Source organism: Anser cygnoides, chromosome 4, assembly GCF_040182565.1.
Source record: "Anser cygnoides isolate HZ-2024a breed goose chromosome 4, Taihu_goose_T2T_genome, whole genome shotgun sequence".
Lineage (NCBI taxonomy): Eukaryota > Metazoa > Chordata > Aves > Anseriformes > Anatidae > Anser > Anser cygnoides.
This window is the reverse complement of record NC_089876.1, coordinates 40,453,072-40,597,250: the sequence shown is the minus strand read 5'-3', so window position 1 is coordinate 40,597,250 and position 144,179 is coordinate 40,453,072. Positions and strand designations below refer to the sequence as shown.

At 40.8% G+C, this 144,179-nt stretch overlaps 2 protein-coding genes across 5 annotated transcripts in view; both read left to right on the top strand.

Annotated features, from left to right (window-relative positions):
• LOC136790812 (uncharacterized) overlaps positions 1–49,976 on the top strand; it is a 61,350-nt gene extending 11,374 nt beyond the window's left edge. The window contains exons 4-8 of one of the 4 annotated variants that reach the window (XM_066996680.1): positions 4,302–4,391; positions 10,005–10,128; positions 12,939–13,043; positions 48,555–48,636; positions 49,691–49,976. The gene's annotated coding sequence lies outside the window, so the exon portion shown is untranslated. Of the gene's footprint in view, positions 1–4,301; positions 4,392–10,004; positions 10,129–12,938; positions 13,044–48,554; positions 48,648–49,690 lie in introns of all 4 variants that reach the window. The other 3 variants (XM_066996679.1, XM_066996682.1, XM_066996681.1) reach the window with 3 other exon arrangements.
• An 8,605-nt stretch (positions 49,977–58,581) lies between these two features.
• Positions 58,582–123,298, top strand: SLC7A11 (solute carrier family 7 member 11). Its single transcript, XM_013189191.3, has 12 exons — positions 58,582–63,216; positions 66,136–66,262; positions 70,348–70,463; positions 77,633–77,758; positions 80,450–80,549; positions 83,410–83,454; positions 108,437–108,560; positions 109,810–109,913; positions 110,417–110,513; positions 113,508–113,657; positions 115,390–115,567; positions 120,863–123,298. Exons 1-12 carry the CDS (start codon positions 62,940–62,942, stop codon positions 120,928–120,930), a joined length of 1,512 nt encoding a protein of 503 aa, XP_013044645.2. The 5' UTR covers positions 58,582–62,939; the 3' UTR covers positions 120,931–123,298.
• The last annotated feature ends 20,881 nt before the right edge of the window (positions 123,299–144,179 follow it).

The window sequence follows — 144,179 nt, the reverse complement described above, 5'->3', positions numbered from 1 at the left end:
GGAGCAGTAAACTGAAGGAAGTAAGCAATGCAATGTGGAATATTACTAAATGTGAGGACATTTTATTAAGCAAAGTGATTGTCCCTCTAATGTGTTCTGTTTCTTCAGAATGTTTTTTCATGCTAAAAATCAAAACAAACCACAAACCAGTCTGTCAGCAGTGAATGCGTGCTGAATAAAATGTATGAGGAGTGATATGGATGGGGCTTTCAGCAACTTATCTAATGAGAGATGTCCCTGCCCATGGGGGTGAGGAATGACTAAATGATCTTTAAAGGTCCCTTCCAGCCTCCAAATTCTGTATGTTTAGAACTCCATTAACAATAGTAAATTTGTTCATAGGATGCTTAAAAGTTAAATACTCATGTTTGCAGCATCACATAAGGTCAGTGGCCTGGAAGCAAAGTTAGGTCTCTTGGTGTGGTTCCTCTCAGTAGTGTTTTGTGTACAATTCATGTGTCATTACTAAAACTTTGAACAAAACCAAGTTGTTTTCTATCTTATAAATTGAGCTCTTTTTCTAAAGAAAACTGCCAATTCCCTCTTGGAGTAACAGAATTAAGTTCATGTAAAGTGGAAAAATCTGAAATTTTTAATATTGATAAAGCATGAAAATTTGGGCTTCTACTGTGAGATGATAAAATTGCTATCTTTTTAATCTGTGAACCTGCTCCACAGACCGATGTTACTGGGACTATGCATACCAGCCCAGTAGCAATTATTCCAGTACCTAATGCAAATACAATATGATTTCTCTATAATTTTAGTATTCTCAGAATTGTATGTTGAAGATGGCGTTGGTCATTCTGTCACTTTGGCAACCCCACTGACCAGCTCATGTGTGGCTGATGATTTCCTCTTACCCCCCAGTCATGTAGGTCCTACTCTAGAAGCCAACCCAAAGAAGTTGAGGGAGGTGACGGTTGTGTTGTGCAAGTGCAGACCCCACAAGTCAGTGCTGGGTTGCTGAGGGACACAACCCAGCATTTTTCCAAAAAAATCCTGCACACTTCGAGGCTGGAGCATGCTCAGTGTCAAGTTGTGAACATTAGGCTAGTGTAAAATCACAGGAAAAAATGCCTGTTATTCCTGTCAAAAACTTTTGCAGTGAAGCTTCAGTGCATGACAGTATTTCTCTCCTATTCTCATTGTAATCATTTTCAAGTTTCCTAATTTCTGGGAGCAAACACGTTTTGTTTTGTCATATATGACAAGATGCTAATGTTGCCTTACAAGAACCTCTGTTTTTCTTGTTGTTAATTAGGAAAAAACAAATCTAGTGACTGTCTTCTAAGTTACCCAGCAATTAAGCAATGAAATGTTTTCCTTTCTAGTGCTTGTTCTTAGAAGCATTTGGAGAGCTGAAGATGACTATTAATCTTTTCTGTTATCCTCCCCCTCCCCCAGTTTGATCTTTTTTTGCGGAACTGGGTGATGCCATTTTCATTTTATCTTCTGGGCTGGAATGTTGATGCTATTCTTTGAGACTTAGCAAACAGATGCCTCAGGCTGACTGTAGCATTTCTCTTCAGGTTACATCCCATTGTTTGTATGGAAAAAAGTGTTTTGTTTTGAATGATATTTGTCGATTATTTCCAAGGCATCTGTTCCTTTGCAGTACTTTTTAACTACCACTTTTTAGCATATGGTTTGGGTCAGTGATCAAAAGAATTATTGAAAGTACTAAATGGACATTTCAGAAACATGACAGAAAAAGGCAAAGTGTATTATTATTATTAATCTATTTTTCTTTAATGATAGCTTATATTCCTATCCGGCATCCAGTCCACAGAAGTGTCCTTGAATGGGCTGGTGCGACTTCTCCAGTATAAACTCTACCAGTCAGCTTTCTCAAAGTGAAGCAAAACGTTTATGGCAGCCTGCTGAGAGGACACTTTCAAATCCCGTTAAGATCTTATGGCACAGCACTGCTGGCTGCCTAAATAACAATTTGACAGGACAGCTCAGTTTATTATTTTCTGGGGATTAGTATTGTATCCCAAATGATTTAACATAAGTGATAGATGCACTCAGGAAACCTATGGTATTTTTTAAGTGGCTGAGCTCAGTCTTTACAAGGCTAGTATCGCAATGCTGATGTGATGGCTGAAGATGCTCCAGCCATCAGTGGAATTAGGGAGAATTTCACAATGGTAATTCACATTGTCTTGAGCTCCCCCAGCTAATCCTCTAGCGTACATGGCTGCTTTTGAGCTTTTCTCTGCATTACTTTTCTTCTGGTTTAAATAAGCTCTGTGCTCTGGGTGCTAGAGGGATAAGTTAGGAGTCAGAAATAGTATGAAAAATACATTTGAACACTTTGCATAGTTTGGGCAGGTGTTTATAGAGACAGGGGACAGAGGGGGGGTTGCTAAGATGGTCTGAACTACAGGCCAGGTATATCCAGAACTGTGAGCCTGAAAAGCTTGCACACAGCTCCTGCCTGTCAGGGCTAAATCCCTGTAGGTTCCTCACTTTATGGCCGCACTAAGATATCCCAGGTGGCCGCAATCTGTTTGTGCATATGTCTGGAAGCACTCCATTCCCATCACTTTTTTAACAACTTGTGTCTAAGACCTGTCTCCTTGAAGGTGTTTGATCTGTGAGGCAGATCAAGCACATCAGAGCCTACCCAAACATGATAGCGTTGGCTATTCTAATACACAGCCAAGGGAGCAGTGGCAATACTGCCTCACCCAACCAGTGTGGGTTAGGAGTTATAGTTACTAAAGATGTGGAGATGATGGGGGTAAAACTTAGTGGCACAAAGCCTAGCTGTGATGCTTGATGACAAGAAATTAGAAAGAGCCCTGTGAGCATCAGACTTGGGGAAGCTGTTTAAGCAATAAACTCAACAGACTCGTGAGAGCATGGCCTCCGTACCAGGTTGTGCTGGTTGTAGAAGTTCTAGCAGTAGAGCCTAATATTCTTCGTTTCCTGCTGACCTGTGTTGACGTTTTGTTCTCGCTCACCAGCATACAACAGGGATCTGTAGCATGCACACTGTAAAATTGATCATTCATGTTAAATGTATTCTGGATGAGAATCTTCCCCATTCTTCCACTTGAGCACATCCTGAATCTTTTGCATGGAGAGATGCACTTTGTATGGAGAGTAAACTTACTTATTACAAAGGTTTTAATGCTAATAGGGGGGCTAACATCAACTCATGATGATGGAGCTAGCATTTACTTTGGGTCACTGCATTAGCTGTTCTTGCCTTTTCAAGTGTGTTGTAAGCAAAGCCTCTCTGATTAAGTCTAACACTGCTGTCGCAGAAAAATAATTTAGAGGCGAAAGAATGATTTGTTCTTATGCCTTGGACAGTGCTGTGTACAGTCTCCCTGTTGGGTACGGTATTCTCAGGCTGCGTAAGGTCGCCTTGCGCTGCTAAAGCCTTTGCATTCTAACACTTCAACTGTGCGCAGAGCAAGTCCAGCATATTTGACATAGTTGCTGTTATCGGGTTTAAACTGACTAGTATTTAGGTTTCTTCTTTATGAAAGGCATTGTAAAAGCCAGACTGCTGCTATTAATAACAGATGCGATCTACCTCTGGCACATTGCAGAGATTCGGTTCACTAATCCATTACATTACACCCTCTTATGTTGCAGTATTCTGCCAGTGGAAGAATCAAGCGCAAGATGCACTTTTTTGTTTATTTAAATGCAGAGAGCTTACCATCAGCAAGTTTTACATGCATACATGTATCCTGCTTTTATTTGCAAAGCAGGGTCCCCAGCCAGGACCTAGGAAGACATTCTTCTATGAGGTACAAATGCAGGGTCAGAGTCCCCTACTACAAATGAGCCTTGGCATTTAGTGCCAGGGAGCACGTGCTGGGATGTGGATGTTAGGGCAATGTGCAGAGAGTGAATTTGGAACAGTGGTGGAACTTTACGCTTGCCCAGATAGCTGTCAGATAACTTCTGATTGTGACAACTGCAGTTTTGGTGTAACAGTTTATAAAGTCCCATTTCAAGTACTTCTGTCTTCTTTATAGTTTAGGACTTAGTTTTTGTTGATGTGTACTGTAAGAGCATGTTAGATTTTCTATATACTATAATTAGCCCCTTCTTTGGAGGAGCAGAGAACTGGAAGAATATATATTAAACTAGATCTAATGCATGTGTTTTAAATAAAAATGTATTTTTTTTCCTTAATGGAATACCATGACCCAGACGAGATGTCATGTCCACTTGGGAAAGCTAATTATCTCACTTTGCAAAACTGAGAGTATAACTTGGAGTGGATTTTTTTTTTCCCCTGTGAAAGCTTCTGCTGTACTTGTTCTTTACAGGGTTTCTCTGAGGGCAGAAGATCTGGAAGCCAACGGATAATCTTAGCAAGATGGAGAAATTGTGAGAACATGCTCTAGGACCTTGATAAGGTGCCCTCCTGCATTTCTTCTTGTCTTTTTTTTTGTGTGTGCATGTGTGAAGGATTCAAGAAAGTATTGGATAGGCAGTGGGAGAAGACTGTTTTTGGTTTTCAGCTTAAATTATGAAGCAGATTCTTTTATTGCATATTAAAGACTAGTCTTTTCAAACTATAATCAAAGATATAAATGTTTTATTCATAGCTGAGACATAGTTTAAGGCCAGAAGGGACCATTACGATCATCATTTCTAACCTCCTGCATAATTACTATTTGCCATTGTTGAGTGAAAGAAAAAACTAGCTGTAGTTTCTTGGAGAAAGATCAGTATAAGCCAAACACATTTTAAACTAATTATGAATACTGTGTGCAGTACATATAATAAAGCTGAAAACATGAATGCGCTTTGTCCTGGGCTACATTACAAAAAATATTTTAGGTGAGTCTTGACTTTTTCAAGATTGCATCAGAATTGTTTTTAAAATTATCAAAGAAAGGAAGGCAGGAGTAGGCTTGACATTTTTAAATCCTTTTTGTTGCTACTATTTTAGGCTTTTTGAAACTTCAAACTCTATAAAAAGGTAAAGACTGTGTACACATTTGGGCTAAAAAGAGAAGAATGTGACATTTGCATGATATGAATTGATGCCATAAACACTGTACACAATGATATTTCTCCGGGGAAGACTTTTTAACACAAAATGTTGAGCTTGAAGATTCCTTCTACTAAATGCTCATTATAAAATCAATATACTTACATATAATTTTCATTGAGTAAATGTTAAAACAAATGTCATAGAATCATGGAATGGTTTGGGTTGGTAGGGACCTTAAAGACCATCTAATTCCACCCCTCTCGCCATGGGCAGGGACACCTCCCACCAGACCAAGTTGCCCAAAGCCCCATCCAGCCTGGCCTTGAACACCTCCAGGGATGGGGCATCCACAGCTTCTCTGGGCAGCCTGTGCCAGGGCCTCACCACCCTCAGAGTAAATAATTACTTCCTTATATATAATCAAAATCTGCTCTCTTTCAGTTTAAATCCATTATTCCTTGTCCTGACACTACAAGCCCTGGTAAAAAGTCCCTCACCAGCTTTCTTGTAGGCCCACTTAAGGTACTGGAAGGCTGCTATAAGGTCCCCCTGGAGCCTTCTCCTCTCCAGGCTGAACAACCCCAACTCCCTCAGCCTGATTTCATAGGAGAGGTGCTCCAGCCTTCTGATCATCTTCATAGCCCTTCTCTGGACCTGCTCCAACAGGTCTGTGTCCTTCTTGTGCTGGGGGCCCCAGAGCTGAGCGTGGGGCTCCAGATGGGGTCTCACAAGGGCAGAGCAGAGGGGCACAATCATCTCCCTCACTCTGCTGACCACACTGTTTTTGTTGCAGTCCAGGATACGGTTGGCTTTCTGGGTTGCAAGCGCACATTGCTGTCTCACGTTGAGCTTCTTCAACCACCATGCTTAGATCCTTCTCCTCAGGGCTGCTCTCAGTCCATTCTCTGCCCAGCATGTGTTTGTGCTTGGGATTGCCTCGGCCCACGTGCAGCACCTTGCACTTGGCCTTGTTGAACTTCATGAGGAGCTCACAGGCCCACCTCTCAAGCCTGTCCAGGTCTCTCTGATCTTATACGAAGATAATTGTATCATGTGCATGTAGTGTCAAGTAGCATAGATTAAATTTATGTGCATGCAGTAGAGCATATGAAGAAATGCAGTGTCACTACATAAAATTACGGTTAAGATTTATTCTAGGCCATCATCTTCTCTTACAATGTTTTCAGTGATCTGATTTTTATTAAGGTAGGATTTTTGGCTAGGTACTCTGAATTTGAGGAATACAATAAAACATTTCTTATCATCCATACAAACCACTTAAGTTATAGAGAATCATTAAATGGCTGTTTTCTGACAAAGCGATAAGGGCACATATGTTAATTGCCCACAAAATCTATAGGTATGAACTGGATTCATGGGTAGAAAGTTTCAAGTGAAAAGACAACAAGAAAAGAGGAGATTTTCTTAGTTATCCAAAGATGTGGTGTCAAAAGAATATTTTTCCATGAAGTTAACATTCAGGTGAAAGATCAGTGACATCTGCACCAGGGACTGTATTTCATGCAACTTGATCGAACTCTTTCTTCTCAGATGCAAATCCTCATTTAGCAGTGTCACCCTTGGTAGGAAGTCGTGTGTGACTAGGATTACTATTTTTTTTCCCCAGCCTTGTCCTCTTTTTCTGACCTCTAGAACTCTGTTCAAGCAGATTTTATGGGAGATTTGGTCCATTTATTTATTTTTTTTTCCTGCAGTTCCTGTCAAAGAAGGGAGCTAAGCTATAGCTTTCTCAGAAAGAGCCAGAAAGCTGTCAGGCTTGTTAGGCTGAGGTATCCACTGTGAGGACGAGAGGGTCATCAGCAGGCTGCTGTTGTGTGCGTGGAGCAGCACTGCAGAGCTGAGCAGAAAGTAGCTCTGGAAAGGCTCATTTGAGAGGCGTGGAGGGGAAGAGAGAGAAGTAAAAGAGCCCTGGGTTGAGATTTGAGTAAACTCCTCATTGCAACTTCATTGGCAGTGAAGTTGATGACCTCTCCTTTTCACCTCATGGTGAAGTGTGAACAAAGACGGGGTAAAGTCCAATCCCTACGCATTGTTCATTCCTTCAGCTCGTTAAGTTTCCTGCCTCAGGTGGCTCAAGGCAGGGTTTCACAGACTCGTGTTGGAAGCTGCAGTACCGACTGGTGTTCCCTGGCTGTGCCAGGTACCTGGCCACCCACCACTCTCCATCTACCTGAGCTGGCTGTGGGTCTGCTGGGGAGGGGGAGAGGTGAGAGGCAGCTAGTTGTGGCAATTGTCACAGAGGGCAGAGAGAGAGCAAGGGACAGAGACTAGACTGTTTCCACCAAACTTTCAAAATCCTGCTTATTACAGAAAGGAGAGAAAACGTTAGAACAATGTCATCTGGAGTAGAAAATCACAGATAATGTGAACACAGGGAAGAAGCAGAAGGCTAGGAGTTGCCTCTGTGCTCAGAAGAGCAGAAACAGGAGCACCACAAAGACACTACGGGAAGGACTGATTTATCTGGATCCCAGTTAAGGGATGATTTGGCCTGATAGTCTGGGAAGCGGTTGTCTAACGTCTAGTGGACTCAGATCGCAGCAGCAGTCTGTCATCCTGCTGCAGCTTGCTGTAAGGGTGGCTCTTGGAAGGTAGCTCAAGAAGTGATTCCCTTTTTTTCCTACAGATGATTTCCACCTGCTCTTTTATGAAGGCCCACCAGATTAGTAGCTGGCATGCGTTTTTGTGAGCAGTTACCTCAGTCAAACGAGAATCTGGCAGTCTTCGAATCCTTTCTTTCCTGAGTTGTCTCTGGTGCAGTTATTGAAACCATGACACAGCTGTAAGCCTGACCTGAAGCCCCTTACAGATGGTGTGCATCAGTAGGGTTTAGATCAGCATCCTTGAAATACCAGGGCAAAAACTGTTAGATTGGCTTAGCCACTAACTGTAACTCTGATTTAGAGCAAAGTTGTATGTCTACTTCTAATTATCCCAAATGCAGTCTGTTATAAATCAGAGAGAGACAAATTAAATGATAGAAGATGATATCATAAATTATAACTCAAAAAAAATCTGAAGTTAAACCACACTGTAAACGGATCCAGAGAGCCTTAATTCTGCTCTTTGGTGGCAACAGAAATAGCCATGGTGTGCTAGTCACACAGTAAGTGCTGTTAGCCTTTAAACAACTTGCAAGCAATAGGGCAGGGTCACCCTGCTATCCCTGTGCACAGGACACCCTGTTCATGGGTGTCCACAAAAAGGAAAGCTTCTGGGACCATTCCACTCACCCAAACAAGGCTGTCTGTCAGCATTCAGAACAATCTAACCATGAACTACTACACACACTGTTGAACAAATACTTAAAAAAAAAAAAAAAAAAAAAAAAAAAAAGGCAAACACCCCTCCAGTCAAAAAGATCAATCCACTCCAAAAACATTTAGTAAGTGTTTTTGTATAGGCTATCATCTACATCTATCTCTTTGTGCTCGAGCCTGAAATTAATTTTCTCTTCAATGTCTTCCCAAGATTTACTTTGCAGATATACATTTGTATGTGGAGACAATTTAAGAAACCATTTCCCCCACTGGAGATTATACTTTTTGAAAGCGCTTATTAGTTTAGTCAAGCTTCTGAAAAGCAGAGCAATTTATTTTGACTTATTTATTAGGGAAATTGATAGTGTAAGTGAAGCATTTTATTGTAAGTAGTCTCATTATCACTGAAATGTGAACAAAGTATGACAAGTTGCGCTTGAATTCTACATCCAGGTGTTAACTTGAACTGGAAATTAACCTTAATGGTGCTTCTTTTTTATATTACTGGAAAGCGGAAAGAATGATATATATATATATATATAATATATATATATACTTTTCCTGTGGAGTTTTACACGGAGGTTTTCTGACAGTCTTCAGTGCTACAACAACATTCTGCAGCACAGTCATAGTCTCTGAAAATATGCCTTGGTCTCAGAATCAAGTGTAGATGAACTCACTGGCATCAAATTAGTCAAGAACGAAGCCACAAGGTCCATGCAAGGTTTAACATCTTTGACATTTACATTTCTAATGGTTAAAGTGACATAAAGGAGGAGAGGAAATGGTGTATGGCACAACAGAGGAAGGAATGGAGTGGAGAAAATGGTACACTGCTCATGCTTCAGAAAATGGTCTGCATTGGCTGTGGAGCAGTTTGGTTAGCTGAAGAACGGAACAGACTGCTGAGGGGTGTATGCAGAAGTGAAATGTTTGCTAGAATCTTCCCTAGAAAGATTAGAAACAGAGGACAAAGAGGGATCTCGAGGATTATTGAGCAAAGTTCTCTGTCATTACAGGCTGTGTCACTTAATCCTTTCTAATCCCATAATTAGTTTTCTTTTGTATTTAGAGGTTTCATTTTCCCACTAATTTGCTTAATTCATTGTTTGTCTCCCTGTCTCTAATACATTTATTACCATCTTTTTGATATCGTAGGTACATTTTGGTTGTAACTGGTGTTGGGCTGCTGGGGTTTATCCTCAAAGACCTACAGTTAATTTGTATTCAAGAGTATTTGTATCTCTATAGTGTAGCAGTCTTAGCTAGGAAATATTCGGAGAAGAATTCTAATGTCAAATGGAAAAACTGATTCAAATAGGAGTTCTTTGTGCTCTCTAAGTTATAAGTACTATAAATAAATTACTTGATAAACTAACTCTGTTTATGATAGCTACCAGGTGATGTGCTGCATTGTTCTAGAGAAAATTTAACTTTACAGTATTTTCTCTTGATAGTTAGTGCTTCTATATTATGGTTATCAGTTACTGCTTCATCATCATTACAAAGTTATATACTTTCTAAACTCTTTAATTCTGTTGGCAGACATTTTAAGGGCACTTAACCGCAAAAGTATAATGCAGAAGACAGTATCTGGAAAGTCTCCTTTCTGTTTTTCTACTCTAGAAGAAACAATTGACCCCTGATAACAAGTGCTGCAGTCAGAGCCACAGCAGTGCATGGAAAGAAGCAGCCAGCAGCAGGTGAAGCAAAGCAATTGGTGACTCTGGTTTGTCCTTTTGTCACAGGTAGGGGTCCTGCCAAGACTGGAGTCACAGCTCCTGTCCTCCCTCCATCAGCCCTTCTGTTCTGACGACTGAGCTGCTGTTGAGCAACATTTGTGACACCATTTCCACTTATGGTTACTATTTGGTGAGCAAAGATAATTTCTATTTTTTGCTACTTGAAGGTTAGGATTGCCTCCTGGCCACCTTTCTAGTCATCTTGTACTGATTTTAATATTGTAGTAAGTTCCAAGAATGAACAGAAAAATATGTCAGTCGAAAGCTGGTTTTTCCATTCTGAGTTTTTTGTTCTTCAGTTAGTGATCAGAGAAGCACTAATTATTTGACGATGGCTGATGACTGGTGGAACAACTTTCAAAAGAAGCAGACTCTCATAGGAAAGTGCTCACCAGTAAGGAAAGAAGCAAACAGTGAGGCTATTTCAGGGTTCAGAAGGGTAAACCATAATCTGAACTGGCTGATGCAAGGTCAGATGTCTCTGCTTAGCGATGTCCTAATTAGTAATGCCTCTGATGAACTAGGAGAGCAATACTGCCAGTCTGATGTTAATCACATGAACCTCACTCACTTAATTGGATTGTGTTTTGCCACTTTGCAAATCCTAATTATACAAAGTGACTGTTTAGCAGCAAACATGCTTTAACTCTACAAAAGATTTTTCTTTTCCTTTGTCACGCTTGTCATTAAAATAAGGCCCCTTTCAAGAAGTATGCTTCTGCTCCAGTTAGATGGCAGCTATGGGGTTTTTATTTTTTCCATCTGAAATCAATATTTACTGGTAAAATCCCACCAATGGGATGTTTCTACAGTTTCTAAAGTGATGATGTAATGGAAGAACATTGTCACAAAATAATGGTCTCCTGCTGGTTCAGAAAAAACAAAGCAGAGCAGTTATTGATTGCAAAGCAGGGACACATTGACTGTATGAGTGTTTTCTTGCAATGAGGTTGTAAGTTACTCTTCATTTCTGTTAGTCCTAATGAATAATATAGATTTATTTGTTTTGTTATGTGGGTGTCGGTGCAGGAGTGATTACTGCACTGTTACTGTCTAATTGTATTCTGTTTGGGCTATACAATAGAGTGACTGATTTGGGTTTCTAGAGGTAGAGGACCTAAGACTCTCCATCCCCACTGTGTCATTCAGCAAATCAGGCTACCTCCTCATGATGTTGTATTAAGAAATATGTTATCATCTTATCTCTCTGGGGTGTACATTTCTGTGGCATTCAAGGATCAAAGGAAGTTTAGTGGAGTCTGTCTCTTCTAGTCTCCAGAGGTGTCTCTTTCTTTTGCTTTCTTTCCATCTGTGTATCTCATAGCGTCTAGTCCTCCTTCCTAGCATCTCTTATATGGCAGCCAGGGCAGGGACAGGCTATGAACTTTCTTTTCTTGATGGTGAGTAAAACGAATTAGAGGGTATTTCCCAGTGCCTGCTATATAGAGAAGATTGTCTCCTAACAACCAACATGAAATGTCATCTTCAAACAATTGCAATTGTTTGTGCAAATAAATGTCCTGCCTGATCGTGGCTGCCTACAGGGTGGCTGAGTTGGAGCAGTCCTTTTATTTTTTTATTTTTATTTGCTTATTATTTTAGGATCAACCCACCCTAAAGACAAATATTTAGGAATAAACATTTTTTAGGAGTAAAAAAAATATTTCTCTTTAGGGTGGGTTGATCAAAACTACAAGTGTTGGCCTAAAGTGGCTCCCACTAAAAGCAGTGATGAAGCTCCCATAATGGCAATGGTTGAACTAAAACTGCCCGGTAGATTATGCTAGGGCAGCTTCTCCCATGAGCACAGCCTCTTTCTTTTATGGGATGTGAATACATCATACAGTGCTGCAGTAGGCAGACTTCCCTTGAAGCACTGTAGGCATATGTACCTCGTGCTCAACCAGAACTAATTGGTTCAGCTCATCAACGCTATTTCACTGTGCTCACATGATTTTAAAGACCCCCCTGTGCCTTGGTGTATATACCTAGCTCTTGGTGTGTCATTCAGTGCACCAACTTGATCGGCATTTCCTCAGATGCTGTAAAAGCAATACAGAGTGAACGTGCCCCAGAAATCTAGGTTTCACCACTTCAACACATTTGTTTCTAGATGGCAACTGTTTGCTTATTTCCACAATGTATTTTTCTTCTGCAAAAATACAAATGAGGATGACAGCTACCATAGGCAGCAGCTCTGATAGGATCCTTCTATTCTCAGTAGTACCCAAATCTGTTTTCCCCATACACAAACCTCAGAATTCCATTTAGAGATATGAAGACGACTTAAGTGGATTGGTGAATATTTATGAAAGACAAACAGCAACAGTCAGCAAGTAGAGAACCAACAAAAAGACTTGTGTTTTCTCCTGACTAACACACTTCCTTTTTCCAAAAGTAAAACTATTTTCTATGCTTTCAAAAAGTTTATCTTGTATTTTAAAGCAATTTTTTTTTTTCTAAACTGAGGATTTTTTTTTCCAAAACAGGTATTGGAATATTTCTGGTTACAAACAAGCAAACAAACAAACAAAACTAATTAAACAAAACCAAACAAATTAATCATCAAGAGTTCCACCAGTTCCTTATTTTTATTTATGTATTTATTTATTTCTGAATAAGACAAAAACTACTGCTTTTTAATGTGGGATCTTTATATCTGTAAAGAAAGTGGCCCTATGCACACCTGCATGATGTTTCTTACTCTGGTCCTGGTACATGGAGCTGCTTCTAGTGTGGTAGTTAATGCTTTTGCTCCTGGAGATTTGTAGCCTTAAGAGGCAGAGACCTGGACACAGTCCTAACTGTAACTTGTAAGTAGGTTAGGCTAAAACAAAACTGTAAGTAGTCTAGGGGAGGGAAAGAAAGAAAGAAAGAAAGAAAAAGTAAATGGTGTATCCACAGTGCACTCCGAAATCTGTGTCTTTTCTGACCACGCAGGTTGCAGACCTGGCCAGCAAGTGCCACTGCTCATTCCTAATGCCAGCACCTTGATTTCCTGTCCCTGAAACCTGAGCAAATGAGGGAGTAGGAGAGAAGAAACAGGTCTGTTTGACACAGTAAACCATCCGTATCTCATCCTGACAGAGTTTGGATGTTGCCTTGCTGTCTGCCGCTCCATTAACTATCCCCTTCCTCCTCAGACAGCTGCTGGGCACCTGTATCTAATTGCATTTTCTTCTGTTTAGGTATCTGCCTTTCATTTTTCATCATGTTATGTATCTAATCTGGTCTGTGATATTTCAAAAGAATTTCTTACTGAAGCATTTCAAATGTCTTACAAAAGTAGATGTGAGAAAGGGCCATGAGAGGAAATGGAAAATGGTCAATGATGTGCACTTCCTTTTTTCTTTTTTTCTTGTTATATTCAGCTTCTTCTTATGTTACTTCTAGGGAAGGTTACCTCAAAACCGGTGTGTGGATTTCACTCTCTGAGAATGGAGTACAATAGAGCCAAGTATGATATCTTTTGGCAGATTGCTCCATAGCTAAGTTCCTGCTTTTGTAAATGCTGGTTGTCAGATGCTGAACATCTGATCATCTCCAGCTGCGGGATCTCTGAGGTGTACAATTGTCTGTCTGAAATACAGTGGATTAGCTGCTGTTGAGGTATTGATGAGCAAAAGTGCTGGAGCAATCTCCTTGCACATCTCCTCCTGGAGAGAGGACTAAAACAAAAAGTTTTTAAATGTCAAATTGTGTATGTGTATGTAACAGTTTTATTATAATATTGCTTAGGAAGTCTTCTGGCACCATGAGAACCAGCGAGTTTGGGTGAACTTGCAGTCTGTGTGGATCAGATGAGACAAGCTCTAGTCCAGCAGGCAGGTCAGGGGAACAGCAGGCACCATTTTCATCCTCAGTTTTAGCACTGGGCTTGCTGGTAGAGAGAGGTCAATGTGACATGGGCCTCAGCTGGTCCTTTTAGGCTATGCCTGAAACTGTGGAGCAGGTTTAAGGGCAGTGGTGTATTCAGTGTAAATACTGTATTGGCATACGTTTAGCACGGGGCAGCAAAGGAGTTAAACACGGCATACTATATATATATATACATATATATATATATCTACATTAATCTACCACGCTGTGGAAAATGAGATACAAATCAAAAACAGATAAAAAATTCAAGCACCTTGAGAAAACAGTCTCCTAATCTAAAAGTAAACACTCTCAGATAAAACTATAAATACTTCTGCATTTTCCAATACTGCAAGATTATTGGATTTTTTTTAAATTGGTGTTGAAGACTACTGACACGATCATAGGCTCTTCTTTTATTAGATAAACAATCCTTTTTTACTTCCCTCTAAAGCAAACAGGTTCTTGAGAGTGATTAATAATTTATGACTGAGAAGCTGTAATTGTAGGTAACATTTTTGCCTTGTTAGTTGAGAGAGGAGTTGGGGGAAAGTAACCTATACACCAAGGGAAATGGGCACCTGCATAATAGAAATAACCAGCACCTTAGGAAATGTTGCAAATAGACCAGATGCCAAATACAGAGCACGGAAATAGGTAGTTAAAAATTGGGAGACAGAAATAAGTATGACCCTCACCCTAGCAGGCTTCTGGGCAGAGGTGTGACTTAATTCATGTGAACGTGCGCCTGCCTAAGTGTTTGCGAGGGCAGGGTCTTGGTTTGCAGTGCATCCAGGGTTTGGTAATTGCTGGCCTTTTTACAGTGATGCTCAGGCTCTGTAGTCAGAGCCACGGGCTCTCTGTATGTGGGGTGGTAGAACATAAGCTGCAGAAGACAGTGTGAGCTGCAGGGTTTTGTTGTTCGGCTTTCATCTCCAGACTGAATTCACTAAAATACGTTGACTAATGGAAGTGTGACATGGGGTTATGAGGTGCTTAGGGTCAGTTCAGTAGAGGTGGGGACAGGGTTTGCAGCAGCAGTAAGAGAAAGTGAAGTGATGGGATGTGTTAGACCGTGACACAAAATTACACAGGAAATATTTAATTGGTGTTATCTAAACAGAGGTACATCTTTCTCCTAACCTTGAGTGTTACATTCAGCTCTAGATGCATCACAGCGAAGGACATGCATGGCAGAAATAGAAGAGATTCAGAGGGCAATGGAAATTATTACAAGCAGAGGGGCTACCAAGCAAAGAGATATTTATAAGGCTTGCCTGACCTGTTTAAGGAAGGAGGAGACAGTAAGAGATGTTAGACGTGTATAAAATATGAACTGTTATGGAGAAGCTCAGTCAAATGCTAGCTTTTTCTCATAACAAAAGAGCAAAGGGACATTGAAATTAAAAGGCAACAAGTTTAAAACAGATACAGAGAAACATATTTTCATGCAACATTTATTTAATATATAGAAATTGCTGAGGCAGGATGATGCAGTTGCCAATAGCTCAGTTAGATAATAAAAATGACGAGACACATGAAAAGGAGTTCAGTTACACAAGCCAGGAGAAAAGTTACAGTATATAAGCAATTAATCAGGCTTCAAGGGAAAAATAATGATCAACTGCTGGGTGCAGGAAGGCATATCGGAGCCTTGAGTTCTTAAAGAGGCAAAACTCTTAAATTCAATAGAATTTTGTCTAATTGAGGCCTATGTGATTGGCTTCATCATTCCACCTTCTCCACATAATTATACAATTAGCAAAAGTATATTTAAATAAATACCGCCTCCTGCCCAGTGCCTAAACACAGGATATCGTGCTAAAACCCATCTCTTTTGCCTCCGTTCAGGAATGTGTTCTCATGAAACAGTCAGCTACCACTTGGCTTGACATGCAAGAATTCTTCTAGCCTGTAACGTCCAAGCCAGGTTGCACTAGTGGCCTCCGTCAGGCCAGGCTTTGACAGAGCACTTTTGGGCAAGGATCTGGGTATAAAGTCCTGGGCAGAGTCACACCAACAGGTGGGGCTTCCTGCAGGTGTTGTATGGTAAGATGAGAATATTTATTAGCGTACTATTGCTCCTGGGGTACACAAGCTTGATTGTGTTGGTACCAACGTTTTAGAAAAATCCAGAATGTAGGGTTTAGCTGTGATGTGCTTGTTGTTTTATTGATAAAAAAAAATGCATTTACAATTCCCTGCCCATGATTTGAAATCCAATGAAAGTGTATTGGATGAATATAGACCTTGCTGCCTGCCGTGTGTTATTAATAGCTAGCATTAAATATTATTTCAAAAGAAAAGCTGCAGTATTGCTCAAGTTTTTACTATGTATACTGAATAAACTATGAAAGCAAAAAGAATGTCTCTTACTGTCTCAGAGCTCCTCAATATTGCTTTGCTTAAAGTTTGTTTAAAAGGTAATTGCTTCATATATTAAATGTTTTTTTAAGCTAACCTTATATCTGCAAATCATCTTTTAAGTTTTTAAGCATTCTTCTTGCAAGGATGTCACATTGGCTGCTTGTTTTGTATTCCGTGATGTTCAGTAGCAATTTAGCTTTCGTTCTCTAAAACAACTTTTCAGTACCTAATTTTGCATATACTTATGGAGGGAATGGGTATGAGAGTTGAAGTGATTGCCTGTGTGAACATATCTCAAAGATAAAACAGTCATCAGTGGATTTTCTTTGTCTGTAAATCAAGAAGTCTTGCATTAGATGGGCTAACTGATGGCGGCTTCTGTCAGCTCAGTCAAGTCCCAAAGCCTTTATTATCCTGCTATTGTCTTGTGGGTCAGAGGCTACAGAGCAAATTATTGTGATAAATGTCAATAGTTAATTTAACTCCCATTAAAATTTTCTGTGTCGTAAACCTTAAATTAAAGACTAAGGGCATCTCTTTTATTATTCTCTATGGCAGTAAAAGCAGTATTACATCTGGCTTTGTCTCACAGGGATAGGAAGAAGTGACTTGAAAACCTGCTGCAAGACTGCAATGGCAGGGTGCAGTGGCACACTGCTTTTCAGTGTTATTCATCACTCTGCCTGCTGCTCTCTGCAAGAGCAAGGCTGCTCTGCTCAGCAGGATCCTGACCCTGCCTGGTGGTAGGGATGCTCTCTTCTGCAACAGGGAGGCGTGGAAGTAGCCAAAACTTTCAGAGCTGGTCGAAGTTCCTGAAGGTATCACTGTTAACTGTAGTCAGTGATAGCAAACCAAGTGGGAATGTTCTCCCCTGTTCCCATATTGAGAAGAAAAAAAATAATACGTATATATAATATAATATAGTTTTTGAAAGTGACCTACATGAACAGAATGGACATCTCATTTTATGGATGGCACAAAAACCCAAATTCATATTGGAGCCACTTAATTTTTAACTCCAGTCACTGAGGCTGGACTGGAATTCAAATTTTAAATGATTTTAATCTTTTTCTTTTGGGAAACACCTGCCTCTCTTTTGAAGGACTTATGATTTCAAACTATTTCCTGCTTAAGAGGAAACGTGCTCTAAAAGGTCGACCTCCAAAATTTGTGTAGAATATGGACTAGGACTCACATGTGTGTGGGAAAATCTGTGAAAAGAAACAAAACTCAGGAGCTGGCAGAGATGGGCAGAGCATTTAGTTTCCTACTGGAACCTCTGCTTTTGTGACCTCCTTGTGCCTCTGGCAAACTTGGAGTTTTCAGCAGTGGGAGGTGTTGTTTTTCAGTTTAGTAAGTAATGGTTTAAAATGTTAATGTTAGGGTCTTGGGTTTTATTGTTAGTCACTTAGACAATGTGAATTGTGAGCATGTGAGCAAGGCATTACCCAACAATATGTGCTTATTTTTCACCAATGGTTTAATGCCCATTGGGTTCTGCGGACGAGGCACAAGTCCGTGACTCAAAGACTGAAGTCATGAAGTACCACCACAGGTTGTCTTTGATTAGGAAATGCTTTTTACTGTCAGTGAAAGCATATAACTAAAGGGGGTGTGGATATCTGCATGACTTGTCCTCCCAGTCTTTCAGCAAAGAGGCTGACAGTGCTGTTAGCAACTACTGTCAGATATCAATGTTCTCGTGTAAAACAAACAAACCCAACCTCGTGAAAGTCAGATGTTTGGGAAATAGCAACAGAGGTATTTCATTTCTTTGCAGATGGCATTAGATTTCATAGCAATGAGACTCTGCTACACATCCCACTGTAATATTGCACCTGTACTGTCTACCTTTGGCCACTTGTGCCATCTCTAGTGGTGGTCACCTTTCATACCTGTGGACTCAAGGACAAAATGTCTGTTCTAAATAAGTGTTTCTTCATCATCTCTTGATTATATCATTAGTTTAGAGATGAAATATGTTGGGATTACATTTTTGAGAAGTTAATTTCAGTTAGTGTTAATTGTTGACAGATGCAGTTAGTAACTATAATTCACAAGGAAAATTTAAGTTATCTTAAAGTTATCTCTTTGATTTGTGTGAAAGTTATTTTTGGATTTTTTTTTAATCATCATGGATTTTAGGTTAAAGATCAATGTAAGCTTAAGGTCTATTTCCTATTTTATTTTTCTTCTTATCTTGAGAATAGAATATGAGGTATAGCTGATATCTTCATAGGCTTCCTGTGTTTAATGTCACAGATCACTAAGAACTTGAAGGATCCTCTGAATCTTTACTGAGTTGGTTTTTTTTTTTTTTTTAGAGTATAATAATTAAAACAAACATTTGGAAGCTAAGCAGCTAAGCAATATTCTGCATTAATCTGTCATATTAGCCTTTAAAGTGAGTTTTATTTTGTACCAAGAAGATAATTTTGGTAGGCCTATTACTCTGTACTAATAATCTGTGTAAAGGTATTACAAAGGTGGATTATCTCCTTGAGGAAATCATAAAAATTTTGCGTTACTAGGTTTAACCCAGTGTCACGCAACCTTGATTTTTCTCTCAGTGGAATAGTTTACTTATTAAAGTATATGCGTTCAAAGGTTGAGCAGAAAGAAAGGAATACTTGTGACTAAGACCATTGTGAATGGTCTTAGTAACTGACATGATACCATTTTCTCGTAGTCTTGTAAGTGTCTTGTGATGCCGCAAGGTCTCATTTTTCTGTTCTCCAAAGAGTGATGTTTTTTTTTGTTTTTTTTTTGTCCAGCTGCAGCATGTTCATGAAATGAGGATGAAAATCTTGGTGAAGTGTTGGTGAAAATTTATTTTGTGAATCTGAAAGGTCTGAAAGAGAGGAGCTTTATTTGGCTTACTCAGATGTCTCTATTGAGTTGCCAGCAGGCCTTTAGTCAGTATTTTTCCATGTCTTTTTACACCTTCAGCCTATTCATGGGTTTAGGGTAACCACACTGCTCCACTGGTGTAGTTGATTCATTGTAAAGTCCAGGAAGAGTTGAAGAAAATATGAACAAAAACCCATCCAAGAAAAATAATTATGGGATTTGGAGGAGACAAGTAGGGGATGTTGTTTCCTGTATGTGTACATCCTATTGACAACTCTGCTACTGTATTTTCCCTGTTAAAAAGAGAGAACCTCATCAACAGCGGCTCCTCAAGTTCTTGGAAGTTTGAAGTCTTGAGTATATTTATCTGGGTAGCTCCTATGACATATAGGGGGATCGATCTTAAACTGGTAACCTGGACGGCTGTTTTTATATTATTTTTTTTTCCATTGGCATGCAGGAATAATTTTTACTAGATAAAAAAATACCACTGCATTCAACCACTTCTTTTCCTCTTTGTTTTCAAGTACAGCATTTTGTTGATATTAAATTTTCAGCATGCTTTGAGTGTTTGATCTGAAATTGAGAAAACCTCATAGGCTTCGCAGTGAAAGCAACCAATACTGAAAGGTGATAAAAAATATAAATACTATGGAAATATTGTAAAATATTTTAATTTTGTGGATGATGTGTCTTGTGAGTAATAAATAGAACTAGGCTTCTCTTGGGGGTTGAGTATTTCATTTCTAATGTATCAATTCTTTCTTCTTTTGAAATACACAGGGAAAGTGCTAAGGTAGCCACCTTATTCCACAGTCTATTATTTGAAAATAGGCAATTAGGAGAGCAAATAATTTAATATTAGTTGACAGATCGTTAGCCTGTAATACAAAAAGTAGATGAACAAGTAAGAAAAAGCAGGAGCCTAAGGAAGCAATAGCTATATTTGGAATTAAGCAGGGGGTGGGAGGGTGGGGAGGAAAGTCTTAATAGTGAAGCATGGTAATAGCTAGAGATAGGCACAAGAAAATAGAAAATTGCTGGTACACAAAAAACTTAGGCTGTGTCTCACCACTGAAGCTGAGTCAGCTTGAATGTGAACACTAATTGGCACTCATAGACTGTTCTCTGTACTTCTCCTTCATGACCTGGACCTGTCTTAGGTGACGGTATATGCTGAGTACCTCAGTGAATGACAGCTGTGATGGGCAAATTTGGGCCTGATTTCCCAGAGGGCTGTGTCTTCATTAGGAAAAATGCTTTTCGAATGACTGAAAATAGAGTCAAGTCCTGGTGAAGAAGTAGCTCGAGGATTTAATGTGCTAAGATTGGATTTATACGTCACCCTGAAATGGGAGTATGCCTTGATGTGTTGCAGTGAGGGGATACTGCCTGGTGCATGAGATTGAAATGGGAATTTCATGAGATGAGAATGGGAAGCTGGATGGTCCCAAGAGTAGCTTTTTAAAATAAAGATTTTCTTTTAGGGAATGACTTAGGGCCACCTCAAACCTACAAACTTCTTGGCTTTCTAGATCACCTCATTCATAGTTTGGGAACAAATCTAGTTACAGATCTTTCATAACGAAAAAGGAAAGCTACAGGGAATACCTACCCTACTCATCAAACTGCTGTCAGACCTGGGCATGGTAACACATACCGTGTTTAGAAAACATTTCAGTAAACAACAGCAGTAGCAGCAACAGGAGATGGATGTCCTAAGACAGGAAAAAGCACATTCAGCAGGAAAAGAGGATATGTGGTTTTCTTTCAGTAGTTTATAATGAGATCACAACAAAGGCTGGGCTGGAACTAACAACTAACTTTTCATTCTAGGCAAATCAGTACAATGCATTCTGTTGTTAATATATTTTTTTTGAGGGGGGAGAGTTAATTTTATGTCTGAAAAATCTCCAGCAAATTGCCTAAAATGCAGTTTCCTAAATACTACACTGTGATTTTGGATGCCTTTTTAAAATAACTAACTGTAGTTAGAACAAGAAGCTTTCAAGGTATTTTTCTTTCCCCCTGGCTTTTTAAAGGAAAAAAGCAGAAAAACTTTTGAAGTAAAAGAGAAGTTTATTCTTCCTTTTTTAGTGTTCATTCACAATGCTTACATTTTGTTAATTTTTAGTCTTTTCTCTCCCAATATTAAAAGCTTGCCTTTGCTCTCCATTTGTTCATGTTAAATTATTAGGGAATAGAATCAGTAGTGGCGATTAAAAATAAACATGAAGTTTGAAGTTTTCTGTATTCTCTCAGAAACATGAATTCAGAATAGCTTAGAGTAATATGCAGTTCTTGAGTGTTATATAATTACATTTTTTTTGTTTTCCCTGGAAAAAGAAAAAAGAAACAATCTAGGAGAATAAGGATTCTCCTTCCAACAGGAGAATCACTGTACTCTCATTGTAGTTCAGAATTTCCATCCCACAAAGACAAATGTTTGCAGTTTATTAGCTACTCACAATTTGTGGACTATGTACTTTTTTGAGTTTGAAGTACACTTTTTAGAGAGGGCATTTAAGATACCTTCTAGATTGCTGCTTGGATTTTTATTTATATGAGATTATTCTATAAACACAGTGTAGTATAGATCCCATTAAAACTGATATATGAGACGCCTATCCTTCATTTAAAATATGGGCATGGAATTTAAATGACATGTTTGAAATGACTTTGTGTTGTATAATAGAGATAAATAATAAACATATATCTATAGAGGAAAGACAGCTTAGCTGGAGAGTGGAAAAAATAAACTTGATTAGTAACAAAGCCTGTCCCTCCAAAACCTGAACACAGCATAAATATAATATGGCAGCTATGGAGAAAAACCTGAGTGATCTTTTAAGTCAAATGGTGGCTGACAAGGCTAGGAGCTTTCTAGGAACAAGACTGTTCCCTCTGGCTATTCCGATTTCTTTTCTTTTTTTTTTCTTTTTTTTTCTTTGTTGTTGTTGTTTTATACTCTCTTTGTATATATTTGTGAGTGTATTGGTGAAACACTGGATTCCACGAACATGTTCTGGCAAGGTTTACCATCAGATGTCAACCTAGCTGTCCTCCCCACCAGACGAGGTTCCTCTTTAAGAAGTTCCATTGATAAAATACGAGTGCTTTTAGGAAACTGCTTGTGCTGGGATTCATCTCATCCAACTTGAAATGCCTCTGGAGTTGTTGTCTGAATCATAGGTAGTCACCCTAAGCTCCCCGTGTAGTCAAAGTAGAGAAAGACAAATTTTTGGGATGTAATTCCCCTGTTCCATTTTCAGTTCCTCCTGACTCGTGCCTCGTTTCTTTCCATTGACTCTAATGGCAGTCCAGGAGGATGTGGTTCAGATTGCCCCCTTTGCCAGAGGGATGTCACATTCAGTATAGTAATTGAACTTTTTCCTGGGTGTTGTCTGTGTGTATTTAATGAACTGCTTTCTTTTGCTAATATGGGAAAACAGAGTAGAGGGGGAGTGATCTTACAACACTGATTTTGGAGGAAATTAGATCATCTAAATACATAGAGAAACTTACAGTTTGCCCTACAATTTAATTTGAAATAAAAATTTTCAAATACAGTTACTTTGGCTTGCACTGTTTCTCGATGAAATGCTGCTTGTCTGCACATGTGCAAACTCTTTAATGCCTAAAAAATTGCTTAGGCATACATGTTCGTTTTAGAACTTGTTTTCTATGAGCTTGTGGGCCGGGTTCTCTGGGTCATTCTGAGTTTTCTCACCTGTAAAGTACAGGCTGATTAGAGGATTTTTATAGTTCAAGGGACCCTGCACATATGATCTATGGCCACAAAACAGAGGACTGAGTTGAGAGTACAGCGGACTGAAATTTTCTAGTGAGTGGAGATGAACAAGCATGCTATATACTTTTAGTTTCAATTCAGGGTAATCAAAACTTCCTCGTCTGTTAATTTGCAAAGCACCAATTTGTTTATTTATTTCTCCTCAGAAAAGCTAAATGAGAAGACTGCTGAAGTACTGTCTTATTGCTGGACCTTCCTGAGCTGATCTAGATGGATAACCGTTGATTAGTGTTTCTGTACTTAGAAAATTGATATTTCAGGCCACAGATATTTACTGTTTGTGTCTAGAACAAGCCCAATAAGTTATGCTTGAATTGAAGTATGGCTTGGTATAAAATTTTGTTGTGGCTGGTTCTCACTGTCTTATGTCAGACTTTTTAATATATAATTTTCTACAGTTCTCCATTTTTTTTCTGTCGTACATGCAAATCAATGTCTTGTGTTTTAGTTTTATCATGGATTCATGTAGAAATATTCCAAAACTCTAAGCTGATTTAAAGTTTCGTTTACACATAATGATATATCATTCATAATGATACTCTTGTGTCAGGATCAGCACCATGACTGGTTCCTCTCCACCATCTCACGGAAGGATATGGGTTGTTGATGAGTACCTACATTTTCTTAGGCACCTCTGCAGTTTTCTGAAAGCCATGACTTCTTAAGGGGAGACACTCATTTTTTATTACAAAAATGGGGTGTGTTTTAAATCTCTTGGCTCATCTGTTCTGCAGGGAAAGGCCAGAAAATAGGAGCTTAATTCCTTCTCAGTGTCCAGACACCAGAAGACAAAGGGATACATCATGAGAAAGAGATTTTTAAAAGACTTTTGAGTAGGGGGATTGTTGCAGGAGGAATGAAAGCTGACTAATGAATTTGTAATGCCAGGTATTGGCAACACTGTATGTATTCTGGAACTGAATTCTGCCTGTGAAACTGGAGGCGCAGAAACGACTTCTCTCCTTTATCTTGTGTGACAGCTAACAATTTAATCTGCTCCGGTGGTTATGCAGGTTGGCTTCCCTTCCTGGTTAGTGGATTACAGGAACAAAAAGCGCCTGTGCTTGTGAAACAATTACTCTGATCCTCTGATTGTCCGTGTGCTATAAAGCAAGATAATCTTTCAGATATTAAACAGATGCATTTAGGCTCTCAATAATGTGACATTCAGCAGTGTGCTAGGTGTTCTGATAAGCAACCTGTGGGCTCGAGTTTCATTTGGAGGTCAACTTAACAAAAGAAGGTGTCATATGAACAATAACTTGGTGTGCCTCTTTGATCAGTCGCTTATGTGAAGTTATTTCATTTCCCTTTCAAAGAAAATTCTTCCTGAAGTAGGGTAGGTGAGGTCTGCAGGAGTCTTGGCTGACTCGGTGCTGGTTGCTGTGTACAGCAGCGCTGGCCATGACTGCAGGCTCTTCTGATCCTTCAGATCTGTTACGTAAGTTTTTAAACATCCTGCAGAAGTGTGTGAGTGAACTGAAAGGGGTAGGAGGTAGGATTTCTTCAGTTCTTGTTTGTCTCTGATGGGACAGCTCTGTCTCTTGCAGAAACACCATGTGTGGCCCAAGGTGGACCCGTCCTGGGGCCTGGGGCTGCCACCTTGGGGCCTACTCTTGATCACAAGGTAAAAGTGGAGAAATGTCAAGCCTTTGGCACATATAAGGAGAGAAAGGAGACAGTTCCAAGGAAAAACAAACATTTTTTACTTGCCAGGAATCTCTGTCCTTCTGTCATATCTCTTCCTCCTCTTCCATCGTCTTTTTTTTTATTTTTTTCTTTTTTTTTTGGTCTGTGCCATGGATGTTTGCAAAATGAGCAGTATCTTTTCCTTTTTGGCAAAGACGAGATGATAAATCCTACTGTAATGAACATTTGTTTCCTTTGAACTCATCCTCTTCATCACTTCTGTCGCCCTCCTCATATTCCTTATCTTGCAAGGGTTTTATTTCAGTTTGGTTTCTGGTGGCCAGAGGAGGGGAAATGCGTTTTCACTTCAGTGGCAGAGAAGCAGGATGACGGTGTGTGCAGCACCATTGGCAATACAGGCTTTCAGGGCACTGCCAGAAGGTTTGGAGTAGCTGGTGGAGGGGCTGGTTACTTCGGCCTGGTTGGAAACTTAATCCTTCTAGAGATGTGGATCAAGAAGGCAGCTGAGGCTTGACCCTGGCCTGCCATTCCCCTTCTTGAAGAGCCCTGAGGGTTGCTGTCATGGGAACCAGCCCCTTTTTCCATTCACCCCTGTGCTCCCTGATATCCGGCACAGCACAGCTGCTCAAACTGGCTTACACAAGTGTGGTCATGAAGGAGTGCAGGCTTCCTCCGTACCCTGTCACGCTGTTTGTTTGGGTTAGGTGCTTTAAAGGTAGGTGCTTTGGTATTCATTCAGTTGCTCATTCTGTCTATCTCTTTTTCATGATTTTAAGGGTATCAGCCTGACTGAGGAAAGTCCCATTAGAATTGCAACACAGATTGACACAGTGTCATTTCCTTGTATATCCTCAGATAAACTTTGATTTCTGTCAGTCTTATAATTCAGGTGGTCTGAATAAAATCTGACAGTGTAACAGAGCTCTTGAGACACACTGTGCTTTAACTCCACCTTGAATTCACTGTTTCATTAAATAAATGATGAAAAAAATGTGCCAGTTCAAAATCTGCACGTTGTCATGTTTTCAGTGATTTGGATGCTTTGTTGCCTCAGTCTCTCTGTGTGCCTCTCACTAGGTTTTAAGTCATAGGAAAACCCCATCTTTTACCTGCACATACCTGGCTTCCTCATTGCTTTGCATTTCTAAGCCCAAGTTAGTAGAAGCTCACACTCTCTATCGAAACTTGTCTTGGCACCCTCATATCTTCTCAGCTCTCTAGTATGTCTCTGATACAGAGATTAAATATCACGTGATTAGAAGGTGGCATGGCTTTATGCAAAGTTATTCTTTTTCCTTGAGGGATGCTGGATTAGTGTTGTTTAGCTCCTCAGCTGGCTCTGTGAACCAGCTCTTTATCTTTTCTCCTCAGACATTGCACTCTCAAAGCAGGGAGTGCAGAGGAGTGTCAGTGATTGAGAACACAGTCCAGATCATTTTTGATTTTGTGCCTTAACATACAGAAGTTTTAGGGCTGTTTGTAATGAGGCGTATAGAGCATTAGAGATTCAGAGAGTCCCAAGATGAGGCTTAATTGTTCTGGAAGTGAATCACTTGGGATATGAGTGTAAATCTGTTTTTGTCTCTGTAGTATAGTCCCTCTGCTTCTGAAGAAAAAGTTTGACATTTCAGAGAAGAAAGAAGAAATACATAATGCAGGACAGCCCATACTCCATATCGACTGGGTGATGTTGTAGATAAAGCAGCAACACGAACTACTGATTCACACATGCTGTCATATTCATACTAAATCGTTACCATTTATGAGGTGGTAATATCTTTAAAATATATTTAGTTGCTTGTAATAGGCATATTTTAAAAAAAGATCTATTGAGTTCCTCTCTTCAGCTTTTGTGCTTATACCTCAGACATTTTACAATGAAGAAACTGGGTTTGGTCTTCCAGACATCAGCAGTTATAGCCAGTTATAGGCTTCTGACCTAAAGCAGCATTTGTGCTTGTTCTTGATGAAAAAGGTAATATGTAGTTGTTTTTAGGAAGTCCCAGTCATAGTCCCATTAAGTCTTTACTTCAGTAGCCTGCAATGAAGATGAGCTAAAATCACAAAACTGGGATCAGAATTAGAAAGAATATTAGGAAGCTGAATCTTTTGTTATCGCCCACATGTGAAGAATACCATGTTGAGGCTTCTTTTCCTACCTACCTCACCAAAACCAGTTCTGAAATAATTTTTAATGTGTTGTACTTGAAGGTTCTGACTGAAGGCTTTTTTTTGTAGGTATATACAAGCAAAAGAGAGTACAAGGACACTCTGAATACATTTTCCATTTTGACATTGGTGGGAGAAGGGATTATTTAGCAAAAAGATTACTGAACAGGCAGTTTACCTGCACCCTGTCTCTGTCTTCTCCCTACAATTATATACTCCCACGCATGCACATTTTTCTCCAGAATTGTCTCCATACAACTAAACTGCAAAACCACTTCCAAAGCTGCTGCTGGAAAGGAATACCATGTTCACTTTACCTTGTAAATCCTTCATGTCAGTCAGTGGCTTGTACCTCATGTTTGTTATTCATATGAGGGGTTGTAAGATGGGCCATTTTTTCTTTATTATGCAGAACAGACTCATTTCCTGGTCATCAATTATAGATATGATGGGCTTTTGTTTATAAAACTCTTACTTAAACTCTTTTCCCTGCTTTTAGTTTATATAACAGATTGTATGTTTCTTTTTCTACATACACAAACCTTTGTCTGCTGTAACTCACAGGAATTCACTGAAGTTATTCCTGGTTTATGGTAGTGTAAGAGAAGAATTAGAGGACAGTTAGCTTTAAGAAAATGAATTATGTTTGCAGTTCACTAACACCTGGCATTATACCTTCTTGGAACCTTAAAATTACACTTCTTGTAAGAAGGCATTTTCTTTGTCAGAACGCTACTAATGCAATTAGTTTTGGAAATTGGCAATCTGCACTATTCAGACTGTAAGCTTCCAAGTCTGTGCCACACACTGGATTTGAAATGCAATGATGTCTGTAGAGCTGTAGAATACATTTATTTTATCAGAATGCCTCGTGTCAGCACCACTATGCCTGCATGGCTGGTTTGTGGAGCTTTTGGGTTTCCATTACCTAGGTTCCAGCATTCATGGAAAGGAAACCTAAGCTTGAAGGCTGTATCCAAGCAAGGTACAAGGTTATTCCATGCCAATGTTGCTTGTGAGAATGCTACTGAAATTGTACAAGTATTGTACAGGACACAGTTCTCTGTAGATCTGGGACATGAAGTCTCACCTACCTCTGAAGGTGATTTGATTAGTTGATAATAGCTTACTTCAGAAATCCTTTATGAATCTTTTTGGTAATATCAATATCTATCTGTCAGATCAAAGGTTGAATTAGTGCATAGACTAGTGAAACTGTTAGGGATGACTGTATGTGACGGGTGGCATCAGATGGCTGATCCATCGCTCTTTGTGCTGTTGTTGTGGTGGGAAGAGAATGCTTCTCTCCAGAGTGGCCTGAATGGCATCATTCACAAGGTACACTTCCATCTGTCTTTTCCTTTTTCTTCAGTTGTCTGAGTGTACAAATCAGAGGTTGTGTAGGAAAGTCATCTAGCAAAATAATCCAAGCATTGGCTTATGTTACTAATAAAGTAAGAACATCAGTAGATCTGTACTTGCTACTTCTGAAGGAAATACATCAGGGGAAGAAGTTACTGAACACTTGGAAGGATATTTAGCTAACAGCATTACATCCTTTTTAGAAAATCACTTCTCTGACTAGCATCTAGTCATTTCTTTCATGACCCCCGTGTCCTACTGGTCATTTTGGTATGTTTTTCCTACCATTACTGGTCCACATAGCGCTCTTCTGTTGCATTATTAATGGTAACCTTTTCCCTGCATGCTGTCTTGTTAGTCAGCCATTGTTTTGACCTCCTGGCCTGAGTTATCCAGGAGGAAAATGTCAATGGACAGACTTGTAGCTTGTTTGGTGCCTCTTCAAGAATGCTGCTGTTTTTCTTTTTTTCTCCCCACCTGTGGTAATTTATAGCAGCTGCCACCCTTGAAAGTGCAGAGCACAAAGGTGAGCCTATAATTATGGCTAAAGGCAGATCCCTGAAATGTTGAGCTTTGCCCTAGTGCTGTGATTTGTATCAGAATTTCAAATAAGGCAAGTCTGTGGTACAGGAGAAGGAAAACAGCAGCAGGAGAAGCCCATAACCAACCAACCAACACAACCTCCTGCTTGGCCCAACACGTGATCAGAGAATTGCAAACACAAAAGTTTTCTCTGGAGAAATGTTTGTGAATGGCTGCTAGCTAAGCATACCTGAATGATTAAAATTTGCCTTTTTTTTCAAAGGAAGTGTGTAACGATTGCCTGATGTTCAGCAGTGTTTCTTGCAAGGTAGCTGTTAACCTGCTGGGAATTCCAGATCAGAATAATAATTGCATGATTATCCCAGCTCTGCTGGACAATGTTTCTTTCCGAATGTTTCCCTGAGCTTTGTTTGAAGTCCTTCGTGAATCTTTCTTAGATGGAGAAAGTGAAAGAAATACTCATTTTGGTCTTCTAGCAATCCCTACATAGGAGAAGGGTTATGGATATTTGAGTTTTCTATCTGACTATGTCTCATCTCATTTACTGCTGCCATTTCTCAATAAACACTTCACTGTAATGAATATTATTGGAGGCTGTGGCATATGATCATTAGAAATGACAATAAATATTTGGAGCTTAATGTTGAGCCAGTCGAATGGAAGACAATGTTTTCTGTTGACTACAGTAACTTTGGATAGTGCCTGAAGTGCTCTTTTGACTTTTGATGTCTGCTCGTCTTTCCAATGAAATCTGATGATCTTAGTGTAGCTGAGATGTTGAGAGCATTTGAAGAGTGAGAATAAAAGGGGGAACTGAGTTATTTGACAGTAGATCTGATAGAGAGGGAAAAGAATAATGTTGTAGGAAAGAAGATGTAATCTTAAATATTTACCACTCTGTTGTCAATGTCTCTGGACTGATTTAATACACCATTATAAAAAAAAATAAAATAAAAAAGTAAATTGTGCCAGACACACTTTCATTTTATATGAAAAAATAAATTTAGCTGCAATCCAGTAAATGTTTAGGAAAGTAACAGATATTGTCCTGTATAAAGAACCCAAGATCAATATCAGTAACTTTTTAAAAGGACCTAAAGTTGTGTTTTTATTGTATGTAATAAATAATACTGTCCTTAGTATTGTGTCCTCAGGCAAACAGACCAGGAACTCTTTAAGGAGAAGAATTTCAGAGTTCAGTGTGCTCAGGTTTTTGCAAGCTATGTCTAAGTTCCATATACTTCCAAAACCTTATTGTTTTTATTTTTTTTCCCTGTAAGAAAGTTTACTGTCTTTTTTTTTTTTTTTTGTGATGACTGTCTTTTCTAGGTTTACTTCTTTAATCCAGGTTCACATATGTACTAATGACAAATTGTCGCCTTCAGAATATTCCTTTTAGAGCTCATCAGGGGTGCAGTGCCTGGGATACCTACAAAACTGTAGTTTTTCAGTAGGTGAACTCCTACACCTGGAGCAGGAAGCAATTCTGTGCACCAGCACGCTGTAGCTCAGCACTGAGGCAGAAGTGGGTCATGGTTTATAGATACCATGAGCCCATTTTTCTTCTGGGCAGTGGGTGATGAAGACCAGAAGATTGATGAAAAGATCTATTAGGTACTTATATGAACGCTGCTAGATCCACGTGCCTGAACCTTATACATTTAAAAACAAAAATAGACACATGGGGAAGGTTTTACACAGAATCATCAAGGTTGGGATTCCTGTGGATTTTGTCTTTGTGTCCTTAATTTGTCAATTAGACTTAAATATCGGGCACCCTGACTTGCAATTTATTACATCGTACTACTGACTACTTTTCTGTCAACATCCTCAGTCTGTAACTGTTCAGGCTCACTTCTGAAGGGAGCTAGTTGGAAATGCAGCATCAGGGGCAAGGGTTAGAGAGGAAGGCCTCTGAATGAAGACTGTGTGCTTAAGGGCGGGGGGATGTGGTCAGTATAGGCTGAGCAAAGGAGTGTGGTGCTTTTCCCTGAGTTTCATTTCCTTTTTCTTCCAAAGCATTTTACCATGAAAAATTTGCCCAGGCTCTTATGCGTCTGAAGAAGAGCTCATGGGTACATACATACAAATGCAAATTGAAAAGAAATCCCAATGTTATGTGTAGTTATTTTGTAATGTAATGTTTCACAGGTTAAGTTGTTATAGTAGAAACATTATACAAAAACCTGGCACTTCTAGAAGACGCTTATCAGGCTTCTGCTGGTCAGTAGATATAGACCAGTAGGCATTCTGTCATTTCTGATGGGAAACCCACCGAAACACTGAATTCTAGCATAAAAGGACACAGGTTTAGGGCCGAGTTTGAGCTGAAAGCAAAGACTCAGCAGCAGCTGTGTAGAGCTTAACTCCCCCGGCCCCTGTGAATTCCTTCCCCGACGGCTGATGCCTTTTCTGCCCCTTGCCGTCTGCTCCACCCTTCCGATGGGAAGCCAACTTTGACACCAGTTTGCCTTAAAACACTCAGCTGACAAGTGGGGTGGGTTGAGAGCTGGTTGGTAAGTGGATCAGACATCCATGCCTTGGGGCAGCAGTGTTTGGAAGGCAGGTGGGGAGGAGGGCTGGGATCTGGGGGCGGCGGCAGCTTCAGCTCTGCTCTTCTCTTCACTGCTGCATGTCCGCAGGAGCCCTGCGGTCACAGGTTACCCTTGAATAAAATATCTGTCCCAGGCTGAGGGCTGCTGCTCACTGTTCTCAATGGGATTGGGAACTGTGGTGTGAAACACAAGCTGTTGCCTTTTCCTCATGCTTTTTCAGTTTCTCTTACATATTCTCCACCTTAGCGGATTTGTTAATACCTGCACTTTTACAAAGCTCCGTCATTTGCTCTGCTTCTGTTGCAGTATGCTTTTCCAACGTGTTTTAGGAGTTCTTTTCCTCATTCAGATGTTAAATACAAAGCTCTTTTGGCTGCAGATAGCAGTTAGCTGTTCAAATACCACAGAGTTAGACTGGTGTGCTCTGAATCAGTGTATCCCGGTTCTTTGCAATCTAAGGACCACCGTTCATAAACAAAAATCCATGGACAGTCCTGGAATACGTAGTCAAAATGGTTAACTAAACATTTGGGCATAATCTGTATTTTCTTCTGCTTAGTTTGGTGACTTGCTTTTGCCTATAGGAGTGTGTGTGTGGTTTTATTAAAGTTGATAACTGTCATTTATGGTCTATTTCTTGATGTCTTGCAAACCACAGACTGAAGACCACCGATTGCCTAAAAACTCTTGCCAGCCTCTGAGAAATCTCAGTCACAGCCAAAGTCTTTATTAGTAAGGCAGATGTTAATAAAGCTTGCCAATTATGCTTGTATTTCCCTGCCAACCTCCCAAACTTGAGTAAGATGGAAGGAGTTGATTCACCTGATGAAATTTTTCTGGTGGCATAGTCCATCACAGCCATGACTACGTGCTGGAGTTGGCTATGGTGGATCCAGGTGTCCCTTGTACAGAAGCTAGATCTCAAGAGTGAAAGATTGTGCTTGCCTGAGCTGCATGCAGATGTGGAAATGGGAGTGGGTATGCACCATGGCCTTGGAGAGGGGAGCTGGAGATATGGATGTAACTGAAGCCTGTTCTGTTTCTGCTTATGATGACCACAATAGCATTGCGAAATAGCACTGCCTTTCTTCCTGGCATAAAATCCATTAAAAAGAAAAGTCAGGCATTTGTTCTTGTCTTTGATGTTGAAGAAACTAGTGGCATTGGATGTGGTGCTGAAAGAAGGGAACCACAGTGTAGGATGCTCTGGCAGTGATTGTTCAGGTGAGATGAAGAAGGGGGAGAGCATGAGAAAGAAGAGGATGTATGGGTGAATGGGACAAAAACACTTTATGAGAAGTTTTATCAGAAACAGAAATTTTTCTCCTTGTCTAGCTTCATCTCTTTTGTTTGTTTCCCAGACATTGCATCTTATTTTCACATATTAGTGAGGACCACAGGAGTAGTATTGCTGGTGCTCAGTCCCTGCCGAAGTGTTAGAGCTGGAGTGGAGTCCCTCTCAATTCACTCTGAGCACTGGGAAAATAAAAATGCAGGTGCCCAAAACATGCAAAACCGGCAATAGTCATGGTGAAACACATCCTTATACTCAAAAATTTTCTTCTGCCAAAACCCCCATGCTTTTCCTACAGCCAGCTCATGTCCTATTCTTTTACAGTTAGAGGAGTATCTAAGATGCCGAATTAGATATATACATTAAAATAGTAAAGTACTAAGCTTGTTGTATCAGTCAACTCATTTTTATTTTGCTGTGATGAGCCAAGATTGAATTGACAAAGAAAACATGCATCTGTAGAAGAAGTGCATGTCTGACATGAATCTGTAGATTCAGATTAGATATGCACTAAGCACACTTGCACGATAGTTAGGAAAAATATTTTCACAACCCCAAAATAAAGTTGCAATTTCTCCAAGACAAAGCATTCCTCTTCTATGTTTCCATCCCCTCACTGTCTGTTCTTCCTTGTGCAGATCTCCTAAATGGATGAGAGATTTTTTTCCAGTCAATTAAAACAATGATCTAGATTATTTCATTATCCTGGCTTTACCGGATCACTCTGCATCTAGAGTGAGTAAGAAAGATTTGATCAAGTAAATGTGTATAGCTTGGGAAAACTTTGGTTTCATGTGGGAGTTGGCATGGGTTTGGGCCAAATTTTATTTTATTTTATCTTTTTTTAAGTACAAAAGGCAAGATGTGAATAAAGGTCATCAGATACTTAATCTGTTTCGATCTCTTTGAAGTGGGTGCTCGTGTTGCGTTATGCAGGTGTGGTGTTAGGTGTGCTCTTACCCATTTCATTGCTTTCCATGGACAGACTGGCACCAGACACCGGCAGGCTCCCCAGGACTGTTCCGCAAAGCCCTTGGTACGCAGCGCGTCCCAGCGTGTCTAATTGCGCTGTAACGAGGGATTAAAATCCACAGCTATGACCTGCCTCAGAAGAGCGGGCAAGAGGGGAGGTGTTGCCAGGCACAAGTCCTGAAGTGCCTGGCATTTCTGACTCTCTGCCTTTTAGCCAGTCTTGCCCCGCTCCTGCTTTTATGTGCTTAGCTTTGCATTTTTCAGCTTTTACTGTAAGAGCTGCTACTGAGAGAGTGCAAGTGAAGTCATCAACCAAGTGTTTTCATTATTAACTTTGAAACTTTGCTATTCTTCTCCTCCATCATTTTTCTTGTTGAGATCAGTTATTTTGAATGCAATCCTCAGAGAAATGTTTAAAAAAAAAAAAAGATTAACCTCTGTGGGTCCTGTCTCTCTTCTTTCTCTAGCAATCCAGTACACAAATTGGGACCCAGATAGGATGCTCTGGGCAGTTACACTGCTGTTCATCAACCCTGACTTGTATCCATGCAGATGCTGGGGATGCCCAATAGGATGTAACACAGACCCCTCTGGTAGCTTTCCTCTAGTGCAAAAACTGGCCCTTTTTTCAAATCTTTTACCTGGTTATTAATCTGCGTTATTAATCTTCTATTCTACCCTGGGCGTTTTATTTTATTTTATTTATTTATTTTTTTAAGTAAATTGGAATTTTGGGTGTAATAGAGGACAAAATGTAAACCTTTGGAGTCTTTCTACTGGAGATTAACTAAGCAGGGGGAATTCTGGATTGTACTGGTATTTTCTTCTTCAGGAAAGAAGTTGAGAGTGGGGTAGAGCTTTCAGAAATCATGAAGGAACAAGATGATACCCAGTGCAGGCAGAAAAGCCAGCCTCCTTTAGATGGTTCAATCTTTGTTGTGGTGTCTTGGAAATAGCATGGGTATTTCTGCTAAGTGCTCTGCATCATTAAATACTGTAAGCTCTTTGCATTATTAATTGTTCTCACATTCTGTGAAGCAGGAAAACAGCCAAAGGTGCATAATCTTAATTCCCAGTCTCCTTATATAATTTAACTAGTGTTCAGTGACCTTTAACTGGAGAATGATTTTTCAAAAGCTCTTTCCAAATCTATTTTTTAGTTGACATCCATTCTTTCAGCTATGCCTGAGATTTTGCCAAGCTTAGGGGAAGGTCAGAACATTATATAAAACAGATCATCTTGCTTCTAGCCACACTCCAGTAAAGAAATAAAATAGATCAATAAAGCATGTTGAAGCCATTATAATCCAGATTTTGGAAATTCCTTTTAGCAAAGCACTTGCAGGTATTAACAGAAAATATGTTTTCTTTAAGGACGAGTGGCTGCAATAGCTGCTGTCACTCAGTGACTGAGAGCTTTCTCTGCATGCAGATATGATGCCCAGCTCAAAAATATGTCATTCAGGTGGCAGCCTTATTACGGTAGGATGGGTAAAAGGAGAAGCGTGTCAAAACTCTGATCACCCTTCAAACTAAGCTAACCCTTTTTTGGTAGCTTGGAAATGATCAGATGCAGTAGTATGTCATCAGTGATCCAAACAGCAGAATTCATCGTTCTTTTTAAATAAAAGAAAATGAAAATCCTTTTTGATTTCCAGAGCAAGGCATTCCCTAGGGAAAAAGAAAATCCGTGAAGTGCTTAGTGCTTGGCTTGCTGTGGTGTGTTTCCTATCATAACTATGAAAAATTCCAATAGTCACCCGATGGATTCTGATAGATTTTCTTGCTATTCAGCTAACTTTTGTGTACATAAATCTTCAAGGGTAAATTCAGGAAGTCAAGATAGCAGCAGCCAAACGAGCTCAATAGTTAATATCTTTTTCTAAAAAAAGGTTGTTCCTGGTTTGAATGGATCTGGTTATAAAATATAGTCTGCATGTTGCACATTTTGAACTACATCCCAGGCTGATCATCCCCGTTTCAAAGAAATGGAGAAGGATGTAGAAATGTTGGCACATGTGATTTGTTCTTTATTTTTAGGGAAACAATTCTATCATGCATTGTTAATGTTAGAAAGAAAACACCAAGCTGGAAATAGTGATGTGTCTTCACCTCAAAAATCTCAGGTTTTAAACGTATTTATTTATTTCTATAGAAGGCATTCTTCCACTTCTTTTCCCTGTGATAGTCATAGCAACCCACGCAAAATTGAATTACTCTGTCCTGAGAAGGCCAGGGCTGAACAGTCAGCAAAACAAATGACTAATGGGCTGATTAATTCTAAAGGAGCGGAGATAAAGCTGCTGCGGGACTGCGTCTTTATTTGAACAGTTTATAATGATCCTAGCCCAAAGTGTTTTGCTAAGCACTGACATGTCGGGGAACTTGTGTTGTAGGGCATGTGTTAGTTTTCTATAGTTCTAGTAATTATAAGTGTAAGAGATCTATAAAACTGTTAAGTTGCTGCTTCTGCCAGGTCAGGATTGCTTTCCAGGGTAGATGTAGCACTTTGTTAAGGTATTTGAAATCTTACGGGTTCAAACTTCCAGAAGAGCGTGCAAGTCTGCAGCCATGGTCACCCTTTGAGCTTCTCTTGGAAAGCAGAAGAAACTCAGCAAAAGGAACACGAAGTTAACCCAGACCCCTTTGAGCACAAGGGCTGTGGGCATGAAGACTAATGTGTGTTTTCCTGTTCCCACTTGCATCCTATTATTCTCATTCATATCACTTATTGCTATCTGAAATGTAGTCCTTACAAATACGACTAGTTAATCCTAATGGACTTCCAAAGTGTGAAGCATTAGGATTCCAACTTGAGATGTCAGTGACTGGGACCTTGATGCTGTGAGGTGGCAGTATGATTTTGTCCTTCCTAGGGAGACAACGGGTACACACAGTCCTTTTGTTTTTGTTGTGCTGGGAACAAAATGCATGACTTTTAAGTCTGACTTCTAATGCCCAAGGCTAAATTTATAGGACTGACAGCTGTTATAAATGTAGTGCTGCCTACAGAACGATCAGGCTTGCTCTGGAAACTGCTGACAGGGTTCTCTAGCTCAACAGTTTCTGAACTAAAATTTCTGAGAAAAGTCTCAACATAAGTGCTAGAGCCATTAAATAACTTCCAAAGAGATTTTAACTTGCAAGAATTGTTTTGGAGACCTTCCTAAAATAAATGCCATCTAGATTTTACATGATGTCGCATCCAAAACATATTCCTCAGTAAATGGACACATTCTAAACAGAGGAAATAAATACAGAGGCTTGACCTTTTGTTCACCATTTATTAATAACTTCAGCTTCAAAACTCAAGTACTTTTGTTCTCAAACGAAGATGCACGCTGTTCCAATGATGATCCTCAAGTAAGTCCTTTCTGACAACTGTTGTGCCCACCCCCAGCAGCACCTGAAGCTGACAGAGACGAAGCTGCTATGTGCTGGCGATGGATCAGCAAACCGTTTTCCGTTGAAGGCACCACTTAACGAAACCTTTCCCTTTTAAAGCACATCCAAGTGTAACAACTATCTCTTTCTCAGTAGCTAAAGTAATCTTTTCTCATTTGAAAGACTTCATTTAATTGTCTAATGCTATGAAGTAATTTGCTGTTCTCCAGTATTTGTTTATAGGGAGTTTTATTGCAGGAAATTTTTTGTTTGTTTGTTCATTTTTTAATTTACTTCCAGAAGACTTTAAATGTGGAGTCTTGTAAACTAAATCGTATTTTCTTAAAGTAATGCCTAGAACTGCAGGTCTATCTTGGAAGGGAGTTATCATGATCCATAGCTGGGAAGTTAACAAGCTTTCAAGGATTTAAAGCATTGGAAAAAATGAAACTGTTATTTACCCTTAAGTACCCAGTGTACTGAAATACAGGCTTTCCATGAGGTTTTAAAAAGTCAAACTCTACAATACAAGGGGATTTTTTTTATTTGCATTTTTAGTATTTTATTAATATATTTTTCTATATCTGTAAATATAAAATAACCTTTAATCATGCTACAAAGCTTTGTGACAGCAAGTAGTCATCATAAATAGTGTATCGGTGCCTCATTGAAGCTGAATAGTACTTGGTTGTTTATATTCAATATGTATGTAGAAGATCCTATTTCCTGATATAAAGGACCATTCCTACACTGATGGTGCTGAGTTCGCCCCTAGAAAGCAGGCTTTGCAACCAGAGCTGTCCGGAAAGCAGAACTTTCTGTATTGACTGCAGCACTCGGCTGCTTCTGGGTGCCAGAATAACTTGGCTGTGTGGCTCTCAGCTGCTGTCTCAGACCGGCTTGGTTGCCACCAGCTCAGGGCTCTTCACCCAACTCTCCACTGGACAGGGAGAATTTGCTCTTTGCCTCTTAGGCTAGGGTTCATTTGCTCAAATGTAGACCTTTGGTGTGCCTCCATCTGAGGAAACAGCTAGACTCTGTTTACAGTCGCTGGAAACAGGATGAATGTCTGGGACGTGGTGGATCTCATTCTGAAGGTAGATATATCAGATGGTCCTGACCCTAAAAATGCTTTTTTTCTCAGATGTTAACAGAGACTATGGCACAGTCTACGGTTGATATGAGGCCTAATTTATGTGACCTGTTAAAGCTTAGTCATCTGAACCTAGAACTTGGCATTTAAATATATATTTTGGGGAAATTCAGAAAGGTATTAAACCCAAGATGAGTAGCAGCTTGGGGAACAGAAAGCTGTGAATATGAATATTCGCCTAGCTCAAGTCTAGGCTTGCTAGAAAATCTTGGCTTTTCTCAGTTTATTACCCTGTAAAGTATAATAATACTGCTTTTTAATTGGAAATGATTTTGTGCTATCCATATGGTAAACCTGGACCACAGCCACAGTCCTATAAGCAGTAGACCACCAAGGTGTGACAAGCCTTTGCAGTGGCTTTCCTGGAAAATTTGGTGAAGATAACTTGGAACAAAACCTGATATCGAAGTCCTGATTTTCATATGTGTTACTGTCTATACCTGTATGATGACAGGATATGAATCACTGCAATATCTCTTTGTGGATGTACCCTTATTCTGTAACTGGAATATTCAGTACCTCTTCTCCTTCACTTTCCTTGAAAGTAGGTGTGGAACTGATCGTAAAGGGCACCACCTAAGGAAAAGTCAGGGGGGTACTCCACTACAGGATGTGTCTGTGCAATAACGTTTACATCTGTATGATGTTATTTACATTATAATGCAGCTCCTATGTGTTGACCTTTTGGCTCTGGACAATGTTGAGAATGCAGAATTGCCTGTTATATGTAAAACAGCAGCAGTGCCTCAGGTACACACCACGAGCATATCGGTAATAAACGATTGACTGTTCTCTGTTAACAGAAGCTGTCTGAGGCCCTTCATCCAATTTAAGAGATGCCTGTAATAGAAGTTCTCAGTTCAGCCATTGGAATTTAAATTACGCAGGATGAAAGCACATTAAAATGGTGAACTAATATAGCTCCTTGTGTCTGTGAGAAGGAAAAATTAATAAGAGACCATGGGATCAAGGTTGGCTAGCTGTGATTGAAAATTAGAAGTGTTGAGCACTGTGTGATTTCTTTGGTGTAAATGGAATGAAAGCAATTTTGAAAGCTTAACAAGTCTGTCTCCCTGTTGCTTTTTGTAATTCAAAAAGTGTCTGTGCTGGTAATTTCTGCCAGTCTCCTGAAACCCCAATAGCTGAGGAGTGTAATTCTGTTAGTTTTCTAAATTCTAATCTTTGTTTCTTCTTACTACTTCTGTATGTGGGGATCGGTGTTAATTTTAGAGAGGAAATGCAACTTGAATCTTATAGGCAGTGGCATCTAGGAAGCTTGCGGAGGAACTCCGTGGCATGTCCTGGACTTGCAGGTCCCCGTTCAAGATGCCCGGGGAAACGTGCTACAGCTTCTGGCTCCCCTCGGTGCTGGAGTTCCTGTTGGTGGAGCTGGGATGCAGCTGGGACACAGACATGGGAGCTGCAGTTTGATTCTTTATATTATACCCTGTTCTGAAGCACCTCGCAACGTGGCCTGTTCCAGACTTGTCCATTTGACATGTAAATTTGAGTGTTAAATATACTTGATCTCAAGGATGGTCTGACTTATATCCGTTTAAATGCTGCATGCCTTTTTAGTACATGGTATTATGCAAGTGTGAGAGGGGGATATGTGACCTTTTTCTAAAATAAAATACTGAGCGTCCCAGGGCCAACAGATTCTGATAGACGGAGCAGTGGCAGTAACAGGAGTAGTGCTGCTATGTGGGATGTTTTTACAAGCTCATAGTTCTCAGACCGTGAAAGACAGATAAAAGAGAAATGATTTGGGTACTTAACTTAGACACCTAAAAGATTTTAGATTGCTTATATAGCCTTGGTAGGATTTGCAGAGCTGTGGGATGCCCATGCCCATCTGCAACATCAGCTGAGGCAGGAAGACATCTGAAAGCACTGCAAATCGTTGACATCCGTGTTTGGGCACATGGATCAGTCTCAAAGTGCTGAGAGCTGAACAGTGACCTCCTAGTCTTCTGCTTTGTTGAAATCCATCATATGACACATTCTGCTTTCCTCTTCCCTTACTGTCAGAATAGTACTTTGTCTACTAGCACTTGTTTTTAATGCTCAGCCAGGACCAATCTGGGGATAACATTTTGGCCACCACCGCTGTAAGGATAGCTGGATTGACGTGTGTTAACTGTTGCATAATTTATACTCAGAACTCATAATATCTATAATAAATGGAATATTTTCATGTTGTATTGGTTTTTAGTTCAGAAAGAGGAGCTATCTGCTCTCTAAATTATTCTGTTTTTTCTTTAGGTGAGGGTCAATGAATATATAGGAAAGAATCTCAATAAGTTTTCCAGAAATTATCCAAACAAGCACCTCTTTGGTTCCACGGTATGTCAAAGCTGCTTGTAAAATGATACTGCTACAGCTGATAAAAATGTAAAAGCTATGGTATAGAAAAGAGGTTGTAAGTTACCTTAGTACCTACGCAGTAGTTAACTACAGACAGAGAACTAGTCTGTCATAGAGGGTTAGCAGTTTAAGTGCGTCATCAACACACTTATGACATCATGTAGTCAATGCAAATCATTCCATTTTATTTTCAGATAAAATATCTATGTACATTTATGCCTATTTTCAAATTATTTTATATTGAAATAAAAACAGTAAACACATTGCTTCCGTAGATTGCAACATTAATTTTCCCCTTAGGGCATGATGAATATACAGAAGTGAATGGGAGGTGTGAGCTTGTAACACATCACTTGATTTCCAACGGTGTCTGAAGTGATCAGGATTTAGTCTTGAACAACTCTATAAAGCCAGATGAAATTTTTCAGTGAAAGTGGAGAAAAAGGGAAATCTGTGACATAAATAATTCTGGGTTTTGGACAAACCCTAATCATTAGGACTTGTGTAAGGCACAATGTGTCCTAAAGTCATCAGGCAGGGAATTTGCATGTGTGATGGCCTCAAGAAAATCTGGCTAGAAACTTGCTTCCAGACCTAGTAGGGAAAGGCGGAATTTCTCAGATAGGAGAATAACTACTTGGAATAATACCTCAGTAATTCTGGTTGCTGGTGATTAGGTGTGCATTTATTGGCAATTGTTGTTACACTTCTCATTTTATTTTTTTTTCTAGGACCTTCTTTGTACTTACCAGTTTTTCCTTTTAATTAGTTCTCTTCTTTGGTCCAAACATGTAGGAGAATTAAACAAGGCTCTCCAGGCTGCTACTAAGATCAAAATCTGTAAAATGAAATGGAAGATGGAAACAAAACTTCGTTTGAACATTAAACAAAGAAAAATAATTATGATGATCATAATAATGAGTCCTCAATTACTGCAACAGCCTGGCCACAAAAATATAAAAGAAAAAAATAAATCCATCCTAGCAGTTTGCATTTTAATTAAAATGTGTCATATATAAGTGCTGTCATAAATTTTACCTCCGGGTTAATAAATCCTGACAGTGGGCCTAACTCTGATTTCAGGTCAGGAGGTGTGATGTCCACACAGGTTTTCACGGATTTATTTCAGAACAACTAATGGAGGAGAGGACTTGCCTCTTATGTAGACCAAAACAAACACACGGTAAAGAAAGCAGCAGTTTAAAGAAAACTGCTGCAGAATAACAAGTGAATCTGGAATTTAGATGCTACAATTGAACCTTTTCACTTTGTGTACCTTTCTGGAGTAACACATGTTGAGGTGCTTGGATATGAACAATCTGTGAAGCCCACGTGCTAGGAACTAATGAACTCCTCTTCCTGGAACCTAAGAAAGACTGTATTTAAAATAAGATAGGCAATATTAAGAAAAAGCATACAGTAAAATTTGATGTCAGTTATCTTGTTGGGAGTTTTACTTTTCTTATTGAAAAGTTTTGTATTTAGAAAGAGAAAAGTTCTCCCTAGGACAGCCTGAAGATAATAAAATAATTTCTTCAAGTGTTTACAGTGTCTTCTGAGAGAAAATATCGTATTTGTGTGCTAATTTTAACTTACTGAGTCTCCACAGCATATGGAAAGACTGAGCTACACAAAGTTAACTTTGACCACCCCTGAAATGCAATAGTCTCTTAAGAGTGCACAACTACATTGACTGGTTTTGTAGAGGAAATGGAGAAGCCAGAAAGGGTGGGAAGCTGGGGGCCCGCAGGAGCTGCTGGTCATTGAACTGCAATTACCTGAGTAGAAATTTAATTAGGGCACTGTCACTGACACAGGTGATTTTATAAAGTTGCTACCAGATCCTTATTGATCATGACTGGACTCTGAATTTATAGCTACCTTGAAAGACCATCTATTTTATGTAATTCCTGTGGCATGCTTTTTGGAATTATAATCGGTGGTGGCTTTGGGACGGGGAAGTGCTGAAGCATTTATTGGGTTTGGGCCAGTCATGTAGATGATAGAGAGTTTCAGTTTTCTCTCTTAATAAGACACCATCCTTTATCCTATTTTTATGGTAAAAAACAAAAACCAGAACAACAACAACAACAAAACCTGCCTGTTGGCAACTCTACACAAGTTGTGGGAATGCAGGAAGGTTATCTTATGACTCACCACATCCCTCAGGTGTGTGGGCAGTATTTCTTCAAAAATTGCTCCTGTGCTCTAATCAGCATGTTTGTGACCTTGCAAAATGAAAGAAGGCCTGCACACTTGTTCATCTTCAACAGGCTTTCATTTTTACTGTGAGAAGAGAAGCCTTGCTGGGCCCAAATTACTGTCTCTGGGCACCATGTAAGCTCTAGGGGATTCACTTGTTAAATCAACCCTTCAATGAATATACATGGAGGTTGCTTTTTTTTTCTTTTTTTTTTTCCTGTAGGTATGAAACTAGCACATTCATTTAGAACAGTGAGAGACCTTTGTTTTAGGAACAGCATATTTCTCTTATTCTCCACAGGGATTTTGTTATGTTTACGCAGTAATTTTTACTGGCATAAAGCTACATTTAGTCTTATCTTCTATTATAAGCCTGTTAATGAAACTTCAGACTGGTATAGCCTCCTCAGGTTTCGTGTATTTGGGAATTTTGTATTTGTGTATTTGGATTGTGTATTTGGATTTTTTCTATCTTTCCCTATTAGATTTTAAAAGTGACAACATTTTCCCCTTGCATCACTGCTGAAAAAAACACTACAACTGAGGTGCAACTGTAAGCTTGAATAATGACTTAATACCCACACTCATCTCCTGTTATATTTCCAGAAGAATAATGTAATTGAACTATAACATCATTTTAGAAACTTACTGGTGGGTTAAAGGGAGACGAGATCTATTTTGGCCAGTATGCCAAAGATATTCACACACTGCATAAGGTTATTAGTATGTTATATAAACTGTGAAATGTATTGTAAAAGAAAGCAAACACTATAATTTTTTGGCTGTGATGAAGCTGCTGCTGGTGTCACCTATCTAAAGCTAATTTCAATATTACATTAAAGCAGAATGCAGATGGCTTTACAGTCTTCTGTTTTCCTACAGCTAGAAGCACTGGTGCCAGTATTGCCCGATGCCCCTACAAATAGAAAAAATCACTGCCTGGTGTAGTAGAAATGATGATAAAAAAAATGCAAAGTGTGTTAGACGTTTCATTTTCAAAAGCTACCCATTAGGCACAGGATGAGAAGTATTTATTGTCATGCACTCATTGCAAAGGTTGTGCTTTAGCAGTTTGCTTTTCAGCAAAAGTCCTAGCGTTGGCATCCCCCACCATAGCAGCGAGGTGATTGCACAGCTTAGCATTTTGCTTTGTTCATTCGTATGTGGTTAGATTCCCTTACATGATGGATACTTCCATATCTTTCCTTACTGTAGTTGTTACAGTTTTACAATTGCTGGGTGTTTCAACCTCCGTTGCAGCCTATGCTGATCATCTTTGCTTGCATTCTATTCAGATGTAATTTTCCTCTTCTTTGGCACACTGCTGGGGAGACAATTGTAAGTACTGAAAGATCAAGAGCTGAGATTGTGACCCTGATAATTAACTGTGCCTAAGCTTTCCTTGCGCTATCCTCTAAATTAGTGAAGACATTTCTATGAAAAAGAAAAGAATCTGAAGTGGAATTAAAACAGGAAGAAAAAAGAACAGTATTGTTTAATACAGATAAAGATGATGAATAACTCAGTGACATCTTCATTTTGATTTTAAGTATGTTTGAATGCGTGATGGACAAAGAGCTAACAGCAAAGTCAGATCTCAAATCTTTTTGACCTGACATGCCTGACATGCAATGATATGCAATTTCCAGAAAGAAGACCCAAGTATGAGGCAGCTGTCAGGGGAGAGTGAGGAATGTAGGCATATATCATATTATGCTTACAAAATGTCCACCTCCCACACTCATTTATATAGTGAGTTTTCAGCATAGGAGCAGACTTGCTTGACTGAGGTGGGGACATATAGCAATAACTTGCTGCTTCTGTGATTCCTTTTATGTTTCCAGGGTCTGCTAGTCTCAGGTATGAGCAAATTGTATAGCCATGCTGGTTTTTTTTTCCTCTTTTTTTTTTTTTTCATTTCTCTCCAAGTGCAGCTTCTTGCATTTTTCTGACTTAAGATTCTGCAAAGTTTGTCCATCAGTATGTCGTCACAATACATAGCGTTACTTTTGTGTTGTTAGAGAGAAGCTTGCTGTAGATTGGATCTAGCATAATGATATCTTGACATGCACTAGGATACACACAATTACTTCAACTGATAGTTAACATCCATGGGAAAAGCTTTTTGTAGAGAGATGGAGCTTAAAAATAACCGGTGACCTCTGACTCTGCATCTGGCTGCACTTGGTTTAAAGCTGGGCTGTGTAATGTTAGATAAGCAGAGAACTACACCACCTTTTGTTGTGAGATTCTTTTATGGCCCAGAAGGATTATACGAATGTGTCTGAAAAGCAGAGGAGCTCAGGGACAGGTCAGAAAGACAAACACAGGAGTGGGAAATGATGCAGGTTTTTTTTTTTTTTTTTGAAAGTTGAAAGTTCCTCTTTTCCCTGTAACAGGAGTGTTCTCACAACCCTCTTTTCCACTTTTCCTAGCACTAGTTCCTCATTTATCAACACTTTCTCTGTCCCAAAATGTGTCTATGCTGCTATATTTGGCAGACTCCTGGTTTTATTTTAATGCTGGGTGCTGTGGGTTGGATGGGCAGTCCTGCTTCTTGTTTTTATTACGCTGCCGTTATCTGACCCTGGAGCACTGCAAAGGGTCATGGTAGCAGATACAGTCTGCTGTAAATTCACTTCACCTGGATGGCTTCTTTTACCCTGTGTGAGTGTTAGGGGGTAGTTCACCTGATAAAAACCTCAATCTGCCACCTCCTTGTATGAAGGAGCCTGTAATTTATCCCTCTTGCTGATGCACATACACACACATCTTAAATGGGTTCGTAGGTAATCATTATCTTGAAGTGGCAGGCGGTAATTGCTGTATTAAAATTCTATGTAGCTTATTTGCTGTGCAGGACCACAGCAGAATTGTAGGTACCTCGCCAAGCAAGTTGATTAGAGATGCCTTAGGCATCATCTTTTCCAATTTTTTAAAAATTAATCATGCATAGTTTTCATATTAACTTAGCACGGGGCAAGGGGTGAATACAAGGCAGTTCTTGCAGCATGCTCTGCATGTTCTGTGTCTTTTTATGAGCCCAGGCTAACCTCTGCCTGTCTCTGATGACCCGTTCCTGAAAGAAGAAAAGAGAAATATTGTAATGAATCCACCTTCTCGAGGCAGAGTTTCTACTCCTCATAGAGAAAATACAAATGGAAAAAAAAATGTTGGAGATGCTGAGCACTCATGTTGACCTTGCCAGCATTAGAACAGCTATGGTAACATACACTAGCACGTGTCACGATGTTAACATGGGGAAGGTGGAGAAGCTGCCTAGCAGAGGTGCGGAGTATTTGCATAGCACAAAAAATGACAAATGACATAAGCTAAGCCTGCAAAGTACTCAGATATTAATGAATCTGTTTCTACACCGAGAATTTTGCTATCTTTGTTTGGGTTGACAAAGTGATTTATTTTGCCCTCCTGTGCCAACTGATGTAGCTGTGATGGTGAACCTTGTATAGACGGTGTCCTGCAGTAAGTGTAGGAATCACAGCAGTCTAAATAGAGGCAGTTTTGCACATCTAACAATATCTGGGAAGCAACAGGGGCTTCAGCAGTCACCTGTCTTCGCGGAACTGAATGCAACAAGTTTACTGAAGCAGTGATGTTCTTGCTCAGCTTCCCGTATCGTGAGGAAGTCTTTGGTTCTGGTGCATCAGTAAAGCTGGAAGAGGAAGCATGTTGTACTGTGTGGCTTTATTTTCCACAGTGACGGGTCCAGCTGGGTTTCAAGAACTGTCTGACTGTCGCTGTGTTTATCCTTCAGTGTGGAGAGGTGCCTGCTATGAGGCGAAGTGGTTCAGGCAGGGGAACCAGAGCAGCCACAGCAGCATGAGTACCCAGGGTGGGAAGATGCCTGTGCATGCCCCTGTTCAAACAGTCTGAGGCACTTCTGTTGTGTGGGTTGGCTTACACGTTTAAATTTAAGGCTTAATCCATGCCTTGAAGGGTTTACAGCTTATGAACTATGACTATCAGATTGAAGTTAAGCATAGGAGTCACTGGGTATGCAGTGAGGCCTGTGAGGTTAGCGGTGAATACAAGAAAGGAGAAGTGTGAGTGCAGGTGTGCGGTGAAAACAGAAGTCCCAGGACCCTCCTGTTGTCCAGAGTCATTTGGAGGCTATGCAATGTTTTCCTCATTTTAAAAGCTGCGTGAAAAATTCCCTCTTGTTCGTTACATGGGAGGAATTTTGGTGAAAATTACCAGAATTTACATTAGAAAACCTGACATAAGTAAAAAGCCCAATTTGTTGTTTATAATTCACTGATCTATAATGATTTTCACAGTGATGCCAAAAGCACAAGATTATGATGAAAGGTATGAAAGAGGCAACGGGAGCAAATTTCCTATTAATAATGGGTATACTGAACCCAAAAGATGAAGGAAGGTGGGCCGCTTTCCGTTTAAAGCAAAACAAATCGCTTGATTGCCATGCAAATATGAAATGATCAGTACTGTCAGTGTCTCTGCGGCTATGGGCTGAGGTCGGTCAGTGGTTAGTTCATTTGCTGAGATTCTGGAATAAGTGTAGTTAACTCACGTAGACTCGGCCCTGCAATTCTTTCTGCACTGCTGTGCAGAAAGTAAATGTGCAAGATTGCTTCCCTTTTTTCTTTCATGCTGCTTGTGTAGTATGATAAATAAATTTACTATGTTCCTGATTACTACTGCCAGCTGGTAGTTACTTTTGCAGTGAAGGTGGTTTGTAGTATAGGGTTCAGCATTTTCTTGATGGTTCGTGACAGAGGTTGTTGTGCAGCCAATATGCAGTTTTTTCAACAACTGGATGCAAGAAGCTGCTCACGGACCTCCTTCTCTGCACCCCCCTTCAAAAAAGAAAAAAAAAAAAAAGACCATTAAGCTCAATTTTTCTTCCTCTTAATTTTGTTTCTCTGTTTTTCACGTGTAACCTATGTGCTGGGACTAACGATGGAGTTACTAATATCAGTGTGCAAACGCTATTTGCTTCAAAATGAGGATCTGCCATACTCTCTGCTTAACATGATTGTGATCTATGAAATCTGTCTGAATGTATTTTTTTAATTTGCTATGGAATATATATTTTTAAAAGTTCACAAAGCCAATAATCTGCTGAAGTTGTGCTTTTTATGCCTAAAAACCTCTTCCTGAATAAGCAGGAGCTAAAGATGTCTGAGAGAACTGAATAGCATTCAGGTGGTTAATGCCTTAAATGCAGCAAACAGATATCCCTTGATGGGTATTTTGTCCTCATTAAGCCCTGATACATAGATTATCTTGTGTAAGGTAACTGAATGAAGAGTATATGAATTATAAGAAATGAAATAACTACAGTGGGATAACATCCTGCTTGTTTTATCTAAATTAACCCATTTTTGGGGCTGTTTCTGAGCAGAGCTGGCCCATGTCAAGTTTATTTTGCTCACAGAAGGGCATGAGAAGAAGGGATTGCCCTGAAGCATTAGGCCAGTGTTTATGATCAGTCTCTCCTATACCAACATTTCACTTCACGTCTGTAGCTCACGTGGGCTCAGCCAGCTTTGGGAGGGTTTTACTAAGAGAGGTAAATACTTTTTGTTTGAGGTTTTTCTGGAGGAATCAGATTAAAAATATTTAAGCATTATAAAAGCTTCTGACCTGAATGAACAGTGTAAGAGACCCAGGGGTCTCTTTTACCTTTGGCTTTTTTTTTTTTTTCCACCTGGAGAAAACTTAATGTAATAGCTACAGTGTACTATAATCTGTCTCTCAGGGGTCCCATTCAGAAATTTATCTTCCTCATCTCTGGCATTTAAATCTGGCCACTACTTCCCAAGGAATTTTAAAGGGAGATGTTGAGATGTTCATAGTTTAAATGCATGCAGATGTCAAATTGCTCTTCTGAACTATATTCAGCAACCTTAATGGGAAAAAAATAATCCTATGTTAGAAATTTGTAGGAATGGGATTTGTTTTTCCTTTTTATCATCTATTTCCTTAAAGTTGTTGAAAAATGCAACCTAGAAAATTTCACTCTAACATCCTGCAGGCGGATGGTGTTCCTTGGGGAGCCCAGTTTGCCAAGTGTTGAAGGAGTGCTGTGCTGATGGTGAGGGGCTGGCCTTAAGCTGGTAAGCAACAGGTAATGAAGTAACCAGAGATGGCGTCTTCCTTGTGAAAGGCAATGTTCCTAGAGGAGAAAGATAAATAATATTGGCTCAATATTAACCCCAGATCGCTGGACCCACTTTTTCCCACTGTACAGTGTTTGAGCAGTGTCTACAGAACTGGCCCAAGCCACGATGTCAATGATGCCACGAAGGTGTAGGTGAGGGCGAAAGCTGCCCAGCTGATAGGACAAGGCTGCGTGACCTCCCTCTGCTTCTGCAGAGGTGTCACTCCGTGAAGACTGCAGCTTAGCTTGATTCATCCAAAACGCTTCTATTTTATTTCTGTCTGAAGTGGCTTTGGAAGCTAACCCAAAGGTGTTTTTCTGACTGAACAGGTTTTGTTGATATACGCAGTGGGGACTGGAGAGAATGCAGAGATAAGCATACAACAACTGAATTGTGTAAATGAACGGTTGTGACCCTGAGTTGTTCCAGCAGTTCTGTGATTTAATACTCTCTGCTTCGAGTGAGATTTACTGCACAGTCCTCATCTGCAGAGTCTGTAGCGCAGAATTTTGTTGTGCTAGATGTATCTATTAAATGACTTCCAGCTTCCTTTACGCATTGTTCCAAAAGGGGAAAATTTATAGAATAGGAGGCAAAAAATGTTTTATTGCAAGATAGAAAGAAAGGAGGATTAAAAAAATGGGGAAAAAAAGATATTGACGTTTGCTAGTTGGCTTTTCATGTTAATCCTCTTTAATACACACGTGACTTCAACTGGAAAGCCTCTCACATTTTTCAATCTGTTGAGGAGCACTGAGCTTAGTGACAGTCATAAGAACCTTTAAAAATCTTTAAGCAGTTTGTATCCCCTCTCAGTGTCACTCTCTGGCTTGGCAGGCTGGCCCTGCTCAGAGACCTAGGACCAAATGATTAATACTAACCCTGTGTCTATGTATTTCAAGTAGTCTGTTGTGCCATGACTAGTGATTCAGAATGATGTGTCAGAAATTGATGTGTGGATTTTAACACAATTTTTGAAAAAAGGATTAAACAGCATTTTTATTTTCAGAGTGCAACTTGATATTTTGTAACATGTGCCATAAAAAACATACCCTGGAATTCCCTGGATTTCAGTTGTCAAGATATTTCAGAAGAACTACTACAAGTCCTGAAAGGACATGCAGAGCGTAATTATGAATGCTTTCCTTCCTGAATGACCACAGAGGTTATAAATAAAAAAAACATAGTACAATAGATCACTCTGTCTGTTGTGTTGTCAAAGTCACGGTTCACACATCGTCATTCGCAGCACTTATCCAGATTGATTCTGATGTCTCGAGAAGCTGGATTTTACTACCTTATGTACTCAGACCTACAGATATGGGGCTACTTTTTTTTTTTCTCTACTGGCAGGTCTCTTACATGGATTATCATGAAATACAGTCTGACTGGGAACAATTTAACAAATAATTCTGGCGTATATGGCCTGACAGTGTGGAGAAACTCTATCACATTGTTTTACACCTTAAAATAAAACTGTATCTTTGACAATTCAGAAGAAAGACCAAACAGTTAGAAAAGAAAGAAAAGAAAATGGTCAGGCTTGTTTTTGTTTTTTTTTTTTTTCTTTCTTTTCCTTTCTTTCTTTCTTTTTTTTTTTTTTATTATTCTCACCTTTAATTTTTTTGTATCATCTAAGCGTAAGAACTGAAAAAGACAGCTGACTGTTTGAAATGCTACCAGTAGTATGCTGAGCTGTACTAGAGGTTATTTTTCTCTCCTTAGAGGTATCGTGCTTATTTTTGCCTAAATTTCAAACATGGTGATACTGATGAACTTTACTGATGATCCCTTTCATATTGTATGGCATGAGATAATGTCACAGTCTGGAAACACCAGACAAGTCGTTTAGCTCTTCTTATATCTCATCCATTATGAGCGCTTGGACTTTGTTGTGTATAAACGCTTCAGCCAGTTTGTATGCTAGTGTACATGGCAAACCTACAGAAATTGAATGGAGGGTGAAACAGGGACAATATATCTGGAAAGATCTCTCTTGCACGATGATTGTGGGATGATATGTCATAAATATGTATGTGGATCCATTTTGTCATTCAAAGTATTATCCTTAAATCAAATTTTGATTAATTGATTCCGACAGTCTTCTTCCTACTTGGTTTCCAGGTCCTGTCTAGTATTAATGAGTGCAATGCAAATTTTAATACTGTTTTATAAACATAAATGTGTCAGTTATAGTTTCATGCACAGCTTCTTTGTTAATTCAGAAGGTCATTGTAAAATTCATATGTGCATGTGAAATAAAAAGAAATTGATCTTATTCTTGTAAAATGATGCAGTGAGGGTAATTAAAAGTGAGACTTCATGAAAGGAGGGAAAGCCCTTTGGGAATGTGACCCCGACAAGTCTCGGAACCAAGTCCACAAATCCTACCAGCACTAGAATTCTGATGGCAGGTAGTACAACTCAGTGGGAATGCTGAATAGTACTTGATATTATTAAAAAAAAATGAAATACCAGTAAAGCAGCATGTGACTGCACTTAAATAAACCTTCCATCAGGTGATATTTGAAAGATAAAACTTACATAGGGACAATGTATGAATGAAAGCAGCCAGGCAGGCTGGGGGAGTGGCCATCAATTTATGCACACAACTGCATTTTCAACATAATTAGCTGTCTAATTGAGCATTATAATTTAACTGACGCATTTAAACATGTAATTTATTTGAATGCATGCTGCTTGTAATCTGTTTTAAATGTTTTGCTCTTCAGGATGGTGTCAGACTCTAGAGGATGGGACTGTCTTTCTGATGAACAGAAAAATAACCAAAACCAATATACTGAAGAGCCTTGGGAGCAAATAAATTTCTGTAATTTCAAACCAGAAGAGGAGTATGGCAGCAGAAATGGCATGCAGAGGAAGCCAAACAAAACCTGGCTATCTACTCAGCATACTTGTAGGCAGCAGCTTTATTTCAAATACCAGGGAGGCTGTGCAGAACTTCATGTTATCAGGTTATCGTGCAAAGCCACTAGTTTGCCTGACAGGTACGTAGGAAGGACATTTTGGTAACAGAGAAGTTTAAACTGCATATCTGTCTTGTCTGGAGGAAAGAAGCGTCCCTTTCTCACCGTGATAGATATTGCCAATGGGTACAATTCAATTTGCTCAAAGAGGCGATTGAAAATGTTTAGCCTGGGTACTTTCCACACAATCTGGCCAATTTATATTTATGCAGGGGGTGGATTCTGGACCCGGAGTTGATAGACTACACGACAAGGCAATCACTCAAATAGAGGTTTTTCGTTTACTTCTGCAGTGATGATGCTGGGGTTGTGTTGAAGCCTGCCTGCCATTTCAGTTCCTATTTCTGTCTTGCAGTCCTTATGGCAATGCTTCGGGTATGGCTTTTCATATCTGAACAGGGACCAAGCCATATAATCCCTGGGCTCTGATAAAATACAGAGACCATCAGAGGAAGGAGCCAGAAGTACCTTCATCCACCCTTGCATCCTCTCTTGTGTGCTGAAAAGTTCACTCTTCTGGTGATAGCTAAGCACATGGACATTTATTTCCGAGGAAAAAACAAACTAATGCATATTTACTTTTGTTCCCAAAGTGTTATTTTTACTTTCAGTCTTTGTTTGCTGAACAAAATTGTTACAGGTTTCCTTTTAACCCAGTAAACTTTTGTACTGCTATACCTCGTTATATACTTTGTGGTGCTGAGTTTTGAATCTGTTGCTTCAATTACGGAAACTGCCAACAGACACGAAAATCCAGAGTGTAGAGGCTGAAGCGTTCCTGCTTTTTAGCTTTGGAATTACTTTTGCATACTCTGACAATTTTCTCTTATAAACAATGCTGGTGATAGCTACAGCTGTGGAATGCAAGAAAACTAATGCAAACTTAGCGGGCAAAAGAAGGAAGAAAACATTTTTTTTCAACTCAGAGGTTTGCACAATTCCTGGCTTTTGCCCCCATCTTCCTCTCCACTCTCTGCTCTCCCAAGTCAGTTACTAATCGTCAGAGGTGGAAAAGAGGAAACATATGCAAGGCCATGTGAGAGGAAATACAAATGTGTGGGTGTTTTACCCCGAGGAGTTGCAGCTTGCTTTCTGACAAGACATATTGTGGTTTCACGTCATTTGAGTTTATTATGCTCAGCTCAAGGTAGGATTTAAAGGAAAAAAGTTCTGCCCCTAGTATATGTAAGGCTAGGAGTTTTTGCTTTGGTCTTTAGACTAAGTGATTGAAAATTGCATTTGTATTGTTTGTGTAAATCAACAGAAAATGCACCAAGTGAATGGGCGATACATTGCACTCTTCGCAGTGGGAAGATTCGTTCATTTTCAGATTGAAAAAGATGGATTCACTTATTAGGAGATCCTGAACTTTATAGAGATGGATTTTGTATATATGGATAGATCAGGCTGGGATAAGACAAGCCCAACAGTTAAAACTGAAACAGGGTTTGTAAAAAGCTTTACCAAGTCTTGGAGAGACTTGCCTGTCACTGTGGTTCCAGTTCTGTTGGTGCATTGGTTCCCAAATACATAGTTGCATGTGTGCCATGCAGAAGACCAGGGGACAGGGAACACATCCAGGAAAACTGGACTTTGTAACACTCATGGGAAGATGAAGGAAGAGTTAGTAAGATGGATGGTGGCTTAGAGCATTGTTTCTCATTTCCAGCTCTCTGACAGAATAATTGTCAGGAGGTTGGATTCCGATTTTGTCACCCAGTGTGTTCAGAGTAGATTTTGTCTTGGGAAGTAGTATTAGAAATGTAAAGCCAAATACATCCTATGACATAAAATTCTTCAGTCCTTTACACTGTGCTTCATGGAGATATCCTCCATTCGGTACAGCTTAGCAAAGATGACAGCCCATCAAAAACCCTCTCTGTTCTGGCTACTCGATTTGTTGGTGCTTGTTGGTGTTTTGACTATCAGCGCCTCTTCTGTTTTTCCTTAATGATAAAGGAGCAGTGAAGCCTTTCCCATTTGAGAAAGGACCTGAGAACTGAGCAGGGGGCACAGTTCTCATCTGCCATCCTGGTGCATGACCCTTGCCAGCCAGCTGCTGTAACTGGATGCTCACAGTCCTGGCCCAGCTTTGTAGCTGTAGTGCCAGTCACCGTATATTAATTCCTCTAAATATCCCAGGAGGTTTAATTTTTTTTTTTTCCCCCTGAGGCACAGAGGTAGGAGTTGGAGAATCAATGGAATCACTCCCAAATTACCTGTAATAGAGTGGTTCCCATTCTGATGATATTGCTGGTTCTAGGGAAAAACAGACAATACTGTCTTTCTACTCTTGAGTTGGAAGATCTAGCATATCTCTGCTGCAGCCAGCTGAGGTAAAAAGCAAAGCCAAAAATGACCTGAGAATTTAAGTTGTTTGAGAATAGATAGTGTGAAGTGTATTGAAATACCTAAGCTGTCTTTCTTTTATCAGTCAGTGAGGGATGGTGCCTATGGAGGAATCACAGAGAAGATGAAACAGCAAAGGAGGTTTATGGAGGAGGTTCATAAAGGAGTTTATGATGTAGACACTACAAGTGTCTACATTGCATATGTGACTGAGGTCTGAGCCCTGGTCCTCGGTCCTAATTCACTATTTATTCAGCCTGCTAGCTAGTCTGCCTCAGAAACCAGGGCCCCTGGGTGGAGAGGGAGAACATTTGCCCTCTGTGGTTTAAGCTGGTGTGGTTGGCTCTGCCCTGGAGGGAAACAGATGTGGCAGCCCTCAGACAAGGTTAAAAAGTGACACTGATGCTAAAAGGCAATGTCTGTTTCCTCACTGAGGTTTCTGCTTGATTGTGCCCTAGTGTGGACACACAAGGCTGGCTCAGAGCTGGCTGGTCAAGTCCTCAAATGTGTAATACTGACATAGCATAAAGGGCAGGCAGGACAATAAACAACTCTAGGATAAACTGCCTGCTAGGTAGGGGCTTACCTAAACTATCTGGAATATTGATGGGGTCTGGGGTCAAAGAATGAATGAGACATTATTCATTGAGACTCACAAGACTTGGGCATTCATTGCCCTGGAAAGGGGTATGGAAAGATAAAGAAAAATAAGAGGAAATTCAAAAAGGCTTCTACTTTAGCTCAGAATTTGAAGAGTTTACTTTAAGTGGGAGAAAAGGTGAGAATAAAAAAAAGGAAAATGAAAGTAAAGGACAAGTAACAATATCTCTGGAGTACCAAGCATGTTACTTTGGTGCCTGAGGAAGTGCCTTACATCTGTGTGGTTTTCAGAAAACCAAACTGGGGTATGGTACTTTCCCAGCTTCTCTGAAAGGTTGTAATAAACTGAAGTTAGTTAATTATTAATTTTTATAATATCCTTAAATTATTATCATGATCTCTTTGCTTAGACAATTTTCCTGTCCAAATAGACATTTATTCTGAAGCTTTAAAAATTAAGAATAATATATATATATCTATATACATATATAAATCCTACATTGTGTAACCTGAATAGAAATTGACAAAGGAGAAAGCCAGGTGTCCACCAGCTTAAATTTCTGTGATACTTTGAGCTGTTCTCCAGTAAGTGTTCATATGGTTTATAGTACAGCATCTTTCAGTAACCATTTCTAGCCCTGTATACATGGAAGGAGTACGTTTTACAGGGATGTATTGTGCTACTTGAAAACGACCGTAGTTAATTTCATGTACTGTTTTTTACTGAAGTACAGTTATTATTTGTGTGTTGACCCACAAAGCTGATAAACTACCCTGTAACAGAGATGTCTCAGGAGAGGTCAGCTTCAGTGTGTGACAGGTTATGCTGTGGGACACATTTGCATTTGCTTTACGGACAGCTGGCTAGATGCATTTCTACTCTAAGTATTGGCTCCAAGTCTTAGTGGCGTGTGTGTGAGAGAGGAGCCTGAGTCTGTTATCTCATAGCGTTCCCCTCTGCCACCCTCCCTATGGTGAAGAGTCAGGACCCTCTGGAAAAGCAAGAGCAATACTGATTATACCACTTTATTTTAAGGCAGGAGTCCTCAAAGTGTACTCTTATAGAGTCCTCTAAGTATACTCTATAGAGTCCTCTAAACTCTCCTCCTTGATGTGAAAACAAGATATTAAAAACACTGAAATTAGTATATGTTTAGTTGTAAAAGAGCCTATGATAAAAGCGGAGGCATTTGGTAGAAGAGCTCTTCGTCTTTGGCCTAGATTAAGTTTGGGAGGGATGGCAAAAAGCTAGAAGTGATGCGTTATAAGCAGAGGGGATTTATCTGCCAGTTGTTTGTAAGCTTATATATGAAGAATGAATTTGAAATGTACTTAGAAATCCATGGCACTGCTTTTTGTTTTCCTGGAGACATGGCTTTTAAGGCTCTGGCTACCTTGTGCTTCCCTGCAAATGTGGTGCTGGGGTCTGGACAGAAGAATGACAGTGAAGAGGGCAGATTTCTGATGGTGCAGCTGACTTGCACATAATTTTGAAATCTAATGTGGACAGCATGGAGATACCCTCATCATACCCACACACTGCCTACGTTTGCTTTACATTGGCTTCATAATCTTATAACTAAATATCACAAAACATGAAGAAACGACTACGCTTAGATAGACCGTATCTCTGAGGAGTGCACTATGAATGTGGAAAAGAGGAACTTCACTTTCAAAGAAGAAACAGAGCCTGATCTCATCACTAAGATGTTCTGATCTATTAAAATGCAGGAATAATATATGGAGCAGCACCAGTACAAACCGCTGAACTGCCGTGGCAGTGCTCCAAATGAGTGCTCTTTCTGATGGAGTTTTTAATACTTCAAGAAGACGTAGTATGTGCATTTAGATGCCAATAAAATGATTCCTCCTAGGATCCATAGGGCACATTTCCATGCTAAATTACGATGCCAGTGGGAATGATTGACCACCAATCATCAGTGAAACATCTCTGCACACCCGCATAGAGTAGTGCTTTTGCTTTTCTGCTGTTTAATCCCAGCTTGTGGTAAACTGTCACTGCTTCAAGCCTTGACTGAGAAGATTTTGTCCATCTCTCTGAAAGCACATGTTGTGCCGTTGCTGTTGATGTTAAAGAAGCCATAACTACCTGGTAGTTTATTGACTGGAGCCTGACCTTATTGTGTTCGTGACCTGCTAGAAGCTGTGGCCAGGACTTGGTTGGTCTCCAGACAAAAAGCTATATTAAAGGAACCAAAAGAGAAATCCATGGATGCAACTACATTGCTGCATCTGACAATTGAGAGAGAAATGAGAAGTGAACTAAAAATCCCATTACAATTATTCTTGGGTGCTTGGCTAAGAGTGTAGTTTTCTATTTCAGAAAAATCAAATAACTTTGAATCTATGCTCTCTGTATAGTCTAAGTTCCATGCAACAGGAGGGGAATGAGCTCATTAAACTTGACATAAAAGAAGGGTGGCCTTCTCTTGGGGTGAGAATAAGGAATTGGAGTTCAGATTAAGACAAGTGATCTGAAAGATTTCCCTGTGGAGTGGCCAGTAAATTAAAATTTTGCTCGAGTTCTTGAAGCCCCCTTTCCAAGATTTTGTATAGATTATTTTAGTGACAGGATTCAGTGGCTGAATCTCTCTGCCACACCTGTGAACTGGGATAGGTATCAGTAACTCTTTTAAATGATTTTTTAGGAAGATTTGACTCATCATGGAAGGACATAATTCACATAAAGTACAGGGCCTGGCCAAACAGAGGAGTAAGGTAAATGCCCCAGCATCCTATTTCTTGTGTACACAATATGGGATAAATTGTATGAAAAATACAATAAAAGCAAATGGGGAGTAGTTAAATTGCCAAGTCTAAATGTGATAATCTAAGCAGCTCTTACATGATTTTTTCACATTATAAGCTTTTTACCTACTGTGAAAAGCTCTTATCAAGCAAAAGGAGAAATGAAGTAGCAAAGAAAACCTTCTCGGTGCTAATTGACTATCTCGATTTTTTAGATATCCTAACTTTTCAGAAACACCAATTAATTTTGTTCATAAGCTCTGCCTAGGCTGAGACAAGGAAATTCTCCGCTTCCTGAAGCCAACAAGAATCTTGCTGTTGTGACAGGTATCTGGCACATGCAGTTTTGACAGAAATTTACCCCCAAGGTCTTGATTCTTGGAAGTCATGGGGGCATCTCAGCGTGTGCATCCAAAAGACAAGGAAAAATAACACAGTGACTCTGAAAATTGTCTCATTCTGCTGATTCAAACAAAGAAAAGTTGTTTAGTTTATAATTGCATAGATCCCATATATGAAAAATGAGATGGTATGAAACACAATCATGTTTCCATGCATGCAGGGCTTCAGTAAGAATCGGCTTTCTCTCATTTGGAGCTTTTTTGCTTGGCACCAGGGAATGATGATTCTTGCCCATTAAAAAAAAAATCATTAAAATGTCAAACAGTTTGGCTGAAATCATCATGGTTGCTGTTTGAAATAAAGCTCTAGCGGTGAGAAAAATAGGAAGGATTTCTGAAATCCCTTTTTTTCTTCGCTAGCTGAAAATTGATAGGCAGCTATCAGCAAATTGGAGACAGGGAATCTTTCAGAAGTATTTCCTTTCTAAACTGCTATCGTTGTCTGCAGTCTTCTTGAAACCAGACTTTTATTTGCTGACTGCGTAGGCATTTTGTTGGAAGCCTTTTACTGAAAATACAAGAAATAACATTTGAATTGCTTTTGGATTTCTTCTAGTATTTTTTTTTATTATTATTATTTTTAAATTCTCTGAACTGGGGATATATTTCATTCCTTCTCTCTCTCTCTTTTTTTTTTTTTTTGGTTTTGTTTTTCTTCGAAGTATCTTCTTTGTATTCAGCACAAATTGGAATGCAAAATAATTGAGTTTGCGAGTCTCTGACTACAAAATAACACCTCCCCTGCATTCTCTGAAATCCCATTTTTTTTAACTAAAATTTTGGACTGTAGTAGAGACAATACCAGATTGTTTTCATCTTCTTGCAGTTCCAGGTTTTCATTACAACATAAAAACCTGTCCTGATCTACTGACACTTCTGTACTTCATGATGATGCTTTTCTCACTTAATTCCCAATGACACGTTAGCTTTTAAATTTCTTACAGATTGCTTTTTTTTTCCCCAACGCTAGTTAAAATATTTCTTAACATTACAAAAGGAACAGAAAATCCCCAGTCCAAACTTTTCAATGCTAGATTATCTACATGAAAAAAAAAAAACAAACACTTGGAGGTATTTTGCCCTCCTTTGACATTTGAAACCGTACTACCACCTTCCTACAGGGCTGCTTTTCAAGGCTGGAAACAGTCAGGATTATGCAGAAGTCTCAGCTCAGTTTTCTAAGCAATGTTTTCAAGCTGCACCACCCACACAGAAGACTTTGGGGCTTTCCTTGCTTCTTCGGTCTTGCTGTACTTCCTTTTTGATTCCCGTGTCTCCAGTCACTGTGGCAATGTGTGGCCTGGAGGCTTGGCTTGCGACTCTTGATTTGCTTGATGCGATGAGCAGATATACAAATGTCTGGAAGGATTATCAAGATATGCTTGCTACACCTTCAATTGAAGGAGGTTTTGTGGGCTTGAGAAGTGGAAACTCAAGTCCAGACTTGAATTTTAGGTCTTTTACTTTGTTGTGTGTGTGTTGTAGCATTCCCATACAGGGGAATGCTCTCTGTGTGTGTGTGTGTGTGTGTGGTAGCATTTCCCAGGGGAAATATCCACATTATACCTTCTTCAGAATCAAGGTGTAGCTGTGTCCAGGTATTTGGCACAAGCTCTACTAGTGTGAAAAACTTCAGTGCCGCAGTATCGAGTGTTTTCAGCCTATGAACCGCTGCAGTACCTTTACTTTCCGCTTGATGCTTGAGTACTTTATCTGCTAGAGTACTGCAGGGCAGCTGTCAGAGGGGTTATCACAGCCAACAGGCGTGGTGCCAGCAACACTGCTGGTCCTGGTGGCAGCTGTCAGGCAGTGCTGTGGGGCCTCTCCCCTTTGGGTAGCACTGTAGCTCTTGGGAGATTTTGGGTGCGGGAGCCCTGCCTGCCTGCCTGCCCACCTGATAAGGGATTCTGTCTGAAACAGGCAAGGGATGGGGTAGTCCAGGGCTGATGGTGTGATTCAAAAGGAAACCATTTCACAGTGATGATCTAGGTTATGCTTTAAAATGTTTGCTCAGGAGAAAATGTCTATGGATTGGGGGAAAACAAAAACAAAATAACAATGAGGAAAAACAATAAAAGGCTCTGCACAATGACAGCTGCCATTAGGGGTTGAAAGTTTAGTTTCAGAGAATCGTCTTTAGAAACATTACTTTCAATAATTTCATCAGTCTAAAGAAAATTGCACCTTTTATCTTTTTGTTCTGTTTCCAGAGCAGATTTTTGTGGCAGAACAGGGCCTTTCTGAATGTTGGGCAGGTTAAGCCCCGTGCTTTCAGAAGAGCTCTGTGAAAAAGACACTGACTGTAGTGTTGTGGTTGCATAGTGATGCCACAGCCCCTGCTCTGTTATGGATAACCCAAATGAAAGCGGCTGGTGGGCTACAGATGATGAGAAGATATTTGGAGTCTGTGGGGTAACGTGGGGTAGCAGGCAGTGACGGGCCCTATCCAGCACTGGGGCTGGGCTTGGCTGGCAGAAGATTCCTATGAAATTTCCAGAAAACTGCAAATCATCCCTTGGCACCAAATAAGTATTCTCTGTCCTGATAGTTTGAAGCAGGCTTTGAATGCAGAGGAGAAAAAGTGGTCCTCATTTTTAAATGTATGTTTGTCGTTAATGGACAGCATTGGGAAGCAGTGTATGCAACAGCATCCACCGGGAAAGCTGTGCATAGCGTGATCAGTAGCAAGCTGCCAATATTTAGGAAAAAGCGTTCTCTGTTTCTGTCCCTCCTTAATTCACACCTTAGAAATTTCAGTATGGGAATTTTGCACAGTCTTAAGCTTTGTATGCCTGCTATCCCCACATGACAGAAGCAGCAAGCACACTTTTCCCTGTGTGTGTGGGGGTGTTAATAGCGATGTCCAAAGGGCAAATGTGGATTCAGAACATTTTTGCATTCTTCTGGCCAGCGATCAAATAAAATTAGAAAACCATTATACTGCCCAGCATTTCTACTGAATAGCTGATGCAGACAGCTGGATTGCTGGGAGCTGCTTCGGGATCATCTGGGAGCTGATTGAACTTTGGGTTTGATCTCAGAGCCATCTTCCTGTTGAAATAATGGGTAAGCATTAGTTAAGAATGACTACCTTAAGCTATTAGATGCTTCAAGATGTCATGTGTCTCATCATTAAACAGCCTTTGAAAATTAAAATGAAGGTCATCAGCCCAGCCCAGTTTTGTGGTTAATGCTTTTTCCTGGTTTAATCTAGTTACTTACTTCAGGCATTTATAATCTTCCTGGGGGACAGCCCAACAAATGTACACAAACGGAAAACAATTCTGGTAGCATAACAGCTACTTTGCTTCGTGTGTTAGGGCTGCTGTGAAAATTGGCTTGGTTTGGACTGTGTGGGGTCCAAAGAAGAGGTCCTGCCTGCCATTGCCAGTGGTGTGTATGCAAGGGGCAGGCACGAGGTGTGCTGGGAACAGGAGTGCAAGCTATATGGAGGGTCAGGGATCAGCTGCTGCTCACAGGAGCAGGTGGAGGAAAGGGTAGGATGTGTTCAGAAAATAGGCAAGCAGTACCAGCATGTAGTCAAAAGCTAAAATCCCTTCTGTTTATACTTGCGTGCATTTAAACTCGATAAGCTTTGGCATGCCTTGTGTCATAGAATGGTTTGGGTTGGAAGGGACCTTAAAGATCATCTCAGTGCAAATTGTCACAGGTGAGTTATAACTGAAAATATGAGGCTTTAAAAACGCTGGAGTTTTAAAGCTGCAATGTTTTAATACTCCAGTATCTCCTGTTTGCCAAACAAGTTTGAAAGCACAGTTGTGCTCTGAGCTCAGTGCCTGCTTTGCAAATGATAAAATGTTTTACTGCTATCTTCCCCCCCCCCCAATCCTAGGTCCTAATTAAGCAGGAACTGCAGGGATCATTTCTCTTTGCACTGATCTAATCTGAAGCCACGAGCAGCTGCAAAAGTTATGCTGGGCAGGATTTTTCCCCTTTGGCACAGGCTGTCTCTTGATTAGGTTACAAGTGCTTGAAGGCTATTGATTTTTGCTCTGCTTTATGAGAATGTTCTTCTTTTTAACAGTTTAATTCCTCGGGTTTGAGTCATCAGGTAGTGAAACAGAAGCTTGTGTGCATCTGACAGCCTGCTCGTCTGCTCAGAGAAGCTCGGTGGGAACACGAAAGGCACTTTCTGATTTCGGAGCAGCTCTAGTGCTGTCCTCCTCCTGACAGATCCTAAAGCAGAGAGCGCTGCAAACCTCGATGGTTTTTTCTTAAGGGGAAGTGGCATTGCCGAGCTGCTTACCAACGTCCCATAAACACTGCCTGGGTGGAAATTACTGTACGGGGGAAATAACCTAGATTTTTCATGAGTTTGATTTGGGTGTGTTGCTAGGCGACACGGGCTCAGGAGGGTTTGCATGTAGGCTTTAGGTAGGTGCAGGCAGTGCCTGCGGAGGTTTGCAGGTAGGCTATGCTGAGCCGGGGGAGGCTGACCGGCGGCGGCAGGGCGAGAAGTTCAGCCCCGCAAACTGAACTTTCACTGCGAGGGCTTGAAAGAGAAAGAAATTGGATTAGACCCAGAGATGACGTATCCCGTTTGATTCCCTTTCCCCCTCACACTCTGACAAGCTTTGTGTTTTGGCAGGCTTTTATTTCTGAGCACGAGTTGCTTTAAAAATTGGGGAGTGTGTCTCGGGGTGTCGGCGGTGATGTGCTGAGCTCGACTGGCTCAGTTTCCTCGCGAGGGCTTTGTTCTTCCCACCACACTCAGATCGGTTGTGCAACATGCCCCTACCGTTTAAAAAAAAAAAAAAGTGCTGAGTAATGCCAGAGGTTTCTCAAATGGCTGATGCAAACCTGGAGAATTTGCATCATCATTCAGCTGGAGTAACTTGGTATGACAAGAGCTTAAATACAAGTCCACGCGGAAGCTGAGCTGGTTTCCAATGATAGGGCAGCACCGGCGAGCTGGGGGAAAGCACAGGTGTTGCTGAGCACTGTGCAGGCAGCACGGAAGGGTAAAACACGTTTCAGGAGCTCCCTACCTGCGCGTAGGAGCAGCTTGGCAGATAAGAGCAGGCAGAGGAAGAGGCTTAAGTAGTTGGCTACAGAGGAAGGAAAAAGCCTTGAGTTGCTGCTGCAAACTTTTTGGCTGTGCCTGCCGTTGGCGTGCTGGTGGCACGGGAGCATGGTCAGGAAAGCTGCTGTGCCGACAGCGTCTAATGGGAGCTACTTGCAGGGGCAGCCTAATGGCAGGTTGCCCTCTCTGGACAGTGGGCAGCCAGTCCAGGAGCAAAAGGTTGTGCTGAAGAAGAAAGTCACGCTGTTGAGGGGGATCTCCATCATCATTGGCACTATTATTGGAGCCGGCATCTTCATCTCGCCCAAAGGGATCCTGAAGAACACAGGCAGCGTGGGCATGTCCTTGACTGTCTGGACAGTGTGTGGCATCCTCTCACTCTTTGGTAAGTCTCTCAAAAGTTTCTAATTGGTCCAGAGGGGCAGCTAGTGGATTATTTCTATTTTTTGTCTGATTTTGCCATTGGATATCTAGGCACAGTGTGGAGCTGGAGGACCAATAGGGCTGCGGAAGGCTTTTGCTGTGTGATAGGTTGTGTGGAGGGCGCAGCGCTGTGCAATCCCTGTCCCCTGGTGCCGTGTCAGCACAGGCTGTAAGCGCAAATCGTTTCTCATAGACCCCTAAAGGAAAAGCGAATGTCTGCTTTATGCCGTAAAAAGTGCAATACGTATAATGTTTTCCTTCTGGCTGTGAGAAGTAGTTCACCATTTGCTTGTAAGGCCCCCGGCAGCAGGGCACGCTGGTCACTGCGAGCACCGGCGAAATGTTCAGACAGGTTGACTCAGTTCCCTGGAGGCTCGGTCAAGGTCTGGGAGGAATAACACCCACTGGACATAATCTGTGTTGGCGTGAAAGGGAGCAAAGTAATAACACTAATAACCCCTCTCCCCGGTCTTATGTTCCTGTTTTTCCCTTTATTCCCCACTCACGATGTGGCTTGGAAAGGTTGGGTCGCAAAAAAGAGCACGATGGAAACAAATCTGTAATGCGAATTTTGTTGCTGGCCTGCCGATCGTGACAGTTTTTACTAATTTTGCTGTGTTTCTTTTTTAACAGTATTAAATTCTGAAGAATGCCGGTTTATTTGTTCTGTACACAAAGCCCCCATTCAGAGTGGAAAACCCCACCCTGGCTTCTGTGGGACAGAGGGTCCATTGACCTACTTAATGAGTTAATCTCAAAGAAGCTGAAGAACTAACATGAATATTGGCTTTATTTAAAACAGAGACGACTTGTTTTCTGGCAAGAGGTAAAGAGGGCAAACACGGACTAACATGTGTCTGCTTAATAGGTGGAACATGCGAATGCCACCCTGTGTAACTTGGCTCTGAGCTTAAAGGCAGCGTTGACTCTATAAGTCCTCCCAAGCCAAACAGACAATGCGAGAAATTTAGGAACTGTTTTGGTCAAATGTTAAATGCTTTGGTACAATGTGCAATGTAATCTGTTGTGCTACCATGGAAGTCCTGCCAGTAAGCAAAGTTCCCCAATAAAGAAAGACCTCAAATGCAATTTTCAACCCTGTCCTGAGACCTTGGACTTTAGATTCAGTCAAACTAGAATTTGCTTAAGCATCGTGTGTTTAGCTTTAACTTTAATAGTAGTAATTTTCTGGCTGTGAAGTCAAGTCTGTGGAAAAAAAAATCAGATGGATTTTCCTGGGCATTTTCCAGATCGCAGGATGTGAAGATGTGTCTAATTTGGCCCAGAAAAGATATTACCTCTTCTCTCTGACCCGTTACAGTTATTTTTTCATAATTTTTATATCATGGGTGTTTTTAATTTCCTGCATGACCTAATTATAATAAAATCTCATACAAAGATCACCTAAGGTCTTGCTGAAGCTGTGTAACATGTATCAAAGCACAGTTTGATTTCATCCTGAGCTACTCCAGAAGAGGTTGGAAAGAGAAAAGTCATCAATAGGTGTTTTTTGTGTTTTTTTTTTTTTAAAGTGTGGCTATAAGAGTTTCTTTGAGTACATTTCCAGGTAAGCTGAAGATGATCAGATAAAAGTTGTCTTGTTTTTGCAAAGCCTCAAACAAAGTGAAAGAAGGAGGATGGAATGTGTCATAACGTCTTACAGCTCCAGTGGGCTTGGTGCGCGTTAGGTGGTTTTGACAACTGTAATTTTCATCTTAAAGTCTGGTAGCATAAAAGCAGGCGGCGAGCAGACTTCATACATGTTGCTGATCATAGCTCTGTGTGATTCAGTGCTTGCCAACTTTGTTTTGGTTTTCCCGTGGCTTCTCAGGGTCTACCAAAAGGGCTGCCTACATTGAACTGAGGTGGTGAACCTTTTCTCTGCCAATGAGGTCGACCTGTGGAGCTGAGAATCCATTGGCTCTGAGGCTGGGTGATGGCTCATTAAACAACAGTAGCAGACGGTGCATGGGCAAAGAAATCTTCTTGCAGGTCCTCATAGTTGCAGCATGCTGTTTCCTGCTCCGTAGTGGCTGAGGCAATGTGTTGTGCTGGAGGCAGCCTTGGGGACCTCCCTGGGAACTGCTGCTCGCTATGAATGCCTCTAATGCTCACCCAAGGGGGCCCGAACCACTTCTGCATGAACCTGGTTCCCCACTGCGGCAGCATGATGATGATTTTGGTTTTATTTTAGTCGTTGCAAAGGCACCGCGTGTTGAAGTGAGCCCCCTGCTATGAGAACATGAAGTTGTCTGTATTTAAGGCAATGCAGAAATGAGCAGAGCTTCCATTGTGTTGGTTGCACACACAGTGCTGCACTGGTGTTGGAAAGCCAGGGCCAAGCCGTTCCCAGAGTTCTGTATGTAAGGTGTTGGGGGTACTACTGAGGAAAATCCTCCGCCTGCAATTCCTGCTTCCAAATGTCAGTCCGTTGATTGCTTTCCCCATGGCTGAGGAGAGGGAATGCAGTCTTCAGCCTTTCCTTCAGGGGTGAGGCAGGGATTTCTGAGGCTGCAAGGAGCTGATCGTAGTTTGATAACAAGCACGTGTGTCAGAGGGCTTTCGCTTAGGTGGGCCAGCCGGGGTGGCTGGCGTGACACAGCAGTTTGTCATCCCTCTTCCCAAGGCACGGATGAGTAATGAAGCACCTTGCTAGCAAATAGTTTGTTCAGTGGCTTTCATGTAAATGTAACTGCATACACGTACAGCTTGGGTAACTGCGGGTCTAGCTGAATGACTCAAAACTTATAAAATTGCTTGAAAGAAAAAGGATTAAAATGTATCAGAAGTTGGGATACTGCAGCAGCTCCATTGTTTACCTTACAAGTGTTTGGAAAGGTATTTCTGGATATCTCGTGATGCCTTAGCTTAACTCTTACAGGTGCCCTCTGCTATGCTGAACTGGGAACGTGCATTAAGAAATCTGGCGGTCACTACACCTATATCCTGGAGGCCTTTGGCCCATTACCTGCTTTTGTGAGAGTCTGGGTGGAATTACTCATTATTCGGTAAGTGTATCACGGCTTTTCTCTGTTTCTTTTCTGATGGCAATACGCTTTTCAGTCATGAAGAAAACTCTCCAATACATGATGTGCAAAAGAAATCAAATATATCTTGACGTATGAGCTAAGTTTTTTAGTGCAGCTGCTTCAGAGAATTTAACAATGCTATTTTGCTTGTTGGCATTGAAACATTAAAAAAAAAAGTGTATGTATCAAAAAGAAGATTCTGTGAAAACAGCCTGTCACACAAATTCAGCTACTTGTTTAATTTTGCTAAGCTTACTGTACCCATTAATGTTAATACCTGTGCCTACTTGAAATACAGTGGAAGAGAAGTCACCTCTGCATTTTGTCACTCTTGACAGCGGCTTTTGGAGTGGTTGCTGTTGTCTATACATACAGGAATAATGCAAGGCAAAGTTATTGCCCAGTACATTTCAGATTTTGGGGCACCATGTATTCTCTAGATGTCAGTTCAAGTCCCTCTATTTTGTTTTCATGGTGTGTTAGAGAAGTTAATATGAAAAGCACTAGCTGGGCAAATAAAGCAACAGGAAGTCCTTACATATCTAAAATGTCCAAAGTACTGATGTGGTGTGGTTGATGTAGCCCTCGACTTTGTGTAAGATATTACAATATGAAGATGCAGAATTATGAAACCATAGCAAATAAATTTTCATAATTTAAATGGATCTTTTTATCAAACTAAAATATGTCCCTTTTCAAATTTAATTTTTTATAGTATTGCTGAGGCTGGAGAGCTTGTTACATGTAGAAAAGGGCAATTCACTTATGTAAAATAAATTCAGGAGTGATCCATGCCTGCCTTAGGCTAGTTAGCACTCCTTTCCTCTCTCTTCTGAAACCAGCAAATGAATCACAAAAGCACAAGCCTCATCTCAAATCACAGCTATGTTTACATAATATTGACAAGTTCTAGCATAGCCTGTTGAGTTTAAAAGCACTAAGAGTGCTGAGTCATTATGAATCCATAAATCCTTATCTTGTTTTCAGAGGAAATAATTGTGTACGTCAGATGGTCCCTCACATCCTCCTCACTCATCGGTAACCCTTGCACAAACTGCAAAATTTCCACCAAATGTCGTGAAGGAGCAGATGCCTTAATCATATTATCTTCTTGCCAAAGAGAAAACCAGATAGAGGAAGCAGACCTATGGTTTTCACTGAAGGAAACAGTGGTGTGAACATAGCTATATCCTTGCACAACAGAGGATCAACAAAAGAGAGTAATGGTAGAAATCCCCTTGTTAATCTGCACCCTACTGGGCAGGGGGGACACTATTAGCTTAGGCATAAGTACCCACAAGAAACGAGACTTCAGAAATTCCTCTCCTCATGAAATGTTTAAAAAACTTTGTACATATGACAGTGTCTCAGGAGTGTCATAAAAACATTCTTAGTCATTGTGATCTGCCCCACACCCAGTAAATAATCATCCTGCACATGGGAAAGAACATCAGTGGATTCTTTAATCATCAAATCTGAGAGGCAGCAAGGGAGACATACTTGTTATAACTTGTGATGATCAGAGCAGCGCTGCCGACACTCTGTGTAGAGTCTTCTATCTGACTCTGGCATCGTAAACTAATTGGCTTCTGCTATCAAAGAATTTGGGACTTCGTATGTACCTACGGTGTTTTCACTGGGTGAAGCTGCACACACGCTTCTCGGTTAAGCCTTTTTTTCCTCTAAAAGACACAGAATTATCACACCCACAGGCTTCTGAAGCAGCCACAACCAAAACAAACATTTCCTCTCCTCATATATCTTTACAGCCCCTCTTTTACAGTGCAGGACACACTTAAACTCTGCCCGTGTACTGACTTGACTATACTGTGCTAGCATCCCCCGGTGTTCAGAAGTGCCTTACGCTACGCTGTTCCTCATCCAGTACACGTAGGAACTCCTTTTCTCCCCAGGAGTCAGGTTGTGGGTGTACTACATACCTTAAAAACAAAGCAAAAAAAAGTTTTCCAACAAGTGAAGATGGCTGTGTGAACACATTGTCTGTAGTGCTTGTATATGGTGGTTGCTAAACCCAGGTTAGGTAAGAGCGCACCGCCAAAGAGGTGACTTACTCACCTCTGGTATGTGCTGCCGGCGGTAGGCCGGCCCTTCTCCCAGTGGCTTTTTTTTCTCTCTATCTGTTATTTATTTATTTTTTCCTTGCCCTTAAATGAAAGCTGCTAATTAGCTTTCTGTACATTCATGAATGTACAGATCTTAGGAGCCTGCCAATCTTTCTTTCTGACTGCAGTAAAAAGGAATATGCTCCATCCCTTCAACGTCTGCCTCAGCTGGCCAGGGACACCGTCACCACCATCTCCCCTCAAATGTGGGAACACAGGAGGCCTAGATATTTATTAAAGGTATAACTAACTAGATATTTATTAAAGGTATAAAGGAGCTCTGTTTTTAAAAACAAATGTTGTGGAGCTAGCAGTGACTGCCACTTTATTAAGGCTTTTCTTAAAATGAGAGGGAAAAATCCAAGTTCTAGGGGAAGAAGTAGAGACTGAGGAAAAAGATCTGGGAAAGCTCCAAAGATCTGATCCTTTATCTGATCCAGGCCAGTTCAAGCTGCTTTTGGCAGTCTGCAGCATTCAAATTCTGGAAGCCTGGTCATCTGCTTATGTAAATCAGAAATATTCCACCGAGGTATAGACAGTAAATGGATGGGTAAAACTCATGCAGGGGACGTTCAGCCTGTAGCAAAGGCAGCAGCTGTGAAGCCAGTTGTTGGCCAGTGAGAGGGGTGGTTCTTGTGCATGGGGTGTACACAAGCAGCAATCCTCACTTGTCTCTGCAGAAACTTTCTTAGGAAGATGCTTTTGGTCTGTGCTCCCCTGCAGTTTGGTCCAACACAATGTGTGACCTTTTGGTTGAGTCATGGTGCTAAGAAAGTGCTTTTTGTTTCAAAGGCAAAGCTCTCTTGTGGAAAATTCCTCTAGCATTTGATGAAGAATAATAACTTCTCTGCAGAGTTTTTACACTGCTCTATAGCAACTATATTTTTGTTAAAATTCATCTGGGAGATGTATATTCTGCACTTAAGGCATTGTTTTATTAAATGCTCTGGATTCCTCATAACAAATTTGAGTGGACTCTTGTTTAACTCAAAAACAATTTGAGGCAGAATCAAATACCTTTTTTTTCCTTGCTGTGTGTAAGTGTGACGAGGCACAGTTACCACCAGCTGTCCTGAGGAGGGGAAAAGTGTCCTCCCCAGGCATGTGGGAACAGACCGCTGAGACTGTAATGTGCAGACAGTGTCTGATCTGAGGCACAGGGCAAAGTACTGGTAATACGTGCCAGTGCTAAGGCTCCTGGCAAACATTTAGCTTGTCTCAAAGAGAAAGGCTGTGTGAATATTATTTCAAATTTGTAGATGCAACAACTGCATGCCTGCTTTTCCTTGCATTCCCTCTGTTTCATGGAAGGGACTTTCTGTACTTTGAGGATTTTTGTTCTCACAGTGTTGGAAAGTTGTTACTCAATAAAAGTAGCAAACATTATTAAAATTGTTTGCATTTTAAGATATAGCATTTTCATTATTTTTTTTTTTTACATTGTCCCATATTTATTAGTAGGCTTGGGTAACTTTTGGATGCTTATTTCAGTAAAGCGGAATTCTCAGCTTCACTGAGATTAATTGCTTGTCTGTGAGGGGTAGGATGTACCTTGCCACTAAAAATTCAGTCCCCAACAACTTTCACTCAGGGTTTTGCCCATGCAATTTAATTGTGGCCACGTTCACTTCAAGCATGGCAAGGAAAATTTGTATTGGTACATTTCCTTTCTTCACAGCAAGAAAGTTTTAAGAGTGAACCTGGGAAGAAGTGATGCTGGCAAGATCATCATCACTGAGCAAAGCCAAACTGTTTATGGTTGTCTGTTATGCTCAGAAATCATGGTACCTGGTGGCATAGCTGCTAACAGGCACCAAAGTTAGGTACACTTTGCAGTTCTGTAATAATAAATTTACAGTATAATCTCAAAATGGGTATTGTTTACATACTACTGCAGATTAATTTTGTGATTTTTTGTTTTGTTCTTACTTTTCACCCTAGCCCTGCTGCCACAGCAGTGATATCGTTGGCATTTGGACGGTATATTTTGGAGCCTTTCTTTATGCAGTGTGAAATCCCAGAACTTGCAATCAAACTTATTACAGCTGTTGGCATCAGTAAGTATCCAACTCTAGTTTTCAGGAATAGTAAAGATTATGTAAATTAAAAAAAAAAAAGTAATCACACACTGAACAGGTAGTCGTTCAGTGTGAATCACTACAGAATGATTGTGCATCCCATGCCAAGGGCATCAGCATGACTTTTTGCCTCAATTTGTGTATTTGTGAACATATATAATAGTAAAAAAAATAGCAGACTTTATTAATGGTAGAGAAAATCTATTGCTAACCCTGATTCTGTTGCCACTGAAATTAATGGCAAAACTCTCGTTATTTTTGTGGAAGCAATTTTAGTCCCTAAGAGATGGTGAGCTGGTGCCAGATATGTGAAAGAATGATTACTTGATTTTAAGTGCTTCGCTTTACCTCTGTTTTAGGAGGCAAGTACTTGCCAAGTATGATGCCACGAAGAAATGTAGTTCCCTTGACTGGAGCACAGGCAACATGAGATCATTTTTCCTAGTCCCTCCCTGTCCTGCATAGTGATAAAACTTACTGAGGCATCGTAGTTCGGGAGGCAGGAACCTGAAGGACTTTGGGAGCAGGGTGTACAGTTTGGTGAAAATGCATGCTGGTTACCAGCAGCTTGCTCTCCTTTTGCTAAGTAATGAGTGTAAAGGTATCGTTTGGAGCTGATGGGGGGAAGGAGGCTACCCCTAGACCAGGAACTTTTCAGTCTGCTTGGACTGGCGTGTGAATGAGGCTCTGCTCCATGGGGCACTGGAGGCTTGTTTCCATCTTTGTGCAATTACCAGGGATGATGCTCCTCACACACGCACACACACACACTCACTCAGCTGTGCTGGGAGGAGACTGTGGAGCAGACCTGAGTAATTAGTAACAGATTGTTCCTTTCAGTTTGGCCAGTGCACATAGCAGAAACAAAAGGACTGGAAAAAGGAATTAAGACTTGCAAAGTGATCAAAGGCACACAGGAGACCACTTTAATTTTGCACAGTAATAGGTTTGGATTACTTTTTCTTTCTTTGGGGTAGAGAGTTCAATTGACATTGAAATTTGCAGTCCACAGGTTACTGAGGCTTTGTGTAAGAGCTCTCTTGGTAAGAGCGCTCTTCTGGCAGGAGTGTTAAAAAAAGCAGTATGTGACCGCATTTCTTTCTGACTTAATTATGCACAAACTATAGGTTTCATAGGAATAATTGAATTAAGGGCTTGAATTTTGAGGTCAATGACTTTTTATGGCTACATCTGTCTAAAATATTTCAGTGAGAGATAAGGGTGAAACAGATGTTCAGCAACTTCAAGGTCACTGTGACAGAAGGAATGTTAAGTGAGGACTCCATTAAAAGTGTTTTGTTAAGTGCGTGCGATTCAAGCACAATAAGCGAACAATTTAAAATAGATTTTTATTGCTTTTAATTTAATTGAAAATCTGTGTGATAAGCCAGGGCTACACAAAGTAATTAAACAAAGAAGTAGCGTTGCAGGGGGGGTGCGGAGATATGCAGAAATAATTACACCCTAAAGGGAGATAGGAGCTCACAGCAGACTGTTCCTATGGTGACCAAGGGTCTGTGCAGAGCAGGTAGGATGAGCTGTCGTTTCACTGAAGCGAGAGTTTCTTGGAGAAAGTTTGTAATTGTGAATGGGATGGTGCTGAGAGAAACAGGGACGTGTCAGGCTGGAGCTTTAGTGTAATTCTTTGCAGCGTGCTCTGCAGCGGAGTTTCATTTTTGGTGGGTTTTGATCACATGCTACACTTAAGCTCAGGTACCTGAGGATGTACGGCTGTTAATCTCGTACTGTAACAATTAGCTGTTGGGGCGGTAATTGTTATGAATGTTTTGTACTGTGCATGTAGGCAGAGCGATAGGCAAGATTAAGATGTTGTTGAGCCTCACAGACACATCGGAGCCCTGAAGATCTTATAATCCAATTTAACGGTGCCAAACATAGTGTTTGCTTCCACTGAAAATTGTATTACGTTAATCAGAAAGTGAACTGATGTGCTTTTTGTCGTCTTATCCACTCTTGGTCACTTCTACCACCCACGTCTGATGACAGAGCACTTTCTACATATCTGTCTTTATTGCGTGGGGAGAAAGGTAGTAAGAAGCACCGTTAAACTCTGTTCTTGAGTGAAACTTTATTTTGTAGTTTTACCTTGTCATTTCTGATCATACTAGAAAAGTCAGGAAGAGATTTTGAAAAATCTCTAGGTGATCCCCTGCTCTCAAACACAGTCAGCGTACCTAAACAATTTCTGACAGATGTTTGTATAAAATGGTCTTCAGAGCTCCAGAGGAGGAGTTTCTACATCTTCACCCAGCTCTGTAGCCCATTTCTTTTCTGTCCTTGTCACAAGAAAGTTTTTTCTCAATCATTTTTCACCTAAATATCCTTTTCTACAATTTAAACCTAATATTTCTTCTCCTTTAAAAATATCTCCATCTTGGTTTGTTATTTTTTGGAGCAAAACATCCGCTGGGTACAAAATTTCCGCTGAAATCATACCTGTCCTGAGCTGTAGACACAAATTTTCTGTTCCAGGGTATGGTGCTTTCTTCATGGTAACTTTTCTTTTCTTTTATTTTTTGAAACAAAGAGTCTGAACATTTCAGTGGCTCAGAAGAGAAAAGGATGCTCATGTGGAGCTTCTCTTCTCATTCCTCGGGTTCCTAAGCCTCTGAGCAGCACAGGCTGCCTATTTTCAAACTTAGAGATCACTTTAATTCACTCCGCGTTTTTCGAATGAATCTCTACAGGGGGAAAAACCTAGGCAAATATGGGATACGCACATCTCAGTCTACCTGTCAGTCTGCCGTAAAATTTTTTTGAACTCACTCAATTTAACTGAAACTAAGAGAAGAACAGACATCTCAAACATATTTAATTATGACATTTTTATGAAAGTAAGTGGCCAGGTAGAGAAGAGAGAACCTGTACGTGCCCTGGCATAGGGAGGAAGTATAGAAGAAAATGCATACAGGAGAGGAGGCCTTCTAAATGCCCAACTTTGCTTGAGCTGGAGATTTGCCTCCTTGCACACAGCAGCCCCAGAACACAAAGCAGAAGGATTCAGGCCATCTTTGTTCTGATGGTGAAGACTTTTTTTTTTTTAGGAGAAACATTTGGAAATTTATTTTTCTTTTTAAAGGAAAGCTGATAGACTTCTCCATATTTATCGCTTCTTCCAATGAAGAGGACCTTTGCAAAGCATGGAGATAGGCAGTGCAAAAAAATCTATATTCATATATTGCTTTAATTGTATCTGTTAACTCTTCTCCTAATCTTACGCTTAAGTATATTCATAACAGTGAGGGATAAATTATAGTGTGTTAATGTATTGAACTGAACTATTGATCTATAACCTGAATAGACATGCAGCCTTAACTGAGCCAGTTCTAATCTTTTCACTTGTTCTCTGTATCAGCAAATAAACAGGATTCAAACAAACAGAAGAAAAAACAAAACAAAACAAAACAAAAACTATTAAACTGTGAGGTTACCAACTCGCACATTTATAAAGTTTTTAAATTTACTCATATTTTGGGCATTTTATGCCACAATAATGGATAATTTTCTCAGTTTTGTTGTTTTTGGAGGTCTGCTAAAAACCAACCAACCAAAAAAAACCACCAAATACCCAAATAGTGACTGTTAGACAGGGGCCATATCATGCTTGAAAACCAAGGCCGACTGTACAGATCTATCAGGGTTTGCTGGCAAACACTCTGGAAAGTTTTGCTGGCGTAAATTTGATGTGTATGTGAGCCTGGAGTTGCCTTTTTCTCCTGTCATGGCAGCTGTTATGGACACTGCTCTCTCCCGCTGACAGTTTTCAGGCAAGCAGTGTAAATGAAGACGTCTCTTGGCTGTAGAAATAGCAAAAGCTGCTCTGATGGGTGCTTTTGTGCCTCCTGTGACTTCCTTTTAATTGATGCATTAAAATCCACAAATTGAGGATACTTTTGGCTTTGTGTAAATGCCTTGAACCTAAAAGCCTGACAAGCCAGGGGAAGGCAGCTCCCGTGGTTTCCCGCAGAGGCAATGGCACATATGTTCCTGAAAAGTAGGCCAGGATGTAATGCTTGCTGCTGCTGCTCCCGTTAGATTTTGTTATCCATTTATAGCTGCGTCTAAGTGAAGGGAAAGGATCGTGAAAAGCAACATGATCAGTGTTACCATTGTGTTCAATTGTTCACAAACCTTATTTTGTTCTCCCTCCACACTCCCCTAGATTAGGATTCATCTCACTTTTAGTTAGATATTTAGTTTGTCTAGTTGCCCACGCTCCCTGTAAAGTTAGTGGTGAAAAAGGGGAAGAGACCCATCCTGGAGGCAACTCATATCCTCTTAGCTAGGCATCCAAAAGAGATGTTATTAATCATCCCCTGGAGGACAATGCCTTTTCACTGAGGATGCAGGCAGATTAGATGTCTGACTTTCAGCTGGCCAGTTTAGAGCTGAGTCCTACTTTTGCTGTTCTTTTGTCTGGGGAGTTGCTGCTTCCTTCGGATTTTTGCTATGATCCTGTATCAGAGCCTCTACAATCTTGAAGTATCTCCATAAGATCTTATTCATAGAAGAGTGCTGTTGGATGACGAGCAAAGACCTGAGATATAATTTCCATCTTCATTTGTGCAGCCGCCCAGCTGTGCAAGGGACTTGCTCTTACAGAAGACTTAAAGCTAATGGCACCATGCACTGGTCTGGCTGCAGGTGTAGCTTTCCTTCATCTTCCTGATCAAATGAAGGTCCTTGCTGTGTCCATTTTGCTTTCTCTGTTCATTTAGAAAGCCTCAGCTGAACCATTTTGCTGGCTTGTACTCACAGTCAGGGTTGGAGAAAGTTTAGCAGCCTGCTCACGCGCAGGTTGTCTTCATGAAAACATCGCCCTGGATTTTTTTTCCTTCAAGCCAATGTGGCTCTCCCACAAAGTTGTGGCTTGTGATTTGTGTGTGGCTGACCAGCAAGGAAGGTCATGAGTGGATCAAAATTAGTGTTTGCACTAGTTTGCCATCAGATGACACTCTCACTTGTGTATCGGGAAGGTGAAACTGATGCATGAGTAAACCTTGAGGAGGAGGAGGATGCTCACATTGCCTATTCTGACCTGGGTCAGGGTAGCAAACTGCTGCAGTGAGCTTGAACACTGGATAAGCTGGATGTCAAATTGCAGATGTTTTCCTACCCATGAAACTCTTCTTTGACATTTTCTCATAGCCTAGCCCCTGCCCAGGCTTGTCTTATGAAATAGAAAAGTACAATATACTGAACTTTCTAAGACACTTGAAGAAATTCAGTTCTTGTTTATGGCACTGGATTTTCTTAATAGCTTAAACACTCTTGGTGAGATAACTGTTTTAAATATATTTTGCTTGGATGATAGCTGTTTAGCTTATCTACCTTTTTTTTTCAGGTGATCAAACCCTAGGAAAGATGGGGTTATCTCAGTCAGCAGTGACTTAAAGGGAACTTTGAACATCTAAATAAGTGAAGTTACGTCAGGGTAATATTGTGACAATAGAGTAATGAATCAGGCCCCTGGAATTTTATGTTTCCTGCCAAGTGTATGTATACAAGGAAGTAATAAAGCAAAAAAAAATAAAAAATAAAAAAAAAGTATTTAGATCTGATGTGATACTTTGCAGAAGTTCAGGAGATTTTTTGTGACTCAGAAAAAAATACTGTGACCTTTAAGATCTCTTTTTTTTTTTTTTGTGAAACCCTGAAATTAAGTGATGTTGTGAGTTTCTATTGAATTTGGTCAACAATAGTGGTTGACTTTGGTAAAAAGTTCATTTGAGTGGGGGGCCTTCTCTTTCCCAAATAATAATTCCAGACAATAATTACGTTTTTTTTTTTTTTCTGGATTTTTTAAAATATAAAATATCTAAAATTATATTGGACTGCAGATTGCTTGTCGCTTTCTCACTTTTCCGTTAAAACAAAACTGCTTCTGGTTAAAACTGAGAAGATTTTTTTTTATAATACAGTCTTTGGCCTTGTCATTTCAGAGCCGATAAAAAGGGCCTGGGATAAAGCAGCTGTTTTTGTAGCCAGAAAGTTTGTACCGTGCCAGGCTTAAAATGCCAGCTAATGCAAACTAGCTCCTAGGCTCTGGTGGGACTTCATGCGTCCCGTGATGCGCCGTGTGGCTGCCGATGCAGATGGAGCAGTGCTCTTGGGAGAGCTGGAGGGAAGGAAGGGCTCTGGTGAGGAGCTTGTTCATTAGTTCTGTGCCGTGGAAGGAGAGAGCAGATCAATGAGCAGGCTTGTAGTACCACGTTCACCTTTCCCTGCAGCAGTGGGGGAAAGGGAATTTTTATCTAGTGAAATGACTCACATTTTCCATTCACTTGGTAAATATTTTTTCCTTTTTTTTTTTTTTTTTTTTGGCAGACTACTTTATTGATTCTTTTTTTACCAGGGTATTAGTTTACATAAGCTGGAATGACTGGCACCCATATAAGGCCTCCTGTTCTCCTGTCAGTCAGTTCCTAGCAAAGGCCAGGAGATGCCCTCCCCGACCCAGGACAGGGCATGAAAGCACTTCTCACCCAGGCTGGTTGTGTTGGCAAAGCACAGACCTGGGCTTTGTCTTCTTTGCCAATTCCCACCATGGGCAGGAACATTTCTTGCACTCTGGCCCTCTTGTGTCTCCAGTGGCATGGCTGTAAAGGAGGGGAAACAGTGAAAAAGTGGAGCAGGTGTCAATAAGGCAGTGAGTGACGAGTTCATGCCCGGTCTAGATGAGTGAGAGGAAGAGTAACGTCATCAGTAATTGTTACACTTTTCTGGAATGCAAATCTCTAATCAAACTGACATCGATACAGAAGTATGGAGTGACAAGGGTTGTGCAATTAATTTTTTTCATCCAAGGCAGGCTTCTGTCAGCCCATCGTTTACCAACAGCTAACGAACCTGGGTACATGAAGCTTTAATTTGCTGCAGAAGGAGCCAGGTGGAGAATGAGGAGATGGATGGGTCAGAAAGAGGGGCTCAGCTCAAGCATTTCCAGGGGAGCCTGGAAGGGAAACGTGAGAGGTGGGAGGGCAGCAGAGGGAGAGGGTTATCAGGGTGTATTTCCTTCAGTGTACCTGAATCTATTGTCTGTGCAGCCTCTCAGTGGGCAAAGAGTTTTGTGGCGATTTCAGTGGCATGAATATTTCTTTCTGACTTTTCTTTTTTTCCCCTTGCAGCACTAGTGATGGTCCTGAATAGCACAAGTGTCAGCTGGAGTGCCCGCATTCAGATTTTCCTTACCTTTTGCAAGCTTGTAGCGATTCTGATAATTATAGTCCCTGGAGTTATCCAGCTAATTAAAGGTATGAAATGAAAAGTAAATGCTTTTAAAGTGCTTTTATCTTTACGCTCCCCAGTCTCCCTGCACTAGCCTCCACCAAATAATGCTTATGGCAGCAAAATCTCTTAATTAGTCTCTGCTTGTTCAACTGAAGCTCTGCACTGTCATGTAATTGATTAGAAGTGGAACTACACTGGGATGAACTGGTATTTCCTTCTGCATGCCAATGAGACTATTCAAATCAGACTTGGCTTTCAAGCAAGTGATAGGATCGCTCTTCTCTGTAAATTGCATTTTGCATGAACCTTGTGAAAGGCTCAGGATGAGCTTTAATGACAGATGAGCATGTCCCCCGCCAAAGCACTGGCCTCATCCAAGCAGAACATGCCTCTTTTAATTGCACTGGTGCCTGGTCCTGTCCAGTACTGGGTGTGGTGGTGGTAGGGTCTCAGATTTGGGGAATGTGTGAATGCTGTTCTAATTGTGAATGCTAATCTCCAGTCAGTCGGTAGGGGTGGTTGAATAGGTATTCGTTATCATAGAGAAATGCATAAGTTAAAGATGCTGTACTGGAAGACAACCTGTAGTTAGCTAGCTGTTGTTTTCACAGGCTTCCTGCCCGCAGCTCTACTAGATCCTCACGTTTCACATGTGTTTTACTTCTTCCAAGCGAGAAACTAAAGTGTGCAGCTAAAGGCAACAGCCTGGGACTAACCAAGAGTAAGAAAGGCAAGCAGCATTGCTTGGAAGACCAGATTTACTCTACAGGCTTTGTCAATGTTGCTGCCTAAGCAAGGAACATGAACATAGGCCTTTGGTGTCTCCCAGCCTGGAGATGGCTGTGCAGGCCTTTTGCTGGCTGTCATTTGGGTAAAGCCATGGTGGCAGAGCAGCTTTACTGGCACACACTCAGCCACCTGCAGAGGAAGGCTCTTCCATCAGAGCCCCTGGCGGCAGAGAGGGTGAGACGGGGACAAGCCCCAACTCTCTCCTTACCATAATGCTAGGCAATAATGACAGGAAGCATGAGGAGCTATTCAGCGCAGAGGGTCAGAAAGGGGAACACTTTTTAATGAATGGGTGGCAGATTTTATCTCGCAAAAACTATTGCTGCTGGCTCTGTCCCTGGGGACGCTCTCCTATTGTGCTTCACAAAGCCTCCGTCTGAGTCAACAGCGCAGCACCCGGCTCAGTGCTCAGAGCAGTGAGCTCACAGTTTCTCAGGGACAGGCAACTCTCTGTGGCTAGCAGTAGGCTCTGAAATAAAACTTTCCCTGTGCAGCACTCTGCTGATTCACTATTTCTGTTTTCATGCTTTTCACTTTCTTTCTGGCTGTTGCCATGCCTCTTCCCTCACTTCGTTTCATGTGAAAGCTTTCTCCTTGTTCCACTCTGTCCCTTTTCCCCTAGGCCTTTGAAGCAGGCCAGACCAAGGTTTGGATGGGCTTTACCACTCTTAGGTAGATCAAAGAGTGTCCCTGATTCCCCACTGGCACCTTCCTCTGGCCACGGCTCTTCCTGTCTACCAAAAGCCTCCACTTCAGTGGGGTTTCTGACTGAGAGCTTAGTAAAAACTGAGTGAAGAGTAGAGGATTTGACCCATTGCTAATTAAATTCTCAGTGCATTCTCCTTCCTACTGCTTTTCTTCAGAGAGTCATTGCTTCTCAGGAAGTCTGGAATTTTGTGGGGAGGTCTTAAGAACTGTAGAGCACCTTGCAAATGATGAAATACCACAGCTCCAGGGCTGTGACAAAGGCACACAATTAAAACTTGTAATGTGGACTTAAAGTTCTCAGGAAATTCCTCCTCAGTAATTTCTGTTGCAATATTTGGGGAACTGTATTATTAATCAGCCTTGGTTTCTGAATGGAAGCTCTTCATTGTGTTGTTCAGCTGTGGCTATGCATACGCTAGGAAAGATGAATGCCTTGTGTTCCTTAGCAGGAGTGTGTTTACACCAGCAGAGAGACAACTGGTTCCGTCAGTACCTTCCTCTGCTACCAAAGGACATTCAAATAGATCTTTACTGAATATTAGGACTTGGGGTGTGTATAGGGTTTTGGGGCACTTAGTGCACTCACTTTGGTATTGATCTTTGGCACTCACCTATCCTGCATCTTTCCTGCTGTCTGCCTGGCATTTTTTTCAAAATGTTTACTCTCAAACGTCTGCATGTATAGAAGCATAATTCTTACTTGGTATAATGTAAGCTACATTGCTGCCTATGACGTGGTAGAGGGTTACTAAGGGCTAAGAACTTCTGGGGTAGAAAGGTTTAAGATACAGAGTTTGTTTACTTTAGAAATGTTGCTTGTAAGTGAAATGCTTGCAATGTTCCTTCTGATGAAAATGTTAACAAACAAGGGAAAATTTTATAGCAAAAACTACAGACCTCATTCTGCTCTTTCATGTTGACGTAAGTCACTGCTGGAGACAACAGTTCAGTGAGTGTCATCAAGCTCAGAGTGATTTTAAAAAACCTAATAGGTCAAATTCTGCTTTGGCATAGCTAGGGATGCCACAAAAGCCTTTCACAATTACTGGCAGAATTTGGCTGCAGGGGTTGGGTCAGAAATTAAGGTCAAGAGCAGAACTTGAAGTCGGTGGACTGCTGGGTGATTAAATGTTCTGTGGTGTGATATATTTATTTGTTTTAAAGTAGGAGGTGACCAAGGAGCTTGCTTTTCAATACTGTTTTTGTTGATGTTGCAGGAGAGACACGGCACTTTAAAAATGCCTTTGCAGGGAATGATGCCAGTGTTATGGGATTACCACTTGCTTTCTATTCAGGAATGTACGCCTATTCAGGCTGGTAAGTTGTTGAAACCTAAAAGCATTTGTCTTGAAAGCAAACACTGATATGATTTAACAGACACATTTATTTATATGACAAATTGAGTTGCACATTCCACATATTTTGCCAAACTGCATCATGTAGTAACAGTAGATCTTGCCACTGTCCCATATGCTCAGTCGCTATTCTGAGAGCCGCTCTAAGAAGAAACGATAATTCTTCTACCATGTACAATATGTAAACGCTCACTGAATACTAAAAAAAAATATAAAAAAAATCTTAAGACTAGAAATAAAGGTAACAAGAAAAAATATTCTTAAATCCATACTAGGTATTTTAATAAAAGTCTAAAAGGGATAATAAAGCTTTAGGTCTTGTTGAGACAGAATTTACATGAGAAACATCTCTGAACTAGTAGAAAGTTGTGGATCTCCATCCCACTTGTGTGGACGTCAGCCTTTGCTTTGTAAAAGCAGCATTTGGAGAACGTGAAGTAAACTATAACTTCAGTGTAGACCACAAAACAAGGTAAAAACTAGTTTCTTATGCCTTTTGCTCTGACAGAATTGGACCTCACTTAACAAGAAGTGCAACTGGCTGCCATAGAAGTTAAGAGCTATTCACTGTGAGCAAAGGCATGAGAATCTGCCTTCAAGTATCCAGCTCAGAACTTTCTTTTAAGTTCTTTCCCTCTCCCCCACCAAAGTACACAGCGGCCAGTTTGAAAGATGCTGACACGCTTCAAATCTGCCTTACTATTTATTCATGCTTAGTGAGGGCTCTGTGTTGCACAGTGCCAATGTGCTTTGCAGCGGTGGCATGAAAAAGAAAAAAAGCCTACAATGCACAGAGTGGGCTTATTTTTGAGATAGCTTTGTCTGCAGGTCTTCCCTTTCCTTTCCATAGCCTCACAGGCTGTGAAATTCCTTCTCTTGCACAAAAGTCAGGGGCCAAGCGATAAGGGTTTTATTTATTTAATTTGGAGGGACAATGGGATGAGTATTTGAGTTCTCTGCTGGCCTGTAACTCCCCAGTTGCAGGAGCACTATAAACATGCACACTGAGGCATTGAACAGCACTTTTATATTAAATGGTGGGGGGGAAACCCAAGAGAGTTTGAAGCCTTTATCTATGATAGATATGTAAGAAAAGAGCCTAGCATTTTGAAACCTCAAAGAAATTGAACTCATTACAGGGACAGTCTCTACCTTCTTCCCTCTCTCTAATACAACCGTCTCTGTCTCCCACACCCATACACCTCATAGTTTCCCGCTTTTAAAATATTGCCCTAGCTGTACACTTTTCTACGATAGCAATTTTAAAAGCTCCTCAGTATTATTCACTGCCGAAGCAGTTTACTGTAAAATGCTGCATCAAAAAGATTGTTATTCTGCTGTTGTTTCTTTCCCTTTTCCTTCCCTTCTTCACCTAACGTTCCAAACCCTCTGAAATAAAAATCATCTCTACTTTTCCTTTACGCCTTCTGACTTTTATTTCAAGGTCCTTATTTGCCACTTATAAAATAAATTAGCAGGAAAAGATCTAGTTGGGCTAGTGGTTCTCCTAAGCTGCTGATTTGTCTTTGTCACCAGCTCCAATTGATTGCCTCAGAGCACAGAAGAGCAGACCATTAAGTGGAGTGTCAATAGCCTCGCACTATCACTTTCATGGGGCTAAATCAGTTCAATAAGCTGACCGTGAAGGAGTGTTGCAAGTGCTGGTGGTGTGTCCCGGGACAGAGGCAGAATTTTATGCATAGCCTTGTTACACCATTAGCTTTTAATGATACAGCTTTAAATTAGAAAACAAAGGTGGCATCACTTATGTGTGGGTTCATTCTGCCAAGGGCAAATGTGAACTCCTGGGTATATAAAATACTGGGTGAAAAGGGACAAATAGAGACAGGAGCGCAAGGGAACGTGTCTTTGCATTAATAAAAACACTGATGCAAGATCACCAAGTTACTTTTGTCTAGTAGCAGAGCTAAGACTAGAAAGAAGTTGCTAGATGTCTTACTAGGCAGAAGCCATCTCTCCCTGAACTATCCTGAGCCCTTATTTTGTGCTGTGCACTCTAGCGAGTCTAGAAACAAGTGCTGAGGTGGTTGCATACGATGGTAAATCTAGTTTTGTGGACTTTCATGCTGGGTCACAAAATCATGCTGTTTAGAGCCGTGAACCAGCGTTAACTCATTCTTCTAACCCAGAACTCTTCCAAGACTCGGGGTGCAGAAATGCTTCCAGACTTTCTACCAGATCAGCTATTGTCTGTTTACTCACTGTAACACGACGTTGCATCAGGTATTATTTGTCTTCCTGCATCTGGCCTAAAAGTAGAAAGCCAGCACAAGCACTGTCTGGATGGCGGCTCTGCTTAATTAGCCAGCATGTGGATCTGTGCCCAACGGAGCCAGGCACACCTGTGTGATCCAGTGGTGCACAAACCTGGTGTTAGCACGTGCAGAACACCGGGTTCGGTCACCCTGAGGCTTTATGGTCACTTTGCATGCAGGGCTGTGCCCTGTACAAGCTCACGATGAAAAATGTGTGTGTCTGCGTTTAGGGTTAGGGTAAGCATAATGGGTCTAGTATGCAAGGGGAAAAAATGTAATTTCATTCCGCAATGGCATTACATAGCTCAGGTCTTTTTTCCCTCTTTGCTGTCTTTTCCAAGAATTGAAAAACTGGCTTCCCTTCCTGAGTGTGGGGATGAAGGGGGGTTAAATCTCACCCCTGTCTTAATCCAAAATGGGCCTGCAGAGAGTCTGTTGGAACTGACAGCACAGCTTAACTAAAAGCATCTTCTTGATTCTCCAGGAAATAAATACAGGGTCAAAGTCTACCAAGCCCTCACAATATATTTTATAACTCTTTTCTAGGTTTTACCTCAATTTTGTTACTGAAGAAGTGGAAAACCCTGAAAAGTATGTACCATTTATTTATTTATTTATTTTGACTTTTGAAAAATGGTTGTAAAATTTAAAATGCTCTAAAAGTAGCGATCTTCAGAAATTCTGCATGCTGGTCAAGTTGCTTACTTTCCAGCAGATCTGAAATCTATTTGAATTGCAGCTGCTTGAAGATTTGCTATTTTTGGCCTGTTGTGACCTTGTTATGTATGCTGCTTTTATGTGCACAGAAAGCAGAAAACTAAGTAGCTCTCCAGGGCTCTGATTCTCCCCCTCAGGATACAAGTAACTATCAGTGGCTCCTTTCAGTGGAAGTTACTGGTATCCTGTCAGGGAAATTTTGCCCAAGAAACTTATCTGCTGGAATATTTGGCAGTTTTGCTATGTTTAAATATTAATCAAATGCTTAGTTCTACTTGTTTTAGATGTCTCAGAGTTGTGGGAGCCTGAATACACATAGCACAGCATCCCATCCAATTAAGCCTAACATGGAATATTGGTGGGAGTCTGTTTCAAACCAGAGACAAGCACTCTCACAGCATCTGTCTGTACAATATGAAAAGAAAAGCTCTCCTCTTACCGACAGTTTGATTTGGCAGATCTATTTTCATAGATATATTTTGGTGGAAGTGGCCAATAGTAAAACAATATTAACCTTTTCTAAAAATTAAAGAAATTATGTCTTGTCAAATCAAATGTTGTTCTTTGAGGAAATTAACTGTTTACCTAAAAATTCCTGGCTAGATATCATTTACTTATGTTTCTTAAATGAGACTCATGGCTGGGTACCACATAACTCTGTTTAAAAAGACCTCCAGCACTGTACAGTCATATAAAGCTATACATCTGAGATGTATAAAGAAAAAAAACACAACACAACCATCAGTTTGAAGTGTGCCGCAGGGCTTTAGGTGTTTTCTACTGAGTCTGAACCAAGCCTGGTGCTATTCAGTATTTTTCTGAAAGACCTAAAAATAATTATAGAAAGAAAAAAAAGATGATAAACATGAAGATGGCAGAAAGGCTGACAGCTTTCTATTGTCTGAGTGTCTTTGAGGGGTTTTGGGTGTTAACGGGCTCTTCAATGTGATAAGGATTTGTATATCAAGGAATTTATGACTGGAAGCTGAAACCAGACAAATGCAGGTAGAAAATACAGCATTAATATTTAACAAGGCAGTTGACTAATCATTAGAACAAATACCTTTGTAAACATTGGATTCTTCATTGTTAGTCCTCCATTCAGACCAAACACCTTTTTAGAAGCTTTAGCAAACCCAAGTCATTTAGCTTGGAGAAGAGTAGCTGGCTGATGCTAGAGGATCAAATAGCAAATCTGGGTTTAGCTACCAAGAATCTGTGTGCTTTGAAAAGTCAGGGGAGGCAGACATTCAAAACAAAACAAAACAAAAAACAGAAAACCACTTTTTTTTTTTTTCTTTTGCAAAATCACTTTACAGCAGAATGGCTTAAAAATTAATGTGAAACTAAATTAAATGAGTTAAGTGATTCTGGTCCAACTCTGCTTCAGGAAATTCTGCGGAGATGGCTTGGGAGTCAGTCTTAGTGATGTGATCAAAAGCATTTGCTAGAAGCAAAATAATTTATAAATTCTCATGTGGTTACCATCAATACCGCATGATGTTTTTAAACATACAGATTCCTACCACCCTTTGGGACTTTTCATACGGTTATGTGTCTCTCCAGTCCTCTTAACTTTATGATGATTAACTGAAATTATTGGTAATTTTCATTACAGCTAGTTTGGTTTATGCTGACTTTTTCTTGCTTGTGGTTTGAGTTATATGAGTGCATGTTTTTGAACATGTTGCCCTCTGCTGCTTAGGACAGAAAGACATCATGTTGTGGCCTGTCCTCTCCCCCTTCCTTTTTTTTTTTTTTCCTTATTTTAATCTAAGCACCCATTGAAACAAGTTGTATCACAGCTAAGGAAAATGAGGGTTGGATTTGGGGGTTTTCTCTGTGGGGTGTGAGGGATGAAGATGCTCTTTTGTGACCCCATCTTGGGAGGGCCTCACTGTCCTCCTGGACAGTGGGAACGGGGAGATCTGGGGACAAGCCCTAGGGCTGGGTTAGTCCTTCTGGTCTGTGTATTCCAGGATAGCTTTGTTAAAAACAGCTCCTTTCTACTTGTGCAATGCTGTTGCCAAGCTGTTAAAGCTTCCCTTCATTGCTCTTCATGTTGGGGCTGCACGGGACAGTAAAGATGCACGGTGTTCACAGCAGGATGCCCAAGATCCCAACCTCCCTGCGCCAGTACAAACAAACCATGCAAGAGATGGGGATTTTATGCGCTCTTTAATGAGTGGCAGGTGATAACAGGGCAGGTGGCTTGTTACCTGCTGTGCTGCTGGAGACCTCTGCACCCCTGGAAATGGGGATTCTGGACTTCCTGAACTCAAAACAGTGGGGATATTTTCATCCAGTTGTCCCACCTGTGAGTGGCAAAACAAAACAAGAAACAGTTTAGTACAGGCAAGAAACAGTTTAGTACAGGCATTAGGAGAGCCACTGACCGTGCTGCTGAGCAGCATTCAGAGTCATAGGCATTTATTACAATGAAACTGCATTTATATATATATTTTTTTTGAGCTAAGATGCTGTCTTTCATTCTTGTAATACGCCTTATGTTAAAGAACATGTACAGTGCTGTGGAGATGCTCTGTAGCTGCTTTATAAAGGAAGAGAAAGCACAGCCTTGAACCACGTAGGGTTTGTACCAGCTCCAGGTGTGCAATTTGTATTATTTGTCCATGGTTAGGGATGCAAATTACTTACAGTGGCAGAGGTGAACGTGGTGGTTCCTCCTGCGCTGTGCATGCCAAGGTAAATGTTTGTCAGAGAATCAGTCACAGTTGCCTCTTTCCAGGTGTGTGGCAGCTTTTTAAGTAACTGCCAGCTGGTGCTTGGGTGAGCAGTCGGCAGCATCCCTGCCTTAGCCAGCCTTCTGTAAACCTGCAGAGAAATGTGCTGAAAGCGTTATGGAGAGAGCTGCACCCTTACATCAGTGGGGATGCAGAAATTTTCCTTTTTACCCTTTAAGTCCTGGGCTCCCTCCCCAGCGTTGTAGTATTGTGAAGGAAAAGAGAGGGAGCAGAGCCCTCGATTATACCCTAAAATGCACTGGAAGCTGCAAACATCTGCTAGGTCATCTTGTAGATGGTGCAGTTTTCCAGACAGGGATTTTTTTTTTTTTTTTTTGCTGAGGTGCGTGCAGCACCAGGAAAGCTTGCTGGAGCGTGGCAAGTGCCTCTGCAAAGGCAGGGGGATAGGAGGGAGGCAGGGAAAGTGGGTGCTCTTGACCTTAGCCAGCTGAAAGCTGCCCTTGTGCTCCTGCAGAGGCTGTTTGTATGGGCAGAAAGGGCTCCCGAGGGCCGTGGGAGGCTGTGTAGGTGCAACAGTCTGCCTAGGCGCAATAGATTGCAGAATTAGGTCTATAAATAGGATAAATACTACGGGCCTGAGGCACTGAGATACCTGGGTGATATGAAATCCTAGACAGAGAGCTGACAGAGACAGTGGAAATGAGCCAAGTGGAGAGGAGGCACCCTTTAAATTGTAGAAGGGAAAATGGAAAAGGGAAAGAAAAAGTGTGAAAGTGAATCCCACTGTTCTCTTGCCAGATTTTTGGAAGTAGCACCGATTCTCACTTTGGAAATGGCACGGTTCCTGCTTTTGTATATTAAAAAGGACATTAATATAACCCCAGCTATCCTAAGATGTAAAAGCAGCTGTTTCTGTCTCCTGTTAAACCCCTCTTTTGATGTCTAATTTTTAAGCCTGCACTCATTTCCTTTATTCCTCTTTGTTAAAGAGCTTTCCCCGTGCAGTACTAGCAGGACTTGAAGCAGCATGAAGGTGGTGGTTGTTTCACGAGGAGCTCTGGTTGCACTGTTCAGCTTCTTTGACGTGCAATTTTTTTTTAAAAAAGAAGCCTGGAATAATTTTATTATCAAGAATATATGGAACAACGTTGAAATGTAATAACAGATTTCTTTTTTACTTTTTAAGATCATGCTTTGCATGCGTGTGCTGGCTCAATAGTGATTGCTGTTTGAAGTGAAATCTCTGAATAATCCTTGAAATGGAGCTTCACTGCAATAACCCCATGCAGCCACGTCACGTGCGGCTTTGATCTTTTAGATTTTCTTACATTATAAGGATCGGCCCTGCTCAGACTGAGGTCGTATTTTATTTATCCAAACAATGAGTGAGCAAAGGAACAGCCAGCTCTCTGAAAGACAATTTGTCATCTGAAAATTGACAGGAGCCATGTTGCCTGGAGCAGTAAAATTAGAGGACTGGAAATCAAGCATGTTGGACGTTCAGACTTATTTCTTACACCTAGTCTTTGAGTTCATCTGTATTCTCAAGCATCCGTTCTGTACTTCCACAAAGCAGACCCAGCTTTCTCAGTCAAGGCCCTAAACGCAGCTGGTGCCTGGCCGACACTGCCCTCCTCCCTTCTCAGGAAGAGCAGGCTCTGGGATCGGTGCTCTAGTTTGTCAGGAATTTTGACAGGCTCCAGATGAGGAAAGAGTAGAGGAGTGTTTTTACATTACAGCGGTGTCTTCAGAGTCTCATCAAAGTCAGGGCCAGCTTGTGTCAGGTGCTGGCCAAAGAGAATCCTGCTTTAAAAAATTCATGATCTGCGTCCTCAGTGTGAGCAGCTGATGAGCCTGAAGGCTTCATGTTATAAAGATTAGGCTTTTAGTGGAAGAGAGAAAATATTATTTCAGTTTAAGAGAAAGGAAACTGAGACTTGAACTCTTTAATGACTTGAGGGAGGTCTGTGATCAAGTGGGCAACTAGAGGTATTGATTCACAGTCCTTCTTGAACCCCAGATCATATTTTTAGTTTGGCAATGTAATTTTTTGTTGGACTTAAGATGTATTTTTACTTTAGTGGTCTTCAATTTCAGTTGTATAGAATGATCAATAGGAGATTTTTAAAAGACGTGGAGTCTGAAAATATTTTACAGCAACAAGTTAGATTACTTAGCAGTTGTAGTTAAGTAAAGCTACTCTCTGGAATAATCTTATAATCTTTTATTATTATTATTATTATTTTTCTTCCCCTATTGGGCAATTACATTTGCAAAAATTCTGTTTCTGTTTGTAAAATAACTTTGGTCCAGCCCAGGCAATCTATCATTGTTTAAAAAGTTACACAGTGCAAAGAACATATTATTGAGATGTATAGTGTTTATAAGCCTGGTCTCAGATTGATAAATCATGTCTTGTGCTGTTGAAAAGCCAAGAAATGAATTGCTTTGCTGTGACCTTGGGGTCTGAGATTAGTCAGTTTGTCTATTAGATTTTTCCAGTGTTCTTCTCACTTCATTTATTCCTTCTTTTCTAAGGAACAAGAAACAGTAGATGTATAGCAAGTCACCAAAGCTTGATGTCATTAGACGTTTTGTAAAGTCAAGGGTTTCAAAATGTTCAGTATAATCTGTTTTTATATTGGATTTAAATAATGTGAGTGTCATGTCTAATTAATCTAATGTGTACTGCCCATTTGTATTAATTAAAGTTTAAAGTCACACTTTGCATCTAGGAGGACTGAGTGAGAGCAGCGTGGTACTAGAAGGTTTTTCAGGGTACCTAAGCATCACAGAGGTGCAGGTGGATGGGAGGAGAACGGTGTCTGAGAGACTAAAACTCCTCCAGCTCCCTTGCTGTTTGTAGCTGTTTGATTTTTGGCACTTCACATTAGGATGCACCCCCTTCCAAAATCAATCAGAAACTTGTTGCTCTCTAACAATCTAGACCGCTACTAGTTATTCTGTATTTGTGTGATGAACCCAGTAATCACACACAAAAAAATATTTTAAATGTTAATTGAGAGGATGCAAACCGTTTCTGCCTCTCTGCTTCTTTATTCATTTTTGTTATTTTATAATTTAATGACGAGCTCCTCTCTGAAGAGGAATATTGATATTCATAATCCTAGGAACCAGAAAATGAATAAAGTCAGAAACTTATCTCCCTCCAGCTATCCTGTCCATCATTTGAAACCCACCTCAGCACTGCTTTTTGTTTGGGAAAGAAAGACGATGTAGTTAAAAGCATTGAACTGGGACTCAGGAGATCTGTCTCAGGCACAAACTTGCTGAGAAAATGGAGACTAGGTTACCTTGTCTTTTCTCCTTCTGTTTCCCTCCTTTCTTTCCCTTCTTTTCTCTGTCCACCTTATGGAGTGGGACGCACCATGTCCTGGCTGCACTCTTGGAGTATGTTTGTTGTTCCAAAGCTGGGGGTGAGTCAGGCTATGGGGAACCTGAAAAGTTTCTTTGGATTTAAAAATGTAGGTGTCTACTGCCCAAACCGAAGGCTTTAGCAAGTGGATTAGACCCTGGGTGTGACTTCTCTAGGTCACAGTCCTGTAAAGGCTCGTGTGGTATCAGTGGAACAAGAAAGTGTGTGTAGGTATATACACAAACCTGAAAGTAATTAGCACCTGGGGGTTTTCCCCATGGGACTGCAATTTTTATTTTATTTAATTTTATTTTTTTCAAAATAAACTTTGGACAAGCCTTTCCACAAAGTAGCTGGGTATAAGTACAGATCCTTCCTTTTCAGTCTGAAACTGGATTCAGGTATCCTGCCTAGATATAAGCAGAATAGCTTCTGTACGCGGAGATTGAAATCTTTCTTGCGTTATTCTGCTCCACTTACTCACAGAAGATACATTTGACTCCAAGTTGTTTTGTTCGTGGCAGGCCACAGTGCCAAATATTCAGTGCAGAAATTATAGGATTATGTTGTGATATTTTATCTGGAGATAATCAAAAGAGACAAATGCTAATCTTATAACTATTTTGCAAAGTTAATTTGCTCATGTGAATTCATCAGATTACCTTAAAGTGAAAGGTCAGTTAAGTGAGCATCTGCATTTTTTTCTTCAATATATTATTTGTGCGTTGGGATATTTTTCTATTTGAGTACTTAGTCTCCACTGTAGCATGAGAATACTCTATTTAACCCCCTTCCCTCCTACCTCCCAGCTATTTCAACGTGACATTTTATAGAAATCTTACTCTTGATAATTTCTCCTTTATCTAACAGCATAACAAGCTACCTGAATTCCATCAGTTATCTGCTTAGCACCTCAGAAGACAAGGTGTCCAAACATTGGTGAATCTAAAATCGCTTTTCAGAGTTTAATTGTGCCCTGTGTCAGGGGTAAAATGATAGATTCACAATCACATCTTCAGACCTATAAAACCCTTTAATAGGGAACTGAATCTGCTGAGTATAGAAAACAAATTAATTTACTAAACCAAATATCCTACTTAGACAAAAGCAAGCATAGGTTTTGCTATTTGTAAAGTATATAAAAAAGAATTTAATTACGTCTGTAATTCAGTAGTATTTGTGTGTTTTTGGGAGGCAGAAAGCGATCATTACCAGCTCAGGGGAGCTGGTTCACCAGCATGAAATTGTTCTTGATAAAATGAACTTGTTTTTACTTTTGCTCTTTCACTAAGCTTATTAACTGCTTACTGCTTGCGTGCCTCACATCATCAACTCATTCATTATAGTCTCCTATAAATGACTGATAATTCATTTCTGAAACTAAGTATTTCAGTCTTGAATGCATGTTTTTGGATGGGTTCAGATTTCTGAAATCTCAGTATGGGAATTCATTTTTTTGCACTTCCCTACTCAAATTCTTTTTTGCATTAAAGGATTTTCTTTCTTTTGCTGCAAACTGGAAATTCTCTCGTAGTGGGATCCAAATGTTCTGGGTTACTTTGCTCCTATTTGTCATCTTTTTATTTTTATTTTTTTTCCAATAGATACATAGTTTTGGAGACTTTAATTGACCTATAATTTTTTTTCTTTTTTTTTTTTTCTTTTTCCTTCCTATTTCTTAAATATCTATACTACATACATTGATCTCCTGGAGCAGCCATTCTCAGAGTTTGTAATCTTGAAAGCAACAGAATTACCTTTGGTGATTTCAGGCTGCTGCTTCTGGAAATCCTGGAAACTTTGACTAACCTGCTGCCCTCGAGCAAAACACCTGAGATCCCCTCATTTTTATGTCTTTGGCAGTATACCCCTTGCTTTAGCCTTGGTGTATGGAAGAATGTTGTTTTGTTTTTGGCAGTCAGGAGGAAAAGTTTGCACTTCGGCTCTGCCCCACAGCCATGGGGCCCAGATGTACAGCGTCTCCGACTCAGCTTGGCACCTGCACAAGCCTGTGGGCACCTTGCCTCCAGCTCCTGCCGGGTTTCCCGACCTGTAATGCTTGAAGGCCCCAAGTACAACATCAAGCTGAGAAATGCTTGACAAAATATTATGTGGGAGGCAATGCAGTCATTAGCTGTGACATGATATGCTTCATAAATGCAACTTGCCAATAGGAAGGAGCAATTATTACTTAATCTGTCGCTGATTTCAGCTAATTTTTGCTGATGGTTTGGGTCAGTTTGGATTCAAAACTGATTGCAGATGTGTGGGGGATTGAAAATTCTCCTTGACTAGCTGTGGTCTCAGCTTAGACATAGTGGTATTACAGTGAGGAAGATTTTTTTTTTTTTTTTGCTTCCTAATTCCTAGTGGGAATGCCAGTAAATCAATAAGGAATAATGCACTTTCATAAAAACAGCTAGACTTCCTTCAGGACATATTGCTTTTGTTGCTGTGCAGTCCTGCATGGCAGTGAGTGGAAATTTTGGAGCGGCAGGTAAAAGGATCTTGAAGAAAAAGTCCATGCTGGAGCAGCAGCTGCTGTGGCAGGTTCAGCTGAGTTCTGGCTTCAGCTTCCTCTCTCCCCTCCATCCCAGCCCCGGCAGACCCGCTTAAAATACCCTAACCTTCGCAATCTGTTATTTCTGCCAAGGGTGGATGCAATTAAGCAGTCTGCACTGAGACACGCACATGTTTCAAGGGCTTCAGCATGCTTGTAAGCCATGCTTGGGGGTTGTCTGTGATGGGATTTGGTGAGAGTCACTGAATCCCCAAAATATTTCCAACCACCTAGAGTGAAGAAGGGAAACTGATTGTAACTGTGTTAGTAATTTGAGTTAAAACAGGGAAAGGGTCAAGATGGAGTTGAAATTGGTGACCCAAATTAAAATCCAAGTGTTTTTTTTTTTTTTCTTTTCTTTTTAAACTTCAATTACATTGAACTAGATTTTTAGATTGGATACCATGGGTTACCCTGTACTTTTGCAGCACAGACATTTCTTTGACGCTGCAGTTTTCGAGAGTTTCAGCACACTAGCTACAATAAGTGATATCTCCTAATAACTGCTGGTAGGGATTCAGTCCTTTGATTCTCATTTTCCCTGTTTGAGGCTGTTGAACACAAATTCCTCCCACCACACCTGGGTACAGTGTTGCCTTCCTGACTAGTGGTGCTGTGTCCTAAAGGGGAGGAAACAGGGAGCACACCTGGAAAACATGATGCGCCATGCAACTTGAGTCTGCAGCGATCCAAGCCACGTACACAGCAAGACACTCTGCCAGCCTGGATCCCCTGCCTTGCCTCTGACACATGCACTTACTCTGTGTCTGAGAGGCGCTTTGAATCCGCCAGAGCAATGTATGCAGACAGTGGAGGGGCTGGGAGGATGACTCACTGCATGAATTCACCTGTCGTCTGCAATAGGGATCAAAGAGAGTAAAGGCTTCAGCAGCAGGGATAACATAAAGGCTGCCGATTTCACTGGCACCATTCCTCTTACCTCTGCAGAGAGCTGGATGTAGCTGCTGTATGCAGGCACTGCTTTCCAGAGAGTGCACGTTTCCCTTGCACGTTTGGTTAGGGACCGACCTAGTGGGCATTATCACCACCTGTAATGTCTAGGAGTGTGTGTGTCACATGCATTCAACATACATTGTTATATCTTTTTGCTTTCCCCTTGTGCAGCTCTGTTTTGTTCCCCATGCCATGTATTATGGTGCTTGTATCAGTGCTGGGTCCTTTGGGACAATTCCGTGCCATGGGAAGGAGAAATGATCTTTGGGTGATGTTTCAGGCCCTGGTACCTGTGTCATTGGCAGCTGCTTTCTAAACACCAATTTAACATTTGAGTTGGTTCGGGTGACTTCCAGTCTTTCTCTCCTCTGCTTCCACTTTATTAGAGCCACCCGTGACAGAGCTTAAACTGATGTGCCAGTCAATATGTGTAAATTAGAAAAGAGAATGATGTAATGTGTGGTGTCTGTAAAGATTTCAGAGATATACCTTGATCATTAATTAAGACAATAAGGATGGCTCATAAAATTGCAGTAGAGGAGACTAATAATTCACTACTGAATGAAGAAAGGCAAGGTCACTTACATAATTACTTCTTCTAACAGTTATATTCCTGGCATAAATAAAATGTTCCTGCTTGCACAAAAGTTGAGGTGACAGCTGTGGAAATATTCAGGACTAGGAAACGTAGCTTTGATACCTCAAGCTTTGAGGGCATAATAAAGAAAAGTGTAGTTGTCTTTTCTGTCTACTTGTTCTGTTTTATTTTTTTCTGGTATGAATTATTATTTCAAACAGTCGCGGCTAACTTACAGCACAAACCTGGCATGGATGCTCAAGGAAGGGTGAATGGGAAAATAGAAGAACAAAGATGAATGCAATAGATGCCGGGATCAGTACTGCTGTGCTGGGTTTTAGCTGTGGATATTTGTATTGAAATTAATGGTGCTATTCTCTTTCTCCTAATTGTCTGATATAGTATCCGTTTTTAATTCCTTTTGTGTTTTAAGAATGCAATAAAGATATTGTAAATGGTTTTAGCAATGAAATCAGAAAGGCAGTCAGCTGCTTGAGAAGTCAGAGATGAGGATGGAGGGGAAAAGAGAGGGGAAAAGACAAATTGCAAAGGTAAAGGCCATAATGCTGCACTGATCCAGGCCAGGCCACAGAGCAGGTAGTGGCTCTCTTTCTGTGCCTGCTGTGAGGAGGCAGGGTAAGGCTGGTATGAAAGCAGGTTGCCTTGTGATCAGCTCGGTGCTAAGGCACTATCTTCATTAAGGAAGTACTTCAGAAGCGGTTCCTTTGATATGGCTGTTTCTGTTTACACAGACTCCATGGTTTAAGATAAAAGCCCAACTTGAAATGAAAATGACCAAAATGTCTCAAAATTCTGGAAGCACTAAAAAGTTTTTGGAGATTATTTGTAGTTCTGCTTGGGCATCAATTGGAGAGGCTCCTGCTGAAGGAGAGCTTTCGGCTGGGTAAGGAAGGTTGCTGCTGGCTGGCTGATGGCATGAGTGGGCCAGCAGCTGCACGGGCATTACCTGCTCTGATCTGCACGTAGTGAAGCAAAGTGGTATGAGGTAAGCTCTTCTGCAGGGGTTGAGGATATTGCATCATTTCGATTTAGCAAGTGACTCTCCTTATCGATTTAATGCTGAGAGTGTAAGGTGTTGTGAGCAGGTACAGGTGAAGTTACTGCCTCGAGTGTACACAGCAACGGCAAACATCCACACGGAAGTGGATGCTTAAGAGGCAAACCCTCCGCCAGCACTCTCATCCTCTGCCAACCCCGTGGCACCTCTTTCGAGGAACCAAAGTTGCGGGAGCTCAGCAGGAGCTGCCTGTCCTCTCCCTGCCCCTGGTGGAGGTGTCTCCAGGTGCCGAGGGCCGCACAGCTTTGCAGGAGCTGGCTGGCTGGCGCAGAGTCTTGCAGCACCTCTGCCTCCAGGAGTTTCACTCTTATTTCCAAGAGTTTTGGTGGATCCAAGCGTACGGATGGGATGTGTGTGCGTGCTCGCTTCAGCCCTGGGTGGTGGCTGCCCCGGCTTTTCTCTGCGGTCGGTGTTTGGTTTGCGTTGCCTGGTGTCACATTGCTACAGAGCAGGTCGCTTGTTTCAGGCCCTCCCGGCTCGCTTGGCTTGCCGATGTGATAACCTGCTGAGCGCAAGGTGTATTTGTTTTTCTCCTTCTTCCTTTCTGTTTGTTTATGTGAATCAGTGTTACTATGAATCAGCCCTGCTAGAGAAGTAAAACAAATGTTTATTCACAGTCTCCCTGGGTAGCTGGCAAAATGCAAATCTGCTTTAACAGCAGGATAAATGTAATGTAACAACAAAACAATGTAACCTTCTAAGCTTCCCTTGCCCTGCATTTTTCTCCATTTTCACCATTTTAGCACCCAAAATACACGCAAGCCTATTTTAACCTCTTTCACTGCGTGAGGTGCAGCCCCAGGCCCACGGCAGTACTTGTGCAGAAGGATGACAGCATCCTCTGTATGGGAACCCTGTGCTGCTCCGCACAGTACTCAGAGCAGGAACAAAAGCCTCTTGCAAGACTGATGTACTCTTAAAGCTCCAGAGCTGTAAAATACACTGTGTTTTACTGGCAGGACCATGGGTCTCTCAGGGTTAAGCTAGCAATGGTTCTGGGCTCTCGTTAGCCTTTTTTGTTAGTTTTCTGTGATTAATAAGCAAGTGGTTTGTCCCAGCAGCCTGACTGAATTCACCCAAAAAGGTGAGAGAGCAGTGCATTGATGGCAGATAGGAAAGAGGGTAAACTCACCAGATCAGTTAACCAGAGGGGGAGAAAAAATGGTCCCAATAGGAATCAGATAAACCTGTGTCTATAGACTTACAACGTCAGCTACTGCACGGTGATGTGAGCCGTCAGCGTCAAACACATGGGGCCAAACCAACAAATGTTTTGGCTGTGCAAGAATTACTGGTTTGGGAAGCAATCTGTCATTCAGCTATAATGTACTGCATGTTTGTATACTGACGCAATGCACGAAAGCCCTGATTGTGCTCAGCCGATAACCACTATCAGGTCATGCTTTGGGCTGCCAACTGGATAAGGTAACAAAGTGTATGTGCACTTGACATGTTTCGGAGTCTGACTTTTGATATGGAGCACAATTGCTGCAGTTCTCCAATGGCTTCTCCGCTTATCGCCTTGGGCCCGGGGGGGATGTACTCTTTGAGAAACAAGGGTGTGGTGAGGTGCTGCAAGCTTCAGCCTTGGCACTGGCACAGTGCAAACCCTCTGAGGTTTGTACTCAGGGTGGCCAGCCCATGAGCCTGTGTTGCTGCCAGAATACCCTACAAAACTGGAAAGAAAGCTTATGGGGTGGGTACTACTCTTTATGGTCATGCTGCTCTGAAGCGCAGGCAAAACTCTCCCAGGTTTTCCCCTTCCCAATTTAAAAAGCACTGAAATATCAATATAAAACCCAACAAAACCCATGAAATTCCTTATGAAAGTGCATAGATGTGGAACAGTTTTTGCTCTTTAGTACTACCCATGTAGGTCACATCCTGCATATAGAAAAAAGGAGTCCTGTGACCAGGATTCACAGCTATTTTTCCTGTTATTTGTAAAAGCACGCCAACACCTGCTGCCCATGGGTAGTTACATATAGCAGAAACTGCTAGCTTAATTCAGTTTAATGTTCTGATGTGTACCTTGGTGCAGCCTTTCCTGGCTGCAGAATTGAAGGAATTGCTCTGTGCCCCTTTTGGTCCACTTTCCCTTTGATGTTGAGCCTCAAAAAAGACCAAGTGTGGAGCACTAAGCCAATGTTATGTGAGTGCAATGTTATGTCAGAATTAATAGTGACATCCTGTATGCCATTAAGAGCAAACTTTTACTAGAGCACCATCTGAAACTTCTGTAGGCTGATGATGGCAACCAACTGAGAGAAAGTGCAATAGCATTTTTTGCTTATATGAAATACAAATTGCAGGATGAAACACAAAGAAAGGAAAGAACCACTAAAATGGCAAGGGTAGTATGTTCTTTATTGTACCCAGGTGCATCAGAACTGAGTTTTATAACTGCATAAGCTGTAATTATCACGTGCTATGTTGTCAAGAGTACTTACACTTCAGAAAATAGTCAAGACGTCAATAGCAATGGTATTATCATACACAAGAAATGATGTATATTCCACTTATGTCAGGTAGCAGAGTAATTTACTCAACTTTTGCACAGTCTTTTTTTGGCTGAGAAATTCAACGGGGTTGTCTTATTTATTTGTTCATCTTTAATGAGCATTAAATTGCTGACTGTATTAAGTTATGTCATAGTCATATCAAAACAAGACAACTTGGCTTCGTGCATCTTTCCTGTAGCGGAACATCTCCCATTCTGTGTGATCACAGAATTTCCATCAGAGAAGGCTGTGGACTCTCCTTACTCGGTGAGCGCTCAGACTCGTATTCCTCTGCATACCTGCTTATGGGTTTGCTGATGTTCTGGAAGCAGCTCGCTCACAGCGTAGCTTATACTTTGATATTTGGCTTTGTGTATGTTGGAACTTTAAATACACAATGACACTGATATTTTATTTAAGAAAATAATATGGTTAACTAACATTTCATAAGGGTTTTCAATCATTTAAATTGTAGTACAGCCTATATCCATGAACTGTAAACTAAGAGGATTTATATAAGATTATAATGGCTCCAGAGGAGCTGTGAAGTGAATAATCTGCATTTTACAAGTTGCACTGCTGTGGTCCATTATGTCAGTCCTCATTCACTGGTAGCACTTGTTGTTGAGCAAGTACTGTTATTTGCATCTTCACCTTGTCCTTATGTTTTGTTCACTGCAAAAAAAAAGTTGAGTGCATAATACTGGTATTTAATTTTTGAAGTACGATGGAACAAAGTATCCCTTAGAGAGTAGTTTTGATGTCATGATTTGAAAAGATCTAACAGCAGTGCAGAGATCCCCTCCATAGGTCATGAGAATGGATAGAGAATAGGAGCACTCCAGTATGACAAGAGGTTTAACTTGTGTTGGGGTTATTTTAGAGAAAAAAAAAGAATCTAACTCATCGTATCATGAAGGAAGGACAGGCACTTCTGTTTCTTCACATCTACTTACTACAGGAAAAAAAAACAGCTGCTAAGTAAAAGTGGATAAAAGTAAATAATTTATCTACAAAGAGCACAGAAGACCATGAAATTCCATTTGGGTAAAACTTCACTGCAGGATGAACTTCTTTTGTGGGTCTAATACCACAAAGTATTTCTGTAGATGTGAAAAATAAGAAGAATCACTTTAGCTTTCTTACTTGGTGATTGTGAAGGCCATGAGCAAAGTCTTTTTCCTAGATACAGACACAAGTAGATCCCAACCACAGGACACCTGTGGGCAGCACCTGGGCATGGTGTTGACTGTTGTTAGGGTCAGGGTGCTGTCCTGGAGGAACTGCCCCAAAGCATAAGGAGTTGTGTGTTTTCTATGCTTCTAAGAAAATAATTTCCCCAACAGCAGCCCAAATTCTGTGATCTGTTCTGTGCTTATACTGGTTGCTGGAACAGGCCTTGCTAGAGCTTTTGCTAAACTAAAACCTGGATTTGTCCTCTTCCACTCTGCTGGTGTTTTCTCTAGGCTTATTGTCAGGTGCAAATGTCTGGGGGACTGGTGCTGGACAGTATGCTGTGGAGTGCCAGCATACGGGGCTTCTTGACGGCACCATTACCCAGGTTTTAGTAGGTTGATGCTGAGTCAGACTAAGAGACAGTGCAGTAAGTCCCGTAAAAACATCGTTGTCAGTTTGTTTTTCGATTTTAGCATGAAAGAGTAGAGCATCATTGACAGATGGTACGCTGGAGAGTGTGCAGTTGCAAAGATGATTCTCTTAAAAAAAATAAATAATAATTCTGAAGCCTCACTGACCACACTGTCTGAGCTCATTGGAAAAGATTAATAATTCTTGCTACTTCATGTCAGTATCTGATTTGAAATACCTTGAAGGAACTTGATTTGCAAAAAAGTTTCAGCATCTTAAGTGTACTTTACACCTTAAGTACCTTCAGTACCTTATACCTTAAATGTAAGCCCTTTAAAGCTTACATTTAAGATTTCTCAGCTTGGACCAAGAAAATGAAAATCCAGCTTTACCAGTGATTTTGTACACATATGCTTTTCTTCTCCTGTGCATGTGATTGTAGTTCAAGTATTATGATTTTTTTTTTTAGTGAGAAGCAGTAAAGGTAATAAACCAGAAAAAGCTGATATTCCCATTTGATGTCTGTTCAGGCCCCTCTGGTTACTGCATTCAGCAAAGGCACATTTTAGCTCACGTTTGGAATTTGCTGGATTTCTGTTGTCAGTCATCTTGCAGAGTTATTTCAGTGTGCTATGTGGCCTGCCCCACAACTGTAGCCTGTCTGCAGGGCTGTCCTTAGCTGGAGCCTCGTTTCCTTCCTTTCTGCAGCGAAAACTGTTTTTCTGCCGGACGGTTTCCTTCTTGGCAGTGCAGTATTGTTAAGACATCTCCCTTTAATTTCATTTAAACCTTTTTATAGCTTTTAAAATGCTAATGCAGCCAGGTACCCGCAGTTACCCTTTTTCTCATTTTGAATTCCTTCAGAAGAAGAGCCTGCCTCGGTAAATGATATTTCAGTTTCCATGGTGTTCCTTATTGCAAGTAGCTGCTCTTTTCATCACGGAATGGTGCAATTTCCATTCATGCCAAAATATCAATGGTAACGTACAGCAGCAAATTGTTCCTTTATGATGGTTGGCATTGTGGAAATTTTCCTGCTCGAAATTAAATGTCACAGAATTTAACAAGTTTGAAAAACCCTACTCCTTTTATACGCACGCACATGCAGACACGCACTCCTGCCTCCGTCCCTGTGCACACCTCAGCATTTGTCTTCTGTTGTTACCACGAGGAGTCATTAATATGCTAATGGTGTGCTTCATAAGAAGTTCAGGGGCAGGGACAAGGGGGCAGCCATCACTCCTGCACCCTCGGCAGGAGCCGGGCGAGGTGTTTTGTGTTCGGGCTGCTTGTTCCCAGCTCTGAACCTCAGCGGTTCATTTCCAGAGTGATATCAGCCGCACCAGTCCGCTCCCTTACATTGCTCATAGTGTCACTTCGCCATTTGCTGTTCCATAAATCAGAAACATAAGTTCTCACTATAGACAGCAGGAACACACACACACCAAGGCAGCGCTCCTCTTCCACCCCAGCCCTGTTGCCTGCCAATGCCCGGGTACCTGCAGAGCATGGGAAGGGTGGTGGGGCAGGCAGTGTGTTTTAGTGGGAATCCTTTTGCAACCACCATCGTCTCTTTTCCTGGCATTGCCATCGTTGGTGTGTGGCAGCTGCTCTCTGCTGGCTTAGGTTTCTGAGCTATGAGGCCTGATCTGCTCATTTCCCCTCTCTTGGGTGCCCTTGTTCACACTGCTAAATCCCACCCCAGCTACTGCCAGCTCTCTGCCTGCTGCTGCCTCAGTCCTTTAGGGGAAGGCACTCGTGTAGGATTGCAGCTCTGCGTGCTGGTAGGTCTGCAGGGAACTTCAGGAGACTCCTTTCCTTCTAAAAGTGATTCTGCCCAGGGAAAGTAGACCCCGTTCATAAATCAGGTGCTCAGAGATTTAATAATTTCAAATTCCCAGGAGAGCCTCCTATAATAGATAAAAACTGCTTTTAATATGCAATTATCCCTTCACACCCTTCTTATTACATTTATTTTAGGCCTGGCAGCGAGGTGTGTGTCTGTGTGGAGCAGTTAAGAGAAAGTTAGACGTGAGATCCTGCACTAGATAAGGCAGGTTGGAGGAAGAGCCTTGAAATGCTCCTCGGCCCCACTCCCCTTCATTTCCATATGTGATGGAAGTGGTGATGCTGGCTGGTGTTTTATTTTTAGAATCCCTTTTAGAATCCCATGTCAGGTTTGTGGTTATAGCTTCCTTGCCTCCAAGCAAGCGCTGTGATTTACTATTGCTTCTCATCATAACCTACACAACTGGCAGTGCTGTAAGCACTTCCAGCAAATAGGCCTCAGAAGAAAATAAGAAGCCGGAGCTTGTGAAAGAGCAGAGGTGCTCCCTTCATCTCTTGGTTGAATGTGAGCTGGGCAATAAAAATAAAATCTGAGTTTTTTGGGTCTCAAGTGGAAAAGGTTACTAACTTCCTAGAGTACAGGAAAGTTTCCCACGAATGAAATAAACAGAGCATGTCAAAGCACTGACATTTGATAGGGAACATGGAAGTCATTTATCAAAGCTGTGATTGAGAAACCAGCAGTGACAATATACTTGTATTTGAATCCTCTGAGTCTAGACTATGCTGCTTTTTAAAAGTCAAGCTTTTGTGAAAGAGAGTGGCAGACACTGCTTTTTTTTACAGGTCCAAGCTAAACCACACCTCGCTTGTGATACCCTAGATTAATAAAGCTGTCTCTAAAGGTGAGCAAACATACATTATGATTAGAGATGGCAGACACCATCCACGAAATGAGGATTTTCAGAATCATTTATGCTCTGGAATGCTAAATGCAGTTCCCTCACTAGAGATCATGTTCAGCTGCTGCCCAGTTTTTAGGCACTCAACTTATATCACACCTACCTTTTCTCCAGGGAAGTCTTCTTCCAGGCTGTGCAGGGATAAGCGCGTCTGTGTTCCCAGCAGCAAGCCTGGCTCCATGCAGGAGTGAGCAAGCCTGACTGTTAGAACAAGGAAGTAAAGCCTATTTAGGTCCTGTGGACCTTTAGGTCTGCTAGAAATGTGTGACTTAGGGTCAAGTTACAGTGCAAAATAAAAAACAGGTCTGATTATTCATACATCTCTTGGAAACAATCATAAACTTTGTACAGTAAAGCTGCAAATGGGGTAATCTGGAGATGCTAGATACTGGCACTCAATGGATATATGGAAATAGTTTATCAAAGAACTGTCTGAGAAGTCACAGGGGATGACTTACATCTTAAGTTTCAAGTCTACGATCCATTTCTTTTTTTAAAGATACATTTTTAAAAATTTAGAACTCTGTTTCCTTGCATTTTGTATCATTTCAGGAGCTCTGTTTTCCTCCTCTTGTGTTCGTTTCTTGGGTAGGAGTACTTGGTGATTGCTATAAAAGAAATGTGTGTCGCTCAGCAGAGACACTGTGTCTAATATTTAGTGTTGTAATCTCAAAAGTACTTTGTGGATTTAGCTGTCGTCTTTAATATCTGCTGAGTTGCACTGTTTTTCTTTGGGAATACTAGGAATCCTGTCCATTCCATGTGAAATGAATTAGGATCCTGCTTTAATGTCGGATGTCTCTTTAGCTGCTAGTCCAAGTTTCAGATGAATCAATTCTGCTCTTCAAAGAAAGGTGTTTCGTAAAAGACATTGGCTTAACAAGTTAGGACTTGAGCCATGGTGTAAATGAATCCTTCACTCTGGTGAGATTTGGCTAACCAGCCCGAGTTGGTACATGGTGCGACTGCAGCCAAGTTCAAATTTCTATTAAAATAAAAAAAATTGCATTGCAAATGTAGCAATTACCCTTAAGCTCTCAAGGGCTGTTGACAGATCCATTTCTGCTTAGGACTTCAGCTGGAAGGGTTTGGCTAGAATAAGATGTTATGGAGAATGGTGTTACTCTGTGCAATTGGTACCTTTCTAGGTCTTAAGTTTTAGCCAAGAGAGTATTTATGCTAATTTACTTTTCAGGAAACCCTGCTGGAAAGGGTACTGAAAACATTTGCGAAGTTAATAAAATCTCCTGCCCTTCCCAGCACACTTACATCACAGTTGGACCCTTCAAAGTCAGTTGGTCATAGAAGACCCCTTTTATGAACTGTAACCAATTATAAACCAAACCAGTGAAGTCAAGCTCCAGGAAGACAGCAAGTAATTAGACACAGCAGAAGCCCTTTTCTTCTCTTGCGAGGAGATAGAAAGTGAGAAGGGTTTTAAATGCAGACTGAGGCCCGATTCTTCTCTCTATTATCCCGGTGTCGTGCTGTTGTATCTCTGCAGATGTCAAACCAACGCATCAAAATGGAGAAGGGAGCCCTTCAACTTGCACCCCAGCAGTAGCAACCATGGTGCGTGCAGTGGCGTAAATGAGAGCGCGGCTTAATAGCTAGTCTTTCCTTTCTCATTTCTCCCCTGGAAAATCACAATTAAAAGAAGATAAAGAGAACTCGCGTAATTTAATAGTGTCTGCACCGCAAGCCCACAAACAGCAATTCCAGTCTGGAACATAAGGCTGGGCCTTATTGGGAGGCAGTGAAGGGAGAGAAGTGGGGATCTGCTGAGGAGAATGCTTGCTACAATAAAAAAAGTAATCGCAGTTTGTTGCTAAAACAAGTCATCGCCGAGACCTGTATTAGCATTTACAAATATACGGACCCAAGATGTGCTGTGATGACCCCATACCTTTTGCCTCTACATTCGTGGCTTTGATTCTGTCCTGGGAAGTGGCCTCCGCTCAAGTTTTTCGTCTTCCTTTTACTCCATTTCTTGTAACTCCATTTCTGATGGGTGAGATTGCAGTTTTTTCACACAGTGACATGGTGAGAACCATTTGATCCTTTCAGTGTAATGGTCTGTCTTACAGGTTGCTTTTCACATGAAAATGGTGTATGGGAGGGAAGCAAGTTTATGTCAGATCATACTGCTCTACTGCCCAGGGTTCAGGATTGCCATAGTTCACTGAAAGACCACCTGGGAATGTGTAGAGATGTAGGCTGGGCTCTGGTGTACACAGCATTTATTAAAACAAGCCTGTACATCTCCTGGTCTTGTACGGGAGTCCTGGGAATCTTAAATTACTAGCTCTCTTGATGCTTTCTGTACTGTGTGTGGCTATTTTTTTTCCAGTATCAGGATATTTGGGTAAATCTGCACTTGCGATTTCTTCGCCAAGCTTTGGCCCTATGGACTCTGCAATGGATGATTAGATTTTAGGAGTGCCAAAATCTGGAAACAGTTCATTTGGAAAATTGCTTAACAGATTGCAAATGGTGAATAAATTATTGCACAGGGGAACCTTTCAGAAGGAACTTGAAACTCCTGTGGTGGTACATTTCTGACTAAAGAAATATAGAATATACAGGCTTGTGCTCATGAAAACCAGATCCTTTCCTGGAAGCCACGTGAAAGAACTGGGACTTTCCCTCTCTTCTTCTTTTTATTTATTTGTTGTTATTTTATTTTATTTCAATATAACACAAATTCTCTTTCACAATTACTACAGCACAGTAAAGATGTGGTTTATCACACCTAACTTTTCCAGCAATTACTGGATTTGTTTAGATGCTCTTATGTTTTCTGACTGTGTCTCATTGATGCAGCTTTTTTCCAGGAATAAGCTTTTGTAAAATCTGGATTTAAAGTGGATGCAAGGAAATGATTTTGTCATGGCCTCTAAACAACAAAGGATGTGGTGACAATGTATTTTATACTTGTGAATTCAGCTGAATCTGTAGGGCATATTTTGATTGTGTGTTTGTTGTTTCATAGAAAGATCAGTCTGCAGTGGTCACAGCTCTTAGCACTTACTGTTTGTTATTATAAAACTTGTCATTAAGCTGGGATATGAGCTGTAGACTTCTGGGAATGTTCCTCAACTGATTTATTTACGTTGTTCTTCTTATCCCCAGGTTCTCACTCTTGATTTCTTATTTTTTTTTCTTTTTTTCATTCCTTCGTACTCAGCCTTCTCTGTTAGTTTCTCTCAGAAATATGTGTGGGAGGTGGTGCAGTGCCACAGCAGATTATCAGAAGATCTATGATTCTACAACACATGAGGTCAAATCCAAAACCCAGTAGATATCCTGATTAACTGAACCCTGTGCCCTTGCTCCGGGGCTCTTTACAGACTCTAGAAGGAGGAAATTTGCTTCCAAGCCATAGAGGAGAGCTTGGCAGTACATGGCAATGCATTTCAGCCCCATACAGTCACAGGCGGGACTGGCTGTATTCCTAATGCTGCATTTCTCTGTGATGGTAGATGCCTTGGAGACTTGTGTTCTGGGAAGCACAATGCAGATGTGTCCTTCATTTAAGCTGTCTTGATCCTTCCTTACAATTGCTTTGTATATAGGGCTGAAAGGGAAGATTTGGCTTAGAATAGTAGCTAGGGGTGGGTAAATCTTAATGCGTAGAGATTCAGTTCAGTTTTAATTACCATTTAGAAGCTAACTTCATTGTCTAAATCTCGTCTGATTTTATAAAGACTTTTGATGATATTGTCAGTATTTTCTTGGTTCAGTTTTCCTCAGAATTCTTTCGTTTTGATACTGATTTTCTTTAAAGTACCACAGGAGCAGCCTACTTGAATATCATCTTAGTGGTAATGCACAAGCCAGTTCCTAGGCATTGTGTGGGTTTGGCACTAGCATCTGCACCAGAACTTCTACTCAGAAAAATACTCTGAGAATGATTTTTCTTGATTTGGAAATAAGTTGAGATTTCACTCTGAGATGAAATGCAAAAGGAAAACGCTGCCCTGCAGTAACCAGTGACCAGTTCAATGCAGGTTCAAGTCCAGGGTCAGTTTTATGCAAAAAAAATATGGCAGTCTCCCATGTGTGAGCATAATGCTATGTTTTTTAAGCTGTTGGCCATCCTGAGGTCTGTCTTGGTCGGGCAAGAATTCTGTCTTGGCTCCAAGATTTTTTTCCCTAAGAAATGTCATATTGAAATGGTCAGGTTTCCTTTCAAAAGCTTTAGCTTCAATGAATGAAAATCTTCAAGTGAAAATTACCTTTTTCTCGAATTTTCTCACTCCCTCTAGTCCAGAAGTGTTTGCTGGCTGTGTGGTAGTTGTGAATTCACATTGTGTCAGAAACACAACTTATCAATATGCTAACACCATATGTTGCATTTGATTCATAGGACACACAAGTGAAAAGGTGAAATCTACATACTTTGAGGCAATTTGATAGAGAATAGAACTCAGGTATGTTTTTTCCTGATTTGGACAGAAGCCCAGGAGGATATATAAAATACAAGAAAATCGATACAGTGATCCTCTAAGGAAAGGAGGTTGTCTTCAATGCTAATGGCATTACAGTTCTTACCCCGGTGCACCCACTGCCTGTGGTTCATAGAAGACATTTTGATAGCGGTTTCCTGCTGCAGGTTGGGAACTGCCTCTTAAATTGGGTGGATAGGAAAAGCATGATTAAAGCTCTCACTTAGAAGTTTTACATAAGGCTTGCACCTGTCTCTCCATGCCTTCAGATGATTCAAGGACCAAGTGTAAATCTGAACTGAAGCGTCAGTGAGAAGCGAACCATGCTGCATTGCTCACCCCCGAAATCCTCAAACCGGCCTTTCATTTCTGTTGAAATCTGTCACTGAAAGCAGTGCTTAATAAGCAGCACTCGGGCGGGCTCTGTGCTAGTGTGCTGCAGCCCTCTGAAGGCCTGATCCCGCCGGGAGACAAAAGGAGGTGCAACCGGAGCGCTCGTGTCACGACGCCCCCCCCGTGCTGCTGCTTCAGGCATGAGTTAGGATCTTTTTTTTTTTTTTTTTTTTTTTAATGAATACAGCCTGCTGACGAGTTTGGGCTTGTTTCGTTGTTGTTTTGTTTTCTCCTGGTTGTTGTTGCTATTACTGTAAGTGGGGGTTAGTGCTCATCAGTGATGAGAATGCTCACTTGTGGAAATGTGTGTTTTTTCGCCCTTGGTTTTGAATTGCTCTTTTATTTTAGAGGAAATAAAGCTGGGATTGAAGTTAGAAGCGAGTACGGCAGCCAGGTTTTGATAACAGTTAGAATGGACAAATATAGTTTGTTTGTAAGTTTGACAGAAAATGTCATTTCAGTCATTCAAATGGTATGGTGAAAATAGCCTAAAATCGATATTTTTGGCTAGACTTTATTTATTTATCTATTTATTTATTTATTTATTAAAGCTGGAGTAAATGCTGATTTATTCAACAGCTTGGTGGTTGAAGCATTCGATTAAAATTTCTGTTCCGGGAGGAACATACCCAGGTCAGGCTCGAAGCTTAGCCAAACTGGCTGTGAATTACCTGGCAGCTGAACTACAACTTTTTGCATGGCTATGTTATCAACACCCAGTTCTGCAGCATTTCTTGAGTTGGTAACCGCGTTTCTTCTAGCAATACGGCACTTGTGTTCTGGGCTGTCTGCTCTGGTCCTTGCCATTGCCTTCTCTGTCATTAAGAAGAGCATCCTACAAACTGATTCCTTCCACCTTCATCACATGAGACCATTGGCTTCAGGTAGAACCAATATCACATCTACCCAGATTTGATCCTGCAGTACAGCATGATCTTGTGTACCTGGATTAACTACAGTGGTTGGCACCACAGTTGCTAAGGCATGCAAGATGTGCAACAAGCGACGCTGCCCTGCTTTATTTATTTATTCAGTTTAGAGCTTCTTTTCAGCTTTGTACAGGCATACTAATGTCAAGGATTCCCCTGAGAAATGAGGACTAGAAGTGAAGAGGATCATTAAATTCTGACCCAGCTGTGTTTCTTTGAGAAAAAATGAGAAAATAATGGATTTTTGTGTTGGATTTCAAAACACCTTGTCATTTGAGACAAATACAATAGTCCTTTTGCTCTGTGCTTGCAGTCTCTGCTGGCACACCAGAATTCCCACTTCTTTCTCTCCTTTCCCCCACCTGATTGAGTGACCTTCACAGCAGAGTTTGTCAGTTGTGGCAACCTTAGCATCTCTTCAAAATCTTAATATAGCTAGCTGAAAGGATCTGACAATGATGCAGCAGCTCTGAGGGAGCACAGGTATAGTGTCCTTCAAACTGCAACATGTGGCCTTGGAGTTAAAGGACCAAATACTGGTTTCAGACCTGAATCCCTTCTTGGTGTAGAATATCACCTCAGATATTGAGGTGCAGATATCACCTCAGCTGAGCAATGGTATCAAGAGACTTGAGTAGCACTTGAAACATCTGGGTTCTGAGCCCCATTGGGCTCAGCTTGAAAGGAAAATAAAAGTAGGCAGCTCAAATTGGCCATGCTTCTTGTATGGGAGGCCTGGGAGCCACAACCTCTTTGCATCCGCAAAGGATTTCTCCTTCAGAAAGGTTTCTCACTTCTTTGTTATAAGCATGGTAATTTACTTTGTTGATATGGTTTTGTTTAGATGTGTTATTTTTACTGGTAGTTTCTAATTATGGTATTTTGGGCTCACCAAAAAATGCACTCACCATCATTAGTGGCTGCTTCTTATGTTATTTGTTTCACGTTCGAGGGTAGCAACCAGATTGTGAAATAATGATCTACCTTGTGTATTTCAGAAACATACCCCTCGCAATATGCATTTCAATGATTATCGTCACAGTTGGCTATGTGTTAACAAACGTGGCTTATTTCACTACAATCAGTGCTGGGGAATTGCTGCTTTCAAAAGCTGTAGCAGTGGTAAGTTACAGAAGAGAAATTCAAAGCTATATATCCCTGCTGTATCCCAATTACGTTTGTTGATATATTTTTATTTCCAAGGGAAGGAAGGAAAAAAAAGAAATTGGGAGGGAGGGTGGGGACGATGAGGGACATTTCCAGTCATGTATGGCTCCTCTTTTACACAACAAATTAGCAACCAGGTAAACTTTGTCTGATTTTTGATCCCATTGATTTGATGAATGGGATTGTATTTAAGGCCATAGCATTTGTAATGAAATGTTAGACCATATTTATTTAATTGATGTAACAAAGTCCATAGGACTTAAATTTTATAGCTAAGTACATACTTGAAAAATTCGTTTCTAAATCAGGGGCTGAGCTCCTGGGAAACAGAAAATACAGATACTTGTGAAAGTGGGAGGTCTAGGCTATTTTTTGTAGCAGGAAACAGTAGTGCTGTCTCTGTACAATGTGTGTCCCAGGTGCTTAGGAAGGGGGGTGCTGTCAATACTGGAGTTTATTTGGGAAGGAGTTACAAGGCCACCTGGATTGCAAATGCTGTTGTGATTGGTCTTGCTGAATTGCTGTAATGACACTGATTTTTATATATACAATAACTGACTTGCAGCAAGGAAATAAAAAATTTCCATTTAACTTTCCAGTAGTGACACTGCCTGTGACTTTTTCAATTGGCATGCCATTTAAAAATGACCAATTCTGTAGCTCTTGGGAGTTTTAGGAGCAAAACACTTACGCACAATTTTCTGAAGATTTGCAATCTCTTGTGGTGCCCTCAAACTATGAAGTGTGACTGGATGGAATATAGTCTTGGGTGGCATCAGCTAAGTAAAATGAAGGCTACAGAAGAAAATATAAGGTATGCAGATCAGATTTTGGTCTGTTCAGACTGGGTCTTCTTTTTGGAGGCATAATGATCTGAAATGACATTAATAAAAGACTAGTTCCACCTCAATAGCTTTGCCTCAACTGGAGGCCTACCAGATACAGTCAGAAGTAAGAGTGAGAGACCTTATCGGCACTAGTCCTGGTGCCACAAAAGGAAAGGTAACAAATGCACAGCACAAGTTTCAATGAGGGATGCAGAAAAGGCTATAAATAAAAGTTACAGTACTTATTAATAAATTTGTTAATGAATTAATTAATAAATTGAATGAACTAATAAACTAATTAATAAATTTGTTAAAGTAAAATTGCTCTCATGTTTTATGAGGGAAAAATCACTGTATGTTTCTCTCTCCTCTAACAGACCTTTGCTGAACGATTAATGGGAAACTTTTCTTTAGCTGTACCAGTGTTTGTTGCTCTCTCCTGCTTTGGATCTATGAATGGTGGCATTTTTGCAGTCTCCAGGTGAGCATATGCTGGTATTACTGGGGGTGAAAGGCATGGGATATACATTGAAAGTAAGGAAGCAAGGGAAAGGGAGAAAAGGACTCACTCCTTTAGCAGGAAATCAAAAATGACTGATATTTATCAGGTATGGGATATTTTTTTCTTTTCACTTTCTTCCTATTGAGTTTAGTATCTTTGTTAAAAACCCTTTGAACGGTTTGGAAATGGATCCCTCTGAGTGTAGCACTTAATTAATGGCTGCTTTGTTTCATGTGAAGGAGGTAAATTGGAGGGAAAATATTAACTACTTCTAAAGACTGATCATAGTGTAAGGTAAGAGGGGGGACACATCCAGAGATGACTTTGATTTCTGCATATGGGCTTCTCCTGCTACACTTTGCATTCAAAATACCTCAAACAAGCCTAAGAAGTGCTGCTTTGTTGTGTGACTTTCATGAGCCGCTTTGCCTAGTCACAGTAATGAGCACATTTAAAGTCTGTCCACATTTATTTCCCACCAGGATGTTCTTCGTTGCATCCCGCGAGGGTCACCTTCCGGAAATTCTCTCCATGATTCATGTCCGCAAGCACACTCCTCTGCCAGCTGTCATTGTTTTGGTAAATCATACAAACAAATGTTCCTGCACAAGAATTCATATTACAGGCTTGCTCTGGAGGATTCGAACAGAATTTGGGCACTGCTTGAGTCTCATTTATTAATGTATATGTAGGCTTTGGGCAGGGCAGAGGACAGTAAAGAGAGGAAAGAGATTTGGGAGTTGTTCTTATTCTATCATCTCCTCCTCACTATCTTGTCGGTAGCACTTCACTGCTTATCATTGCAACCTAATTCATGTCTTATTGCCCTTTATTTCTAAGAACCTGCTAGTGATGAGCTAGTTTGCCTTTCAGAGAAACAAATTCCACTTATACAAACAAACAAACAAAAAAGGGCTTCATTTAACTGGAAGTGCAGCTAAACGCTGGCATCTGGGAGCACCCTAAAGGCTCATTATACCACCTTACAGTGAAAAACGCAAACAATTATGCACTAGGATAATGGGAGGGGAACCCTCAGCAGTGCAGTGTAATGGTGATTAAAAAATGAGAGAGCGTGTGCCTGGGCAACAGTCTGTGAATTGTCTGAGGAAAAGCACCAGCATTATAGTCGAAATCCTATTACTGACTCCTAACGTAGAGGCAGAGCTAAATGTTGGTCATGTCTTTGCATTGCAGGCTAATTTGTATAGTAAAATGTTAGGACAAAATGTCAAAATACAGACCTCACACCAGTTTGCATAGTGCCAGTAGATTTCCACTTAACTTGCAGACTTCATAACTGTGGGTGTTCAGCCCCTCTGTTGGGACCAATGACTGTAATGTATCTGGACAGACCTCTGCATTGGGGAGACTTCTAACCACAGTAGAAGATGTGTGTGCATATATGAATGTACACTAATAAGATCAGTTGCTTGTACTGGAATTTAAATAATCTTTAATTTTTTTTGCTAGAGATGCCTGTGAGCTCACTTGTGAAGTGCCAGCTGAAGTGTTGAATTTTATACATGCCCATACAACTGTAGCATCCAAGTTTTGAAAATTAGACAACGTATTTATTGTGAAAAGTTTTAATAGAATTCACTTTACTTTAACATTTACTTTGCATTTTATTTCTTTGGACTGAAGTATTTGTAACTTTTGGGTAAATTGCACTGACTTTTCTGTGAAATGAAATGTACTAAATATGTATATATATATATTTTTTTTTCTGAAAAATGTCTTCTGCTCTTGCATCTGGTCACCAGTGCATTGATTTCCTTTTAAAAAAAAGTCATATTCTCATATGAAGATGGCTTTCATTCAGAGATTTTTATTTTTCTCTTTCCTCAGTGCAAGTAGAGTAGTAGTGGGATATATTCTGCATCAGTAGTCCACATTTTAGAATTTTCTGATTTTATTTCTCTTGCCAAGGTCTCTACACACTGTTCAAAAGGAAAAAGATCTTGAGGAGAAACTGAGAAAATGAGCATGTTCGGTGTTTGAGGCTTGCTAAAAATAAATAAATAAAAATTAGGAATTGAGAAATTTGCTTATTACATATTTCCCGATATTTGACAGATGTGTGTGTAACAACTCCAAGAAACCAGGCAGTCTTGTTGTAACCCTATTTTGTTTCTTTTATCCTTTTGACCTTCACTGGCCATGGCTCTTTTTTGCGTTATCATTCTTATAACTGAGATTTAAAACCTGTGGGCGCTGAGTCTGTATAGAAGAATTCTTGCTCAATGTAATTCAGTGGTAAAATTTCCTTTGACCTTTGCAGAGAAGAAGCTTGCTTAATATCTGTGTGTAAAGAACCAAGCTCTTTCTAAGTCATTAGAGGTTGGAAGCCAGAGACCCATATTTGAAGTATTGATCCTTCTGGTTCAAATCCATACAGCCTTCGTTGCTTAAAAAAGATAAATAAAATTTAAAAAGGAAAGAAAAAGAGCCTGTGACTCCAGATAACTCATACAACTTAGTTTTCTTTATGTAAGGATTTAGCCCATCATAATAGGGCAGCTGCTAGTGATTTCACCTGTTGCCTCATTGTAAACCTGGAGAGGCTGGCACTGCTAGGACCTCCTGTTTTTCTGAACAATAGAACTATAGGGAAGTTGATGGGTGCCTTCATCCCCAGATGCAAGGCTGTGTCATTGCAGGCATAGGGTGTCTCATATGGGAAGTGTGGACTACCCTGCATAGTTGTCCCAAGCTACAAATATTCTGTTTTTGTCCAGAGATTACACTGAAGCAGGTCCGTGTAGCCCATACTAATCATCTAAGCCACCCTCTATGCGTAAATTTTGAGTTCCTTACAGAGACCTTGTATCTCAGGACACCTGTTTAATGAGGAAATGCATTTCTTCTACTGTTGTCTCTCCTTCTTGCTGTTCAGTAGCCTCCTGAGTGACAGCTAAACGCTTCTCTGCTTAGAAATGTTTGCATTTCTGATGTGCAGTGAGTCTGCACCCTGCAAGCCTAACAGGCATGCTGCAGATACGAGATGGTGTCGGTGCGGTGCACCCAGCTGGCACATGGTGTATAGCTAACCCCTACCACCTCCTCTTTGCTGAGTTCACCCATTGCAGACTGTGGGAATATAAGATTTTTTCCTCTTCCACAAGACACCTTGAATCCTGGTGATATGAAACTGCCTTCGTATGACTTGATGCAACCAAAATTTAGCTGCTTTTGTCATTTACATCAATGATGAGAGAGCAGCAGTGTGCTGGGCAGGTCCCATGAGAACAAGGCAGGGTGCACAAGTGTTTTGGTGACGCAGTGGGCTCTGTGCCTGTGCATTTGCCTGGGTCACGGGGGACAGATATGTATTGATCACATGTGGTCAGCCAAGACACATACATATTGATCAAATGTGGTCTTAGGGGACAGTTAAATATTGATCACACATCTGACTGCATGAGAATGGGAGTCTCAAAGTCTGTGGCCCTCACGTGTCTCTGGCTAAGGCTGTGTTGCTCTTCCCCATGGAAAGATTTGGCATCACTGCTGTAAAATAATCAAGATCAATCCATTAAAAGCCTCTTACGCTCTGAATTTCTTTTGCAGCACCCTCTCACAATGATAATGTTATTCAACGGGGATCTCTACAGCCTCCTGAATTTCCTCAGTTTTGCCAGGTGGCTTTTTATTGGACTGGTAGTTGCTGGGTTGATTTATCTCAGATATAAACGTCCTGATATGCCTCGTCCTTTCAAGGTAACCTCCGCTCTCTGCTGTTTTACATGAATTCTTTTCCCTCGTATCTCAAGTGTAGTCAGACAGCAAAGGAGCATTTTCTAATGTAAAAAGCTAACCTCTTTTGAGAAAAACAAGAATTAATAGAAAATAGTATTTTATATTGAAGAGTCCCCTTGTGTTTTCCCACAAGTTCTCCAGTGCCACCCTGGCCGAGTTGTCTTTGGAAAGACAATTCTTGCGAATTCCCTGGTGGCTGTGGGGAAGCAACTGAGGTTGCTGTGCAGAAAGGAAGGTGTTTGCTCAGTTTTACCTGTCTGTCGTGTTGAGGCAGTGTGAGTCAAGCTAAGGTCTTTATACTCTGCCAAGCTGTGTGAAAATACATCTAGTCCTGTGTAGTCACACAAGCTTCAAACCGCAAATATTGGGTATGTGTCAACCTGACTTTCAGCTAGTCCTCAATTTAATCTTTATTTTGATAAAAGCTTGAATAATTTTGCCGACAGAAGTCAAGACAGGCATAAACATATAATATAAACATTTATTTCATTGTCTATCCAATACAGAATATTCCATTGTGATGTACAAATAAGTTGGTAGTGGATCTATTGTGATATATGGGTCCCACAGTTGAGATGCAGACACAGTTACTGTGAAACCAGAAAGAAAATGATAGTAGTCTGGCATGTTGAACAATAGCTGCTTCAGCCTTGGTTCTGCCAATGATCTTGTTTCTTGTAAGTAGCATCTTACAAAGTAAGTTGTCCCATTGTGTGTACGGAAAGGTAATGTCTATCGTGAAAAGAAAATGGAGGATTCTAGCCCTTTTGATGTATTTCCAAGAAGCCTATTTTATGAAGAACTAAGACAGTGCACTGTTGCATTCTTGTAGGCATATCAGCAAATAAGGTCAACAGCACAACCCGTTTTGCTTTGATTAAAAAAAAATGCTTTGACAGTGCACAACAGGAGCAGTAGTGTTTCAAGGCATGAAAAGAAGAGAATAATCTCCAGGGAATTCTCCAGTTCTCCATTACACCAAACATCTCACTAGCTACACATATAGGCATTTCCCTCAGAAAGGTGCTAACATAATGATTGCAGTGGCATTCTTGAAAATTGAGAGAATTAATTTGATATTGTTATTTTTTGGTACTTTCAACAGCGACACTGATAATGCTATCAGTCATACTGTCAGAAAGTGCTTTTTCAGTAGCTATCAGTTGCATAATGCTATCAAATATCTTTATCACCAGTCAAATGGGTGTTTAATTTGCTCTCTTCCTGCCAGATTTTGATTTTTACCTTAGGAAGAAAATCAATACATTCTTAATAGTTTTAAAAGGGGACTTGAGCTCCTTGTTGTGTTTCAAAATGTTTTCTAATAGGTAATTATCAAAGAGGAAATCTTTACTGCAGTTGGTGCTGCTTACTTATCTACTGGAGGATTAGAGAAAGGACTTTTGCAATGTAACATATTTACAGCCCTTACATTTTAAAGGATGTAAAACACTGTAGTGTTTTAGTGTGTAATTAAAAGACTTCTGTGGTGCTTACTGCATAGTACTCAGCTTAGTTTGGTTCCTGCAGTCACTGGCATTTTGTGTGCCTGTTCTGGATACCTGTATTTCTCCAGGGCTACCCTGTACTGCTGGGTTGTATCCAGTTTGCATTTCATGGAACACTGAATGCCATTGTCATTCAGCAGCAAGGTCAATGCAAAGTAATGGTTCTTTGTGTGGTTGTATTTCAGGTGCCTCTATTTATTCCAGCATTGTTTTCCTTCACCTGCCTTTTCATGGTTGCACTGTCACTTTACTCCGACCCAGTCAATACAGGGATTGGATTTGCAATAACCCTGACTGGAGTTCCTGCCTACTACCTCTTTATTGTATGGGACAAGAAGCCAAAGTGGTTCAGAAAGCTCCTAGGTAAGTCACTGTGGGGCTCCCCTCCTCCATCCTGACTCCGGGAATTTCTCAGGGCTCCCAGTGTTGTGAAATCCTTTTTATCGATCCCCTTGGCTGCTCTGCTCGGGGCATGACAACGCAAGTTTCTTTCTGGTGCATGCTATAGCGCTGGTCTGCCACTTAAAATCAGTGTCAGCTAACTAAACAGAGATGTTTACAGCAAGCCTATTCTTCAGCTAAAGAGATTTGACTTCAAATACCTGGATGCCTCTCCCCTCGATCCCTTCTTCCCTCCCACCCCGTCTGATTCCTTTTAAATCACTGATCTCCTTCCCCTCTGTAACACTCAAGAAAGTATTTCACTCCTAAGAGAATTGGTTTGGAAATTTAAATGTCACTATTGTGATGAGAGACTAGGATGGACAGAATGGGCCCTGGCGGTACCACATGTGTGTAGACCACTGAGGAATATGTAGAATGGGACAGGCTTGGTCACGTTTGATGGGGATGTACTGTCCTTAGTGATGAGTTCCAACAAACCGATGGCAAAATATATCATACCTGATGCACCTCTGTGGAAATCATTTCAGTGCTTTGTGAAAAACAACTTCCAAGTGATTTGGCTGTGGTATTTCACACCTGGAATACACTGAGAATCATTTTTATGCCATTTCTTGAAGTTTATAAAAGCATTTGTGAAAGTTCTGATGTGTTGGAGTAGGGTTACTTGGAGCATTTCAATTAGAAAGAAAGCATTGTAGTTTATTGTAGCACCCCCATTCTTCTTTTCTTTTTTTTGTTACTCAACATGCTAAGAGGTTACCAAAATGCAGGTAATTTTTAAAGAATGTAATAACAGAGGCAAAATATTCGAGGAGTAGCAAATAGTCTGTTAAACAAAACTGAAAGAAAATCTCTGCTGCAAAACAAAAATTCAACCCCTGAAAATTTTCAACTAAAAATAGCTTATTATATATATATACTAAGTGTACATGCTGTTATATAGTATAGGTTCTGAATTGAAAATGTGTATTGTCTTTTGTGCTGCAGTATTAGGGGATGATTTAAAATGAGATTCTCACAATAAAAGAATATTTGAATATTTATGAATATATTATACGCTAACCTGTTATATGTGTTTATATATATATATATAAATATAAGGTATATGTATTTATATCCTGCTTGTTGTAAGATCTGTGAGTTTCTCTGTCAATTCATGCTGGGAAGTCCGTAGACAATAGGGCAGAACATTTTTACAGAAAAAGATGTTAGTTTAAGGCTAGGAAATTCTAGTCTATTTATTTTTATATCCATAAAGTTGTAAATTGCATGAAATATCCTGGGAATGGGTAGAAATTTCCAGCGCAAATGAAAAGAGACATGTCAAAAAGACATTCTATTAAATTGTTGTTATTTATCTGTTTGTAATTTCTCAGACAAATTGACATTTAGGGTCTAGGAAATTCTCCTTATCAAACCCAGGAGATTTTTAGCATTTTCTGCGGTGTCTCAGAGGTTTTGGAATACAGTTACTTGAGTCTGTGGCCACAGGATGCCAGTGTTGAACCACATTACTTAGGTGAGAGGAAAAATGTTCTCTTTAAGGTAGACTGGGTATATGTGAAGCTCACTCTGCCAGCTGTGACAACGAAGGTAAATCTAGCTTTTCAGATAGCACAAAATTCTCCTCCTGGAAAGAAGGCCTGGTGCCTGTGTAATGTGCATGGACACAGAGTGCTGGCTCACGGGGGAAGGCAGCGGATGCCTGTCGGTGGGTGAAACAGCTTGTTCGCTCTGCAGTTATTATTCCCAAAATAACAACAGTAATGACAGAAAAGCGATGTTGACAGTTTTGGGGTGGAGTGGAGATTTACTTGATAAATAAAAAAAATATATTTTTTTTTCCTCAGAGTGAGCAATAAACATTCTGCATGGGTCATTATTAAACTGACATTATTTCTGGAGAGTTAAGGGTGCTCCGCTGTATAGTCTGAGAGCATTTTTCAAAGGCACTGAATGAGGCTGAATTCACTTAAGGTACCTCTGTGAGATACGGGAAGGAAAAGTCATGGGGCAGCTGCAAGCCTGTTATTCCAGCCTTGAAACAATATGCATTAGATGAGTTTAGGCATGGAAGAGTAATTCCAGACATGGTGTGAACAGACAACATGAAAAAATGGCATTGTAATTTACCAAAGGTAGATTTTTGCCAGACTGACTGGGTAACTTTCTTTGTGAAGAATTTTTCTAGACAGATTGAAAATGCGATAGATCCAAAGTACTTAGACTTCAGCAGAGCATTTTTTGTAGTGCCGCAGGGGAGGAGGTCAGAGCAGGTTAGTCTGAAGGCAGCGTCCTGCCGGCTAGGCTATGCCCAGGCTGCCCGTGGCGCGGTTCCCTCTCTGCCCATTTGCAGAGTCGCCTTGTCAGGGTGCACCTGACTTGTTCAGCTACCCCAGCACGATTTGGAAACGGTTCAAAACCACATGGGTACAGATCAGCCCTGCTAAGACTTGTCTGGGTATGAAGGATAGGTTTTGTAAGGATCAGAGGAGCGGGATGTTGAGCAGCTGGAAGGAGTGGTGGGCTCAAAGACCCAACCTGAAGATAAGTACACTCATGAAGGGGATTTCGGGCTGGTTGCAGTATTAGAGCTCCCCAGGAAATCCTCTCCAAGGCTGAACATCTTTGTTCTTTGGATAAGCACATTTTGACTGTCCTTAATGGTATTTACTTTGCCCATTCTCCTTAACAAATTACTATATTGAACAAAAGATTACTTCTCAGTTTGTGAGGTTAATAGGGTCTGGGTGGTATTTTGCAGTGAGAATAACATTTTGTTCTTTTCCAAAGGAATTTTGCTGTAGTGCCAAATGTGCTGGGACAAATCATTTTCAGCTAGTGCAGGCTTCATTTGACCTCTGCTTGCTTGCTTTTTGTAGAACTAATGTGAAAATGAAAAAAGTCAAGTCCAGCAAACCCTTCAAGGCAGATGAGTGTGTAAAAGGGTGGAGCACCAGCACCAGGACTCTTCCATTTGGACTTCTCAGTTGAAAACCTAGCCTTAGATTCATGGTTTAAAAATCTTTATTTCTTTACAGTGGATTGAATTTGGGAGAATTTGGAATTGAATTTTATTCTTTATTGAGTTTGTGATGTTGCGATCCACAGAAAGTTTTCCCAGCATTATGCTGCCGCAGATTTTATGTGCAGTCTTATATGTGTGCAGTAAATTACTGCTTTCTTTCCCAAGCTTTATGTGGTGCTTATAGAGCTACTGGATCAGGCTTTTTCTTTTGTAAAGGTTGTCCCCTGGGCCTTATTTACAGTGAATTCTACTCTTCAAAGGGAAAATTAGGGTTGAAAGTAGAAACAAATGGTGTCTTTACTCTCATGATATGTTAAGTTGACTCATTACAAACGGGAAGGTGCTCCTCAAAGCACACAATATAGAGGTACTGACTGACAACAGATAGAAATGGTTTTTTTGGAAAAAAGTACTCCTTACACTGTCTTATCCTGTGTATACCGCAACCAGAAAAAAACAGCCAAACAAGCAAGCCAGCCCCCCAAACTTGTCTGATTGCTGTTCTGTTTGCTTTGCTCGTGTTTCATCGCAGTGCAGAGCAGAACTACTGCGTGGAGATGGGAGAGTGGCAGCTGCCTCCTGCCGCGGCGAGGGCAAGGTCTTGCTGCAGGGGGCTCGGCCCTGTTAGTTGGACAGGATATTAAAATCGCAGCCGGCTCTTGAGATGCCTGGGCTCTCCCTTTGCTGCCGTGCCCTTTTTCCAAGAACTGTTACACCATAGCTCAGCTTGAGAGAAAATCTCTTTTTCTTCTTATTCCTTTGCTCGTCTTCAAACCTGGGAGGGGTGGGACAGCCGGGCGAGCCCCTGCTGGCTTTCTGCTGCTGACTTTCCTCCTGCCCTTCACCCCAGCTCTGCTCAGCCCAGATCTGAAGTCCCCGCTGCGGGCAGGGGAGGGAGATGGGAGGAAAATGCAGTCCCTGTTGACTCTCAGCCTCTCTGACCCCATCAGTTTGTAGTCTAAGGGCAGCCTGGCTTTGCACTGAACTGGTGACCTCCAGAGAGACGAGCAGGAGATGGTAGAGGCTGTTAGACAGGAGAGTAGGGAAGTAGTTCTGGTTCATGTCTTCTGAGAGTTGCACTGTTTTACCTTCCTCACTCTGTGCTAGTGTAGATGCTGACACGTAGTGCTAGACAAGGAAAACCATAACTTTCTCTTACAATAATTCCTGCTATGAAGAAAGGCTGAGAGAGATGGGGATGTTCAGCCTGAGGAAGAGAAGGCTCTGGGGTGACCTTATGGCAGCTTTTCAATACTTAAAGGGGGTTTATAAAATGGATGGAGAGCAACTTTTTGCTTGGGCAGATAATGATAGGAAAAGGGAGAATGGTTTTATAACAAAATAGGGGATATTTAGATTAGATATTAGGAGGAAATTCTTCACTCAGAGGGTGGTGAGGCACTGGCACAGGCTGCCCAGAGAGGCTGTGGATGCCCCATCCCTGGAGGTGTTCAAGGTAAGGCTGGATGAGGCCCTGAGCAACCTGGTCCAGTGATTAGCATCCCTGCCAAGGGTTGGAACTAGGTGGGCTTTAAGGTCCCTTCCAATCCAAACCGTTCTGTGATTCTATGAAAATAGGTTACTTAGAAGAAAAAAAAAAAAGAAGTGACAAGCAAAAGGAGAGGTAAAAGAATGCTCTTTTACTATTCAATATGTAAATTAACTGTGCCATTTATGAATTGGTTCTCTAAAAAGAAAACCATCAAAAACACAAAGTGGAAATACATGTCCAAAGTGACAAAGAGCATAAAGTTGCTTCCTGTGTGTGACAGCCTTAGACCTGTGAAGCATTGTAATCATTTTCTCTTTTCTTTTTTTTCCTTTTTTTTTTTGGTAGGCAGATCTTGGCACAGCAGAATTGACTTGTTCGAAGCCTTTCAGAGTTGTATTTCAACATTATGACTTTGTTAAAACTAAGCAGTTGTGGAGAGTAGTCGTGCTTTAAGATGTTTTTAAAATACATGCATACGTTTATTGAACAAGTTTATACTTTTATACCCTTCCACTATTACTGTATATACATATCCTTGGATCAGAGGCAAAGAAAACAGTTAAAAAGACAAAAAATTAAGTCAGACATTTAAATGATACATGCGCCAGATATATATAACTTGTGAACAGTATGTGGAAGCAGGTTGTGTATCAGCTAAGATAATTTTCCTGGCTGCTTCTCCCCTTCTCCTGCCACCCCAAAATCTCCCATGTGTATGTTTTTATCTTTGCAGATAATGTAACTGAAACATTGCAAATCCTCTTGGAAGTCGTCCCGTCAGAGGAGGACCAGAAATCATGATCTTAATCTACCTGAAAATGCAGCTTTTGGCTTGGTGTTTCATTTCAACCTGAGGAAGAGGGTAGGGAGATTTCTTCCCCTTCCTAATGTTCTGCAAACTGGAGGAACAAGTCACAGCTGAGATGGATACTGAGCGAGTCAGTTACCAGCACTGTATTTTATGACGTTGCAATTTTTTTTTATATGGTCAGTTTATATGTAGAGAGCAAGAACTTATGCTATGAGGGAACCCATCTCTTTCCTATTTCTTTTGTTAGTGTCATATTTTAACAAAACAGGTTCTTCAAACTAAGGTTTTTGTTGCATTGCCACTGAAAACATGTTTAAGCATTGTTTAAGTAACAGTCAGGTGTACTGTGAAGAATGTATCCTACTTGCTGTCCCAAGGAACCTACCTCTCACCCAGAAAGGTTGAGATAAAGCTGCTGAGTATCACTTAACAAAGTTCTTCCAGTCACTCTGTCTGACCCTATTTTATTTTTGTCTTGCTGGGAGCACCAGCACATTGAGGCAGAAATACAGTGGTTTCTACCGCCTTTGTGGTGGCAAGTTCAAGGTTACTTCATTCCAGAGTTGTTATAGCATAAAAGAGCATCTTCTGAGGATTAGTATTTCTACCAGTGAGACTGACAGATTTTAGCCTGGAGGCAGTAATTTCATATGTGTTAAAGTTTCTACCAGTCTGGAAATTATGACTATTTTTACCGATGTTTCTTTGTGTACATATGTACAGGAAATACAGCAACTGAGTAATCACCTTCAAATCGGTCAGGTATTTGAATGCGACCTCCATTGCTGTATGAATATTTTCTATCTGGAAGTATATGGACCTGCAGTTATCAGTCAGGCATACACAATTTTAAAGTTTTATATGATTGTTTATGGGCAGCAGATGAATAATGGTCACTGGTTTTATAATCAGTGGGAATTTTGTATAGACACAGCAATAAATGCAATACTGTTTTACAAATAAGGTATAAGGCAAGCTACAACAGATTTGTTGATTTGAGTAGGGTACACACCTAATCTGTGGGTTTTTTATTCAAGCACACTCCAATTAACTGGGCTTTGAAGCACCAAGGAACAGGTGCTCTGACATCTTTCTGGTTTTATCTCAGCTGAAACAGAGAAAAGCTATCAAAACTGATAAAATCAAACTAAATTGAAATTTCACCTGCAGAATGATGTTTGAGCTGAGAGTTGGCTCAAATATGAGCTGAAGTTTTACCCTTTTTTAAAAGTAGTTTTAGATAAGGAGTTTTTTTAACGCATAGAAATTCAGTTTTATGTTAATCAAAGACTACTCAACCTTAAGACTAAGGTTTGTTATCACTATGTTAAGAATATAATGCTTAAATATTGAATGCACTACTTTTTGAGCTGTTTGCTATTAGCAAGTCATATGTTTCATGAAAACATACATGAAACTGAGCAGCATTAGACTTCCTAAACTGGGAGGAAAGCACAACTAATAGCCAGACCACTACAGTAAAGGGAGACTGTGTGTTGTATATATGTTGTATATTTACAGAACATCTACCATTTTAAGGGTGTACAGTAAAATATCTTAAAATTCTTAAATGGTTTCTTTCTTGTATTCCTATGGTGGAATTTCCTAGAAGCAGGGAAATGGGAATAATCGATTATTTGGAAGAGTGGTAATTTAAGACTTTGCAAACTATTTTTACTTTAAATGTTTTCTGTTTATGGTAACTTAAAGTGTTATTTGAAACATCTCTTAGGCAAATGTTTTGAGCTAGATTTTTCTGTTGACAGTGCATGTATTTAATTAGTATTTACACATGGGTCAGAAGCGTGCTTCTGAGGCCATCTCCTGCCAATCCAAGTTCCCCATGCTTTGGCCTGCGTCATTGTGGAGCATCTCCAGCACACAAACTGCATTTCTCTCTGATGAAACAAATGGCATGACGCCCTCCAGGAGCATGCCTAACGCGCTCCTCACTACCCGATGTGGAACGCGTGGGATCTCACCAGAGTGAAACCTCCTCAACACTGGTGCTCTGAACAGCAGGTCTTCAGCACCACCTGGTCGATTCCACCTATTCACTCCTATTGTGCCATATTACTTGAAAATTTAGACATAGCCAGTGTTAACGTGTAGAAATAAATGGGCTCTGTAAGTATAACTGAATGTTACTTTTCTTTTTCTTTGCTTTTTTAGCCATCATGGGCTTTAAAGTTTAGAAATGTTTCTGAAGTCTGACTGTATTTTACTAAGTTTGTGTTCATGTAAGGGGTTAATTTGTCCCAAGGGAGATCCTATGACTCATTGATTGTGAAGTTGTATATTTTAGGAAAAAAAACAAAACAAAACTGCAAAATAAAAAACTAATTTTTTGAAAACGCACATGGATTCTAATTTGTTTCAGTTTCTTTAGCACATACAATCACAATACAAAATACAAAATCAGATTTCCATTGTGTTATAAAAGTCAGTATTAAGGACTTTTATTACTCCTGGAAGCAATGCACATCATCACAAAAGGAGTGAAAATAGGTAACAAATGTTTTTTAAAGGCATTGAGTTATTTTTTAAGGCTTTTCAAAGTATTGTCTTCACTGTCATAAAGGAAATTATTCTAGAATAATGGATAAATTTTATATATTTTTTTCTTATTAGGGCTTGAGGTGATGATACCAATGAGGCTGCTTCTGCGAAGGATTTTAATGATCCTTAAATATGTTTGTTTGTTTGTTTGTTTGCTTTTCTTGCCCACCACATGTCTTTTAATCAACTGGACTCTGTCAGTCCATTGATTTCCTTGTTTTCAGGTGGGTGCTGCTGTTTTTCTGTGAACTTACTTGTCTTCTGGACTATAGGCAGAAATCTCACCAAATACAGTAGAGACGAACACTTTGAGAGCAGCAAATATCTACGAGGTTTAGTACAACATCTCTGAGTGACACAGGTCAGCATCTGAAGCCTCAGGAGATGCTGACCTATCTGTATACCCCCTGAGCTGGACTGCTGTGCATCCAGACACGTGGCATGGCCATGTCAGAGGGACGTGTTCTGGCTTCTGAAGCCCTCTCCCAGCTCCGTGTGGGCACAGCATGGCCCACCTTTCCTATGGTGCCATGTGCTTCAGAGACATGGTGGCCGTCCCCTGCTGGCCCAGGGGGCTGCCTTGGCTTCTGAGGGGCTAGCGGACAGGGGCCAGATGCTCCCCTCTTCCTTCCACCGTGAGTTGTGCATGCTGCATGAAATACTTCCAGAAGCGCCCGCTAGAGTTTTATGCAGGTGTTATGCCCTTTTTGCATGGTTGTACTCCAGCAATATTGGTACAAGGCAGAAGAGGCTGCGGTCTGTGACGTGACTGGCCGCTGTCAAGTCCTTCAGTCCTTCAGGCCCCGAGCACAGCACTTTAATAACTGGTGCAGGGCTGGAAGGCGGTGAGACCCAGCTAGGCCTGGTGGAGAGCACTGCATCCTTTAGCTACAATAGAAGCTGCTAGGGGACAGTGTGATGAGAACAGAAACGAGAAAATGTTGCAGTTAACTGAGAAGACCAGGCAGTTTAAATATAGTTTGGGCTACATTGATCTTCTTAAAATCGCTTTCAGCATGGATTAATTTAGTCCATTGTTGTTATTACAGGACAGCAACTATACATGTTGAAAACACTGCAATATGTATATATATACACATTTTGTGTGTGTGTGAAAACATTCAGTATTTTTAAAAAATATTGAAACCTCTTTTTATAAACTCAACAAACATCTTAGGATTGTGTATACACAATATGTAGATATATATATGTCTCTCTATAAAAATATAGATATAAATATATATATGTCAATAACACATTTCAAGTTACATTTTTATGAGAAAAGCTCTAAATACTTTTGGAAAGGTCATTAAAAATGAAGCAACTGTCATAACTTTTATGCCACATTTTTGAGTTTTTGGTACATTTTTCATTTTTATTTTTTTTATTTCATTTTTGAATTTCATTTTATACAGAAATTGTTGCTTATTTTTATGCTCATTTGTGTATATATTTGTGTATATAGTTGCTTTTTAATGATAATTAACAAAGAGTAACAAAGGCATTTAATCTGTTTTGATATAAATATGCATCTGATTGACATAATAAATTAAGGGCCAAGCTGGCTTAGATAGAGACAAGCCTGAGAGAACTGAGCTGCCCCAGGATGCGATGCATCCCATGCTAAGACAGGGCTTTTAGGTCAGTGAGATGAACTGGTCTCTGGAGTTGCACTTATCATTATTTTTCTTAAAGAAGGAGATGGGATGGCTGGTTTAGGCATGCTTAATATATCAAACAGCTGAGCTGGAGTGAGATGAACCCAATGTTACTGCAGCCAGCACAATACAATTATTAAAACATAACAAAACAATTGATACTGAGGATCACAATTCCCCCCTAAGAATTACTAATTTCTTTCGATTCAAGTTGCAATAAAAGTTTCTTTTGATTAGAACACACTGCATTTTCCAGATTTTCTAATTTGAATTAAAATCAAACTAAACAGCTTTTCCTGATAAAAGTTCATCTGTCTTCAGCTACATAGCTGGCTCAGATTTCAGTATTTCATGGAAATGTTTTTGGAACTAACTCTAGTATTTGAAGAGATATAACTGCTTGGCTGAATGTACATGCTTCTGCTTTTCGATTTCAGAGGAAAATCAGCCTCCGTTTGAGAATATGCTTCAAACATTCCAAAGAAAAACAAAGTTATCCTATCCACTGGATAGGATAGGATAGCTAATTGTGTTGACACAACAAGATGCAATGAGATAAAAAGGACTTTCTGTAACATTTAGTAACTCCAGAAGTTTTGGTTCAAGCATCAGACATATTCCAGGATCCAGACAGATTTTGATGAATACAGGTCTTAGAAATATGGGTGTTGATCTTTCTTCAGATGGAAGCAGATATTTCATTTTTTCCGAAATACATACCAAGCATTGTGTTTAATGACCAGCGGAGCACAGCCAGCTTGTACAGCAGAGCCTGCAGCAGAGCCTGCCACGCTGAAATCCTGTGTAAGAAGGGAAGGATGCGAATGACCAAGCTCAGCGTTTTGAGCTCAGGAGGAAGATGTTTGCTTTTATGCAAAACTCATCGCTCTAGCAAGGGCCACCATCCTAAGAGAGTGCTTGGATCCTGCTTGAGGTCCTGCAGTCTCCCCCCAGCCTGGCCTTCCCCTGGCAGGATCGGTCCCCAGGAAGGCTGGTGCTGCCACGTGGAGGGGGCAGGGTTCGCATATCCCCCTGCCCACACAGGAGCTGTGTCTGCAGAACATGTCAGTTCTTGATATTGCGTTTTTCTCCCTCTGACACCCCCAACTGTGTTATTTAGTTCCCTTGGTGGTAAGTCTGGAGTAATCCAGGAAGGTATTCTTGCCTGAAATCCCTCCTGGTGATTTGCTAAGTCTTGGCAAACCGATATTGAACTTCCTGCTGGTGTTCAGAAGCCTATATTTTTTTCCTTGCATGTTAGTCCATGTTTAATTTGATTTCTGCTATTGTCTTTTGCCAAGTAACTGCTGGGGAGCATGACTACAATTGACACACCAATTCAGCTTACATTTGCTTTCTTTTTTCTTTTCTATTCAAAGGAACTTTTGAAATGTATTTTTGCTTGAAGTGCAAAGACCCAAATGGATAAAACACCTTTCCCAACAAAGGCTTGACTTTATCAAGACAGAGTTTGGATTCTCTTTAAATTCCTTGTAACAGCAATGTCTACAATGCTATGATCTAAACCAAAGCTTTGATATTTTCCAAATAAAGCGTTGGTGATGATCCAACATGGTTATAAAAGAACAGTGTCTAGGATGAGTTTTATGCTTGCATGGCTCATTCTCTTTCCCACAATGTGAGCTACAAAACATTCCCACTGCTAAGCTTTTCTCCTGGCCTTTTTCTGCTCCCAGGAATTCACCCAGATCTCCTCTGAAAGGGAAACCCCATCATCTGCTTTGGGGTGCACCTCACCATCCACTCACCATCCAGGGGTGGTGCTTTGGAAGCTTATATGTGACTGCACCTGCAGACAGATGCCTTGCTGAGCCCAGGGCCCATTCTGACAGAGGGAAGCTGGATTCCTGAGCCTTAGGAAATAACTCACTTTTGCAATCACCTGTTGTACTTGCAAAATTTTATAAAATTGTTACCTTGATTTTTTTTCTCTGCCTATTTGTTATGAGAGGTTTAAATTGTACGGGCTAGTTTTCTAATTTTACCCCCCGCTATTGGCTCTGTCTCAACAAAGCTATTTGATGCAGTTTTAGCTGCCAATATCTCTTCACCACTCAGTCATTACAGTGTAATTGGATCTAAAGTAGACATATAATTTGCTGCTAGCAATGCTGGCTTGTCTTAATTATGATATCCAGCTGATTTCTAATGGTACTGATCAATGAATATGCATAGCATAGTAGGCAGACTTGTGCAGATGAATGACCAAGTCTTCACGAGAACCTGAGCTTTCACGGTATCAGTATGTCAAGCCATTTAAAAGTATCAGGGCAGGACCTCAGGTTTAAAGCAGAGGGGTGCTTTCAAAAGACCTTGTGGCACAGCCCAGGAAACCATACACGTAGCCTGAGGTGTTCTGGACTCTGCCTCCGTATGTGTGCTGCTATCCTTGGCAAAATTTCTGGGAGAAAATTAGGAAAATTTATAGGTGTAATTATGAACTCCTAAGAAGATGATGATTCTTTGCATTTCCCCAGTGCTCTCTCCTGCATACACCCTGACTGAAGGTTACAAATAACTTTTCACTGAAAGTATTTCCTTTCGGTATCTCCTCTGCAAGCCAGTTTTTTGAGACATCTGTATTCAGTTTTAAGCTGGGTGCTATTCTTTCCCATCCACTTTCAATTTTTTTAAGCCTCATATTTTTCCTCATCTGAAAACTGGCATGTCATAGCCAACCAGTTTTCCAGGCTGTAACAGTGCTTTTAAAACCTAAAACTATTGCAAGCTGTGGTCACACAGGGATAAGAAGCATGCAGGGCAGTCTGGATGTGTCCCTCTTTTTCCCTTCCCCTTCCCCTTCCCCTTCCCCTTCCCCTTCCCCTTCCCCTTCCCCTTCCCCTTCCCCTTCCCCTTCCCCTTCCCCTTCCCCTGTTCAGCACAGTTCTGATTACCAGAAACCTGCAACAGGCAAAGAAGCTTCCAAGGGAATTCTTGCTGTATTTTTACTTGACATACTGCACTATGCAATTCAATATTCATAAATTACTTTTGGCCGCTGTTAGTATTTCACAGCTCTGTTTGCTAATTCATGCGCCAGATATATTTAAAATGAATCATTAAATGCCAGGAGATTTGACGCTTGTTCCACATGCAACAGCTCGCTATTGAACAAAACTCCAGCACTTTGTACTGATGCTAAACTCTAGCTACCTTTGATTTTATAATAAATATGAACGTCAGAAAGAGGCAGGATAAATCAGATCTTGTGCTGTCAACTTGGCAGAGGTGATTGATCACACCTTTCTGACAGCACTGCATTTAACTGCAAGTCTCATGCAGCTCGACTTTAGATCATACAAAGGCATCTGGATGATGAAAAGCGTGCTAGCTGAGAAGATAACATACAGTGCTGTACCAGTATCGTATTTATCCATTGGTATGTGTACTCTAAAATGCTTCAGGCTGTAGCTCATGCTAATAATTAACTCTTGTGCTGAATCCACCTTGACCTATTTTTATTCTTCTACCCATATTTTAAACAGAAATTGTTTTCAAATTCCTTCCCAAAATGGAAATGTAAAGCCTTTATCTAAAACAGACACATGTGGGAAATAAAATGCCTTGTCTCTGTGCTCACTGAGAGCTGCTGCTTTTAGAAATGAAATCACTGTAAGGTTAGGTGGTCACTAGAACACTCTCCTTATTCCTGCTTTGGAAAAAAATAAAGCCTTTGCCAAATGGGGTATCCGAAACAACCTAGTCTTACAGATTTGGGTTTGATTTGTTGCTCTGTGGCTCTTGACAATAGATGTCTGCACCAAGGTCTGTACTTGAAAGAGGCTGGGAGACGGCGAGGCCTCCCTGAGCAGAGAGGGTGAGGGAAGGCATCGTGGGGCTGGCACTCACTCCTGCCTTCCTTTGGAGCAGTGCGTGTGCCCGCTGGCACGGCGGGGCTCCTTCCCATGGGCTTGTGTGCCACTCACCTCACCATATAAGCATACATATGTTTACATATAGTTATAAGCATGCATGTGTTTAGGGCAAGCTATGCAGTGATGCATTCCTGTGTTGCAAGTTTAAGAAAATCAATAAAGTATTATTTAATGCATGTCAACTTCATCTTTAATACTATTTCTAAAGTAAATTGCAGAAAGCACATAACCACCCACCATGGAATAATAAATTGCTACAGAATGTGTGGGGAAAAGGCAATAAGCCAGAATCATTAGCGAGCTCAGCGCACCGCTCCAGCAACACAGAGCAGCCATAAACCTAAGGCTGGAACTGCACACAGCACATGGTGTACACCAGTAAATCTGGCCCTCCTAATTTTATTGCAAATGACATACAAGCCAAAAAAACATTTAGATAATTGAAATTAACACTTTTAACAACAATCTATAAAGCAGTGAATAATAATTAGGAGGTCCTTCGAGCTCTCTGTAACAAGCCTGCAGTCGCTCTGAATCTGAATCTGAATCCCTCTGAGCTAAAATAAGACGGACCCTCTTTTCCTTACGCATACTTAACTGCAACATCTTCATGGGTAAGGTGTTGTACTGGTGCCTGAATTGCCAAACACTGCAATCACGCCTGAAGTGAAGGCTTTTTATTTTGAACTTGGAACAAAGCTAGATGGAAATGAAAATGGAAAAGATAATAAAAGGAAGTCGTTAGAAAAACATAGCACAGAGTGTTATTATTATTATTATTATCATTTTTGATGGATGCAAATCTGCACCTGTGTTTACCCATATAAAAGGGTCTGTACACATCAGGTCATGCGAACATAGCTCTTGGTTATATATATATAAATGCTGCTGAAACTTTGAGGTCCTTTTGAGAAGGTAACCACTAGTGTGAGATTTTGGGTATTCTTTTCCAGTACTCTAAAGCAGAAAAAGTTTTCTATTTCATACATCATCCATACCATATTTTTCAGTGTTGCTCTTAACATACGACCATTTCCTTTCTTTCCTAGTAAACTGATGAATGAGAGGATTGAATCTGTCGGGCCATAAATCAGCTTTTTGATGTTGGATCAGCTGTTCAAATCATTGTTGGACCAGATGATTGGTCACCGCCTGCATTTACACTGCCTCCCAACAGGCATGCACCCAAGTGATGCTTTTAAAACAAGCCTGGGAATGTCTGTGATGCCTGGGAACATGGGCAAGATGTTTCTCTCTGGATTAGAACAGCCACCCCAGCTGAACCCCTTTAAAAGTTGGTCTTGCAATGGCTCTGAAACAGGGTGTGCTGGCTGAGCTTTGTGTGGAAATCTGGCCATCACTCCCCAAGTAATCAGTTTGAGCTCTTTCATGAATACCGAATTCATTTCAAAAAAATCGGATTCAATAAAACAATTTCTGTAGGGGAAGCAGCACCGTTGGGAGAGTGACTGAAATACGGTTTTGCACTAAGTTCCCCTTTTTGCCAGATGATAAGGATGCACTACCACAGACATTTTAAAAATAACATCCAATCCTCCAGATTTATATAAAACCTTTTCCCTCTAATAAAAATGGATAGGTGTGTGTGCGAGAGGGGGAATACAGAATTACAGGTGGGTGCGGCATCTAAGAGCGGTGCTCTGAGTGCCAGCGCCGACCTGTAAAGGAGATAGCTGTGCTGCTGCAATGCTGGGACAATATTTTCAGGGATTAATGGAGAGTCACAGTCTCTCGGGTTCCAGCATTGTGGAGAAATTTGGCTGCAATGCTTTTTCTTGGCCAGGTGGAGGAAATAGGTGCTCAAAGCAAGCAAGACGGGAAAGCTGTGGGCCTGAGTGGGAAGTGTGTCTTGTGGGGCTTTCGGGCAGGGCGCTGCTGCCCCCTGCTCTGGCTGCACCCAGGGGTGCTGCTGAATTTAGTGGAAGCAACGTCTGGTGAGAAGTGGGAGGCTTTTGATGGCCACCCAGCAAGTGGTGTTTGTGACAAACGCAAGCTGCTGGATGCTTGCCAGCTGTGAAGTCTTTTATAATGAGCCACAAAAGACTGACCCCAAAACCAAACATATCAATGCTGCCAGTGTTGCACGCATTTCTGTGCTCCTCTTTCCATTGGGGATAATTAATTCAACTCCCTGGAGAGGCCAGCACATCTCAAAAAAGAAATAAAATCCTCATTTCCTGAGGGCAGTTGCAAAAGCTGGCTTATTTAAAGAGGCTGGAGAAAAGAAGAAAGTTAGCAGTAGGGAGACAGGCTACATTAAGGAGCAGGGCAATGCACTGACAGTCACTGCCTGTAAGAAAGAACAGGCAAAGTTTTGTCCACATGACTTTCGAGACATGGTGACTTGAAGAGGTAACCGCAGGCTTGAAGCCCTCATAAAGAAGTCTGACAAAGAGCCCTGTCTCTGCCTGTCTCTCCTCTCCAGAGAAAGGCTATGGCTTTTGGATGAAACCTGAGGGCAAGTAAGAGATGTCTGGGACAAGTGACATGGACTCAGATTGAGCTGAAAAGAGGTCAAAGCTGTTGTAGCATTCATTTGTACAAATACAAAATGATCACTCCTATAAGAAGTGTGAGTTCTTCAATTTACCTTCCATATCCTCCCCCTATTTATGTTCAGACAGCAAATGTATGAGTTTGGACATCGTCCACCATGAGTGTTTTACATGCGTGTCCCTCTAAAAATGCACCCTCTGCCTTTTTGAACATATCTAGGAAGAAAGATAGCTGCTAGATAAGCTGGCCCTTTCTGTGCGTGGCATGGTTTGCCACTAATTCATGGGCAACACATTCTTAATGATTCATTTGAAAGTTGCATCTCCTTTTTTTAGTGGCTATTGCATCTACGACAAATTGTGGTTCCCCGAGAGTCAGATGATATTTGAATGTGCTCAAGAAATACTGTTTTGAGTTCCCTGTGATTGAAGGAGTAGATCTATAAAACAACTGTGGTTTATTAGGACAGTCATATAGTATTGTTTCTGTTCTGGTAGGACACCCATTACAAACATAGCAGTTCAAATGAATATGGAAAGGGCATGCACAAAGCACTTCAGATACAATTACATCTTTGAAGTAATAAGAACAATATATTAAAAACAATGACAGATTTTAGTTGGCTTTGATTAAGAGTGTTTAATTTGAAATATTTTAAATTTAAGTTAAGAGGAAATTTCAGAGCCTTAATTTAGTTGTGGACTTTTTTTTTTTTAAGCAGTAAATTTATTTTTTCTTTCTGAAAAGTGCCATAGGTCGCACATAACTCTTGCAGTGTTCACAATGCACTTTGAAATTTTTGCCTGCAGAGCCCACAATTAAAGTTTCATTAATAAAAGGTTTTCTTCTTGAAGAGAGAAAGAGAGAGAGAGATAGACTTTGTTTTTTATTGTCTGTGCACTGGATACACTTTATGTTCTTGTATTCATGGTAATGCTAGGAGCAGACCAGGGGCTATCATTCCAGAGACAGCTATCTGAAGTCTAGGCACAGTTATGGATTTTTACATTAACAGCCTATTTTGCAGAAATCCTTTTCTCCTCATTAACAAAATATAGGTCTGATGGGTATCATCTTACTGCTGTTCTTTTATTTATGTTTCTGTTATTTCAAAAATTGATTGTAACTCCATTTTAGCTGTTTTTCCCATATATTACAGTATGCCATATTTAACATGTTTCTTTCAGACAACAATTTATGTTCAGAAAGTCTGGTCCAGGAAATCTTATTTTTCTTCAATTTTGCCTGATTTTCACTATGTTTATTTGCAGTAATTAATAATGCTGAGGTTCCTGTGTTTGGTCTCCAGTTGTCTTTCCGTCAGGTATTGTCAGTATTGTTCTGCTTCCCTTGGGAGGTACTGTCCTTTCTTGTACACCACCCCAGGGTATCCTTATACAGGGAAGATAAGGTCTGCCAAGGTAATGGCAGAAGACGTCTATAAATTAAAAACAACTATTTTATGAAGTCCATTTTCTTAATGATACTTAGTTGGTTCCAAAATAAAAAGCACAAATGATTCTGTTACATATAGCTTTACATAAAAGCACTAGGAAAGGCTTGCTATCATTCTGTGCTAAAATGTTATCTTTTTTTTTTTTTCCTGTAAGTTGTTTTAAATGTGATATCTCAGGATATAAATATTCATCCGTCTTCCCCTTGTGCTACTGAAAAGAGCCCAGATCACCCAGATGCAGAGCATACCAAACTCCTTACTGACCAGCTCTGCATCAGGCTGCTTGGTACCCCTGCACAGTACTCTGCCTTCAGCCTGGATTACAGTAAAACTCTGTGTCCTGTGGTGAGAAATCACTGGTACGGAGAGCATCCCTTACTGTTACCAAAATTTCACATATTCAAAAATCAGGTGTGTTTCCTTGTCTGCACACTTTAGTATGTCTTTTTATGTCTTATCACTCAAGGAGTTTCATCTTGTCAATTCCTTTTATTTTCTCTCTTTTTGTTTTAGACAGAGAAAGGCTGTGCAAGGTCTGCCTCACTTGTATATACATTCATTTACTCCTATATAATTAAAAATGGGGAGTGCTTACTCCTCCACCTCATTTTTTCACCTTTAAATTGATCAACCTGCAGCAAAAGTGTTATATTCCAGTCGCAAGACCAACCTTCCAGAAACAAACCAAACCAAACCAAACCAACCAAACAAAAAACCATCAGATTAAGAGCTGACATCACAGCTGTGGAGTTGGAGTCTTCAAAGCTGGATTCATTTCACCTGTCTCTAACTATCTAAAAGTGAAGCATTTAGTCAACGCAAGTCTCAAAGGTCTCTGGAGAGAAGCTGTCCCTTAGAAGCAGTGTAAGCTCCTCTGCAATCTGCTTTTTGTGTGCCTGTCTTCTGCTCCCACTGGAGCTTTGTTTTCTTTATGTCTCCAGCCCTGCTGGACACTGCTGCCTTTTGTGGTACCTTTTGATGCATCTTTGCTCGCAGCCATTGAGTACAATGGGTTTTCTCATTGCTCTCTCTGAAGAACTCTGTTATCCTTTGTTGACCATGGGAGGTAGCTGTAGCAACTTGCTTTTTGTGGGTTTCGCAGTCAAGGAGCAAGAGACAAGGTGGCTTTTTGTCTCTCTCACAGACAACCTCAAAACCAAGATGCTGAATGTTCTGTGGGCTGCTGTAGCAATGGGAGACTGTAGTTCTGGTCTTCTGTCTTTCGCAGTGCAGAGCTGCTGGGGATATGCTCCAGTCCCTCTCTTCAGGCTGCCCTCTTCCACCCACAGCCCTCACGTAGCTGTTTCAGCAGAGAAGGGCCAGGAAGGCACTGAGAGGAATAGCTTTATGTTTGTGGCTACAAGAGGACTTTGCTCTATACGCTTTCTCTTGGGTACAAGTCAGTACAAAGCAGTGCAGCAGATGACCCCATAGTTCACTTTCTGAGACAAATAAGCACTTGGGAGAGAAATCTTGTGTTTTGCACGGAAGAAAGGCAGCTTCAAAAACAGGCGATCAGTAAGGATAAGAGGAAAATCTACTGTTTGTATAGAGAAAGAATGCTTTACAGCCCTAATCCATTACTAAAGGTTCCCATTCATCCTTGGCAATGAGATCAATTTGTGCTGAAAATTTAGTCCTATATGTGTGAATTGGAAGTGATCTTATTAGTGTTTTACTGCATCAGGTCTGATAAACTCCCCAATCCATTTCAGTTAAGTTTCTATTGATCCACTTAAGAGATCAATTTGGCTTTGATTATTTTTTGGTGGCAGGGGGGTGGATTTCATTTGTCTCAGACTGAAGTTATGGAGGGGAAAAAAAAAAGTAAAAAGAAGTAATTTAGCAATGGTAGTGTGTATACACACTCTCCCTCCCATTCATGCACCCATCTGCATATTTACTTGGTGGCGCTGCATGTATGCTGCTTTGAATTTGCACTATTGATTATAGTTCCTGATACTGCAATTGAATCTGTTTTCGGTGGCCAGACTCCAATACAGGTATGGGTGGTGGTCGTGGTAGTGATGGAGAAGCCAGTGGGTATCAGAGACTTCTCTGAGTTCAGCTCTAAGTCAGAGCTGGCAGGGCAGGTGAAAGGTTTGGTGCTTCCAAAGGAAAGCTGAGGGTGGCTGCAGAAGAAGACAGGTGGTGTCTGAACCATGGGTAAATATTAGCTGTGAATAACATAATGTCTGTGAGGAAAGTGGATGCTTTCTTCTTGCTCTGTAAATTTGTATTGGTTATGTTAGGCCGTGCACATCAGTGGAGGAGAATAGGGAGGAAAGGGCCATGAGAAGCCCCTTTCTCCAAAGCATCCATCAGCAGTTTTAGGTCCACCTTACACAAGTGACAGAGGAATGGTTCCTGGATGTGTGGAGTAGAGAACAGACCTTGGTCTGCAGGAGGGGTTACCTCTTGCACTCGTTCAGGGTAAATATTCCTCACTTCCCTTTGGCACAGTACGGACTGGGACCATGCCACCTCTCATGGCTACCAACACTGTGAAGGAGTAAATCTTGGTGGCACATATGTGGTACGTACATGCCAGAAACTATGCTCATGGTGAGTTTGAAACAGTTTTTTAGAACTGCCACGGCAGCTAGGCATTGCTGCAATTTTTGTCTCAAGGGCACAAAGTTGAAGTCATTGAATAATTGCAAAGAGAGGTGTGAGAAAGACTTTAAGGAGTATCCTGCTGAGTCATTTTTATTTGTAGAGATGTCATAGACTAGTTACATTTATATATGTTTATATTAGCACAAATTCAACTTAAATTTTCAAAAGCAGTTTAGCTATAAGACTACATTGTCTTTACCATATTTGTTCGCTTTCAGTAGTCAGATGAAGCTATTAGCAGAAGGCTAATAAATTCAAATCATTAAATTGAGTGTCTCCTATTCAACTAGAAAGTAACTTAGAGCAATAAACTGAAAAGCCAACCAACCAATGAAAACAGAAACAACAAAGCAACTTCCAAATTAAAAGAGATATATAGGCAGTCTTCAGACTCCAAGTCAGCTAGTGAAGGCAACTGGCATGCTGCAGGCACTGTCCCCTGAAGTATGAGCCATAAAAGCAGTTGTGATACTTTTAACTGATGCAAAAAAGGCTGATAGGAACTGTGAATCTGAGCCAAAGTACATGACTTCCAAAAGCTCGTGACTCAGGAGGTCAAGGTACTCCCTGTGGTCAGATCTCAAAATTTCCATGAATGCAAATATCCTGACTCTGCAATAAGTCTGAAATAATACTATCATCCTATTTTGAAGAGGCAACAGATGTTAATCTTACAAGCCATCTTCTTATCAGAGGTAAGCTGGGGATACACAGGCCAGAGTTTCCTCATGAAACAAACTTGTTTATTGATGTGCTCTCTGCTGCAAAGCCTAAAAAACAGCACTCAGAAGCCCCTTTTTAGGAGATCTTGGCACCAACACAGATGCTGAATTCTCTGGGAGCTAGTTGTTCGCCCAAGTAGCCATCACTAGACAGAAGAGTATGAAACAGGGTGTGAGGTCCCTTGCTGTGCCAACACCCTTGCCCTGCCTGACGAGCCCCCTCAGGATCAGGCCTGAGCGTGAGGCCGTGCTGCTGAGTGCAGGAGGAGCCTTCTTGTATGGTGTCTGCTGTGCTACCCTCATGACTCCCTAAAAAACAGCCTGGGAGGAGCTGGGGCTGCCGAAATACCCTGAGGTTTAGAGCTCTTTAAAACACAGCTTTAAGCCCACCTTCCTTTTTGAAATATTGCCCTTTAGAATGCAAAATCCTGTGAAACTCCCAATCTCAGAAAATCTTCCAAATCAAAACACTGGAGTGCCTTGTTACTAGTTACTCATCATTTCCGTGGATATAAATCCTAATAACATTGATTATCATTACCCCTCTGTGTATTTCCTTCCTGGCACTATAGCAGTTTCTGCACCATGTGCGTACTATCCAGGAGGTTCCTCTTGGAATATTTATTCAGATTTGCCGATAAATGTGCAATCCGCAAATACAGCCTCCAGCTGAGCAGTCCTTCCCTAGTTGGCCAACTGTTCCTGCCACCAATGGAACATATGCACTCAAGTGCTTTTCTGGGTGTGGAATTAAACACACAACATTGTACAGAGTGAGGGCCCAGCAGAAGGCACAACGTTTTAGCATTCTGTACAGGGAGCCACCATTTATCTCTTGTGTGTAACCTTTCTTCTGGGGCCAGAATTTCTGTTTAGCATAAGTGACAAACCATGTTAATAACAGCCAAAAAGACTAATGTTTCTGTCTTACTCTGCTGCTACATTTAAACTTTGCAAAAATGGCTTTTTGGTTATGGAAAAAAAAAAAAGAAAAGAAAAAGGGGGGGGGTCAGATTAGGAAAAGGAAAGAAAACTGTTGTAGGACTATGCAAAGATGAGTCACTCAGCTGCTGTGAAAGAAGAGCTAGCTTGCTGGAATGTCAAATAAAAAAGTGGGGGGAAAAATCAATGGAATCAATTCTAAAAGCCATCTGATCCCTATATGGGAGAAATTAGAGTATAAATGTAACTATCTCCCTCAACCTTTCATCTCTGGGAAAGGTGAAATTTTAAGCCATGATATCCACCATTACTCATCTCATTAGTCATCTTACTACTATAATTGGTATTGCTGGGTTGGATGCTTGCATTCCAGCTTTTAACCTACCCCTGGTGAACAGGGAGTGGAGTTAATCAGCTCTCTGAGGGCTGGCGGTCCCTCTGTGAAATGTCATCAAAACTCTGAGTGGATGTTGTGAGAGAGGGAAGGATGTTTTTCTGGAAGGCGCCTTTCAATGTCAGTGCATTTGTAAATGGGCCTCAGGAACTGGACATTTTCCTAGTTAAGCTTATGAAATAATTTACCACTTCAAATGGCAGAGGGTTTCAGCGCAAGATTAAAATTGGCCTATTTTCCTCCTTTTCCTCATACTTCTGTCTGTTGATTCACATGTTCCATTTCTCTGTAGGACTTTACATTTGCAGACCAGAATCACAGAAAAATTTGGACTGGAAGAGATGACTAGAGACTGGTTGCTCCAGCCTGCTTATCTAAGCAGGGCAACAGTGTTTCCTCCAAGGTGCTACGGTCCTTTCTTCTGCAGTGTGCAGAAGAGCAAAGATAAATTTAGCTTTGCATCAGATATTTTCAGATATTTTTCTCTCTTAGCAGTACAACTCTACAAATGACATTTTAAGAGGAAGAACAAAGGGAAAGAAGGGGCAGGTTGCATTGAACATTATCTCAAATATGTTAGAAATGTAGGAATCATCTGATCGCTATCACAGAAAACTGTACTATTGACGTCTAGGTTAGAAGGGCCTACAAAACACCTGTTCCACTTGTCACCAGCCTCACAGGTCACAAATCACCCTGATTTAGCCAATAATCAACATAAGACATGCAGTGAGTCAAAAGCAAAAATAATAACGAACCACAGGAAGAGGCATGTGAGAGAAGACAGAGGAAAAACAAAAGCAGAGAAAGAATGGGACTAGGACATAAATATGTATATATACATACATACCAACGTCCTATGTCCCCCAAACCAGCACAGTGTTTTGTTAGGCTGAGCTCCCAGATGAGCCTGGGAATCACTTTCTACTCCACGCAACAGGGAGCTAAAACTCCCATCTTTTTGTCCTTGCCAATCCAACAGGCCATAAAATCTGTCTAGATGTGAGATCTGGCTTGCAGGCTGACGCTGAGTGCATGAGTGGGACAGAGAACTGAGGACATCAGAAATTAACACCACTAAGAGCCTGTGAACTTGCACAGCATTTGCAGCATGCCAGGAGAAAGCAAATCTCTCCCCTTGTGTGGCATCGCACCACGCACACTAGGCAAACGTGGCCAGCAAATAAGGGGATTAAAATGGCAGCAATAGCAACTCAGGCACCTATCAGATGCAGAATAACATTCAAATGAAATATTCATTTGGGGATTTGGCGTGTATAGGTGATCTTCTAAAAGAAGCAGGTGCTACTGATGATGAAATATTTTAAGTGAGTTTGAATCTTAAAAATGGAAAGAGAACATAGTTTCATTATTAAATATGGTTATCAACACTTCTCCAACCCCATCTGTAAGGTATATTTTCATCTTGAGTTTTTGGCTTAAGATTATTATTATTGGCAAATGTATATGTTTATATGTACAAAAAGTGAACTGTGTGATTTTTATGAACAAGTGTTGCTCAGGAGCAATTAATTATTTCTAATCCCAGGCACAACTGGAATGACCAAACTCAGCTCCAGTGTTAGAGAAATGTAGTTCTTAAACTTCTGGTGCTTCTAAGCAAGAAAATGTATGTGTTTTATCACTAGTTGTTGAAATTTATGGCATTGAAATAAAGAGCTAGATAAAGGCTGACTCAGCCAAATGTACTCACGGCATGGGCAGAAGAGTGCCTAAGTTATTTTTGAGGGGGAGAGCATGTCATCTAAATTAATACAGAGGAATTGCCTCATAAGTCATCTCTACAGTTGCACTGCACTACACTAGTGAGCAGACCAGAGTTCAGTGCTATGCTCATTTTGCAGATGTAGCACCGATTCATCTGTTTTGGATCTTCATGTCGTTTCACACAGACGAGTTGTAATGAGACTTGGATTAAGCAGAGCAGCATGCTATAGCTAGATCATTAAACCTGCCATTAAATCCCAGTGAACTCTTCAAGAAGCCTACGTCACGTGCTAAGAGGCTGTACGCTCTTGTTGATGACTCCAGTGAAAAAAGAACGTGAAATATACTGTATTCTACCTAAAGAGAAAGAAATATCAGAAACAGAAGAGTGGGCAACACTGCACCATTATCAGTATGTGTCTAATCACTGTTTTTCCTGAACCTGCAGGGCAACCAAAGCAATTATATTTTAAAGCATGTGCTTGCCCTGAGTGTTGTATTTTGTAGACCTGTGTTTCAATGAGCGCTCTGAAAAAGTCACTATTGGCAACAGAGCTAGTGGGAATCAGTGATTTCTTTTCACACTCCTGAGGTATTCAGGAGTCCTGGAGTTTTGGCTATTTTTATCATAATTTTAGGGGAAAAAAAGAAGTATGTGTGTGGAACCAATGGATGAGAAAACTATGGAAAATAAAACTCCTTGAGAAATCCATGGAGCCCCTCATCTGCAGCATCCTTCAAAGGGAGATCTGCTCCCAGACTATGAACCCTGCGATAATTGCTGGCATCAACAGCAGGTGTGCTTCCAGGGCAGGCCATGTGCTCCTGAGGGTTGCTCCACCTGGCTGGAAACCAGGCATGTTTCTTAGGGTCCCTCACCCTGAAATCAGCGTTGCTTAGTTTGTGTTTGAAGAACACGACGCCTTTCAATGACAACCTATTTGTCCGGAAATTTTCTGGCTATTTCTGCTTGAGAACTCTCTCGGGCAAGCACTGGAGTTTATCAAGGCACTTCTCTGGTGTGGCCTTGCAAGGCATGGCCTCCCTGCACTCTGCTGCTAATGGCAGCACAGCAGAAACTTTTACCAGGCTGCTCATTAGAGGGCAGGAGAAACAAACTGCACAAAATAGTCTATTTAACGATAGGGAAAATGTAAACTTGACAGGGTTTAGAAGGAGACTAAATGTAGTCAGGCACCAGGAACTGTGAGAAGCGTAATGTAATCATATGGTCATGTTTTTATTGAGCACAGAATTCATTTGAGAAAGAAAAGTGGAGAATGCTTCACTCATAAGTGGTATTGCTTGTAAGGAAATAGCTGATTTCTCAAGAGGATTGCTTGATGAAGGATTGATATTTTTTTCCTTTGGTTTTATTTTTTTATTTTATTTTTATTTTTTAGAATAGAAATTCTTGCTGTTACAAATTATAACCTTTCTTTTCTAAGCAGATATTTCATTCTTTATGATAGGTATTCAAGGTTTTAGCGCTTTGTGACAACACTTTGAAAACTAAGAAAATGCCCTTTAGCTTCCAACATATCTATTTTGAAATTCGTTGCTTGCACTGTTTGTATGCTGACTGTGACAGTCAGAACAGAATCGAGATGCTGATGACACACTCCAGCTAAAGGAAATCATATAACCCAGGATACTCAGTACAGCCCTGAAAATGACTGAAGTGTACCAGAGAAAGCAACGAGCTGTGGCTCTCTTTAGAAATGGCTTGCTTTTGAGACACCTTTTCTCAAAGCCTGAGCTGCCACAAGACCAGGAAGAGAAGAGCTACAATTCAATGAAAAGAAAACATCTCTAGAGCGTCTCCAAAAATTGGACTAATTCCTGTGCAGTGTGCACTATTTTCTTGGCTATGCTCATAATAAAAGTTTGAAGATGATACTTAAATGCTGTAAGGAGTTCAGGGAAGGGCAAAAGGTGTACTGTGGGGAATTAAATGAATGTGTTAAGTATGAGAGAGGTTCGGAGATTATAACACCTCCAGGCCTAGAAACAAGGTGACGGAAAGCGATCTAACTGCATTATGTAGTCCCTAAGGAGGTCATGTAATAATATATGACAGAATGTGTTCAGGAATGGATAAATAATCTGTAGACCTTGCTTGAGAGGAAGGAATGAAAAGTTCAGACAATTCATGAAATCCCTAGCATTTCTACCAGAAGGCCCTTGACGACAGAAAAAACAGGCTAATTATGCCAAGAAATACATGTGTATATGTAAACACATATACACATACACACACATACATAAATAAATTTAAAGGATTGGATGCGTTTGATGACTAGAGATGAAATGCATTTGCTAATCTATCATAAATAATGCATCAGTATGTGGATTTCTGCCCACTTTGCATCTACATTTTTCCACTGGCGGAGGCCGGTCCTTCAGAACAGAGGCACACCTCACGGAGTTTGCCTGAGTCAAGCTTAAGGGCCTCGGGACTGGTGCATGTTTTCTTATCTGCTTTTTTCGTTTACTCTGCCCCAAAGGAAAAACAAAAGCAAAAACAAACAAACAAAAAAAACCAGAAAACAAACATGTGGCTAACATGCTGTATGGAGGAAAACAATGGAGCCAAGACAGTCTGTGGCAGAGGGGGGTCACACCATTGCAAACTACTGATTTTTTTCCAAAGTGTAGGCAAACAGCTATTGTAATTATGTTTAGCTGCAACAACGACAGATACTCTTCCAGAAGAGATGGCAATGATCGCTGCAGGCAAAGCAGGAACACAGGTGGGATTTTTTCTCTGTCAGATTCCCCTGACTTTGCACATGCTTGCATGTACCTGTACATTCCCCGAAGCCCAGCTGTGCCCAGATGACCCCCGGTAGAGAAAGTTTGAGGCACACCAGTTCCTATAGCCAGAGGCACACAGGAGGGTGGCTGTGCTTGGCGTGGCATTTGCCTACGTTTGCTTTCCATCTTCAGCCACCTTTGAAGCACAAACCAGGTGAAGCTGCACGCTGCAGCAGTGACCACCCTCAGCGAGATGAAAGTGGTTGTGCGGTGATGTTTGTGTTAGCTGATTTGTTACGGTGTTTTAAGGTGATTTATTCTGACCTATGGAAAGTGCAGGCACATTGAAGTATGTTGAATCTTCAGCTGAATTTTCTGTGCTAACAATCTATTTTTTTTTCTCTTTAAGAGGCTTAATTGGTCCAAGCAGCTGAAATGACCTTGTCAGAACAATGAGTTTTTCTCAGATATCTTGAGAAGTGTACAGAGCATGCTGCTAACTACTGCGCTTCATTAGAGAGTGCACCTAAATTTGGAAACCTCAGAACTAGTTGACTGAATCAAAGGGGATCACTTGTATGTGCTTCCTGATTGTATAACACTGGAAGGCACTATAATGTCAGAAAATTAACATTCCAGCACAAAGCCTTAAATGCTGCTTTGAACCATGTATCAAAAGGAGCTGTATATCCTCTGCCGCTGGTGTCCCTTTCCATTGAATTGCTTCGGTTTCTCAGAACTGTCACTGCCAAATGTTTCCACGCAGAACAAAGAGCAGGCGCATGCCTGGCTGGCAGGCCACTGGCAGCATTTAAAGGGTGGCACAAATGCTGAGCATTAGATGGATCATGGTCACGTTACTGGTTTGTGTGGTGAAACTGCAAGTTTTCTAGGGGACCTTTAATACTTCCAGCTAAATCTGAGCTGATGGACTTATTAGCAGTGGTTGGCAATGTATTAATTACTCTGAGTAACAGAAAGGAGGGACCAGTTCTCTCAGATTCTGCCTTTTTGAAGAAGTTTGAGTTCTCTGCAGTGCCTGTGCGATTGCAGAGTGGGAGCACAACAGCTAAGGGTGAGATGTGAACTTTATGCCTTTCTGTCTGCTCTCTGCATGGTACATATCTACACTCTTTCAGGCAGAAACTTGGCAGGGGAAAGGCCAGCAAGATGGCTAGAAATGAACTGGTAGGAGCGTTGTGGCAAGACCCAAGCCTCTGCGTGAGAGAGCCCCAAGTGGAGGACAACTTCCAGCAGTCCCGGTGAGCAGCCACAGGAGCGTGTCGGACAACTGAGGTCGCTCACTTGTGCAAACAGGCAATCAGTCTTTTCTATTGGGATGTTGCTGGGACCTTCGAGGGCCATAAAGATGAACAGAGAGAATCTCTGACAGGACATAGCCTGGTATCTGTCATAGCCTCCATCCTAGAGGCAGCTGCATCCTCCTGCCTGTCCTCTGCCTTTAATTCTCCCTTGGGTCCCTGAGCTGGAACACACTACCTCCCTGGTGTGTTTTTATATGGCAGCATAGCTGAAACACACACTGGAGCGTATGTTTGAAACCCAGATAACACAGAGCTAGATTGTGCTGGGAAAATGTCCAATTCAGTGATTTGAAAGAGTCAAGCCACTTCTGTCAGTCAAAGTCACATGACACAAAAAAACGTACAGAATATTTAATTTTATTTTAGTAGAAGTCATTTTGGTTTGAGGTAGGCTGCCTGCTGTCTACTGAAAAAAATAATAATTTAAAGATATTAATTGTAAGAAAGAGAGAAGCTTTTTGCATCAAAGAGCCCATCAGCAAGCTGTCTTTCCTGTTTTATCAGTAAGCAAAGCTGAGAGCAAATAACAGATGGGTACGTCCCTTAGCGCCAGCAATGAGCATTCATGAAATATAGCACAATCTCCCTCCAGTGTGCTATGTTTTTTAACAGTAGTAGTAGGTGTGGGGCAGGATGAATAACTAGCTCAGATCAAAGATCCTTTTT

Bases quoted from the DNA above. Each gene is read 5' to 3' on its own strand.
- SLC7A11 (XM_013189191.3), top strand. From the start codon at position 62,940: ATGGTCAGGAAAGCTGCTGTGCCGACAGCGTCTAATGGGAGCTACTTG. The intron at 66,263-70,347 runs GTAAGTGTATCA...TTTTCACCCTAG, and splicing joins GTGGAATTACTCATTATTCG to CCCTGCTGCCACAGCAGTGA. The intron at 83,455-108,436 runs GTATGTACCATT...TGTGTATTTCAG, and splicing joins GAAGTGGAAAACCCTGAAAA to AAACATACCCCTCGCAATAT.